The following is a 143,495-nucleotide window of genomic DNA, read 5'->3' on the forward strand; positions in this document are numbered from 1 at the left end:
CTTTATATCTCACTGACAAGGAATTTAATTTCCTAAGCAAAAGTGTGCGTGTGGAAGTTTGACAGGCAAAGTATGTGCCTTTTGTTGTTAGCCAGTTATGGAGCGTGTGTCCACTCCTGGGTGAATCGCCACTTGTGTATTTGTTTTTTGTGTGTCTGATACGCATGCGTCTTCTGGTGTCCAAAGTTGGCCGTTTCTCGATTAAACTTCCTTTGTTAGTCCAGCGTTGTCCTGTGTTGTTATTGTCCTGGTGTCTCGTGCTTTCGCTGGTGAAGTTATGTCTGAAATACACCAACTAGCCCACATGGATACCTTGTTGCAGCTTCTTATGCTAAATGAGTATAAAAAATGGCCTGGCTTAGCTTATGGTTAAGCCTAGGAAGCGAAGCATACGTCGTTTGGCAAGCCGTACTTCTCGTTCTTCTCCCGTTTCCGTGGCTCTTTGTAACTTGCGCTTTGCGGTCTGGCGAGCCGCCCTCTCCCTGGCAGACATCTCGCTGCTCAACTGTCTCAACGAGTGCGTCGCCTTTTATACAATTGCGTGACGTCAGTATCTCCTAGCGGTAGGAGCGGGAGTTAGGCCGCCGGCGGAGGCTGCGCGTCCGCAAGCGAGCGCACGAGTTGAGCCCCAGCTTTCACAGCTGTTGTGACGTCATATCACGTGGTGCGCCGATGTAGGTCAAGTGGTAGCTACGCGGCCGCGCGCGGCGCAGCAAGGAAGAGCTCGGTTGTGCGGCTAGTATGCTTCGCATAAAAAGGCAGTGAGGCTCCCCTGCAGACTTTATTCAAGCCACCCAGCTTTACCAGAAGCTGCACCTGGATTCGGGATTCATGCGGTCTCCCCGTTGGCAGTTGTACGCCTCGGCGAACTCTGGCATGTTTCGCAGAGGCACGAGGCACCGGGATCGGCTGTGCCAGTACCACGATCTGGGGCTGCGCTTGGTCCCTGGAGCCGTGCTGCACCACTTGAGGCAGTAGGAGACGAAGAAGATCTGGTCTGCGGTGAGGCCGAGTTCCGGCACAGTCGCCGTACGCTCGTTCTCCGGCAGTTTCTTGAAAGCCTCGTAGGCAACCTGTAGCCCCGCGTAATCGACGAAGCCTTCCGAGTCGATAAATTCGTCCAGCGTCCTTGCCCGGCTCTCTGATTCCGCCTGGGAGGAGGAGATTGAACTTTTAGCTCGGCTAGTTGGTCCATTCTGACGCAAGTGAAAGTAGCGCTAAAGAATAAGCCCGAAGGCGGAACCAGCAGTAGTGATGAAATGTAATAATGGCGTTATTCTTTGGTCGATTCTTGTTTGCATTGTAAGTTTGCGTATGTTTTAGTGCTTGCTCTTCTTTGTTATTTTTGTTTTGTTATGATTCATAAGCTGTTCATCGTTCACTTTCTTTGATTTCGTATTATTACTGCATGTTCGCAAATTATTCGACATTAGTCAAGTGCTTGCTTTTCGAATTTCTGTAGTGCTTATTTTTCACATTATCTTGCCTTAAGTACATGTCGTTGTCGGTAATGTACAGGTTGCGCTCTTCGTATAATTTTGTGTAATATGTTGCTTATGCTGAACTATTACAAAAATCTCTTTAGGCACTCTAAAGACTGTCCATAGATTTCTGTCTATGCAGTCTATAGACTCTCTATAGACAAACCCTAGAGAACAGGCTATAGGCTATACAAGTCCTATAGATAGTCTATGGACAATCGATAGAATTGTGGCCATACACTTTTAGTAGACTTTTGTCTATAGACAGTCTATAGAATATAAATAGACAAAAACAAATATCTATAGGAAGGCAAAAGAGTCTATAAGAAATCTATAAGACTGTCTAAATACCATTTCTATAAAGGAATGACACGAATGTAGTTGGTGCTGTTGAATTCTGCACGAGGTGGCTGGGACCGCCGTCAGGCATACATATATGAATTTAGTCCCAGCCTCTCCTCGTGCCTCTGCGATGGTGGAAATAAATCTTCAACTTTTTCCTGTCCCTTCTTCGTTTCGTCTCCGGGAATCTTTCGCACTGCTTCACTTGTTGTTTTGCCTGAGGAAATTGATGTCGAGATTGAACTCAATATATTTTGTGGAATCCCCACTTCATCGATGATGGCGATTTTCCACACACCATATTAAGCTTGGCACCTTCCTATGTCGTTCGAATGGTCATGTTGGTTACATACCTGGTAGTAAGAATGGCGGAGGCAGAGAATCTTTCCAGCATACAACTTCTTTGCGGGCGTTTTCTCGAAGCGGACATCCCGAAGGTAGTTGTCGAGTATTACGAACTCGGGATCTAAGTGATGCATGAGCTCGTGTCCGACTACCTGCGAACACCATCGGCAAATCAAGCGCAGAAAAGGTTGTCCTAGAAAGCAAAGCAAAGCATTTCCCTCATTTAGCTACATACGTCACATCTCGCTATAGGGCGCGAACCATTACCGCCGTGTTCAAAATGGCCGTGGTATGGGGAACCTGCGCTACCAAGGTGGCACTGCAATTGTTACATTCAGTGACTCAAAACTGCTTTTGTCAGCCGCTTGGGCCGCTGCAAACGCGAGAACACATTCTGCGTGATTAGATACCCGCGTTTGGCTGAGAGCATTCATTGTCTAGCTTCTCTCGGCGTAGCCCAGATAGCTGAAGCACGGCACGTGCGCCTTCGACAGAGCGCGGAGGCTCAAGCCAATAGGCGCCTGAAGGTGGCGCGGAAAAGTACTAAGAGTACTACCCAAAACTGCTGAAATCAAAGCACCGTCATCCTCAAAAAAACTCTTTCCAGGCTGACTACGCTGTTTGAACTTTGCCATCATCATGTCCCTCTGCATTTTTCTTCCTACAGGCCTATCAGATCGCGACACCATATCCCAGGAATGAAAAAGAAAAATACCTGTCCAAGACCGCCGTAGTTGACAGCCGCCGGAGAATCTGGGATGAATGCCGGGGGCTGCAGCATATTGCCGTAGACGTAGACTGCCGGTCGGTTTGGCTCGTAGTAGGCGTTGCCTTTGATTATGTCCCAATCTACTTGGTAGCTCTTTCTGAAGTGGCGCAACGTCATCAGACGCCGCGAGGCCAGAAAAGGAGCGGTGAAGTTCTCGTGCACATCTGGGAACTCCACTGCGCGAATGAAGGACAGAAAAGTTTTACTAGTCGACACAACACTCGTTTCCGAATGGAATGTTCTGACTATCACACCAAGAATGGGAATGAATCGGCGGTTATGTAAATGAAAGTGTTGTTTTTTGAGAAAAGGAAATGGCGCAGTAGCTCTCTCACTAAAGAGTGAACGCCTCCACCGCAACGTAAGCGAAGTGAGGACGGTGGGAGCGAAAGAAGAAAGGAAGGAAGAGGTGCCGTAGTGGAGGGCTCCGGAATAATTTCGACCACCTGGGGATCTTTAACGTGCACTGACATCGCACAGCACACAAACGCCTTTTGCGTTTGGCCTCCACCTTAATCGCAGTCTAAACTCTCCTTTGGTTAAAGGCGCATAACTGGCTCCCTGGGCAAGTGAACACCTCAGTCACACTCTGTGAAGTATACGTGGCGATTGGCGGGGACAGTTAAGCTCCGCCTAAAGAGTATGATGTGATAGCGTAGAGGGTTAATTCCTGTATATGCAGAAGGTCATTCTCTACATTCATGGATCCCTGGGAGTCCTTCATGGCACTCCCTGAGCAGTGGTGCAGCGGTTAAGTGATGCTCCACTGTCCTGCGACGGCTGGCGCGTTTACTGGCGGGGCTTGTGTGACCTAAGTTGCCCTTCCCGAGAGACCAATCATAATTTAACTCTGGTGGGCAGGCTGTGATGCCTCCGCTCGGTCACGTGATCTAGGGGCCCACCTGCCTCCTAGGAAACGCAAAAGGCGCCCGTGCGCAGTGGGATGTCAGTGCGTTTTAGAGCTCGAAACTCATGCTGACGAGCTTCATACTGAGTGCCGTGCTCTCGCGTGCCTAACTGGACGGATTGGGCTGAAATTTCAGACGTTCATATCTCAGGACACAGGCGCTTTACTAAAATTCTACAAGACTAAACAGTCATAAAATGCCACTATCTCTAAGTTTGCAATATGTACATGCATGCTACGTGCTGTGATTAAGAATTTAATTATTGCATTTTGTTAATTAGTAATATTACGACTATATATATTCTCACAGTTTGCGTCCGCCTGGCCGCATACACCATGCACCTTGTGCTCTTTGTATTTGTTCTTAAAATCCTGAAAGCCTTACTTTGAACACCCTGCACTCTATACCGAAAAGAGTAAAGAGAGAGCACGCTGTCCTTTAGCACACAGCCTTTAAAAAAGAGTGTGCTAGAGGACATATTACTCCCTTTTTACTCTTTTATCGGCGTGCCATGTTAGTGTTTAGAGCGTGTAGAATGACTGGACTCCATTTTGAGAAGATGCAAGCGAATGATGTGGACCAGTCGTCCGCCATTTTGCTTGATACTCACGGAAGAAGTTTTCGAGCATGGTCAGACTGGAGACCGCGTCCGGGTAGCCAATGACTAGGGTCAGCGCCCTGATTTTGCTGTTCATCAGGTACCATAGGGCGCCCCGGATCCACCTGGTTTTTCTTATCTTGTTCAGTAGGGTTCGTTTAATATTCCTCCCCAGTCGCTTGGCATCGGCCAGCGCTGGCGGCGGGACCACTGAGGAGGAACAGCACGTCCGTTGGAGAGTACAGGATAGCCGTCAGGTCATGCGCCATAGAGAGGAGGGGGGGGGGGAGAAAAGCGCGAAGCAACGTCATTTCTGTTATACCCCGCGGGCTGCACTATAAGCACAAATGAGACTATCATCATCATCATAATCATCAGCCAGACTGCGCCGACTGCAGAGCAAAGGCCTCTCCCATGTCTCTCCAATTAACCCCGTTCCTTGCCAGCTGCGCCCACCGTATGCCCGCAAACTTGTTAACCTCATCCGCGTACCTAACTTTCTGCCGCCCCCTGCTACGCTTGCCATCTCTTTGGAATCCACTCCGTTACACTTAAGGACCAGCGGTTATCTTGCCTTCGCAGTACATGCCCTGCCCAAGCCCATTTCTTCCTCTTGATTTCGACTAGGATGTCATTAACCCGTGTTTGTCCCCTCACACACTCTGCCAGCTTCCGGGATCTTAACGATACACCTATTTTTTCTTTCCATAGCTCGCTGCGTTGTCCTTAACTTGAGCTGAACCCTTTTCTTTAGCCTCCGCGTTTCTGCCACGGCGTAGGTGAGTGCCGGTAAGATACAACTGTTGTATAATTTTCTCTTGAGGGATATTCGTAAACTGCCTTTTATGATCTGAGTACGGTAGAGAACAGCTTAATCTTTACTCCTTTCTGTCTATATTATGTGCTTTCAATTATCGAGCGTTTATTAACTAACTACGCAGAAAGTGCGACAGCAGACAGACGTTCCGATTGACTTGGCTGCAATGGTTGCGATTTCTAGGGTAGTGAATTGCTTCCTGTGGATTGTAAGCGAGGACGAATCAGGGCACGCTCCGCCCAACTCTAGTCTGCCGCCTGGCGGCTATAGCTGTCGGCAAGGGATGCACGCATAATCGTGACAAACATGCATCAGCTGGTTGAACATTCTTCTCGCTGAAAATCCTGTCTAGCGTATACTGCGTGCGTGATGACCCGGGCTGGGAAACCTTTTTCTTTAATAGACAGTTTCAGTGATAATGCATACATGTGGAAGTTCGATATTTTTCAGCGCATCTTTTTGGATTCGCTGTCCGGCTGTCACAATAACATACCGTCCAGCTGTCATAGTAAAAGAAGATATATATACTAACCAGTGTTGAACCAGCCATGGGCGGCGGCGAGAGGCATCATGTTGAAGACCCTTCTGAAGCAAAAGTGGGGGATGCGGTCTCGTCGGCCGCGGTAAGCGCTCAAGGCGTCTGCGGCCATTAAGCTGCCGCTGGCCAACGGGAGAAGCCGGTGAACCAGGCTCCAAGACATGATCAGCCGGGCGTCGTCGCGCGACGTCTGGTTCTTGTCCAGCAGGAGAACCAAGATGCCCGTCACGTTGTTCAACACCTTAATGTGGCTCGTGGCACTGTACGTGTCGCCCGTGGCTTGCGCGAATAGACGCGCCCAGTCCTCTGGAGAGCAAGACGTGGCGTTGAAAGGCTTTAGTTTTGAGGTGCAGTACCAGAAAGTCTGCGATTATCGGGTTTGCTATTTATATGCCAAAAACGCACATCCGACATTTATTGTCTGTTCTAATTAACGATACGTGCTAGCATCCGTTCCAGTGTGCAATATATTTTCTCTCGGTGTACACTTAACAATACATAACGAACGAACGAACGAATGAACGAACGAACGAACAAATGAACGAACGAATGAATGAATGAATGAATGAATGAATGAATGAATGAATGAATGAATGAATGAATGAATGAATTTTATTTTCCACTCAAAAGGGGAGGGGCCACTGTCGAAAAGCTGCAGCCTTTGTAGCTTGAAGATGTCTGCGCAACAATTTACAAAGCAACAAATATTTATACGAAATAACAACATGAGAAACGTCGAACACAAGAGAACAATAGACCCTGCGCGGTGGCTCAGTGGTTATGGCGCTCGGCTGCTGACCCGATAGACGCGGGTATAGACCCGACAGACGCTTACTTTCTCTTGGAATCCAATCCGTTACCCTTAAGGACCAGCGGTTATCTTGCCTTCGCATTACATGCCCTGCCCAAGCCCATTTCTTTCTCTTGATTTCGACTAGGATGTCATTAACGCGTGTTTGTTCCCTCACCCACTCTGCCCGCTTCCGATCTCTTAAAGTTACACCTATCATTTTTCTTTCCATGGCTCGCTGCGTTGTCCTTAACCTAAGCTGAACTCTTTTCGTTAACCTCCATGTTTCTGCCCCGTAGGTGAGTACCGGTAAGATTATGCTGTTGTACACTTTTCTCTTGAGGGAAATTGGTAAACTGCCACTCATGATCTGCGAGAATTTGCCATATGCGCTCCACTCCATTCTTATCCTTCCAGTTATTTACCTCTCATGATCCGGATCAGCTGTCACAATATACGTGCCCTAAGTAGACGTTCCTTTACAACTTCCAGGCTCTCGCTGCCAATTGTAAACTGCTGTTCCCTTGCTGGGCTGTTGAGCATTATCTTGGTTTTCTGCATGTTAATTTTTGACCCAGCGTTCTGCTCTGCCTGTCTAACTCATTGATCATGATTTGCAGTTCACCTCCTGAGTGACTCATCAAGGCAATGTTATCAGCGAATCGCAGATTTTTTAGGTATTCTCCATTTTATTTTATTGCTAACTGTTCCCAATTCATGCCTCGCAATAGATCCTGTAAGCAGGCGGTGAGTAGCATTGGCAAGGTCGTGTCTCCTTGCCTGACGCCCTTCCTTATTGGAATTTTATTGCTGACTTTATGGAGGACTATATTAGCTGTGCAGTTGCTATATATATCTTCCGGTATTTTGACATAAGACTCTTCTACCCCCTGATTACGCAATGCCTGTATGACTGCTGAGGTTTCCACGGAGTCGAATGCTTTCTCGTAATCAATGAAAGCTATATATAATGGTTGGTTATATTCTGCGCATTTCTCTATCACCTGATTGATAGTGTGAATATGATCTATTGTGGAATATCATTTACGAAAGCCTGCCTGATCATTTGGTTGATTAAAGTCTAACTTTGCGATTACCTTAGTAAATACTTTGTAGGCAATGGATAGTAAGCTGATCGGCCTGTAATTTTTGTAGTCCTTGGCGTATCTCTTCTTAAGAATCAAGATAATGTTTGCATTCTTCCGAGCTTCTGGTACAGTCGAGGTCAGAAGGCATTGCGTATACAGGGTGGCTAGTTTTTCTAGCACGATGTCCCCCCCCCCCCCCCCTTCCTTCAACAGATCTGCTGTTGCCTGATCCTCCCCAGCTGCTTTTCCCCTTTTCATTGCTTCTAAGGCTTTGTTTACTTCATCTTTCGTTACTGGCGGGATGACTCATTGCTGTGCACTGCTGTCTTCCTCATTAACGCTCTGATTACATTGGCTACTGTAAAGGCCTGTGCAGACCTCTTCGGCTACGTTAACTATCTTGTCCATATTGCTGATGACATTGCCCTGCTTGTCTCTTAATGCATACATCTGGTTTTTACCTATGCCTAGTTTCCTCTTCACTGCTTTTAGGCTACCTCCGTTCTTTAGAGCATGCTCGATTCTCTCCATATTAAACTTCCTTATGTCGGCTACCTTGCGCTTATTTATTAACTTTGATAGCTCTGTTAGTTTTATTCTGTCAGCCGCCGCGGTGGCTGAGTGGTTACGGCGCTCGGCTGCCGGCCCGAAAGACGCGGGTTCGATCCCGGCCGCGGCGGTCGAATTTCGATGGAGGCGAAATTCTAGAGGCCCGTGTACTGTTCGACGTCAGTGCACGTTAAAGAACCCCAGGTGGTCGAAATTTCCGGAGCCCTTCACTACGGTGTCTCTCATAGCCTGAGTCGCTTTGGGACGTTTAAACCCCCATAAACCAGTTCTATTCTGTCGGTAGGGTTAGACGCCCTCTAGCTTTGGCGCTTCTTAATCAGGTCTTTCGTCACCTGAGAAAGGCTTCCGGTATCCTGTCAAACTATCTTACCACCTACTTCTACTGCGCACTCCGTAATTATTGATGTCAGATTATCGTGCATTGTATGAACATCAAGATCGTCTTCTTCAGTTAAAGCTGAATATCTGTTTTGCAGCGCTATCCTAAACTTTTGTACTTTCCCTCTTACGGCTAACTCGTTAATGGTCTTCCTCTTCACTAGCTTCTTCCGTTCCCTCTTCAAGTCTAAGCTAATTCGAGACCTTACCATTCTGTGGTCGCTACAACGCACCTTTCCGAGGACGGACACATCCTGAATGATGCCAGGTTTAGCGCATAATATGAAGTCGATTTCATTTTTAGTTTCACCATTGGGGCTCTTCCAGGTCCACTTCCTGTTTTCTCGTATGCGGAAGAAGGTATTCATGATCTGTAAATTATTTCTATCCGCGAATTCGACTAATACCTCTCCACTGATATTTGTAGAGCCTATCCCATAGTCACCTACCGCATGGTCGTCAGCCTGCTTCTTGCCCACCTTCGCATTGAATTCGGCCATCAGTACAGTGTACTGTGATTTTACTTTCTTCACTGCCGATTCTACGTCCTCATAGAAACCTTCAACGGTCTGGTCATCATAGCTGGATGTGGGTGCGTAGGCCTGCACCACTTTCATCTTGGGCCTCCTATTCAGCCTAATTACTATAGCTGCTACCCTCTCGTTAATACTATAGAGCTCCTCTGCGTTGCCAGCTATATCCCACACCTAGTTCTCGTCTATCCTCGAATCCGCGATAGCACGGTATGCGTCCGTCCTTAAGTACTGTATACGCCTCACCTGTGCTCCTAACTTCGCTAAGCCCTATCACATCCCATTTAATTCCCGCTAGTTCCTCGAACAGCACTGCTAGGCTAGCCTCACTAGATAAGGTTCTAACGTTAAACGTTGCCAGGTTCAGATTCCAATGGCGGCCTGTCCGGAGCCAGAGATTCTTAGTACCCTCCGCTGCGTTACAGGTCTGACCGCCGCCGTGGTCAGTTGCTCCGCAGCCGCTGGGGACTGAGGGCCGAGGGTTAATTAGTTTGATCATAGAAGGTTGTGATTAAGTACTACACCAGGGTGGCCAAATCCTGCTCTGGTGAGAGTGCGTTGTCGGCTCTGGTCAACGAGATCAGGCCGCACTCCAGGCCTGGCTGTGCATTTCCATCGACACGCGGATTTTTTTTTTGAACCCAATGGAGAATTGCGCGGCACCAGGATTCGAACCCCGGTCCTCTTGCACGCGAGGCGGATGATCTACCTCGACGTCATCGCTGCTACGCCATCGCCAAAAATATGTGTCATAAATATCTGACATGTGTACATGAGTGTTATGTGTACTGGCGATAGTAACAAATGAACCAGATATGGTAGAGAGGGCACGCAGGTGGGAATCTTTACAACAGAAAACTAAATGAACAAGGAGTGAAGAGGGGAACCTCAGTGTGCTTACGTTTCGACAAGAGGACTTCTTGTCGAAACGTTGGCTAAGCAGACTGTGGCTCCCCCATAAATAAACAATTGTTCACTTTGTGGTTGCGAGGTATGTGTCGATGGCCGGGTCGAGTTCCATCGAAATACACTCGCGTTACGTTGCGCAAGCACTTTGCAGCGACCAAGACACGTGGGCGACTCTTGTCCAAAGCCAACCTACTGCCTGATTAATGACATAGAATGCCATTAAAGCACCATACTTTTTGATTTTCGCACGCTGGATATCTTGTGCCGTTATGGCAATAGCGTTGCGAAGGTAAAAAGATGTACGTTGAAAGACGGTGGTGCAAAACGACACAGGGAGAAAATTTAAACCACATAAAATAACACACCATCGCTAACATTTTACATTAATCCCCAGGCTGCTCTTTTTAAACTCCTCTAGAGACAATGAAATGAAGACACAAAATATTTCGAGGTATCGAAGAGGTGTTTCCCGTGCCACAAGACCCCACTAAGGAACGCAACCTCCACAGAGCGCATGTAGAGGATGAAGGTAACGTACCTTCTTCGTAATAATCTTTCGTCAAACTTCCGAACTTGCTCAGAAGTAATGTTTTGGTCGACCAGCTGCCCTTCCAGATTGCTGCTATAAGATCTTTCACTGGAGAGAAAAAAATAAAGCAGCAATATATATATATATAAATCAGTTTTACACCTGAAGCAAGAATGTTGCAGTATCAACATACAGAAGGATTCTAACACTGCTGACCCCATCGATCACAAACCGTATTCCGTGTGGTCATAAGGGCGAAACGGTTTAGCACGTAGGGCTGTTGAGCCCACATGTCTTTTGGGGCACCGCGCGGTGGCCGCTCTTCGGTTGGCTGGTGGGGAAGAGGTGAATTCCCCTCTCCCCTTTTAAGGGAGACGAAGGAAAGAAAAAATGCAGGGGGGAACTTTGTTGACCTAACCTGTGGTGAGGCGAAAGCCTTTAGCGCGGTGTTACTGCTTGTGTCGCTGATGTGTGGTGAAGATGTGGATTAAAGGCAGAGGGGAGTGTTTAGGCGGAACCCTTGCAGATCGGCATCAGGAGGCGTCTGGCAAGGTTGCCTGGGGAGTGCTAATCTCGAACGATGGTGGCGACACTCAATGACGTCACACGCATGCGCAGTAGGCTGAAGCGCAGGTGCATTGTCTGGTGGCGCATTGAGCATGCGCAGTGTCTTCCCGTATTCTGAGTTCCCGGCTACGACATACTACACCAACAACTACTGTGACTAAATAACTAATTACTAATTTACTAAATAACCATTCATCAACTATTATTCACCAAGTATCTTAGCACTGATTGTTAACTAATTACTAATTATTTAGGCGATTACTGATTGTAAATACTTAAGTACAATTAGTAAAATACCACGAATAATTAGTATAATTAAGTGTATTATATTACGTATATATTATTTTACTGGTTGATGATTGACTCTGCATAGTTAGTGCACTATATATATATATATATATATATATATATATATATATATATATATATATATATATATATATATATATATATATATATATATATATATATATATATATATATATATATATATATATACATATATGTTACGAACGTAGGTTGCGTTGGCTCCGCAGAATAAAGATTTAAGAGAAATGGGCACTTCTACAAAGACACTTTTATTTATCAACGTTTCGACCGCGGTGCGGTCTTCTTCAGGATATATATATATAGCTACGACGTACTACACCACTGATGACATCAACTTGACTGACAGCTATAGTGTGACACTTTTCTGTGCACATCCCCGCTGGCGAGTCATGAGCCTATAAAGGCTTCCGCCTTAATAGGGAGAGAAGGTTGGAGGTGACGGGTGGCCTTGAGGCGTTGTCGTCTCCCCCGGACCAACCACCTCTCGGCTGTGGCAGGTGGATGGTCCGAAACCCACCTAGACCTTCCTCCGAAGCCCACTGCAGAGTATCGGCTCTTTGCTATAACAGTAGAGCTAACGCTCAGACATTCGCGTTACGCACTCCTAACCGTCCTGCGATTTTTAACCGTTAAGGCTCCCGTTCTGCAAAAAAATTCGCCATCACCGTTGTCGACGGCGCTGTGAGCGAAAAAAATGGCCGGCAGTTTAGCATCGCTAAGCACGAAATATTGCGCGAAAGCACCGCAGTTATGAGTGTTTCTTTTCTGCAGAACCAACGGTCTAAACCTTGCGTTGGTTTTGACAAAAGGAAAGAAGGACTGCCTCAATTTGTAGGTCTCACACACACACACACACACACACACACACACACACACACACACACACACACACACACACACACACACACACACACACACACACACACACACACACACACACACACACACACACACACACACACACACACACACACACACACACACACACACACACACACACACACACACACACACACACACACACACACACACACACACACACACACACACACACACACACACACACACACACACACACACACACACACACACACACACACACACACACACACACACACACACACACACACACACACACACACACACACACACACACACACACACACACACACACACACACACACACACACACACACACACACACACACACACACACACACACACACACACACACACACACACACACACACACACACACACACACACACACACACACACACACACACACACACACACACACACACACACACACACACACACACACACACACACACACACACACACACACACACACACACACACACACACACACACACACACACACACACACACACACACACACACACACACACACACACACACACACACACACACACACACACACACACACACACACACACACACACACACACACACACACACACACACACACACACACACACACACACACACACACACACACACACACACACACACACACACACACACACACACACACACACACACACACACACACACACACACACACACACTGCTGAAGCCCAAGGAGTGCGGCCAGAAGTGCTTTCACACTAAAATCTACGGAAAAGCAACCTAGATCACGTGACTTTGTGGCGTCATCGGAACCTACCCACCGAATTGTGAGCTAACTGACTACCCTGGCAGGCGGCAGTTAAACTAATGATCGGTAGCGAAAGGTTGCTCGCGAAGAGCAACCTGGGTCGCACAAATGCAACAAGTGGCAGCATCTGCCATTGCAGAGCAGTGGCGCATTGCTCAACGGCTGCACCCCTGCGCCGGGAGTGGTACGAGGACTCCCAGGGATCTACGATTGTCAAATCAAGAGTGAGCAATTCCGCATATATGGGTCTTAACACATTAAAGCGGTCGCGTGGACCTCAAGTACCCCTCCGATTATTTTTTTGCTTCGCTTTTAAAACAGAGCACCAAGAGAGTGTACCCACCGATCACCTCCAAGTTAACGATGCGCTCGGCGAGCGCTGAAGAGTCAATCTTCGGATCATACAAGTGCAGGTAACTCCGGTAGAATGCCAGCAGCTGCGGGCGAGTGTTTTTCTTGTGCTGGCTGTTCATCCAGTTCTCATCGTCCTTGTTTATCCACGCCTGTGGCAGCAAAACCTCTGTTACTCAGTCGCATATTTTAGAACTCAGCCTTCGTTCAGAGAAGACTGGCAGCCAAGAAAAGAAAACGCGGCACTGCCGCCAAGAAGGAAAAAGTAATAGCCACTTCTATTCCTTAGGCAAGAGAACAGAATGCCACGGGTGTCGCTTTAAAAAAATCGCACCAACGTAGCGAATTTTTCTATATCAAGATGATGGCGAATTCTAATAGCACAAGGGCTAACTGGGGCAACAGCGTCATGGCACACGGGGTTTTTGTGTGCATAGTGAGGGTGCAAAGACCTATTTTCCAAGTGTGTCGCCATGCATGTCGCCAAGTATGTCGAGCACCAGGTCAGGGCAATGCTTGCACCCATTGAAATAGCGTTGGGTACCCGGTGGCCTTGAACAGCGAACCCTCTAACCCACCCGGATGTACCTGGAGAGGCATGCTCAAACCACTATGCCACCACTGTGGTCCAGCGGAGTTTCCTCACAAAGACAACATGATTTGTCTGAATATAGGCTAATACAAATCCAATATTCGCTTCTTAACATTAAAGCTAGATCTAATGAAGTGTGGATCCATGTTGCATTACATATGCCCCCACAAAGCCGCATGGCCTCTTATGGATGTGTATTTAAGATAGGTTAATGATCATGGCTTCCTTCAAATCATCGTCATCATCAATCTGATTACGTCCATTGCTGGCTAAAGGCCTCTTCCCTTTCTCTCCAGTCAACCCTGTCTCTCCAATTAACCGTGTAAATGTCTTTTTGCTTTTCACGTGGCGCAGGCTCATGAACTGAAGCTCGGAAAAATGTCCCGCATGTCTCTGCTCTTAACGCAGGAATGGTTGCGTTAATCGAATGGAAGTCGTGATACCACTGTGACTTGATTAGCTCCCGCCAAAATTAATTATGACGCGACAGCAACAACTTGTGTTATTTATATTTTGGAAATTAGCCTATTTACAACAGCGAACCTCTGTCGCCATGAGGCATTATTGCAGGAAGATATGCATCATTATACACAAGCTATGTACTTGCGCTAATCAGGGTAAAGACAGCGAAGAGAAAGGATATTCAGAACTGATGCACATTGGTCATGCTCGTGCAGCCCATTTTTTCCTACATGTAAAAATAGCCTGGTGTGCAAGACATCACAAGGCTTCTAAGGCGGTATAATATACCGATTCCTTCCAGAATCGATTCCTTTTTTCTAGCGATAGCTACATTACGGTAGCATTTGGAGCCTTCAGCGTGGCGGCGCCGCCATCCTGTGGCCGCGCCGCCAACCTGTGGCTGTGCCACCACGCTGTCACGTGGTTGGTCACGTGGTGCGGAGCAACTGCCGACGGCGTGGTGCTGTGGCTAATCACGTGGTTCGTCACGTGGTTGGTCACGTGACCAAGTTCCACACGGCCAGCTGTAGCTATCGCGTCACTCAAGGTTTAACAAGGGCTAAACCACCACCATTTTTTTTAATTTCTCGTCCTTCGTCATTCGCTACAGCAACGCCACACCCTAGACTTGTGCTAATTGTCGGGAGTGAACAGAGACGTGGTGCTACTTCAACCAATGAGGAAAGGCTGGAAATTCAGAAATGGCACGGCATTGGTCTGGGAATCGTTATGTATTATATCATTCCTATTTCTAGTGGTCATTATTAGATTGGTCAATTAAGTCTCTGAATCAGTTCATAGGTAAGGGAAGAATTTGTTCACTGCAGGTACGTCGGCATTGAAGATCTCTTTATGCAGTTGGCAGGGAGTCTTCCCCAGGCTGCTAATGATCCTGGATTCGAATCCCAGACCAGCAGTGATTTTTCTTCACCTGCGAAGTTTCTGACAAAGAGTTGTGGTTATCCTTTGCGAAAATAACAATCGTAGAGATATGAGGAAAGACAAAAAGAAGTTTCGGGTCCTGCACAACTCTCTTGTTCCCTGCGAGTTCTGGATGAAAGGGTGATACTTTCCTTTATAGTTCTATGATGGCACTTAGGTGGGGCTCTAATGCGTTATTACTCTACGAGTCGAATTCTTCTTCACATTAGGGGTTCAAATGCATTTGTCTCTAGAACTATTTGTTCCAATTAGCCCAGGTAAGCTTACTGATCAACGTCATAACACGAGACAATATGTATAAAATTATTTGCCTTACCTCTTTGTTTCGGGTTTGTTGTCCTTATATACTTTTAATACTCCTTACACTCAATAAATTTTCTTGTGAATTTTTCAGTTTAACTTCAAGTTGTCTCGTTGACCTCAAAGCTCCTGTGCCGCTGGTCAGACCCGGTGTCATACAGGGATGTTGGTAAGCTGCCGTTAAAGACCTCGGTGTACGTGCCTTACCAACGTTACTATTCTAATTACCCTAGTTATTTGTATCTGAATGTCCAGACCCATGGTCCCTACTTGTAGACTGTTATTGTACACTGTGTTATTGTTATTGAAATCTGTGTTGCTATTATTGTCGCTTTACACTGCGTTGTACACTTGTTATTCCGTAACCACTTCGAAATATCTCGGCACCAATTATAAATTGTCGTTTCCTTATCAAGCTCCTGAGCTTTACTGATTAACCTTTAGTCCATTGATTCTGCTGGGATGAAGGCAACAAAACATTACCCAAAGCAACAGTGTATAATTGCAGTTCTCCTTTGTCCTGTTTTTTTTGCCTTGCCTTTATCATCCCTTTATGTAGTTGCAAACAATTCCACTGATACTTCCAGCGACCAGAGCGTTATAAAGCACGCAGTTTCAGGCAGCTTTAACATACCGTGTCACATTTACCGTTACCGAAGTACCGGGAGCCCACCCACTACCTGTGGGCACACGCTGATTGGTCCCGATTCTGCAGGCGCGCGCGGCTGTCGGGCACCTGGCGCCATCTGGTGCCTTCAGGGTGATTTGCGCATGCGCATTGGCTGCGCGCGGGCTCCCGGTACTCACGATCGGTAACACTGTACACGCTATGTTAACGGTGTCTATCAAATTCTGCGCAAGGTAAAACAAGGCGCCTGTGCAATTGCAAAGTCAGGTCCTGCTTCCATTTGCATCGAATACAAAACAGGTACTAAGGGAGTACTCACTGGAGGTACTCACTGGAATCCACCCGAACGCAGCCATACGGATAGAGAGGAAAGCATAAACATTTGACCAACACAGTTCCCACTTCGAGTTATTGATCAATTCACTCTAGCCCTACCACGTGCTTGCTCACCGTTTAGCTCAATTTGTAGAGCGACTGCTCCGATGAAGCGGTCGTCCCGAGTTCGAACCCCGGACCAGGAACAATTTTTCTTTAACTACGAAGTTTCTGAGAAAGCTGTGTAACTTTCCCTTCTAGCCGTATGGCTGCGTTCGGGTGGATGCCAATGAGTAATTACTCCCTTAATATAAATTTACTCCACCTTGGGGATTCCCCTAAACATTTGACCAAGAGGAAAGGTACCTACGCCCATTAATTTGCCGTAACTGACGTCCCAGAATAGGTCGAACTTCACGAAGGTCGGGAATCCGTATACGCAACTAAGGTAAACCAGCCTGTGCGGGATGTTGTAGAATGGGTCGGGGTCAATGTTGGATAAGTCGAGTCGAAGATCGGAGAGGAATTCCTTGACCGGCTCAATCTGCATGAGAACGAGAACGAAAAGTACGAATTAATTAGCTAGTCGCGAAGGCTAATATTTTATATTCGCCAGAGTAATGAACGCAAGCATAGAGACCACTGTGCGAATGCTTTTATATCTATGCTTATGAAGAAATTTCCTTTCCTAGTCCTCACAGCTTTTTTTAGCTGTCTTTAACGTCACCAGCGGCCAAATGCCTCGCATCTTAATGTTGTCAACATTAGCAGCTAAAAGCGATGACACAGTGGGGCAGGAAGTTTGAAAAATATTACAAAAAATTGAACTCTTTGGCTGTGCCTCTGCCCGATGGCAGTCGCCGCGAAAGAGCCAGTTCTGCAACAATGGCAAGTGGCTAAGAACCGACGTCGTCGGTTTGCTCCGTCGTCGGTCGTCTCTTAGAGCTAACGCTCTAACACTCTAGCGCTCTAGAGCTAACGCTCCATACTCTAGCGCTCTAGAGCTACTAGAGCTAACGCTCTAAGACTAGCGCTCTAGAGCTAACGCTCTAACACTCTAGCACTCTAGAGCTAACGCTCTAACACCGTAGCGTTCTAGAGCTAACGCTCTAAGACTAGCGCTCTAGAGCTAACGCTCTAACACTAGCGCTCTGGAGCTAACGCTCTAACACTCTAGCCCTCTAGAGCTAACGCTCTAACACTCTAGCGCTCTAAAGCTAACGCTCTAACACTCTAGCGCTCTAGAGCTAACGCTTGCCCTCTCTTAGAGCGTTAGCTTTAAGATTAGAAGTAGAGCGTTAACTCTAAAAGAGGGGAAGAGCTTTCCGCAATATTTTAATGTGAGATACCTTTTGGTACGACACACAGGAAGGACGCTGTATTCATTTCGCGCACAGAGATGCCTTTACCTCGGTACGGCTAGTGTTGGATGCGAGGCTGACGCACGCCCGGTACAAGCCGGCCGCCTTTTCCGAGGCTCTCTGGAGTCTGGGTGGAACGTCGATGGTGTTGAGCGCCTCCTTGATCCCTGCTTCTGCGCGGCTCGATAGCTGATGGAAGATCGACAGGAGCAGCAATCAGGAGAAGCGATGCTTATAGGCTTGGTCCCGTAAAGGTAAGTGCACCCCTTAAAAAATTCTTTAGAGAATCTATAGACTGTCCATAGACTTCTGTCTCCAAAGTCTATGAACTCTCTATAGACAAATCCTAGAGAAGTCTATAGGTCGTACAAATCCTATAGACAGTCTATAGAAGCTCTATATATACATGACCATACACTTCTAGTAAACTTTTGTTTATAGACACTCTATAGACTTTGAATAGACAAAAAGAAATATCTATAGGAAGGCAATAGAGTCTATAAGAAGTCTACAGGCTGTCTATAGACTGTTTTTGTAAGGGACAGTAGGTAAGGGCGGCGCATATATTAGGTGCATGGTTAGGGTTAGAGTTAAAACTTTGACTGGCACATTTACTCTCGGTCTGGTCTCAATTGAAAATGGTCTCTTGTATGAATAGTCAGTTCACTGGTGTTTTTAAGCGTTGTCTATAATATCGTACAAGGAACGTTTATTGATTGTTATAGCACTGTCTGATGGGGCGCGAAACAGTTTCCAATGCCGTCCGACGGTTACGAGCAGCATCCTTATATCTACGACCACTGCTGGGAGATGCTTGATTTCAACTTTGGAAAAAAGTGTGTTATATGCGCAGTCTATTTCGCCTGCGTTCTCTGGGGGCAGTGTGCCTTTCTGTGGGGTTGTCGCTCGGGGTTGTAACTCATGCTTTTTTTTTCGCCCAAGACCACGAGCCGACGAGCGCTTAATTGAAACGACAGAGGAGATTGTTCAGGAATATCAGTAAGAGCTGCTCGAAAAAGGAAAGCAATTTGGTGCCCTTACGACAACAACTTTGCGCAGACAGAAGCGAAGCCATTTCAGTAATGCGTCATTTTCCTTTTCATAATCCAACTTTCATTTTCGCTTACGGCGCGGTTCGGGTGTCCACCGAGATATGTGAGACAGGCGTCCTTTCCTTGTTTGACCTCTAGCTACATTCAAGATTAAACCTGCGGCTCCGCTGACAGCTCGAAAAGCTGGCGTAGTGAAGCTTTTTGTTTCAAAATGACCTCACCTTGGAGAGAACGCTACCGGCACCAGAGAATTTGCCGCAGACGAAGGTGTAAAAGTCTTCGCACGGTGCAACGCTCCGGTTGAGTGCCCTGTTGTAGAAGTCTGCAACGACCTCTGCGCCGCTGGGACGGGGCGTGGTCGTACTTCGTGGCGTGGCCATTGGCGTCGGCCTGACCACAACTGAAGACACAAGGACAAAGAGCTTCAGGTTTGTGCACAAAGGTGCACATCTCGTGTCGCACGTTAACGACTGCAGCAATTGTGCACCGCGATTCAAAGAGACTGCGATTCTGGGCTGAAGCCGAAATGAACACGCGTGAGGCTGGCTGAGTGTAAACGCCTAGAACACTTGCCACCGTGCGGCACAGGTAATTCTCGCACTGTTCAATCTCTGCTCTTTTCGTATAGACCGTTTACAGCACGCGGTTCTTCTGTTTGAGACCAGATGGCGCCATAGGCGCGTTAGGAACACGGCGCCATTACGCGCCTTGTGAGTTGCCAGCGTGTAGGCCTCGACGCAGCTGTGGAAATATCACGGGTGGGTGCCGAATGTGTTCTTTCTGCGAAGATGTGAAACGGCAGGAGAAATACATGCTGTGTTGTGGATTGCAAGAATTGCGACAGAGTTAAAGGTGCGAGATGCGATCGTTTGCGATCATCACGGAACAAAACTGTGCGAGGATGTACTGCCCTTGTCGCGCCAGTTCGGCATGCACCCTTTCCGAACGTGCGAACACAACAAACACGTTTTCCAGCGCTAGATGGCCAATATAAAAAAGAAAGAAAGGTTACGATCTTGGAAAATCTACGAGGGTAAGTGCACAACATAGCCGCATGAACAAGCTGTTCCGCCACCGAAACCGTCACTTTGTGCTTCCAGATGGTGTGCAGTTGTGTCCGCGTGTGTAGCGAGACCCCAAGTTAAGGTGTGCGACCATTAGACACAGGAGCGCCCGAGGACGAATTATGTACGGAAAAGAAGGACGATTTACGCTCCTATATACCGCTACTGCAGATTATGCAGTGCACAGCCGCGCGAGCGGACAACGCTTACCGTCAGTCCGTGTGGTACATGACGTCTTGGTGCTATTGTTGAGCTCCGCTCCAAGTAGCGCGGTTTTCGTGGACTATATTCGGAATAAAGCATTTGCGTTGCGGCTGGTGTTCTAGGTGATTGTCACTTTCTGGCTGTTCATGGGAGAGCCACTAAAAGTGACTCCGCAGGCCATCGCTCAGAGTGAAGCTGATTACTTATCACCAACGTGGCCTCAAGCATTTTCATGTCCACATATTGAGCGTAGAGTGTAGCACAATTTTATATCTGAGGCTGCTATGATTGTGAAATTTGTGTAGTACTAACGCGTTTCCGTGCGCGCGTTCTGACAATAATATCGAGGAAAACTTAGCAAGATTGCACGCCAGCTCGTGAAGACTGCTTTATGCATGGTACTGCTACGATAATAGTAAAAATTTGTGTCTATATATTTTTGCCGCCTTTCCGCATTTAGCAAACCAGCAGAAATATTTTAGGTTTTATAAGCACCGCTAACAGGTTGCAAAGAAATGCGTACGATTGGCATGTGAGCGTTTTAGAGCGGTGTCTGCTTGCATGTACACAACACGACAACGATCTGCGCTGCCGCAGGTTCATTAAACACTGCCGTTTTAGACAATAACGATAAAAACATTCAGCAAAGCCTTCAGCGGATGCAAAAACAAGCATTAAGGCGACCCATCCATTGACTCGAAGAGGTAGAGCTAAGCGGCTCTCCGCGACATGAAGCCCGATCACGTTTTCACCCCTCAAGTGATCAAATTAGGGATGTCACATGTGCTTCGAAGCTCTAGCCAAACCAAAGTGTAGTCTGCCCACTCCTTTACAACCGTATCACCGGAAACACTGCCTGTCGGAACCGAGCCATCAGGCACAGCAGCCGTTGCAAGAGACGCGCGCCGAGCAGTGAGGAGGCGTGTAATGGCGGCGTGATCACGTGATCAAACATGGCAGCCCCCATGATGCGGCGCTGTAAAGCCTGTATATCTAGCGATAGCTGCTTCTCTGTGCCCTGCAAGGCAAGACTGCATCAGCGATCTCCAGATGTAGGCCATGTAAGGGCAAGTGCAGTCTCTGAGGCAAGTTCACAACTGATGTTCGGGTAACCACGTCGAACTTTCAAAACTCCGTTCCTAGAGCAACTGACCCCGCAGTGCACCTAAAGCGTTGAATACTGGAACGCTAGTTGAAGGCCGGAAATGGGCTCGGGCAGGGCGTGTATTGCGAGGTCAAGATAACTGCTGGTCCTTAATTGTGACGGAGTGGATGCCAATAAAAGGCAAGCGCAGCAGTGGGCGGCGGAAAGTTAATTGGGTGCATTAGTTTAAGAATATTGCGGGAATACGGCTGCCGCAGCTGACAAACGATAGGCTTAACTGGAGAGACATGGGAGGGGCCTTGGCCCTGCAGTTTGCATAGTTGAAGTTGAAAGTTTATTAATGAATCCAAACGAAGTTACTAGCGTGTACAGAGAGAGCACCCATGGTACAAGACCACGGGTGGGACCTCCATGACAATAAATTTCAGTAAGCAACAAAATAGGAAATGCACAACACATTCATTAGCGACGCAGAGAATGAATACATAGTTAAATATGAGTTACCGAAATATTTATATACAAACAATATAATGCAGAGGAATGCGCACTAAACACTGATAGATGCCACTCGTAGATGATGGTGATGACTGGTTTACTTTTTAAGTTATAGAAACGAAGGGCCTAGTAGATATACATATCGATTAATCGACAGCCAAATGCCGAAAAAATATGATAAGCATACCGGTTAAACAACTGAATGTAATCCAAACGTTCATATATAAACAGCTGCCAATCGTTGGCACCATGAAATATTTTTTTTGCTCCCTTTGGTTGCAATCTAAACGCCTGTTTTTCGAAATATCTTAGCTAAAGCAATATTGTTTAACTGCCTTCAAAAGCATCTCGCTTCGAAAAGTCCTAGTTATCAAACGCGGTAGCGGCGCTTTCTTTAATTAATTTTAATTTCGCTTCTCGGTGCTAAGACAGAGTGTGACGTCGCAAATACGTCACTGACTGAATTAAGGCCGCAGTTTAGGAAGGCCCTTTATGCGGAAGAATGCACAAAACCTTGCGCAAAGTTTACTAACAAGGGGGTTAAAATATGAAACTTTCGAGATTCTCAAAGCGGATGTAAGTTGCAAAACACCTTCCTCACTGGCTCTCGAATACTCACTGTAAAGAAAGGCAGCTCCTTACCTTCTGGTTTGGGAAGGGATCCCTGCGAAGCTGGTGCGGAGGGTTCACCGCCAATCCCTTTGCTGCCGAATATTCCGACGTCAACACCTTCACCGCTGCTGTCATCTGCGTCACAACAGCCCAGAGGAGCGAAGGCAGATGTAGACTCTACAGAAAAGGTGTGCTTTGCAATGTGAGTTTCCCAACGCAATTAGAGACTGAGGCAAAAATGAGTACGTTCAGGTAGCGAACGCAACTTTTCGAGTTCCGGAGGCCTGGCTCTCGGACACGCAAGGAAGGTTGCCAACATGGTGACAACCTCTGAAGCGAGGGCCCCTAGCTCCAAAACATCATGCACTGGGAATGGCCCCGAGCACAATTATGTTACACTACTACACACGCGAAAGCTTTAGCAGTGGGTGAAATCCTGGCTAAGATTCCTTTAGACAGTCTATAGACTTTCTACAGAAAAATCCTGTTCTCTATTCAACAGGCAACTCAAATCACATAGACAGTAAACAGATTATCTATAGAGTTATGGTCATACACGTTTAGTAGGCTTTGTCTATACACACTTCAAAGACTGTGAACAAAGAAAAGGAAATATCTATATCAAAGCAATAGAGTCTATACGAAGTCTATAAAAAGTCTATAGATCATTTTTTAAGGAAGCTTCTAACGGCAACAAGAGGCGTCAAGTTCAACGATAATTAAGCAAGACAAAGTTTTAGCCGCCGCTTTCGTGCATCTTAGTGAGAACAGTTCGTCGCGCAGTGAAATTATAATCACCGCTCTTTGCTATCATAGCCGCTACTAGGCCAAGTTTGTGGTGTTGTGTCTCCTGACTTCAAATCTGCATCACGAGCTCCTCTGACAGTTGGCTCACCCTCTATAGATAAAAACTTGAATATGCCGCCATCGTTTGGGACCCCCATGCAAAAAAAGACATAGCAGAATTAGAAAAAATACAGAGACGCGCAGTACGTTTCATATTTAATAGATACAAGAGAACTGATTCCCCATCTTCGTTAATGGCAGCAAATTATATTAAACCACTCCACGTCAGACGCAAGATAGCCCGCCTATCCTTCCTTCACCAGCTAATCCATGGAAAACTAGGCATTTCACCAGTCCCCTATGTGCAGTTTTCAGAAACGCGTAGAACTCGTCGTCATCATGATCACACCTTAGCACCATACTTCGCGCATACTAACACTTTTAAATTTTCTTTTTTTCCACAAACGATTGAGGAATGGAACACCCTGCCTCTACAGGTGATATCGGCTGTTGATTTTGACAAGGCACTCTGTGAGCTATTTTAAATATATGTACTACATTGCACAATTTTATTGTTCTGTGTTTTACGATGTAACTGTTTTTGTGTTGAGTGAATGTATTTTTCTGCCCTCCCTGCCTGGACTCAAATGAGGGTCTGCAGTATTGTGGAAAAAAAAATACTCTTCTTACCGTCCATTTAGCCCTTTCTGACGCTACATCGACGGTGGGGCTCATTCTATGCGTGTCATAAGGCACAGCAAAGTCTGTATTTCTTAACATTCGCTGGGGCCGCTGACAGTGCTCACCTAATTCCTTCCATCAAATACTAATTTTAGTGTTTTTTTCTTTTGGCGTGTGAGGCACTATTCCTTCACAAGAAGTTTAGCGTCGCTTGTTATCTTGCAGATTATGCCTCAAAAGGACACATGGCTGGCGGTATTACACCTATACTTTATCGCGGGCATGATCGCTCTCACCGGTGCGCAACGCTTGCAGGTAGATGAAGGCTGCCAGTGCGATAAGTCCAATCAGCACCACGCTGACCATCAGGACCGACAGCCTGTCCTTGGCGTCGAAGTCGCTGCATGACAGGCGTCGAGCTGTGCCTTTAGATGCGCGCGTGCATTTCACAACGTGACTAACGAGTTGTGCTAACAATGAGAGTCCCGCGATGTAGGATGAGTCGGCAAGGTTACTAAAGCCTCGCGACTTGTCGTAGCAGTGTTAGTAGTAGTACACGCGGTTTCGTGACGAGGCCTTAATTTGACTGCGAGAAAGCGAGGGCTGGCGTTAGATCAAATAGGGGTCGAATAAGCTAAGTGGAGAGAATCGCCAATTAGAGGATGCGTAAAGCAGGACAACATGGCCACAAATAGACACAACACAAGTGATACAAAAAGGGGGAGGGGAGCAGCAAGTCCGTCTTTATTTGGTGGGTACTTGTCTTGACGAAAGTAGAAGGCGCCGACCAAAAGAAAGGATGGGATGACGTTTCGGGTTCCCCACTGGAGCCTTGTTCCAAATCCTTGTTCCTCCTCCTTGTTCACAATCAATCCTTGTTCACAATAACAAGGCTCGCGTGGGGGAGCCTTGTTCACAATCAATTGTGAACAAGGATTGATTGTGAACACAGAGGAGGAACAAGGGGGAGCCTTGTTCACAATCAATTGTGAACAAGGATTGATTGTGAACAAGGAGGAGGAACAAGGATTTTGAACAAGGCTCCCGTGGGGGAGCTGAAACGTCAACCCATCCTTTTTTTTTGGTCGGCGCCTTCTACTTTCGTCATGTACCATCCCGACCAGACGTGTTTCCGTCAGACTCTAGACTTCAAACGGGTACTTGTCTTCCTGCAGATCACGATACCTACACTCAAACTTCCGTAGTGGAGGGCTCCGGAATAATTTCGACCACCTGGGGATCTTTAACGTGCACTGACATCGCACAGCACAGCACACAGTACAAGGTGCCATATTTTACATGTTCTGTGTTTCTTCTACTTATACGACAGTGGAAGAAACACAAAGCATGGAATATATGGCGCCTTGCAGGTCTAAAGGCCAATAATTCAGAAATCAAAGAAGCGGGAACACAGATAAGAAAAAGCAAAAAGTTGATACTTAAGAAAACTTCAGGGAGAGTGAACACAGGGCGCACTATAAAGAAAAAGTAAATTTAAAATTGCATTTCATTTTTTTTTCTTTATTATGCATTATATGTGCAATTTCCTTGCAGGTTTTAGCGATATCCTCGCTTCCTTTCTGTATTTTTCTTTTATTTGCGGTGTGGCTTCTTGATATGTAGTTTAATAATGTTTTTCGACAATTTTGTGTTCTCCAAATGAAGCTTTAAATTAGAGAGAGAGAGGACTTTAGTTGCGTCGCCCTTCTTCTAGCATACTTGTGCTTTGCGCTTCTTCGCAGATGTAGGTTTATCCGCGGTACAAGAATTTCTCTGCAGCGCCGATGCCGTAGCCAGGACTTACCCTGTTTTTGTGGCCGAAAAGGAACCTCGCATTGAACCATCGTCGAAAGGAAGTGGGACTGAAAAGAAATCAAGCTTGAGTGAAATACAGAAAGAGGCCTGCGATGCAGCACGTGTTATATTATTGACTATACGTATTACAGCCACGTTGACCTGCATGCATAAAATTAGGAGAGCGCTCGTAGCTTATAGTGTCACTTTGAGGGCGCTCATACAGTATTTAGGAGTTAAATTGATACGCTCATCGATTAATTACTTTTGTGGTTCATGCAAAGTATTTCTTTCGCAGCATATTGGGACAACTAAAGAGGTTGCTAGGAGGCTTCACGAGCTATGTTACAGTGCTTGCAAAGGCGCAGTAGCAATCATATGATTTTGCGTGCCGTACTCTTGACTGAACGCCTGAAAGCAAGACAAAGCAGTAAAGATAACGCGAAGACGTTGTCTATAAGTGGAGCTGTTGTCTGTCTTGCGGCGGAGCATTCTCAAGCGCAACCTCCCGAAATGTACACCGAGTATCTCTCACTGGCTTGCCGAGAGGAAAGTCATGTGTTTTTTCTAACTGCGCCTTGCTAGGTGCGCTCATCTTTTGTTTTTTAAAGTCTTTCGCACCTACCTGATGAAGGCGTTTCATAAGGGGAGGGATAACCACTCATTGGATACATGGCGTACTCGGGTTGCGATGGGTCTCCTGAAACGAAAAATATATCATAAACGGGGGTCAATCTCTGTTTGGCTTAGCGTGGAACAGAAATAAATGCTTAAGAGCCCGCGAGTGAGCGACATTGCGGATAGAGTTGTGAAGAAAATTGAAAAAAATAGGTCAGTCTAGTGAAAACATCAGGAAACTATCAGGAATTTTTCGCCTCCCCACTGCTATAAAAATGGCGAGGATAGCTGTGTAAAGCCGAGTGCCAGCAGCAGTGCCAGAAGATGATGCTGATGGTGATCAATTTTTATCGCGCACAGGCACCTGCGGCCAAAGAGCACCATGGTTTCTTCTTCTACTTCAAGTGGGGCCAAAGACCCATTTCCCAAGCATTTCACCCTATTGAAGCCGAGCACCAGACCAGGGGAAAGCTTGTACCCATTGTATCAGCGGTGGGTACCCGACTGCACTGGGGATCGAACCCTGCACCTCCCGCATGTGGGGCGGATGCTAAATGACTAGTCCACCGCTGCGGTCGGCAGTGCCAGAAGGTGCCGTAGCAAGAACATCTGGCATCGCCACAAGACAACGTTATGATATTGACTAAGATAGACCGCAACGTCGGCACCGTTGACCAAATATAGTCGTCTCTTAACCTGGTGTCTGAAAAAGGGACACTTCACGTGTAACAAAATGGCATATTCATTGCAAAGCTCAGCGCACAACATCCGCATGACGAGCGACGTTGCCATCTGGTCACCGGCCAAGTATGGAGAAAGCAAATAGAACAGGCGTGAACTTTAATAACGGTGGAAAAAAAGACTGGCAGCTGAGGATAAAGCAACCGCAATAATACCAGAACCGCCGTGCTTTACTCTTCGCTTCGCGTCCCTTGCTCAGTCAGACACCTATATTACACCATCTCTGAGTGCTTTCGTGACGCGCTTCACCCGTTCAGTCTGGTGGCCTTATTGGGATAAACAGCACCTAAGCTAAGACAGACTGATTGTTTTGGTTGGTTTATGGGGCTTAACGTCCCAAAGCGACTCAGGCCATGAGAGACGCCGTAGTGAAGGGCTCCGGAAATTTCGACCACCTGGGGTTCTTTAACGTGCATGTACATCGCACAGTACACGCACCTCTAGAATTTCGCCTTCATTGAAATTCGACCACCGCAGCCGGGATCGAACCCACGTCTTTCGGGCCAGCAGCTGAGCGCCATAACAATTCAGCCACCGCGGCGGCTTAAGACAGACTGAGTTTCTGTATAGTTACTTCCAATGGCGCATCGATTAACAAAGCCAAAGAGTATCGTAGCCTCGTCCTAATATAGCCTCGTCCTAATAGGGTACGCAAAAACCCCACAAGACGGTAGCAGCCGTCCGCCGTACCTGAAGGAGAAGCGAGACTTAGGGGCTCCATTCAGCGAAGGATGGTCAGAGGACGAGGCTGTAATGGAAGTAGGCTTTCGCACGTAGGCTCAGGGATGCGGTCAGGGAGGAACAGCGAAGCGCAGAAACCGCTACAATGGAAGACAAGGCTTGACTGGCTGTGACGTCAGAGCTCTGGCCGCGAGCTGCTTCGTTTTCACAGATCGCGTGCTGGCAGCAGGGAACGCTGCACAAAGAAGAAAACTATGTTTTTTTTTATTGCGACAGTGTGCTTTCCGGTACACAACTCAAGAACGAAGCGATTTAATTGAGAAACCGGTAGTTTTCTCAAATAAACTGCGTCAGTCGACGCCAAATTTTCGCAGCGAGTTCCCAGAGGCTTCGTCATTCGCGACAAAACGGTGGACGCCAGTCCTTCGCCTGTACGTCACGAGTTCGTACAGACTGGCAGGAAAATCTTTAATATATTTTCTCAGAGCAGTTTTAAGACCGTTAGCTCTTACTCATCACGTTTCTTGAGTTCTTGGGGTCTGCAACCGCCTCCTTCGGCGCGAAATTTTCGAAGTCCGAGGAATTCAAGATGGCGGACCCCGCAGAGAATCCATATAGCAACCGAATTGGTGATTGATTTCTGATGTCATTAGTATATCGAATTGATGATTGATTCGTGAGGTCACTGACATATCAAATTGGTGGTTTGTTGGTGACGTCACTTATAAATCTAAGATGTCGGCCAATAATGGTAATTAATTGTGACGTCATTAATTAATTCAAAATGGCGGCAGCTTACGTCGTTACTTCAACGTCTTCCAGACGGTGGCGGCATCTTTTTTTCATTCGCGGAAAGAACGCTAACAAGTATGCGGAAAGAGCCAGAGAAGCAATATTGACAAAACAACAATTGCAGTTGTCCTCCTTATTCCTTTCATGCTCGAACCAGCACAGAAAAGTGCGCTTAACAGACGGTACAAAACTTTCCAGGGGCATCTTTGTCATCATCATCATCATCAGCCTGACTACACCCATTGCAGGGCAAAGGCCTCTTCCATGTCTCTTCAATTAACCCTGTCCTTTGCCAGCTGCGCCCACCCTATGCCTGCAAATTTCTTAATCTCATACGCCCACATAACCTTCTGCCGCCTCCTGCTACGCTTGCCTTCTCTTGGAATCCACTCCGTTGCCCTTAAGGAGCAGCGGTCGTCTTGCCTTCACATTACATGCCCTGCCCAAGCCCATTTCTTTCTCTTGATTTCGACTAGGATGTCATTAACCCGCGTTTGTTCCCTCACCCACTCTGCCCGCTTCCGGTCTCATACTGTCCTCTAAAGAATTTTATAAAATAAATTGATGATGATGATGATGATGATAAATACAAAACTAGTAAAGAATATGACTCTCTTTCGCCCGAAAAAAAAAACAGCTGACGCATGCTTTAACAGCGGAAACGGTAACGGTGCCAAGTAGCAGGACGGGTGTCCCATAAAAGCCAAGTCAGCGGAAAAGGAGGCCAGTGAAAAAATGTAGGCGAGATCATTCTTAGACGAAACAAGAGAAAGACAAGCCCTAACAACAGTTAGACGAAAACATGAGCATTAAACTAAGCATGCTAGAAAATCACATTGCAGATAAAGTTAGTCAGAAAAAGAATTAAAATGGAATTACGGAAAAAGAGATCACGATGCCGAAAAATCCGGGAAAGGTTCTGAAATTTAGGCTCAATTGTAATGGCTCATATCCTTCGAGATTGACATGGGGCACTTGGTCTGCTGCTGCCTGAATGTTAATGAACACCGCAAGACTTTACACGGTACTTTAGGATTCCGGCAGGAAGCCACTCTGTACCTGGACCATATCCTTGGACACTGGTGTAATGCTGCTTCGGTTGCACGAAAAGCGAAAGCCCTACAAACCTATCTTAAGGACACAGGTTTGATATACACCCTGTGAAAAATCTTGTGTGCTTTTGAGTACGCGAGTTTTGTGTATCTTTCATTTCCTTTTCACCTTTTTTTTTTCACCTTCACCTTGAGTTGCATGCCAGGTTATCAACCAGGCGCAGTTCTTCTGTAATCATTAAAATGTCTCTCTCTCTCTCTCTCTTCGAAGAATGAAGCAATTACACAGCAGAGCAGTGCACGGTCCGCATTCTGAGGCCCAAGCCCAGGCCCAGTCCAGGCAAACGGCTAAAATCCCGGACCCGGCCGGGCACGCAACATCGTCACTCTAATGAACCCTAGCGCAGGTCCTTTTCCTCAGCAGCTCAAGCGGTAAACTGCTGTGTAAACTCTTGTCTGCGAATATCCGCGAAATTCTGAGAGCCAAATTAAAATGGTTGCTGCATACATGCACAAAAAAAAAACTCTATTATGAAAAGTTTGTGCGCCTTTTAACTCATATCTGTTTAGAGTGTAGGCAGTCCCGCATTGTACGGGCCCGCAACTTTAAGCTCGGGCTGGGCCCAGGCCCGGCGAAAAAGCATATTTTCCGGCCCGGCCACGCTGGCGGGTTGAACCGGGCACGGGCTTTCGGGCCGGCCCGAGCCCGTGCAGTGCTCTAAATTCGCAGCCATATCCACGCTAACAAAGGATTCGGCTGCTGCACTGTGGGCAGATAGAGAGAAAGAGAGAAAGGCATAAATGTCGTTCTGGAGGACCATCGTCAAGGCCTGCTGCTTTACACTGGGGAAGGAAAAGCGGTGAAGACAGAGTGACATGACAGGTGCCGACGTAGACAAAAGAACAATGCGAATATATTACAACCAATTTGCAGGTCACCTAATCAATCGCTAGTGCAGGCCCCTAATGCGCAAGAAACAAAGCGACAGCCACAATACTGCCTGCGTCCACGTAAGCTGCGCTAGCTCCGTCCCTTCATCCTTAAACCTTTGCCGAGGATTGGAGAAGAGGAGGCAGACCTATACTACCGGTTTTAGTCAACGCCTCAATGGCGATTGGTAGTGTCTCATCCTTAAAGCAGCTAGTCGGTAGCGAGGGTCTAGATGAGGTGCACTTGATCACACTAGAGAGCTTTGAAAGCTCCCTAGTGCCACCCTGGGAGGTCGCATGCAGTTAATGGTTGATCGCGAGAGATTGATCACCAAATAAACGCTGCGGCCTAGGTATTGCTGCAGTGCCGCATGTCAGCCACAACGCTGTCAGCGCTAATTCATTCATTCCACATCTCTTTCACCAAGAATCAAAGCACGAATGAGGCGTCCACATATCCAGGGAGCCAGTTATGCGCCCTTCCTTTGCTCAAAGCCATCGCCGTCTAGAACATTGTCAACGCCAACGCCAATGAACGCAGTGAACGCCGACATCTTTCGCTTTGTATATCATGGATTAGCTGAGCTAATCCACATTATTTTTATTTGTTAAACATCTTTCTTTCTTTGAAGCGACATTAAAGGCGCTCACACAGGACAGCATATATTTAATATAGCTTCGGCGATATTTACAACTGTATCATTGCTCGTTGTATGCTGAGATATGGAACCAAATCCGGTTCCAAACTATGCGCAAACCCTGCAGATAAATTCAGAAAGCCAAATTGAAAAAGAAATTTTTTTGGGAAAGGAAATGGCGCAATGTGAGACAGGCGTCATTTACTTTTCTTAAAACCAATTTTCACTTCATTTTCCTTCCCCTCGGCCCGATTCGGGTGTTCACCGAGATATGTGAGACAGGAGTCATTTCAATTTTTGACCTCTAGCTACATTCAAGGTTAAACTTTCGGCCTCGCTGACTGCTCAAAATGCTTGATCGTTCAATGCGCTTATTGAACGATCCCAAAAAATCTGCTCAAGACCTGAAGATCGTGCCTCGGACCTGATACAAGTGCGCCGTGACTTGATGAACTGTGGCTACCCTAGGAATTTTGTGGACTCCGTTGAGCGTCGCTCGATCGGTGCGGTCAGCGGAACCGGTCGGCAGCCAATGCCAAGCACGTGTCGCCACACCTTATGTACCGGGTATAAGTGAAGCACTTGGACGTGTCCAGCGCACGTACGACGTGCATGTTGCCCATGTTCAAGCGCGAAAGTTGCGACACGAGCTCGTGAATGTCAAGGACAAGCTATAGAAAGAAAAATTTCTGGGATTTGTGTACAGAATTCCCTGCGCCAGGTGCGACTATGTTTACATCGGCGAGAGCGGGAATTTTGAAAGGCGTCTGCAAGAACATACATTGGACGCGAACAACAAGAAAGTCACTTCCAACGCACTTGCGACGCACGCCGTATCGGCAGGTCCGATATCTGCTGGGAAGGGGCTTCTATCATCGCCAAAGAAAAGAACTGGATTTTATGCCAGTCGCTAGAGTCCTTGCCGATTGAGAGTACTGAGGGACTTAATATCGTAACACCGGCAATCTCCCGACAACCTACGCAAGAAGCCTGGGACGATTATTGAAGCGTATTTAAGCGTCGCTCTTCCATGGATGTCAGGCATCCATTTGCCTTTTGCTCTGCGCCCTAGACAACTGCCCCGTACGTTGTCTTAATAAACTCTCTGACTCTAGAATAAATTTCAGCGAACAAGGCTTCCGTACGGAAGCCGAAACGTCTTGTTTTGACACAAACCTTTTGTCGGCGTCTTCCTTTTTCTGTTGAAATGAATTACTATATACCCGACCAGACGAGATTTCTTCCGAGCTTATATAGATTTCAAGCAGCGAGAAGCGTCGAGAAGCCGCGAAGTCCGCTATCAGCTTTAAATTGAGCACGGCCGACAGCGGCGGGCATTCTGTTCGACGACCGCCCAGGACGCTCGTTGCTACGCCGCCGCCGAATTATTCAGTCCATTGTGGGCGCAAGTCAGCCCAAAAAAAGAGTTTTGTTTAGGCGCCATTTTCACTGTCGTTCTGGTTCCCGGACTGCAGGCGCCATTTCGTGACAATACATTTGACAAGGACCGTACGCACATTCACTTCACTACATTACAGGAAGGTGCGATTAAGCTTGCCCGCTTGGACAAAAATAGCGCTTCGCCAAACACACGTCTTGAGCAGCAAACAAATGAAAGCATGTTGCAGTTACTCAATAGCTAAAATTGTAGTCCGTTCGTTCAAATAATTCATAAGTGGTTTTCGGGGAAAGGAAATGGCGCTCCAGAATGGCAGGCTATTATTGTGACAAAGACGCACGACCTGCCCGAATTTATTTTCGGGAAAGAATGGACTGCTTTCTGGCCATCCAGAAAGCAGCTGCGGAGCCTCCCGAGTGGCTCTCGAGGCTAGAGCCGCTCTGTATGCTTCGTGAATTTTAGTATGACGAAGCCAGACTCATGATGGCTGACCACGACAGTGTCGTATGTACATAGCGTTTTGTGTGTTTTTTGTTGAGTGCTTTTTGTGTAAATGTTATGGGTCAAAGCCAGGCAATAAAAAAAAAATGGCGCAGTGGCGGAGTGGTAGCGTCTCCACCTCGAAACGCGAAAGGGCTGGTTCGATTCCCAGCCTCTACCCAGGGTTCTTTTTTTATTCAGTGAGTGTGCGGGGGTTTCAATGGTTCCCGTCACCGGCCACGCGGTTGGTCACGCTGTCGGTCACATAATGCGGAGCAGCTGCCGGCGCGGCGCTATAGTTCACTGTAGCGGTGCCGTGGTTGGACACGTGGTTCGTCACTCGGTTGGTCACGTGACCAGTGACGTGGTGCGGTGCGACCACGGTGGGAATGCGAGCACGGCGAAACTGCGAGTTCGAGGCCAGTGTAGCTTTCGCTACAAAAGAAAAGAAAGCACACGCGCACAACACTATGTACACTGCGGCTTGAGTGGGGCGTCCAGCTGTTGATCGTCCAAGGGATCAATCAACAGCTGGACGCTCCACTCCAGCCGCAGTGTACATTGATCTAAGAAATGTGCATGCGTTACGCTACAACGACGAAAGGCGTTTCTGATGGCTATTTAGCGCATATAGCAGCTTCTTATGTTAGGTGAGTATAAAAAAGGCATTGCGGCTCCCCGCAGACTTTATTCAAGCCACGCAGCCTTACCAGAAGCTACACCGGGATTCGGGGTTCATGCGGTCTCCCCGTTGGCAGTTGTACGCTTCGGCGAACTCTGGCATGTTTCGCAAAGGCACGAGGCACCGGGATCGGGTGTGCCAGTACCACGATCCGGGGCTGCGCTTGGTCCCTGGAGTCGTGCTGCACCACTTGAGGCAGTAGGAGACGAAGAAGATCTGGTCTGCGGTGAGGCCGAGTTCCGGCACAGTCGCCGTACGCTCGTTCTCCGGCAGTTTCTTGAAAGCCTCGTAGGCAACTTGTAGTCCCGCGTAATCGACGAAGCCTTCCGAGTCGATAAATACGTCCAGTGTCCTTGCCCGGCTCTCTGATTCCGCCTGGGAGGAGGAGACTGAACTTTTAGCTCGGCTAGTTGGTCCATTCTGACGCAAGCAAAAGCAGCGCTAAAGCAGCAGCCCGAAGGCGGAACCAGCAGTAGTGATGAAATGTAATAATGGCGTTATTCTTTGGTCGATTCTTGTTTGCATTGTAAGTTTGCGTATGTTTTAGTGCTTGCTCTTCTTTGTTATTTTAGCTTTGTTATGCTTCATAAGCTGTTCATCGTGCAATTTCTTTGATTTCGTATTATTTCTGCACGTTCGCAAATTATTCTACATTAGTCAAGTGCTTGCTTTTCGAATTTCTGTAGTGCTTATTTTTCATATTATCTTGCCTTAAGTACATGTCGTTGTCGTTAATGTGCAGGTTGCTCTCTTCGTATAATTTTGTGTAATATGTTGCTTATGCTGAACCATTAGAAAAATCTCTTTAGGCACTCTAAAAACTGTCCATAGATTACTGTCTATGCAGTCTATAGACTCTCTATTGACAAACCCTAGAGAACAGTCTATAGGCTACACAAGTCCTATAGATAGTCAATAGACAATCTATAGAATTGAGGCAATACACTTTTAGTAGACTTCTGTCTATAGACAGTCTCTAGAATATGAATAGACAAAAAGAAATATCTATAAGAAGGTAAAAGAGTCTATGAGAAATCTATAGACTGTCTAAATACCGTTTCTATAAAGGAATGACACGTATGTAGTTGGTGCTGTTTAATTCTGCACGAGGTGGCTGGGACCGCCGTCAGGCATGCATATATGCCTTTAGTCCCAGCCTCTCCTCGTGCCTCTGCGATGGTGGAAATAAATCTTCAACTCTTTCCTGTCCCTTGTTCGTTTCGTCTCCGGGATTCTTTCGCACTGCTTCACTTGTTGTTTTGCCTGAGGAAAGTGATGTCGAGATTAAACTCAATATATTTTCTGGAATCTCCACTTCACCGATGATGGCGATTTTCCACACACCATATTAATCTTGACACCTTCCTATATCGTTCGAATGGTCGTGTTGGTTACATACCTTGTAGTAAGAATGGCGGAGGCAGAGAATCTTTCCAGCATACAACTTCTTTGCGGGCGTTTTCTCAAAGCGGACATCCCGAAGATAGTTGTCCATTGTTACGAACTCGGGATCTAAGTGATGCATGAGTTCGTGTCCGACTACCTGCGAACACCATAGGCTGATCAAGCGCAGAAAAGTTTCTCCTATAAAGCAACGCAATACATTTCACCCATTTAGCTGCATACGTCACATCTCACCATAGGGCGCGAACCCTTACCGCCGTGTTCAAAATGGCCGTGGTATGGGGAACCTGCGCTGCCAAGGTGGCACTGCAACTGTTCTATTCGGTGACTCAAAAATGCTTTTGTCAGCCTCTTGGGTCGCTGCAAACGCGAAAACACATTCTGCGCGATTAGAAACCCGCGTTTGGCAGACAGCATTCATTGCCTAGCTTCTCTCGGCGTAGCCCAGATAGCTGACGCACGGCACGTGCGCCTTCGACTGAGCGCGGACGCTCACGCCAATAAGCGCCTGAAGGTGGCGCCGAAAAGTACTAATAGTACTACCCAAAACTGCTCGCTCTTCTCGCTAGGCAGTGTGTTATGGCGCTGCAATCGGCACCGCAAACTTCAGCGCAAGTTCCCCATACTAAGGCTACAGCTGATTTCCTTGTCTCGAGGAAAGCCAGAAGTTTGGTTTCATCTCACACATTAATCTTGAAAGGGCAGCGAGGTATGTATCGAAAGCTGCCGAATCTAAGCCGCTGTGTTAAAACTCTTACGTCCGACGCTTGGCCATTAACCAACAGTAAAACAACGCGCGCAGTGTTGGCCACCTCTATTCATAGAACAGATAGCGCCTGTGAGTATACTCCATCTTAGTAGTTCCTTGCAGCTGTACCAAAGCTGTGAGGAGTGCAGAGGCTTCAAACTGCGCATGCGCCATAATCTATTTCAAATGGAGCCTTAAGATACGGCGCGTTACGTGACGTACGCTATTTCCCAAGTTTAGGGTGCGACGACTCTTGCGTAAGAAAACCAAAAAAATTGGGGGGACACTTGAGCCCCGCCATTAAGGGTATGACGCGACAGCGTTAATAGTTCCATTCAGTGGTTTCTCTTCACACACAGTGACTGTTATTTGTACCGATTCACAAAATTATCACAATTACCCCAACACAGTTTCTACGTTCTTGTCATTGAAGTCTTCCACGTCGCAGTTGGCGGCACATAATCTTACTCTACTATCTCACTAATTAAAACGTCTCGTGGGCACTGCACTAATATGCACATTACTAAGATTTAAATTCAGCCAACATCACGCGCACGTCACACCCCCCCTCCCCCATGTACCTCAACCAAGTCCACGTGATTCAGTTGGTACCACGCTTGGCTGGTGACTCAAGGGAGGTGGAATGCTGGCTAAAATTTATTGAATTTTTTAAAAGATAAAATCAATTTCATTATAAAAGTTAATTCCCTTGAGACATGCGTCGACCTTTCATTCCCATTACAAGTTCTCTCTTCAATTATTTTCATTGCAGAGAACCACGTGTGACGTCACGCTTGACGTGGGTTTCGCGACATAACAACGCAGCCGAGACGACGCCGGGTTTTCCTTGCTGCGGCGCTAATAGAGTTTCAAACAGGGCGGCGCGCTTCGAAGTAGGACCTCTCGCTTCGAGATGCACTTGTAGTTACTGGTCAGTAGGGTTTAACGGGCTTTTGTTTCCACTTATCTCATATGTAGTTTAAAAAAAAACTTTCCATTGTTGCCGTGTCTCAGCGCTCTGGTGCATAGTAGTAATTACTCCCAAATTCAAAAATTGCCGGTGGTTTAGCTCCGGTTAAACGTAGTGTGTACACGATAGCGATTCACGGGTTAAACAGGTTCACTTTAGATTGGTCAACCTCTCGTTTGAGGACAAGAGTCAAGTCTGGGCCCTCGCTTCTTGGGCTCGCTCCTGGCCCGCCTTGTACCATGGTACAACTTGGGGATGCGTCGACGTCGCTTCGCGAAGCCTATACTTCTGTCGTGCTGAGTACGTGCGCTGACAGTCCGCCTCTTCGCTGACCACGCATCTGACTATGCTGGAAGAACGGAAAGTGGACGGGCCTGCCCACTGGCTCAAGCTGAGCCACAATCGCTGCCTCGTGCAGACGGTAGGAGAGTTGAAAGAGATAGGAGATCAAAGATTGAAAGACAAGACGCGCGTCGCAACAACTGCGTTATCTGTAACGACGACGACAGTTTAGTGCCAGATACCCCCGGTGGCAAGGAGCCCTCGTCACATGTGCCAAAGCCCCTAGATTCCAGCCCCGTAAGGCCAAGAAGCCGCCACCGCTCGCCCGTCCCCTCACTAGGGAGCGCTTCGCACCCCCCGTTTATATGCAGCCGAGCAACGGTGCGCGGCGCGTGCTCTACTGCGCATGCGCGGCAGTGACGTCACACACGGCGCACCTGTTGCGTGGTGCATGCGCAGGAGAGGGCTGTGCTGTGCCAGGCACGCTGAAATTGGCTTCACTTAGCGTAGTGAAGCCACCGTTTCAATACCACGCTTACCATTACACTCTTCGGACAAGCTGCCCCTGCGTCACAAAATCAAAGCAGCACCATCCTCAAAAACAACTTTCCAGGCTGACTACGCCGTTCGAACTTTGCCATCATCATGTCGCTCTGCATTTTTCTTCCTACAGGCCTATAAGATCGTGACACCACATAATCCCAGGAACGAAAAAGAAAAATACCTGTCCAAGACCGCCGTAGTTGACAGCCGCCGGAGCATCGGGGATGAATGCCGGGGGCCCCAGGAGATTGCCGTAGACGTAGACAGCCGGTCGGTTTGGCTCGTAGTAGGCGTTGCCGTCGATTATGTTCCAATTTACTTGGTAGCTCTTTCTGAAGTGGCGCAGCGTCATCAGACGCCGCGAGGTCAGAAAAGGAGCAGTGAAGTTCTCGTGCACATCTGGGAACTCCACTGCGCGAATGAAGGACAGAAAAGTTTCACTAGTCGACACAACACTCGTTTCCGGATGGAATGTTCTGACTATGACACAAAGAACGGGAATGAATCAGCGGTTATGTAAATGAAAGTGCCGTTTTTTGAGAAAATGAAATGGAGCAGTAGCTCTCTCACTAAAGAGTGGACGCCTCCACCGCAACGCAAGCGAAGTGAGGACGGTGGGGGCGAAAGAAGAAAGGAAGAAAGAGGTGCCCTAGTGGAGGGCTCCGGAATAATTTCCACCACTTGGGGATCTTTAACGTGCACTGACATCGCACAGCACACGAACGCGTTTTTGCTTTTCGCCTCCACCTTAATCGCAGTCTAAACCCTCCGTTGGTTAAAGACGCATAACTGGCTCCCTAGAGAAGGTCATTCTCTACATTCATAGATCTCTGGGAGTCCATCATGGCACTCCTTGAGCAGTGGTGCAGCGGTTAAGTGATGCTCCACTGTCCTGCGACGGCTGGCGCGGTTACTGGCGGGGCTTGTGCGACCTAAGTTGCCCTTCCCGACAGACCAATCATAATTTAACTCCGGTGGGCAGGCCGTGATGCCTCCGCTCGGTAACGTGATCTAGGGGCCCACCTGCCTCCTAGGAAACGCAAAGGCGCCCGTGCGCAGTGAGATGTCAGTGCGTGTTACATATTGCCAGGTGGTCGAAATCATTCCGGAGCTCTCAAGTGAGGTTGATTGCCGTGCTCTCGCGTGCCTAACTGGACAGATTGGGCTGAAATTTCAGACGTTGATATCTCAGTACACAGGCGCTTTACTAAAATTCTACAAGACAAAACAGTCATCAAATGCTACTATCACTAAGTTTGCAATAAGAACACGTATGCTAACTGCTGTGATTAAGAAGTTAATTATTGCATTTTGTTACTAAGTAGTATTACGACTGTATATATACTCACAGTTTGCGTCCGCCTGGCAGCATACACCATGCATCTTGTGCTCTTTGTATTTGTTTTTAAAATCCTGAAAGCCTAAGTTTGAACACCCTGCGCTCCAAACCGAAAAGAGTAAAAAGAGAGTACGTTGTCCTATAGCGCTCTCAATTTTATAAAAGGGTGTGCGCATGAGGACAGCTTACACCATTCTTACTCCCTTATCGGCGTGCCGTGTTGGTGTCTAGAGTGTGTCGAATGATTGGTCTCCATTTTGAGAAGATGCAAGCGAATGATGTGCACCAGTCGCCCGCCATTTTGCTTGATACTCACGGAAGAAGTTTTCGAGCATGGTCAGACTGGAGACCGCGTCCGGGTAGCCAATGACTAGGGTCAGCGCCCTGATTTTGCTGTTCATCAGGTACCATAGGGCGCCCCGGATCCACCTGGTTTTTCTTATCTTGTTCAGTAGGGTTCGTTTAATATTCCTCCCCAGTCGCTTGGCATCGGCCAGCGCTGGCGGCGGGACCACTGAGGAGGAACAGCACGTCCGATGGAGAGTACAGGATAGCCGTCAGGTCATGCGCCATGGAGAGGAGGGGGGGGGGGAAGAAAAGCACGAATCAACGTCATTTCTGTTATACCCCGCGGGCTGCACTCTAAGCACAAATGAGACTATCATCATCATCATAATCATCAGCCAGACTACGAACACTGCAGGGCTAAGGCCTGTCCAATGTCTCTCCAGTTAACCCTGTTCTTTGCCAGCTGCGCCCACCGTATGCCCGCAGACTTGTTAACCTCATCCGCGTACTTAACCTTCTGCCGCTCCCTGCTACGCTTGCCATTTCTTTGGAATCCACTCCGGTACACTTCAGGAGAGCAAGCTGCCGGGATAGTCGGTGATGCATGTTGTAAACTAGGAAGCGCGAATTACCGGACGAGGGACAGAGTAAGGGACACAAAAAGAGGTTCACGAGCGCTTAGAAAAGGCACAAAAACCTCACATCAGTCATGCGCACAAGTTAGTCAAAAAAAAAGAATCTAAAAAGGCAGATTCCGATGAACAAACGTGTACAGACGTGTCACTGACGCAACGTTCCGACAGCTTACGGATATAATGAGCCTCTAGAACGAGCCTAGCCTTATCATTGCCGTTCTTGCCTAGAATCGTGGTCTTCTCCAACCTTGCCCTACACGTGCCCGAAGCAAGGTGACGCACGAGATTAGCGTTAGTGTCATTGTTTTCTATGTTTCTGGCATGCTCCCGCAGCCGGTCATTAATACAGCGGCCAGTTTGGCCAACGTATGAAGCCCCACATGAGAGGGGAATGCAGTACACCACTCCTGTTGCACATTTAGTGTAGGCGATTCGACGTTTTCTGTTGCAGCCCCTGTCGGCACAACCCGTGATGCGAGGGCATAGCTTAGATAGCTTGTTGGGTGCTGAAAACACCAAGGGCACACGTTTCCTGTCAGCCACTTTTTTTAGGTTGTGGGAGAGTTGGTGTACATAAGGGACCACCACCGGCTTTGAAGAAGGGTGTTCGGATCTTTTTTTGGGCGCCTTTATGCTTCTGCAGGAGGGTTTCAGCGATAGCCGAAATGACCGGGCCAGGGAAGCCTGCTGATAAAAGTCGCGCAACCTGATCATTTACGCTATGTTGCATTATGCGCTACACTTAAGGACCAGCGCTGACATCTTGCCTTCGCATTACGTTTCCTGCCCAAGCCCATTTCTTCCTCTTGATTTCGACTCGGATGTCATTCACCCGCGTTTGTTCCCTCACCCACTCTGCCCGCTTCCGGGATCTTAACGATACACCTATCATTTTTCTTTCCATAGCTCGCTGCGTTGTCCTTAACTTGAGCTGAACCCTTTTATTTAGCCTCCACGTTTCTACCACGGCGTAGGTGAGTGCCGGTAAGATACAGCTGTTGTATACTTTTCTCTTGAGGGATATTGGTAAACTGCCTCTTATGATCTGAGTACGGTAGAGAACAGCTTACTGCCTTTTTACTCCTTTCTGTTTAGAGTGTGTGCTGTCGATTATCGAGCGTTTATTAACTAACTACGCAGTAAGTGCGACAGCAGACAGCCGTTCCGATTGACTTGGCTGCAATGGTTGCGATTTCTAGGGTAGTGAATTGCTTCCAGTGGATTGTAAGCGGGGACGAATCAAGGCACGCTCCGCCCAACTGTAGTCTGCCGTCTGGCGGCTATAGCTGTCGGCAAGGGATGCACGCATAATCGTGACAAACATGCATCATCTGGTTGAACGTTCTTCTCACGCAAAATCCTGCCTAGCGTATACTGAGAGCGTTATGACCCGCGCTGGGAAACCTTTTTCTTTAATAGACAGTTTCAGTATAGCGTACGCAAAACCTTTGCGTACGCAATAAAATAGCGTAAGTAGAATGCACGTGCGCAGGACGCTAAAGGAAGCTTAGCGTTTAGCCTACGCACGCAATTTTCTGGACATTGCGTATCTTTGCGGGGCTTACGGAGGCAACATGGCGGCACCCTGTTTGCCCGCTTCGGTTCTAAAATACTTCGTCATTACGTTATTTGGCGCTCAACTGGCTGTAAATGGTTGAATTCGCTTCCGCTTCTTGTTAACTCACTCGGACACAATGTTATATGTGATAAGTTGTCAGTAGTTTTGAGATAGCAGTCTATTTTCAAGCCTGTAAGCCTAACAACAGACTGTTTACACTGTCGTCATGGCAACGGCTGTTTGTGTCATTTTGTATGGCTTGAGGGAATGGCGTGGAAGCTGGAGGAACCATCTGCAAGTCTTATACCCGCCCTACATCCGCCAAAGAAATAGCAGATGGCAAAAAGCGCGCGCTTTGCCGTGGCTTAGTTTGGATCAAATCGGCCTCAGTTTTTTTTCTGACGCGTGGTGGCGCTAGGTATTTACCCTAACGTGGCTGAACCCGTGTGTTGTTTGTCCACTGAGCGCCTGTTGCGGAACGGTCCGCAAACGCTCATCTAAAAGCGTCGTTCGCGCTTAGGATTTAGTGTGCGCAAAAGTCTTGCGTGTTCCGTACACAAAGAACGCAAACGCTATACTAAAACTGTCTAATGAGCCAAATGACAAGTGATGGTGCATACATGTGGAGGTTCGATATTTTTCAGCGCATCCAAAAGATGCGCTATCCAGCTGTCACAATAACATACCGTCCAGCTGTCATAGTAAAAGAAGATATATTTACTAACCAGCGTTGAACCAGCCATGGGCGGCGGCGAGAGGCATCATGTTGAAGACCCTTCTGAAGCAAAAGTGGGGGATGCGGTCTCGTCGGCCGCGGTAAGCGCTCAAGGCGTCTGCGGCCATTAAGCGGCCGCTGGCCAACGGGAGAAGCCGGTGAACCAGGCTCCAAGACATGATCAGCCGGGCGTCGTCGCGCGACATCTGGTTCTTGTTCAGCAGGAGAACCAAGATGCCCGTCACATTGTTCCACATCCTAATGTGGCTCGTGGCTTTGTACGTGTCGCCCGTGGCTTGCGCGAATAGACGCGCCCAGTCCTCTGGAGAGCAAGACGAGCCGTTGAAAGGCTTTAGTTTTGAGCTGCAGCACTAGAACGTCTGCGATTATCGGGTTTGCTATTTATACGCCAAAAACGCACATCCGACATTTATTGTCTGTTCTAATTAACGATACGTGCTAGCATCCGTTCCAATATGCAATATATTTTCTCTCGGTGTACACTGAACAATGCATAACGAACGAACGAACAAATGAACGAATGAATGAATGAATTTTATTTTCCACTTAAAAGCGGAGGGGCCACAGTCGAAAAGCTACAGCCTATACGTAGCTTGAAAATGTCTGCACAACAATATACAAGGCAACAAATATTTAAACGAAATAACAACACGAGAACCGTCGAACACAAGAGAACAATAGACCCTCCGCGGTGGCTCAGTGGTTACGGCGCTCGGCTGCTGACCCGAAAGACGCGGGTTCGATCCGGGCCGTGGCGACTGAACTTCGATGGAGGCGAAATTCTAGAGGCTCATGTACTGTGCTATGTCAGTGCACGTTAATGAACCCCAGGTGGTCGAAATTTCCGGAGCCCTCCACTACGGCGTCCCTCATAGCCTGAGTCGCTTTAGGACGTTAAGCCCATATGACACATAACAACACTAGAAGCTACTCGATTTTTTGCTAACAAAGTAACTTTAATGCCCTGGGAGATAAGGTAAATGCGTCATTTTTCTTTGCGGCATATTTATTTAACAACAGAGGCAATGAGAACTGTAGCGCTTGTTTATCATAATTTGTTCTTGCACGTGGCAGAAGCCATCTGTCACTGCACCTGGTGAACACATATTTCTCTTTTGGTTTTAATTCAGCCAGGAACATAAGAAAAGCAGCTGTTGTGAGAGAAGAGAACCTGAGGTGATATACTAGCTGGTATTTAAAAAGGACATTAATACGAACAATCCTGGACTGAAGGAAAACCTCAGCCGTATGAGCTATGAAACTGGCACTGGCAGTTAAACTAATCGCTTTCTTTTGAAGCATTACTATCAGAGCGCCAACCGTGCAGTGCCGTTCTGAAGAAGCTAAGGTGGTGCCTGGCTCGCTGAACGCGTTTCTAAGAAGGTTTTGTCTGGTAGGATGCTGTCTCCGCAGAAATTGTCATTAAATAATAATAATAATAATAATAATAATAATAATAATAATAATAATAATAATAATAATAATAATAATAATAATAATAATTGGTTTTTGGGGAAAGGAAATGGCGCAGTATCTGTCTCATACATCGTTGGACACCTGAACCGCACCGTAAGGGAAGGGATAAAGGAGGGAGTGAAAGAAGAAAGGAAGAAGAGGTGCCGTAGTGGAGGGCTCCGGAATAATTTCGACCACCTGGGGATCTTTAACGTGCACTGACATCGCACAGCACACGGGCGCCTTAGCGTTTTTCCTCCATAAAAACGCAGCCGCCGCGGTCGGGTTCCAACCCGGGAACTCCGGATCAGTAGTCGAGCGCCCTAACCACTGAGCCACCGCGGCGGGGCTCATTAAATAAGCAAGCATCCAGATTTCAAAGTCAGATGACAATAAGCTTACTTATTAATACGAAACGCAGCATAACCTTAGTTGCTTTTGCGCCATTAAACTCCATAAAAATAACTTTTGATGAGTAAGTGGCACTGGACCTTGAGGCAAGAGACACTTTGTATCTATATCGGTACTTTCAGGATGTCCTGGGAAAAGCCGCGCATTGGAACGCGCCCTCCAGTCTTACGGAGTCCAGGATTGCCAAGTCCCATAGGCGGTTGCCAAACTGGGCTCTAATTGTTTGCGCTACCGTATACTACAAATGATCCACCCCCGATCTACAAGATGAACAAGACGCTCGTCACACTGACTTGACAAGTTGCAGCGAAGTCGTCAGACCAAACAATTTACTTTTACTTTAACAAGTTCACTGTGCCGTGGGTCACCATGAGTCACGTTGCGTATGCAAGGTGCGCATGCGCAAATAATGAGTCAAACGGTGAAATAAAGGGTTAGCTTAGCAAGTTAAAAAAAAAAGATGCCCCCACCGTCTGGAAGACGTTGAAGTAACGAGCGTTAGCTGTTTGGTTTACTAGAATTAATACGAACGTGATTAAAGACAAGTACACCAATGTAAATACGAATTTGACATCTTGGATTTATAAGTGACGTCACCAATCAATTACAAATTGATATATCAGTGACGTCACCAATCAATCTTTAATTCGATATACTAATGACGTCACCAATCAATCACGAATTGGGTTGCTATATCGATTTACTATGGCGGCCACTATCTTGAATTCCTCGGACAGAATTCTAATTTCACGCCGAAGGGAGGTGGTAGCAGACCCAAAGAAAACGAAATCCTTTAAGAGCTAACGCTCTTAAAATGAAAATATTGGCTAGGAGGTTTGAAACATTATTGAAAAAATATTGTTGGTCTACATCAGATATGCGGCGTAAGACGTCGATCAGTTACCACTAACATTCATACAGCTAGGTGTATACTTGATTTCTGTGATAGTGTAAGCGGTGTCGTGGCCACGCTTCAGATTGATCTCCAAAAGGAAGTTACTTTTCGACACTACACCACGTAAACACTGCATCTACTCTTAATGCCCGCGCTGCGGTGCTCCCCATTCTCGCCACTTCACGTTTCCAACGTGGGCGGGGCAGAGGATGTCACGTGGCGCGTGCGTCAGAATGTCGCGATTTGATTGACGTCGCTTTGCTCTCCCCGCTGGATCACGATTTTCGAATCGCGCGAGAAATATGGCCAGAACTTGTTGGGCGCTGCAGCGGCGAGAGTAATCGCATCTGCGAAATTTTTAAAAGAAATTTATATTACTAACGGCCGGCTACTAGTCGCTAATTGCAACCAAAGGCCTGTCGAGAAAAGTTAAAAAGTTAACTATTCGAACTCACTTGGTAACTTTAGAAGTTAACATTATTCGCTTGCTTTTGACGTCCCCCGACACTGATATTACTGTGCCGCACAAAGCTTTTTCTTTACCTCAGAAGCCTTGCTTTTAAAAATTAGTGGCGGGCTTTCCTGCAACACCTGGTGCAAGCTGAATCCTTTTATAGGAGTGTTGTTTCATATAATTCTACGTGTGGGTTTGTTTAGTAGCCATGTGAAGTACGGGCATTATGATACGCCCATGATATAGCCATATTTTCGGTCGGCAAGGAAATCATTAGTCAGGCAGCAAATAGGATCAATTATTTTTCCATGGTTTGCGGAAGTGCTGTCAAGTAGAAAAATGTTTGAGGTTTTGGCACGGAGACCAGAAACCAAAAACTGGAGTGCTTGATAATGTGACTTGGAACTGCAACAAAGTATCTCTGAGCCCCGCTAGAAAACTACAGGAACAGCGACCCATATGGGCAACCTAGATGGAGGAGCTGCGGAACGATGCAGAAAAAGGGGACATGAGGCTAAACCAACTTCTGTATTTTCTCTCACAACTGCATGCAGTTTGTTTCTCAGCGAGGTGTGGTACGGGCCGCAGGTTTTGAACTGTCCAAGTATGAATATACAAAAGCTACACAGGACCTTAGCATTGTTTATCTGGGCTTCATCTTATGAGAAGAAAAGCCGAACAAACATCTTCCGCCGCGTAGGCTCTGGTGGCCTTTCTTTGTCGCACTTATTCTTGTGTTAAGCTGTTAACCATTTCATATTCATACGAGATGTAAAGGATTCTTTTCTAAGTACCATTTGTCAGTAACGCTTGGCACGAGCTCTGCCGATGTATTTTGTAGCAAATGTTTGCCACAGGACTGGTTTAACTTGTGGTTCCTTTTGTGAAATTGTTCGAGCAACCTGTATTTATGTACGAATTGAGTAATTAACCAGTGTCACCAGAAAACGGCTTTAAAGATATCTTGCTAAAGTAGTCTTGCCTCTTCCTGTGTACTGGTGGTTACACTCTTTTGGACCCGGAGAGAATGTATTAGAACGTCTAAAACGGATGCCTGTAAGGCCGACTGGGAAAACCTTCTTTGAACTGAATGCGGGGGTTATGCTCGATAATACATGGATGCCGGAAAACAAAAATTGCACCATGGGGTGCCAATAGTTTTTTGTGCGGTACACCACAAACTGTTAAACATGTATTTATAGATTAGTGACATGATGCTCTCTTTCCGAATTCCGCTGAAAAATTTGCCTTTACATACCCATAAAATTCGTTTTTTGGCAGTCGGTGATGATGATGGTCTTCCGTGTAATGTGCAAATGTCATTTGGTTTAAGCAGCATATGGAAACGCCATATGGCTGTTCGCCATGCTGATGTTCATGTAAGAGATATTCACGAGTCGTTTTGAAATTCTGTCCGCCAGAAATGTTTGTCATAAATATCTCAGTCATGTGTACATGAGTGTTATGTGTACTGGTGATAGTAACAAATTAACCAGATATGGTATTGAGGGCAGGAAGGTGGGAATCTTTACAACACAAAACTTAATGAACAAGGATTGAAGAAGGGAACCTCAGTGTGCTTACGTTTCGACAAGAGGACTTCTTGTCGAAACGTTGGCTAAGCAGACTGTGGCTCCCACATAAATAAACCCTTGTTCACTTTGTGGTTGCGAGGTATGTGCCGATATACGGGTCGAGTTCCATCGAAATACACTCGCGTTACGTCGCGCAAGCACTTTGCACCAACCAAGACACGTGGGCGACACTTCTCCACAGCCAACCTATTGCCTGCTCAATGACGTAGAAGGCCACTAAAGCACCATCCTTTTTGATTTTCGCACACTGGATAACTTGTGGAGTTATGGCAATAACGTTGCAAAGGCAAAAATATGTACGTTGAAAGACGATGGTGCAAAATGACACAGGGCGAAGACTTAAACCACATAAAATAACACACCATCGCTAACATTTTACATTAATCCCCAGGCTGCTATTTTTAAATGCCTTTAGAGTCAATGAAATGAAGACCCAAAATATTGCGAGGTATCGAAGAGGTGTTTACCGTGCCACAAGACCCAATAAAGAACCCAACGTCCACAGAGCGCATGTAGATGATGAAGGTAACGTACCTGCTTGGTAATAATCTTTCGTCAAACTTCCGAACTTGCTCAGAAGTAAAGTTGTGATTGACCAGCTGCCCTTCCAGATTGCTGCTATAAGATCTTTCACTGGAGAGAGAAAAGAAAGCAGTAATATATATATATATATATATATATATATATATATATATATATATATATATATATATATATATATATATATATATATATATATATATATATATATATATATATATATATAAAAATCAGCCTCACACCAAAAGCAACAATGTTACAGTATCATGTAGTCAAGAGTTCGACGGAAATCCGTCTGGTCAGGCATGGTGATGCAATGAAGTGAAGTAGCAGTCACTGACCATAGTCGAAAAAAGAAAGACGTTTCGAAACCCGTACGGGTTTCTTGTTCACAGTGAGCAGGACATGAGCGGTGGAGAATTTACAGCGAATTTATGGCGAACGTACAGAAGAATTCTAACACTGCTGACCCCATCGATCACAAACCGTAATCCGTGTGGTCATAAGGGCGAAACGGTTTAGCACGCTGGGCTGTTGAGCCCACATGTCTCTTGGGGCACCGCGCGACGGTCGCTCCTCGGTTGTCTGGTGGGGAAGTGCACAGTGGTAAATTTCCCTCTCCCCTTTTAAGGGAGGCGAGGGAAAGAAAAAAATTCACGGGGGCACTTTGCTGACCTAACCTGTGGTGAGGTGAAAGCCTTTAGCGCGGTGTTTCTGCTTAATCCGCCTTTTTGATATTCCTGTGCTGCCACCTCGCGTACAACGCTGGAAGCTCACTGGAAGGGTACTGTTCTCCCAACCCGGCCGGACTGAGTGCCGCTGCGGAGCACGTTTTGTTGGAATCTGTCAACGATGGCGTGTCCTGGGCAGCACCTGGTACCTGGAGGATTTCTAGGATTGACTGATGGCTCGGTGCGAAGTCCGAAGCAGGCTGCTGTGCCCACCGAAGAGCAAATCCTTCAGTATCTCCGATCAACCGGCATACGATGCGAACGCCAGCAGAGCAAGGGCCGCCGCTTCAGAGATGAAGGCTACATTCGGAACATAATGTTCAATGAAATATCCCCGATCAGTGAGGTTGGCGTTTTCCGCTGTGTATGCCTGCCATCCATTAAAAGGTGGATACTGCATTGTGCACGCCGTAGCATAGAAAACGACTGGGGACAACAGTTTTCGCAAGCAATCGTTGTGCTCAAGCGCTGCCGAATAGCTACACGAACTACAAAACCACAAGCGTACTCGCAACATGGCAGCTCTGCTAGAATTTCACTTTATTTTCCCACTGCACACTGCTGCATAGGTTAAACAAGCATGCGCGTCCATAAAGACGAGCGCGAGGGGCGCACATTGAGTCATTCCGGCGATACCACGCAGCGCTCTTCATCATGGATATGATGCGAACACACGCATAACGCACCACCTTCTTCTGCCTCTTAATACATGGCACATACCCACACCGGGGGATTGGCCAGGGTAAGGTTGCATAAACAAGGAAATTTCAATAGGAGATTATGACAAAATTCTAGCACCATGCGTGAATGCTCTCGTAGCTTCTTTTTCGTTGTCCGCTCCATCGCGCGTTGAAAGCGGCTCACAGCACTTGCCCATTCGGCCTTCTTGTTTGAGAAAGCAAAAAGCGTCGGAACGAAGTCTAAATGCCGCGGTGACATTCGAGGCCTTCCTGGCCATGAATAAAACCTTTCGTGGTAGACTGCACATGCATTTAAACGCAGTACCTCGTCCGTACCTGTCACAAAGTGATTCTCGCACAGTCTAATTGATCTGCTTGACGGTGCCCAAGGGCGGCACGATCGTCGAGCCGGCGAACTGCTTTTATCCACGCTTCGCGTCGAAGGCGGTCCCGGGAAGCGTTCGGAAAGCGAAAAACTCCGAGTTTGCTTCCCTTCACATATTGGGCATTGCAGCCGTATGTAACACATGTCGTAGGGATCGCCAAATGCGTCGCGCTGAACGCCCGACGACTGCAGCAACGCACCCCGCCTAAGAAGTCGGTTTGTTTACACTTCCACGGCCGGTCTCGAGTGGAGCGCGCGACCCTTCCAATATGTTTGGCGACACCGCCGCCAGGGGATGGGCGCATGCGCAGTCGCGTCGTGAAAAAGGCGGATTGTGTCGCTAATGTGCGGTGAAGATGTGGATTAAAGAGAGAGGAGAGCGTTTAAGCGGAATCCTTCCAGATCGGCGTCCTGGAGGCATCTGGCAAGGTTGCCTGGGGAGCGCTCCTCTAGAACGATGGTGGCGCCACTCAATGACGTCACACAAATGCGCAGTAGGCTGAAGCGAAGGTGCATTGTCTGCTGGCGCATTGCGCATGCGCAGTGCGTTACCGTATACTGAATTCCCGGTTACGACATACTACACCAACAACTACTGGTACAAAATAACTTATAACTAATTTACTAAATAACCAATTATAACTATTCATCACCAATTATCTCAGCACTGATTGTTAAATAATTAGCGAATAATTAGGTAATTGGTAATTATAATTAGTTAAGTGCAATTAGTAAGCACCTAATCAATTATTATAATTAATTATATTGAGTAAATGTTTTCCAACTAGTTGAAGATTGACTATGGATAGTCAGTGCACTATATATATATATATATATATATATATATATATCGCCTAGTTAATTATTATAATTAGTTAATTACATTAATTGAGTATATGTTTTTAACTAGTTGATGATTGACTATGGATAGTTAGTGCACTATATATGCATGCACACACACACACACACACACATATGTATATATATATATATATAGCTACGACATACTACACCACTGATGGCATCAATTTGACAGCTATAGTGTAACACTTTGCTGTGAGCATCCCCGCTGGCGAGTCATGAGCCTATAAAGGCTTTCGCCTTAATAGGGAGAAAAGGTTGGAGGTGACAGGTGGCCTTGAGGCGTGGTCGCCCCCCTGGACCAACCACCTCTCGGCTGTGGCAGTTGGATGGCCCGAAACCAACCTAAACCTTCCTCCGAAGCCCACTGCAGAGTATCGGCTCTTTGCTATAACAGTAGAGCTAACGCTCAGAGATTCGTGTTACGCACTCCTAACCGTCTTGTGATTTTTGACCGTTAAGGCTTCCGTTCTGCAAATAAATTCGCCATCACCGTTGTCGTCAGTGTTGTGAGCGAAAAAAATGGCCGGCGGTTTAGCGTTGGTAAGCGCGAAATATTGTGGGAAAGCACTGTTTTATGCAGATGGACACCACCGCCTTGCACTTCAAAGCGCAACTCAGTGTCCACTAATCCCAGGAGCCAGTTATGGGTGTTTCCTTTCTTCAGACCAACGGTCTACACCTTGCGATGGTTTTGACAAAAGGAAAGAAGCAGGACTGCCTCAATTTGTAGGTGGAAGCCACCGCCTACACACAGCACGATTGAGGTATCCACTGACCCAGCGATAGTTACACTTGCTACCAGAGGCTTCACACACACACACACACACACACACACACACACACACACACACACACACACACACACACACACACACACACACACACACACACACACACACACACACACACACACACACACACACACACACACACACACACACACACACACACACACACACACACACACACACACACACACACACACACACACACACACACACACACACACACACACACACACACACACACACACACACACACACACACACACACACACACACACACACACACACACACACACACACACACACACACACACACACACACACACACACACACACACACACACACACACACACACACACACACACACACACACACACACACACACACACACACACACACACACACACACACACACACACACACACACACACACACACACACACACACACACACACACACACACACACACACACACACACACACACACACACACACACACACACACACACACACACACACACACACACACACACACACACACACACACACACACACACACACACACACACACACACACACACACACACACACACACACACACACACACACACCGCTGAAGCCCAACGAGTGCGGCTAGAAGTGCTTTCACACTAAAATCTACGGAAAAGCAACCTAGGTCACGTGACTTTGTGGCGTCATCGGAACCTACCCACTGAATTGTGAGCTAATTTACTACCCTGGCAGGCGGCAGTTAAACTAATGATCGGTAGCGAAAGGTTGCTCGCAAAGAGCAACCTGGGTCGCACAAGTGCAACCAGTGCAACCAGTGCCATTGCAGAGCAGTGGCGCATTGCTCAACGGCTGCACCCCTGCGCTGGGAGCGGTACGAGGACTCCCAGGGATCTGCGATTGTAAAATCAAGAGTGAGCAATTCCGCATATATGGGTCTTAACACATTAAAGCTGTCGCGTGGACCTCAAGTACCCCTCCAATTGTTTCTTTTCTTCGCTTTTAAAAGAGAGCACCAAAGAGTGTACCCACCGATCACCTCCAAGTTAACGATGCGCTCGGCGAGCGCTGAAGAGTCAATGTTCGGATCATACAAGTGCAGGTAACTCCGGTAGAATGCCAGCAGCTGCGGGCGAGTGTTTTTCTTGTGCTGGCTGTTCATCCAGTTCTCATCGTCCTTGTTTATCCACGCCTGTGGCAGCAAAACCTCTGTTACTCAGTTGCATATTTTAGAACTCAGCCTTCGTTCAGAGAAGGCTGGCAGCCAAGAAAAGAAAATGCGGCACTGCCGCCAAAAAGGAAAAGGTAATAACCACTTCTATTCCTTAGGCAAGAGAAAATAATGCCTCGGTTGTCGCTTTATAAAAAATCCCTCCGACGTAGCGAATTTTTCTATATCATGATGATGGCGAATTCTAATGGCCCAAGGGCTAACTGGGCCAACAGCACCATGGCACACGGCGTTTTCGTCTACATAGGGGGGTTCAAACACCTATTTACCAAGTGTGTCGTCACCAAGTATGTCGAGCACCAGGTCAGGGCAATGCTTGTACCCATTGAAATACCGTTGGGTACCCGGTGGCCTTGAACAGCGAACCCGCTAAACCACCCAGATGTGCCTGGAGACGCATGCTCAAACCATTATGCCACCACTGTGGTCCAGCGGAGTTTCCTCACGAAGACAACATGATCCTGGTGCTTCAACGTATGTTTCGAACTGATCTGTCTGAATATAGGCTAATACAAATCTAATATTCGCTTCTGAACATTGCAGCTAGATGTAATGAAGTGTTGATCTATGTTGCATTACATATGCCCCCACAAAGCCGCATGGCCTCTAATGGATGTCAATTTAAGATAGGTTAATGATCATGGCTTCCTTCAAATCATCATCATCATAATCATCGTCATCATCAATCTGATTACGCCTATTGCTGGCTAATGGCCTCTTCCATGTCTCTTCTGTTAACCCTGTCTCTCCAATTAAGCGTGTAAACGTCTCTTCGCTTTTCACGTGACGCAAGCTCATGAACTGAATCTCGGAAAAATGTCCCGCATGTCTCTGCTCTTAACGCAGGAATGGTTGCGTTAATCGATTGGAAGTCGTGATACCACTGGGACTTCATTAGATCCCGCCTAAAATTAAATATGACGTGACAGCAACAACTTGTTATTTATATTTGGGAAATTAGCCTATTTACTACAGGGAACCTCTGTCGCCAGGAGGCATCACTGCACGAAGACATGCATCATTATATACAAGCTATGCACTCGCGCTAATCAGGGTAAAGACAGCGAAGAGAAAGGATATTCAGAACTGATACACATTGGTCATGCTCGTGCAGCCAATTTTTTCTACTTGTAAAAATAGCCTGGTGTGCAAGACATCACAAGGCTTCTCAGTCGGTATAATATACCGATTCCTTCCAGAATCGATTCCTTTTTTTTAGCGATAGCTAAATTACGGTAGCATTTGGAGCCTTCAGCGTGGCGTCGCCGCCACGCCGTGGCTTCGCCGCCACGGTGTCACGTGGTTGGTCACGTGGTGCAGAGAAGCTGCCGGCGGCGCGGTGCCGTGGCTGATCACGTGGTTCGTCACGTGACCAAGTTCTACTCAGCCAGCTGTAGCTATCGCGTCACTCCAGGTTTAACCAGAGCTAAACCACCGCTATTTTTTTTTAATTTCTCGTCCTTCGTCATTCGCTAAAGCGACGCCACACCCTAGACTTGTGCTAATTGTCGGGAGTGAACAGGGACGTATGCTACTTCAGCTAATGAGGTAGGGCTGGAAATTCAGAAATGGCACGGCATTGGTTTGGGAATCGTTATATTATACCATTCCTTTTTCTACTAGTCATAATTGCATTGATCAATTACGTCTCTGAATCAGTTCATAGGTAAGGGAAGAATTTGTTCACTGCAAGTACGTCGGCATTGAAGCTCTCTCTTTATGCAGTTGGCAGAGTCTTCCCCAGACTGCTAATGATCCTGGATTCGAATCCCGGACCAGCAGTGATTTCTCTTCAACGCCGAAGTTTCTGACAAAGAGTTATGGTTATCCTTTGCGAAGATAACAATCGTAGAGATATGAGGAAAGACAAAAAGACGTTTCGGGTCCTGCTCAGGTCTCTTATACCCAGCGAGTGCTGGATGAAAGGGTGATACCTTCCTTTATTGTTCTTTGATGGCACTTAGGTGGGGCTCTAATGCATTATTACTCTACGAGTCGAAATCTTCTTCAAATTGGGGGTTCAAATACAATTATCTCAAGAACTATTTGTTCTAATTAGCCCAGGTAAGGTGACTGATCAACGTCATAACACCAGTCAATATGCATAAAATTATTTGGCCTACCTCTTTGTCTTGGGTTTGTTGTCCTCGTATACTTTCCATACTCCTTACACTGAATAAATTTTCTCTCGAATTTTTCAGTTTATCTTCAAGTTGTTTTGTTAACCTCAAAGCTTCTGTGCCGCAGGTCGGTGCAGGTGTCATACAGGGGTGTTGGTAAGCTGCCGTTAAAGACCTCGGTGTACGTGCCTTACCAACGTTACTATTCTCATTCCCCAAGTTATTACTCTCTCAGTGTCCAGACCTATGGTCACTACTTGTATACTGTTATTTTTATTGTACACTGTGTTGTTGTTACTGTTATTGTGCAGTGTTGCTGTTATTGCCTTTGTACACTGTATAGTACACTTGTAATTCCCTAACCACTTCGAAATATCTCGGCGCCAATTATAAATTGTCGTTTCCTTACCAAGCTCCTGAGCTTTACTGGTTAACCTTTAGTCCATTGATTCTGCTGGAATGAAGGCAACAGTACGTTACCCAAAGCAATAGTGTATAATTGCAGTTCTCCTTTGTCAGGATTTTTTTTTTGCCTTGCCTTTAGCATCCCTTTATGCTGTTGGCAAGAATTGCACTGATATTTCCAGCGACCAGAGCTTTGTAAAGCACGCAGTTTCAGGCAGCTTTAATGTACCGTGCACTGCGTTACCGTTACGGAAGTACCGGCAGCCCATCCACTACCTGTGAGCACACGCTGATTGGTCCCGATGCTGCAGGCGCGCGCGGCTGTCGGGCACCTTGCGCCATGTGGTGCCTTCAGGGTGATTTGCGCATGCGCATTGGCTGCGCGCGGGCTCCTGGTACTCACTACCGGTAACACTGTACACGCTATGCTAACGGTGTCCATCAAATTCTGCGCAAGGTAAAACGATGCGCCTGTGCAATTGCAAAGTCAGGTCCTGCTTCCATTTGCATCGAATACAGGACAGGTACTAAGGGAGTAATTACTCACTGGCATCCACCCGAACGCAGCCACACGGCTAGAGAGGAAAGCTATACAGCCTTCTCAGATTAAAGAAAAACTCGTCATGGTCCGAGGGGTTGGGGGGATATTTCTCCTAAACATTTGACCAACACAGTTCCCACTTCGAGTTATTGATCAGTTCGGTCTAGGCCTACCACGAGCTTGCTGTCCCGTTTAGCTCAATTTGTAGAGCGAGTGCTCCGATGAAGCGCTTGTTCCGGGTTCGAACCCCGGACCAGGACGAATTTTGCTTTAACTACGAAGTTTTTGAGAAAGCTGTAAGCTTTCCTCTCTAGCCGTATGGCTGCGTTCGGGTGGATGCCAATGAGTAATTACTCCCTTATTGCAAATTTATTCCTTCTTGGGGGATTCCCCTAAACATTTGACCAATAGGAAAGGTACGTACGCCCAATAATTTGCCGTAAGTGACGTCCCAGAATAGGTCGAATTTCACGAAGGTGGGGAATCCGTATACGCAACTCAGGTAAACGAGCCGGTGCGGGATGTTGTAGAACGGGTCGGGGTCAATGTTCGATAGGTCGAGTCGAAGATGCGAGAGGAATTCCTTGACCGGCTCAAGCTGCATGGAAATGAGAACGAAAAGCAGGAATTAATTAGGTAGTCGCGAAGGCTAATGTTTCATATTCGCCACAGTAATGAGCGCAAGCGTACAGACAACTGTGCGAATGCTTTTATACCTGCGCTTATGAAGAAATTTCCTTTCCTAGTCCTCAAAGCTTTTTTTAGCAGTATTCAACGTCACCAGCGGCCAAATGCCTCGCATCTTACTGTTGTCAACATTAGCAGCTTAAAGCCATGACACAGTGGCGCAGGAAGTTTGAAAAATAGAAAATTGAAACGCTTTGGCTGTGCCCCTGCCCGATGGCAGTCGCCGCGAAAAAGCCAGTTCTGCAGTAATGACAGGTGGCTAAGAACCGACGTCGTCGGTTTGCTCCGTCGTCGGTCGTCTCTTAGAGATAGCGCTCTAACACTCCAGCGATCTAGAGCTAACGTTCTAACACTCTAGCGCTCTAGAGCTAACGCTCTGACACTGTAGTGCTCTAGAGATAACGCTCTAACACTCTAGCGCTCTAGAGCTAACGCTCTAACACTCTAGCGCACTAGAGCTAACGCTCTAACACTCTAGCGCTCTAGAGCTAACGCTCTAACACTCTAGCGCTCTGGAGCTAACGCTCTAACACTCTAGTGCTCTAGAGCTAACGCCCTAACACTCTAGCGCTCTAGAGCTAACGCTCAAACACTAGCGCTCTAGAGCTAACACTTGCCTTCTCTTAGAGCGTTAGCTCTGAGATCAGAAGTGGAGCGTTAACTCTAAAAGAGGGGAAGAGCTTTCCGCAATATTTGAATGTGAGCTACCTTTTGGTACGACACGCAGGAAGGACGCTGTATTCATTTTGCGAACAAAGAGATGCCATTACCTCGGTACGGCTAGTGTTGGATGCGAGTCTGACGCACGCCCGGTACAAGCCGGCTGCCTTCTCCGAGGCTCTCTGGAGTCTGGGTGGAACGTCAATGGTGTTGAGCGCCTCCTTGATCCCTGCTTCTGCGCGTCTCGATAGCTGATGAAAGATTGACAGGAGCAGCAATCAGGAGAAGCGATGATTATGGGCTTGGTTCAGTAAAGGTAAATGCACCCCTTACAAAAATTCTTTAGAAAATCTGTAGACTGTCGATATACTTCTGTCTATAAAGTCTATGGACTCTCTATAGACAAATCCCAGAGAAGTCTATGGGTCATACCAATCCTATAGACAGTCTATAGAAGCTCTTTATATTTATGAACATACACTTCCAGTGAACGTTTGTCTATAGACACTCTATAGACTTCGAATAGACAAAAATAAATATCTATAGGAAGGCAATAGAGTCTAAAGAAGTCTACAGACTGTCAATAGACTGTTTTTGTAAGGGAAGTAGGTAAGGGCGGCGCATATATTAGGTGCATGGTTAGGGGTAGAGTTTGAACTTCGACTGGCACATTTACTCTCGGTCTGGTCTCAATTGAAAATGGTCTCTAGTATTGATTTCAACTTTGGAAAAAAGTGTGTTATATATGCAGCCTATTTCACCTGCGTTCTAAGGGGGCAGTGTGCCTTTCTGCGCGATTGTCGCTCGGGGTTATAACTCATGCTTTTTTTTCGCCCAAGACCACGAGCCGACGAGCGCTTAATTGAAACGACAGAGAAGATTGGTCAGGAATATCAGTAAGAGCTGCTGGAAAAGAAATGCAATTTGGTGCCCTTACGACAACAACCTTGCGCAGACAGAAGCGAGGCCATTACAGTAATGCCTCATTTTCCTTTTCATTATCCAACTTTCATTTTCGCTTACGGCGCGGTTCGGGTGTCCACCGAGATATGTGAGACAGGCGTCATTTCCTTGTTTGACCTCTAGCTACATTCAAGGTGAAGCTTGCGCTCCGCTGACAGCTCGAAAATCTGGCGTAGGGAAGCTTTTCCTTTCAAAATGAACTCGCCTTGGAGATTGCGTCACCGGCACCTGAGAATTTTCCGCAGACGAAGGTGTAAAAGTCTTGGCACGGTGCAACGCTCCGGTTGAGTGCCCTGTTGTAGAAGTCTGCAACGACCTCGGCGCCGCTGGGACGGGGCGTGGTCGTACTTCGTGGCGTGGCCATTGGCGTCGGCCTGACCACAACTGAAGACACAAGGACAAAGAGCTTCAGGTTTGTGCACAATGAAGTGCACAAATGTGCACATGTAGTGTCGCATATTAACAACTGCAGCAATTGTGCACCGAGATTCGAAGAGACTGCGATTCTGGGCTGAAGCCGAAATGAACACGCGTGAGGCTGGCTCTCAAAGCAGTTCATATTAAGAAAAGAATTGCTAGTGGTTTAGCTCTGGTTAACCCTGGTCGAAAGCGACAAGCTGCATCTCCCTGGTTACGTTTGTGGCCGGACGCCTGGCGGTTCCTATAAATAGCCATACTGACACACACACAGTAGTAGGCATCTTTTTTTATTTGTTAGATATCTTCCTTTCGTCGAAACGACATAAAAATCGCTATGACAGGTTGTTCATCTTCCTTCATCGCCTCAGGCGTCTGGCAATGAGCGCGCCCACACGCGCTTAACACCCCTCGACTTCTTAATCCTCCTCTTTTATATGACGTCAGCTACAGCAGCGACACCAGCGGCTATTACACCAACTATCTCGACTCTGACCTTAACCTTATAGACCACCATGGTGTCGATCCTGACTACCACCAGTTATGCTTATGGTTAGACCTCTAGCTGCAATCAAGGTCAAACTTGCGGCCCCGCTGACGGCTCGAAAAGCTGGCGTAGTGAAGCTTTTCGCTTCAAAAAGCTGAAGGATGCATCAGCGATACTTCCCTATCTCTGTACTCAGCCGAGCTTAAGTTTCTGTGCTCGCGTTGTCGCCACTATTCACAGATGAAGAATAAAGTAGTTGTTAGCGTTGTGTCTATCCTTTGTGCTTCTCTCGTGTGCGTGGATTGTCTAATGCTGTGCGCACATCTATCACTATCATGCACCAACTAGGCCCAACAGAAGTGTTATTGAAGCTTTATGTCAGTAGGCATTCATCTGACTGCTCCGCCCGCTTTACCTTTGACTCGCAAGCCACTCGTGTGAGTGTAAACGCGCAGAACACTTGCCACCGTGCGGCACAGGTAATTCTCGCACTGTTCAACCTCTGCTGTTTTTGTATATCTAGCGATAGCTGCTTGTCTGTGCCCTGCAAGGCAAGGCTGCAACAGCGATCTCCAGATGTAAGCCATGTAAGGGCAAGTGCCGTATCTTAGGCAAATTCACACTTGATGTTCGGGTAACCGCATCGAACTTTCAATACTCCGTTCTTAGAGCAACCCACCGTGCAGTGCACCTAAAGCGTTGAATACTGGAACGCTGGTTGAATGCTGGAAAGGGGCTTGGGCAGGGTGTGTAATGCGAGGGCAAGATAACTGCTGGTCCTTAAAGGGTAACGGAGTGGATTCCAAGAAAATTCAAGCGTAGCAGTGGGCGGCGGATAATTGGGTGCATTAGTTTAAGAAGATAGCGGGCATACGGCGGCCGCAGCTGACAAAGGATAGGCTTAACTGGGGAGACATGGGGGCCTTGGCCCTGCAGTTTGCATTGTTGAAGTTGAAAGTTTATTAATAGATCCAAACGAAGTTACAAGCGTATACAGAGAGAGCTCCCATGGTACAAGACCGCGGGTGGGACCTCCATGACAATAAATTTCAATAAGCAACAAAATAGGAAATGCACAACACATTAGCGACGCAGAGAATGAATACATAGTGAAATATAAACAATATAAAAAACAAACAATATAATGCAGAGGAATGCATACTAAACACTGATAGATGCCACTCGTAGCTGATGGTGATGACTGGTGTATTTTGCAGTTACAGAAACGAAGGGCTTTGTAGATATACATATCGATTCATCGACAGTCAAATGCCGAACAAAACATGATACACATACCGGTTAAATAACTGAATGTAATGCAAACGTTTATATGTAATGAGCTGCCAATCGTTGGCACCATGAAATATTTTTTTTGCCCCCTTAGCTTACAATTTGAACGCCTGTTTTTCGAAATATGTTAGCTGAAGCATTATTGTTTAACTGCCTTCACAAGCATCTCGCTTCGAAAAGTCCTAGATATGGAACGCGGTAGCGGCGCTTTATTAAATTAATTTCAATTTCGCTTCTCGGTGCAAAGACAAAGTATGACGTCGCAAATACGCCACTGACCGCATTGAGGCCGCAGTTTAGGAAGGCCCTTTATGGGGAAGAATGCACAAAACCTTGCGCAGTTTACTAACAAGGGGGTTAAAATATTGAACTTTCGAGATTCTCAAAGCGGATGTAAGTTGCAAAACATCTTCCTCACTGGCTCTCGAATACTCACTGCAAAGAAAGGCAGCTCCTTACCTTCTGGTTTGGGAAGGGATCCCTGGGAAGCTGGCGCGGAGGGTTCACCGCCAATCCCTTTGCTGCCGAAGATTCCGACGTCCACACCTTCACCGCCGCTGTCATCTGCGTCGCAAAAGCCCAGAAAACCGAAGGGAGATGCAGACTCTGATTTGATCACAGAAAAGGTGTGTTTTGCAATGTGACTTTCCCAACGCAAATAGAGACTGAAGCAAAAACGAGTACGTTCAGGTAGCGAACGCAACTTTCGAGTTCCGGAGACCTGGCTCTCGGAAAGGTTGCCAACATGGTGACAACCTCTGAAGCGAGCGCCCCTAGCTCCAAAACATCATGCACTGGTAATGGCCCCGAGCACAATTGTGTTAGACTCTACTATCCACGCGGAAGCTTTCCCAGTGGGTGAAATCCTTGCTAAGATTCCTTTAGAGAGTGTGTAGACTATGCAGAAAAATCCTCTTCACTAGTCAACAGACAACTCAAATCATATAGACAGTGAAGAGATTATCTATAGATTTATGGCCATACACGTTTAGTAGGCTTTTGTCTATACACACTTCACAGACTATGAAGAAAGAAAAGGAAATATTGATATCAAGGCAATAAGGTCTATAGGAAGTCTATAAAAAGTCCATAGACCATTTTTTAAGAAAGCTTCTAACGGCAACAAGAGGCCTCAAGTTCAAAGCTAATTACGCAAGACAAAGTTTTAGCCGCCACTTTCCTGCACTCCAGTGAGAACATTGCATCGTGCAGCAAAATGATAATCACCGTAATTTGCTATCATTGCCGCTACTAGGCCAAGATAGTGAGTGGTGTTCTGTCTCCTGACTTCAAACCTGCATCACGACTTCCTCTGACAGTTGGATCACTCTCTATACTGACAGCTACCCTTCTTACCGTTCATTTAGCCCTTTCTGACGCTACATCGACGGTGGGGAGCATTCTATGCGTGTCATAAGGCACAGCAATAATAATAATAATAATAATAATAATAATAATAATAATAATAATAATAATAATAATAATAATAATAATAATAATTGGTTTTGGGGAAAAGGAAATGACGCAGTATCTGTCTCATATATCGTTGGACACCTGAACCGAGGCGTAAGGGAAGGGATAAAGGAGGGAGTGAAAGAAGAAAGGAAGAAGAGGTGCCGTAGTGGAGGACATAAGGCACAGCAAAATCCATATTTCTTAACAATCGCTGGAGCCATTGCCAGTGCTCTCCTAATTCCTTCCAGAAAATTCGAACTTTAGTCTTTTTCTTTTGGCATGTGAGGCGTTATTACTACCCAACAAGAAGTATAACGTCACATGTTATCTTGCAGATTACGCCTCAAAAGGATACACGGCTGGCTGTCTTGCACCTATACTTTATCGCGGGCATGATCGCTCTCACCGGTGCGCAACGCTTGCAGGTAGATGAAGGCTGCCAGTGCGATAAGTCCAATCAGCACCACGCTGACCATCAGGACCGACAGCCTGTCCTTGGCGTCGAAGTCGCTGCATGACAGGCGTCGAGCAGTGCCTTTAGATGCGCGCGTGCATTTCACAACGTGACTAACGAGTTGTGCTAACAATGAGAGTCCCGCGATGTAGGATGAGTCGGCAAGGTTACTAAAGCCTCGCGACATGTCGTAGCAGTATTAGTAGTAGTACACGCGGTTTCGTGACGAGGCCTTAATTTGACTGCGAGAAAGCGAGGGCTGGCGTTAGATCAAATAGGGGTCGAATAAGCAAAGCGGAGAGAATCGTCAATTAGAGGATCCGGAGTTCACGGGTTCGAACCCGACCGCGGTGGCTCCGTTTTTATGGAAGGGAAACGCAAAATGCGCCCGTGTGCTGTGCGATGTCAGTGCACGTTAAAGATCCCCAGGTGGTCGAAATTATTCCGGAGCCCTACACTACGGCACCTCTTTCTTCCTTTCTTCTTTCACTCCCTCCTTTACGCCTTCCCTTACGGCGCAGTTGAGTTGTCAGCCGATATGTGAGACAGATACTGTGCCATTTCCTTTCCCCAAAAACCAATTTTCATTTCAGCCCGCTACGCCAGATTTTACAAAAGAGCGTAAGAAGCTACGTTTGCGCGCCGCTGAGAAGTCACAGCCGAGAGGCATTTTCCAGCAGCTGAGTAGCCCCATTAAGTGGTCGAAGGTGTGGTCACACGCTATAGTAATGGAACGCTCGGCGAGCTAGACAGCATACGTAGTGGAATAATAATAATAATAATAATAATAATAATAATAATAATAATAATAATAATAATAATAATAATAATAATAATAATAATAATAATAATAATAATAATAATAATAATAATAATAATAATAATAATAATAATAATTGGTTTTGGGGGAAACGAAATGGCGCAGTATCTGTCTCATATGTCGTTGGATTGGACACTTGATCCGCGCCGTAAGGGAAGGGATAAAGGGGGGAGTGAAAGAACAAAAGGAAGAGGTGCCGTAGTGGAGGGCTCCGGAATAATTTCGACCACCTGGGGATCTTTAACGTGCACTGACATCGCACAGCACAGCACACAGCACAAGGTGCCATATTTTCCATGTTCTGTGTTTCTTCTACTTATACAACAGTGGAAGAAACACAGAACATGGAAAATATGGCACCTTGTAGGTCTAAAGGCCAATAATTCAGAAATCAAAGATCCGGGAACACAGATAAGAAAAAGCAAGAAGTTGATACTGAAGAAAACTTCAGGGAGAGGGAACACAGGGCGTACTATCAAGGAAACAATAAATTTAAAATTGCATTTCATTTTTTTCTTTATTATGCATTATATGTGGAATTTCCTTGCAGGTTTTAGCGATGTCCTCACTTCCTTTCTATATTTTCTTTTATTTGCGGTGTGGATTCTTGATATGTAGTTTAATAAGGTTTTTATACAATTATGCGTTCTCCAAATGAAGGTTTAATTTAGAGAGAGAGAGAGAGCACTTTAGTTGCATCGCCCGTCTTCTAGCGTAATTGAGCTTAGCGCTTCTTCGCAGATACAGGTTTATCCGCGGTACAAGAATTTCTCTGCAGCGCCGATGCTGTAGCCAGGACTTACCCTGTTTTTGTGGTCGAAAAGGAACCTCGCATTGAACCGTCGTCGAAAGGAAGTGGAGCTGAAAAGAAATCAAGCTTGGGTGAAATTCAGAAAGTGGCCTACGATGCGGCACGTGTTATATTATTTACTATACACATTACAGCCACGTTGCCCTGCGTGCATAAAGTTAGGAGAGCGCTCGTAGCTTATAGTGTCACTTTGAGGGCGCCCATACAGTATATAGGAGTTAACATTGATACGCTCACCAACTAATTACTTTTGTGGTTCATGCAAGGTACTTCTTTCGCAGCATATTGGGACAACTAAAGAAGTCGCTAGGAGGCTTCACGAGCTATGTTACAGTGCTTGCAAAGGTGCAGTAGCAATCGTATGATTTTGCGTGCCGTACTCTTGACTGAAAGCCTGAAAGCAACACAAAGCAGAAAAGATAACGCGAAGACGTTGTCTATAAGTGGAGCTGTTGTCTGCCTTGCGGTGGAGCGTTCTCAAGCGCAACCTCCCAAAATGTACACCGAGTATCTCTCACTGGCTTGACGAGAGGAAAGTCATGTGTTCTTGCTAAATGCGCCTTGCTAGGTGCGCTCATCTTTTGTTTTTTAAAGTCTTTCGCACCTACCTGATGAAGGCGTTTCATAAGGGGAGGGATAACCAGTCGTTGGATACATGGCGTACTCTGGTTGCGATGGGTCTCCTGAAACAAAAATAGATCATAAATGGGGGTTAACCTCTGTTTGGCTTAGCGTTGAACAGAAATCAATGCTTAAGAGCCCGCGAGTAAGGGGTAGTGCGGATAGACTTGTGAAGAAAATTGAAAAAAAAAAAATATCGGTAAGTCAAGTGAAAATATCAGGAAACTAGCAGGAATTTTTCGCCTCCCCACTGCTATAAAAATGGCGAGGATAGCTGTGTCAGAGTCGACTGCCAACAGGAGTGCCAGAAGATGATGCTGATGGTGATCAATTTTTATCGCGCACGGGCACCTGCGGCAGGAGAGCACCATGGCACAAGGTTTTTTTCTTCTACTCCAGGTGAGGTGAAAGACCCATTTCCCAAGCATTTCACCCTAAAGAAGCCGAGCACCAGACCAAGCTTGTACCCATTGTATCACCGGTGGGTACCCGTCGGCACTGGGGATCGAACCCCGCACCTCCCGCATGAGGGGCGGATACTAAATGACTAGGCCACCGCTGGGGTCGGCAGTGCCAGAAGGTGCCGTAGCAAGAACATCTGGCATCGCCACAAGACAACGTTATGATATTGACTAAGATAGACCGCAAAGTCGGCACCGTTGACCAAATATATTCGTCTCTTAACCTGTGCCTGAAAAAGGGGACACTTCGCGTGTAACAAAATGGCATATTCATTGCAAAGCTCAGCGCACAACATCCGCATGGCGAGCGACGTTGCCATCTGGTCACCGGCCAAGTATGGAGGCGCGAACTTTAATAACGAAAAAAAAAAATGACTGGCAGCTCACGATAAAACAACCGCAATAATACCAGAACCGCCGTGCTTTACTCTTCGCTTCGCGTCCCTTGCTCAGTCAGATACCTATATTACACCATCTCTGAGTGTTTTCGTGACGCGCTTCACCCGTTCAGTCTGGTGCCCTTATTGGGATAAACGGCACTTAAGCTAAGACAGACTGAGTTTCTGTATAGTTAGTTCCAATTGCGCATCGATAAACAAAGCCAAAGAGTATCGTAGCCTCGTCCTAATATAGCCTCGTCCTAATAGGGTACGCAAAAACCCCACAAGACGGTAGCAGCCGTTCACCGTACCTGAAGGAGAAGCGAGACTTAGGGGCTCCATTCTGCGAAGGATGGTCAGAGGACGAGGCTGTAATGGAAGTAGGCTTTCGCACGTAGGCTCAGGGATGCGGTCAGGGAGGAACAGCGAAGCGCAGAAACCGCTACGATGGAAGACAAGGCTTGACTGGCTGTGACGTCAGAGCTCTGGCCGCGAGCTGCTTCGTTTTCACAGATCGCGTGCTGGAAGCAGGGAACGCTGCACAAAGAAGAAAACTATGCGACAGTGTTTATTGCGACAGTGTGCTTGCCGGTACACAACTCAAGAACGAAGCGGTTTAATTGAGAAATCGGTAGTTTTCTTGAATAAACTGTGTCCGTCGACGCCAAATTTTCGCAGCGAGTCCCCAGAGGCTTCGTCATTCGCAACAAAAAGGGTCGACACCAGTCCTCCGTGTATACATCTCGAGTTCGAATAGACTGTCAGGAAAATCTTTAACATATTTTCTCAGAGCAGTTTTAAGACCGTTAGCTCTTACTCATCACGTTTCTCGAGTTCTTGGGGTCTGGAACCGCCTACTTCGGCGCGAAATTTTCGAAGTCCGAGGAAATCAAGATGGCGGCCCCCGTAGTAAATCTATATAGCAACCCAACTGGTGATTGATTGATGACGTCATTAGTATATCGAATTGGTGATTGATTGGTGAGGCAACTGATATATCAAATTGGTGGTCTATTGGTGACGTCAATTATAGATCCAAGCTGTCGGACAACAATGGTAATTAATTGGTAACGTCATTAATTAATCCAAAATGGCGGCATCTAACGCTCGTTACTTCAACGTCTTCCAGACAGTGGCGGCATCTTTTTTCATTTGCGGAAAGAACGTTTAAAAGTATGTGGAAAGAGCCAGAGAAGCAATATTGACAAAAGAACAATTGCAGTTGTCCTCCTTATTCCTTTAATGCTCGAATCAGCATAGAAAAGTGCGCTTAACAGACGGTACAAAACTTTCCATGTGTATCTTTGTCATCCTCATCATCATCAGCCTGACTACGCCCACTGCAGGGCAAAGGCCTCTCCCATGTCTCTCCTATTAATCCTGTCCTTTGCAGCTGCGCCCACGGTGCCCCCGCAAACTTGTTAACCTCAGCCGCCTGCCTAACTTTTGCCGCCCCTGCTACGCTTGCCTTCTCTTGGAATCCACGCCGCTACCCTTAAGGACCAGCGGTTATCTTGCCTTCGCAGTACATGCCCTTTCCAAGCCCATTTCTTCCTCTTAATTTCAACTAGAATGTCATTAACACGCGTTTGTTCCCTCACCCACTCTGCCCGCTTCCGGTCTCATACTGTCCTCTAAAGAATACAATATTAGTAAATAATATGACTCTCTTTGGCCCGAAAAAAAAACCCTGCTGACGCACGCTCGTAACGGTGCCAAGTAGGAGGACGGGTGTCCCGTAAAATCCAAGTCAGCGATAAAGGAGGCCAATGAAAAAATGTAGGCGAGAGCTTGCTAAGACTAAACAAGAGAGTAGCGTATTTCAGGAGTGCATGTTGCTGGGCGAGTCGGTCGTACATCGTTGAGTAAAGGTACTGCGCAAAATAATACAAACATGGACGAGAAGGGCACAAGGACGGGCGCAGACTCGCGACTGGGTTTATTCAGAACAACACATACTTATAACTTCCACACAGCCATGTCAGTCACTGAGCGCAAGCCAGAAATCTGCATTCTGTCTGATAAAGTCTTATCGAGGTATCACTCACGCAGTCATCTCTTTTGTGCCTAATGAAAAAAGCCTCAGCAAGTTCACGCGCCATCTGGTCACGGCTACGCCTCAAAATCCTCGTTTTCGGCAGCAAAGGCAGGCATGGGCTATCACGCGTAGCCGAAGGGCATGCGCTACAGTGTAAGGGCAGATTAGATCCTTTTCCGGTTTTAATTGAAAGCTGGTGTTCCCTCAGCCGGTCGTTTACACATCGGCCCGTTTGACCGATGTAAGCTTTTCCACATGTCAGTGGGATCTCGTAAACAACCCCCTCCGAGCACTTGACGAACTCAGTGGCGTGACGCTTCTTGCAACCTCGCACGCTACTTTCTCGGGCAGCAATCCGAGGGCAGAGTGAGGCCAATTTGCGCGGGGCAGAAAATACCACCGGCACGCCGTAGCGATTAGCTACCTTCTTCAAGTTGTGTGATACCCTGAGCATGTAGGGAACAACCGTCGGCCTGATTTTTTCTCGGACGGGATCTTCCTGGGGTGCTCTAGCTTTCAATCTCCCTAGTAGCTTTTCCGCCACGGCGACAGCAACTGGAAAAGGGAACCCAGCCCTCAGCAACCTACCAACCTGATTGTTGAGGCTGTCATGCACCAGATGAACACACTACCTCTCCAAGGCTCCCTTCAGGCAGAATGTAGCAATGGCCCGTTTTACCGTCTTGGAATGTGCGGATTCATATGGCAACAGGTCTTTTCGGGCTCGTGGCGAGTACATCCAGCAAGTGTGATCTGGCTTTAAAAACAGGTTGATATCTAAAAACTGCAATCTATTATCGTCAGGTAATTCGTAGGTGAAGGTTAGACCCCTCCCGTGTCGTTTAAAAACCGATAAAATCTCTTGCACGGAGCTCGTGTGTGTCAAACCAGGTTGCTCTTTAAGAAAAACCAGATAGTCGTCCATGTATCGAAAAACCTTAAAAACATACTTGTCCAAATAACAAACCAGATCACAATCAATACTGCCCAAGAAAATGTCAGCCAACACAGGTGCCACACAAGAGCCAATACAAATACCCTCGCGTTGAACTAGGACCTGGTTCTCAAAGGTTGCAAAGGTTGACTCGAGATAGAATTCAAGTAGTGACATGAAGTTGTCCTGGGACAAACCACTGGCGTTTTGAAAACCCACGACCCCATTATCTTCAATGCAAGAACTAACAGCACGAAACAGAGCATCATGTGGTATAGAAAAAAACAGGTTTTCTACGTCAAACGAAACAGCGTACCCCACTGACGGTGAACCCTGTAAGAAAGATACTACATCACCCGAGTTCTTCACCATGAAAGGGTCTTGAATCTTTAAATACTTCAGACACTTCAGGAGAAAAGAGCTAATCTCTCGTTGCCAAGTATCCCTTTCGCTTACAATGCACCTAAACGGTTGGTCAATCTTGTGGGTTTTTACCGTGAAAAACAGTTCTAGGCTATTGCGTTTGCATTTATCAACAGCTTTTGACAGTCTCTCTAAAGCCAAGTCTTTGCACAATTCCATCGCTCGGGTCTTTACCTTGGTTGGTCTCACTTTCTTGGTAACGAAGTTCTTAGCGACGGCTTAAGCGGCCTTGTCATGAAACATCCCAGACGGTAGCACGGCGAAACCTCCCTCCTTGTTCGATTGTAGAATGACCAAATCATTTTCTTTAAAGAAACAAACAACTTCTTCCACACTTTTTTGCATGCTAGAGGTGCGTCCGCCTGCAGAAACCTGTGACCGGGTGGCAGTGCGTAGCAGGCTGTCTACACCATCGAGTAGACACCTTTCACGGTTCTCGTCGTTTGCTTTACGAGCCATTTGCCGGTTCAAGGAGAGCAGCTCGTGCGCTGGCACTTCAGGTTCCGTGCTAAACTTGGGACCCTTATTTAGCACCTCGGTTATCTTGGTGGGAAGTTCGGTATTGCCCAATAGGAAAATTCCACCATCATACTTTTTTTCCCTAGGCTTGTTCTTGGGGAGGCGCAGCAAAAGGCACTTCCGCCAAAAGTCTACCGCCTGCGTTGTTTGCAGCCGATACGTCCGTAGCCTCGCTTCGCCAATCCACTCAGTATCCGTACGGTAGGCGAGCACACGCAGCCAGTCATTGAGTAGCCTAATTTGGCGCCATAGCTCTGATCTCAGGATTTTGCAGATACGCTTCACATGGCCGACAGACTGCTTGAAGAGGAATCTACTGCCGGTGGAATTCATTGCTCTTTTTGGTCACGTTTTGCCGTCTGTTGCCCGAAATTCGGAAACCCAAATTAAAATGGTTGCATACATGCACAATAAAAGCTCTATTACCTCTGAAATTTAATGTTAATTCTTACGACCCGTGATGTCTAAATATAAAAATGTTCTCAAAGCCATAGCAGTTAAATTTCTTTTTTTTAATGGGCATGATTTTGCGGGTTTAACTCACGGACGCAGGGGTCGCGTTTTTATGAATGAAATGAATTAAGCCTTTAGTCGGGGGGGGGGGGGGGGGGGGGCAAGCAAGGAAGGCATGGCTTGGAGACGAATAAAAAATGCGCCTGTTTATTCCGTAGATTGTGTTTGAAGACCCGAAGTGTCCTAAAACCAATATGCTCTTCTCCAATGACGTCTCTCGTAGCGTTGAGATGCGTTATTGGGAGGCAAAGGCAGACAGTCAAATAGGAACATACCGCTTTCTGTCAAGCAATAGGGAGTAGTCAAAATTTTGCACGTGCGCTTTCCCGCATAACATTGTTACCTGAGACAAGATAGCCGACGATGCGTTTCCAGCTGAAACAAAGCAAGGAGGACTACTTTTTTGTTTGATGCTTTTCAAAATACGTTTCCTACATTCTATGCACACCCTTAGCGTCAGTACTAGACCTGTAGCCCACGCAGGTTTTTTTTTTTTTTATAGAGAATTCGGCCTATTTGTCTTTTGCAACATAGTTACGTGAGAAAGCGCACTTGCAGAATTTTGAATATCTCCTATTGCATGGAGGTCCGCATCTGGTGGACCTTACGTGAATTCAAACGTCTAGTCGTGAGCGGTAACACAATACGGAGCAGATGCGGAGTGTTTTCTGATAGATCCAATGGCGTCCGCTCGCTGATGATAGCTGAAACGTCGCAAGCGAGTGGTGCATTTTATTAGGCGAATGCAGTTGTGCAATTGAGCCAATTGAGTCAAGCGTTACAACGCTGCATTAAGCGCGGCGCTGTAGGGCAGCCCGCTCGCTGATGGATCCTTTTCTAACTCAGTTGTGCCCTCGAATGCGACCAGACATGCTCGGCCGAAGTTAGCTCGACATATAGCAATGTGAGTGACGCTGATTAAACTCGATCCACAAATCAGCTGACTAAAATCCAGGAAAGATTTTAGCGCTGGGATTTTTTTTCATTTCCGAGACGATCCGGCCAGGAGTAAAAATACAAAACAAAAGTGCGTTGGGGGCTTTCAATTTTCTCGTGTGAGGAAAATGCAACTACAGCACACAACAAAAATAAATAAATGAATAAACTTTGCGTAGTTTTTTTTTCTCCGCCAACACCTTGGCCCTGCTTCATCCGTATCACTGAGAGAACGCCAGAATAATGAATAAAAAGCCCTACACACTAAGCACGAATACGCCTACATGGGAGTAAAAAGGGAGTAACCTGTCGTCTGGCGCACTCCCTTTTATGAAAAGGTAGTGCGCCTTTTTACTCATATCTCTTTAGAGCGTAGGCAGTCCCGCTATGTACGGGCCCGCAACTTTAAGCTCGGGCTGGGCTCAGACCCGGCGAAAAAGCATATTTTCCGGCCCGGCCACGCTGGCGGGTTGAACCGGGCACGGGCTTTCGGGCCGGCCCGAGCCCGTGCAGTGCTCTAAATTCGCAGCCATATCCACGCTAACAAAGGATTCGGCTGCTGCACTGTGACCAGATAGAGAGAAAGAGAGAAAGGCATAAACGTCGTACTGGAGAATCATCGTCAAGGCCTGCTGCTTTGCACTGGGGAAGGGAAAGCGGTGGGGAAAGAGTGACAATTACAGGTGCCGGCGTAGACAAAAGAACAATGCGAATATATGTAACCAAATTAGCAGGACACATAATACAATCGCTAGTGCAGGCCCCTAATGCGCAAGAAACAAAGCGACAGCTACAATACTGCCTGTGTGCACGTGCACTGAGCTAGCTCCGTCCCTTCATCCTTGAAACTTTGCCGAGGATTGGAGAAGAGGAGGAAGACCTATACCCCCGGTTTTAGTGAACGCCTCAATGGCGATTGGTAGTGTCGCATCCTTAGAGCAGCTAGTTGGTAGCGAGGGTGTCGATGAGGTGCACTTGACCACACTAGAGAGCTTTGACAGCTCCCTAGTGCGGTCATCTTAAAAGAAACAGATGTACATAAAAGCTAGGAATCCTAAAGAAGATAAAACCACTTTTTGCCTTCCTTTATTTTTTTTAAGCAGTAATGTGAGAAGTTCGAATTTTACGAACTTCGGATACAATGAACGCAATTCGCTCAACCATCAGGTTAGTGATAAGTGCGCTTTACTGTCACTGGAGATCACAGGGAGCAGTTTATCCAATGCGGCATACTACGACTATCATCTGAATATAGCATTGTTGGAATATATTTATTATTGCGAAAGCATTAGATGGCTCATCAACACGAAAACCCGACGACGCCCAAAAGGTGGCGGTGATACAATCCTTGCGATTGCTAGAAACAGCGTGACATCAACAAAGCTGGGAAATTGCTAAATTTCAACTAGTAACATAACTTCACCAGCGAAAGAACGGGAACACCAGGAGGAGAAGGACACAGGGACACAGCGTTGTCCTGTGTCCTTCTCCTCCTGGTGTTCCCGTTCTTTCGCTGGTGAAGTTATGTATGATACACACCAACTAGCCCACATGGTTACCTTGTTCAACTAGTAATAGCCAGTGTCAGTTCTTACAACTGCACCGACTACAAAGTAATAAAGCTAGAACAGAACTCGAATAGGTTTATAATGAAATTTGAATAGGGTGTATCCGTTTTTTAGTATGTTAACAAGTATATACAATAGCAGACTGAATCTTTTGTAGCGAATAAAGTCTTTTATTATTTCTTATAACAAATTACCCTACGCGGAAGTACAGCACTGGCCCAGTAACGCACTCGTCGAATCGTTGAAGTAGTAGATACGTATCGGCACTGAACTTAATCAAACTTTAAAGCGTGGAAAAACAAAAATCTTGTTTTCAATCTTTATCGCCCAAAGAGTTCTGTAAAACTGGCTGTGTTTGATATGTATTCCACAAGCACCCTTTTACGAGGAACAAATTGCGAGACGACACACTGTGACAGACGCCTGATCACTTCTTATAATTAACACGCCTACGCACGACTTTAAAAGAAAGTGCACTTCTCCGGATTCATTGCATCACCGGGTTTACAGTAGAACGCCTGAGCGAACTGGGGCATGTTTTGCAACGGCACAATGCAGCGGGATCGGCCGTGCCAATAAAGGCCGCCAGGCACCCGGCGCTTGTTTCCTTTGTCCGAGTGGCACCACTTAATGCAGTGCGCCACGAAGAAGACCTGGGAAGAGGTGAGCCCGACGTTTGGCACAGTCACTGTGCGATGGCGGTACGGAAGACGGCTGAAAGCATCGTGCGCCAACAGGAGGCCCGTGAAGTCGGCGAAGCCTTCCGAGTCTATCTCGCCAATTAATTTCCTCGCTCGTTCTTCGGTTTCTGCCTGCACGCGCAGATCAGATCATGTACACACCGCGTCAAAAGTTTGCAGGCCACTGCGTTCCCTTGTAGTGGAATGAACCTGCCTCGAATATTCCACGTTGCGGAGCATTCATAGCACACATCAAGCAGCAAGCTTCTCTAGCGCGAGAGGAAACCCTCTCCTAGCATTTCAAGGCCCTTTGAACTTTAATCCGGCGGTGATGGTTCCATTATGCGGCTCAAGAGAAAAGCCTTTGGCCTAAATACATTTGGTCAAGACTGTACTTAGAAGTGGCGAGAGTCTTCACTGGGGCAGGCCGTAGCAGTATACCCAACAATTCTGGACAAAACCATTTTTGAGCTGGAAACCATTCATGAACGGAATTTTTTCATATATTTTAAGATTTCACCATAGCGATCAGTCTGTCCGCAGATAACCCAGCTACATTCTTGCATTTTTTTTTCTATTAACGTTTTTGCTATCATCAAAAGCGTTCCCCATTGGTTTTTTATGGCAGTCTTAGCTGTTCGTTGCGATCAATGGAAACACTTTAAAAGAAAGAAAGACAATGTTGGACTTGGGTGGATACCAGTCCCCATTTATAGTACCTTTGTTCGCATCATCATAGCTGCGATTAAAACGCGTGTGGTTAGCCTAATTGCTTATGCCATCTGCACAATGGATCACGAGATATCAAAGCCGTTTTTGAATTTCACAGTGTATCCCGATATAATTAAAGTGTACATAGTGGTCACAAAGGTTTCCGCAATAGGAACTTGGTGTCTGGTGACACAAAGTAGTTATGTATGCTTCCCTAGAACGGTCATTTGCAGGTTACGGTCGACAACAAGGACACTTCGTATTAATTGGTAAAGGGGACTAATCAACTTGTGTCGATTGGCAAGTGTCTGTACAATTTAAAAAGCGGGTGTTGGAATTAAAAGTATCTATAGTCGGTAAAACTCAAGAACGAAGCTGGTTTTCCCCGTCAAAAAACCCCATTCCAGAAAATGGCGTCGGCCAATTCTCATGACTCTGTTAGCGTGACAATACATGGAGCGGCGCGACAATGCGGGGAGAATACTTTCCCCAAACATGGGAGTAGGGGACTACACCCTTTCATCTGCCACTCCTTGCACTGTCACGCTTGCACGGTAATGAAAATCAGCCGACGCCATTGGCTGAAAGGAGGTCTTTTGAAAAAGAGAAGCCGTTTCTTCCTTGAGTTGCATCCGACTATAGAAAACAGCATGCTTTTATCCAGACTGAAAGGCGCTTTTGCGCTAAGCCCAAGCAGCACAGGTAATCGGTCCAATATTGGAAATGTGTTGGTAAATGCTGGTCCTACAAAGGGCCAGTGTGAAACCATCCCTTTCCAATATCGTTCCAATTGCCTGTTCTGCTTGGGTGTGTGCCATGACGTACGCCTTCACCACTCTCCCCCCACTTCGATCCTAATTCGCGGCCGCGGTTTCCCTCTCGCCACCCGTCTCCTCCCACACACTCATCCACACTTCATCCTCCTTCTTATTCCCTGCTCTTTCCTTCCCTCGCCTCTCTCAGAGCTTCCCTCTCTCCACTTATACTCCTCTTCAGCGAGGCTTCGGAAGCCGCCAACGCCAGACATATTTTTTCCTGTCGAGGGTTGCAATGCTAACGCATTAAAAACACCCTTACAGTCAAACGTCACAGGAAGGAGGGGCACAGGGAGCAGGATCATGTTCCAGGAGCATGTTCCTGGGAACATGTTAACGTGCGCAGTCATTACCGAGTCCGTACAACCGAGAGTGACCTGTGAAATGTTGCCAGGGACCACGCAGGAAATCCACTCGGACCCCATATTTCAGCACGCTATTGTTATCGCATGCCAGCTAGCGATGATTTTTCCGCATTACCAATTGTGTAATCGTCATTCATATTTTTTTGGAATCACCTCGAAGCGAAGATAAAATCAATGGAGTTTCTTTAAGCTTCATGGCGAAATACGAAATCGTCAAACGACAGGTTAGTGGCACTCACGCAGTGATTTTCCCATCGTTCATCTCGTGCAGACACCTAAGTGTAATTACTGTTATATTTACAACTAGCAACTAATATTTCACTTTGTTCTCCTTTCGTTAATTGACGTTTTTAAGCAGACCCGACCCACTTTAATCAGGCTTTCCTTCACTCGATCTCCTTTCTCTCCTTTCTGAAACATATCATGTTTCAGAGGTTCTGTGAATATATTCAAATAATCGTAAGCGGGAAATTCAAACTGGTCTGAGTTAAACGTACCTTTTGGTATGAGGCGCGAAGGCAGAGCACTTTTTTTTCGTAATCACGCATAGTGACCGTGTTGTTGTATCTGACCCGATGGCCTTGGTAGTCAAGTGTGATGCCCTCCACGTCAAAGGCATGCATCAATTCGTGGCCGAAAATCTGCAAAGGCCGCATAGAGAACGTCAGCTTCTCGCGTAGGGAAGGATAAAACGACGCTTGCAGGAGTGAATTTTGCCTGGAATCACAAGATTTGACACAAAAATTCACACTTGAAAGAATGGAATGACTCACACCCGGCCCGCTTCACCTATTAAGGCAAGCGGCGAACTAAAACATACCCATTAATTCTGAAGAAAAGCGATTTTCAACAGGAAACAGCTCATGAAAGCAATTTTTTCTATTGGTTTTGACTATAACAATCAATATATTCGCAGATTTCTCTTCGCCAGGCTTGCATCTTTCTGCTATTAACGTTTTCGCTATCATCAAAATCGTTCCCCATTAGTTTTCTATGGCAGCCTCAACTGCTCGATGCGAGCTACGGAAACAGTACAAAAGAAATTTTTACAACATAGGGAAAGAATGGACCATTACCTTCAATATTTTCATAACAGTACCTTACAGTTTTCCCATGTTCAAATATTTTGTCCAAGAATGTTAGACGTGAGAAATGACGACGAGTACATAATGCCTTTGTTTAGATTTCGGACTATAAATTAGGCCTTATCATGTGTGCATTCCACGATCACATCTTGTATACTTCAATGCGATGTTCAATTTAGTATTTTACGAAGTGGTCTGTTCTGCAGCTTTTTCTAAATTTAAGCTTGCCGTGTTGTGTTCTCTGTTTTACTCGGTATTTTCGGTTCCTCTGGATCTTTTAGACACACCTCACATCTGTTCGATTTAAACTGATTAAAGATAAGAAGTTGAGTATATTCAGATAGAATTTATTACGCTTACAAATATGTACGTGTGAGTTGTGTAATGGTTAGGGAGATGGCCATACTTCTGGTCATCAGTGCACCCCGCAGAGTTAATTACTATGTCGTCGTTGATGGCGCCATTCCTGCCTATTCAAGGAAGTAGAGTTGAGTGATTTTTATGGTCTGCGGTATAATGTTGCTCATTGATTTGCTGTTCATGGTACTGTCTCTTCTTTATCACTGTCGTTCATTGCACTCATAGGATTCCGCAAAATGTCACAGTATGGCTTGAAGAATTTATAGTTACATATTGCAGGGGGAAATGCCAGCAGTAATTATCATGGTTGGCGCGCTCTTAAAACCATTACAATTTTTATCTTTACTGCGGTGCTTCAAACTCCTGTTCAAAAATACGCCAAACGCCGCTCCAGTAAGCTTGATATACTCGAGTATCGCTTAGCAAAATATTCCCTCCTGGTATAGAGCGGATAAAAATAGTTACGTTGACGTGAAAACGAGAGGTTATGAAAACAGAACATGCCAGTGCACGTTAAAGATCCCCAGGTGGTCGAAATTATTCCGGAGCTCTCCACTACGGCCCCTCTCTCTTCCTTTCTTCTTCCACTCCCTCCTTTATTCCTTTCCTTACGGCGCGGTTCAGGTGTCCAATGATATATGAGACAGATACTGAGCCATCTCATTTCCCCCCAAAACCAATCATTAATATGAAAACAGAACGATTGAAACTATGCACGCACCCGGTGTGGTGGCTCAGTGGTTAGGGCACTCGCCTACTGAGCCGGAGTAGCCGGGTTCGAACCCGACCGCGGCGGCCACGTTTCAGTGGAGGCGTAACGCAATAGGCGACCGTGTGCTGTGCAATGTCAGTGCACGTTAAAGATCCCCAGGTGGTCGAAATTATTCCGGAGACCTCCACTACGGCACATCTTTTTCTCTTTCAACTTTCACTCCCACCTTCCCCCCTTTCTTATGACGCTGTCCAAGAAGAAGTGATGCAGTTACTGTGCCGTTTCATTTCGTAAAAAAAAACTATTTAATGATGCACACGCACAGGCGTGTATACGGACACACACCATGGACCATCGCCATTGTGAAGTTTTCATTCTGAGAGCGCTTTCTTCAACTTTTTCTTTCAGCGATTTTAAATTTTGCGACTTCATTTTGATTGTACAAAGCATGCAAAATGTACGAAAATTGCTTCAAAGCAAAGCAGAAAGCCGAATGAGGATGATGAAAGTGAAACGGAGCTGCAATGCATACCTAGGAACCAGTTGCTTTGCATTAGCTAAGCCATCTAATTTTCTGTTTTTGAGGTGCTACTGAAGAACACCGAATCAATCGCTAATACGTGTTGTACCAAGTAGCCCCTGTGCCCAAGTTACCTGGCTAGAAATGCGATAACTTCATGGTTTTTTGTCAACGAGGAGTTCATACATTCTTTGTAGCTTCTTTTTTTCTGCTTAGTCGTGCATTTAAATTTATTCTCATGGGAGGTCTCACTTGCGGTATTGTACCTTGGTACCTCTCGCTGTATATTCTTGTAACTTCTGTTGGAATCAAAATAAACTTTCAACTTCAACTTCAACAGCGCGGGAAGACAGTACAGACGAATAAAAGAGCACGCAGCACAAGCGTTGAAAAGCGCATAGCTTAACAACGAATCAGTACCCACTTGCCCAAACCGCACCCTTAATTAGCGCTTAATTCGCCACATGAAATTAAGCTTACCGCTAATTAGAGGTTCTATGTAATGGGTTCAAAGAAGCAATAAAAACGCATTGAAAGATTACCCTTAAAATAACACTGTGGAGAAAATGAACATTCTTATACTAGATTCACAAAATAAGATAAATTATTTTTATCCGCATATGGGACATTATTCATGAGGTATTTATTTCTTGATACGGCTTGTTCAACACTCTTGTCCGGCTATCACGATTCGTAACAATTATTGTGTTTCAGACAAGGAACGTGTCTGCGTGACAGCACGAATACAATTCCAGAGCCATACCTGTCCATAGCCTCCGTAGTTCATCGCATGCGGAGCTTCTCGTATGAAGACTGGCGGTTGCAAAATTCCCGCATAGATCGTGACGCTGTTGTTGTATCCCTCGTACTCAGCATTAACCGGGGTAGTCATGAAGCTCTCAATGCCATTTCCTTGAACGGTTCGCAGCGTCAGGACACGAAGCGACTCCAGATACGGGTACAAAAAGCCCCGACGAACGTCCGGGAAGTCCGCTGCGTAACCGTCCAACAAAAAGAGGGCAGTCCACAATTTATTCAGTTTGGAAAATATTGAAGCGCTCGTAGGGTTAAATGACAGTTATATTTAGAATATAGCTCAAAATTTTGTTAGGCAGATGGAAACCGTCGACGATATGATGACTAGCGACGAATGCAATTTTTGCACAAACTTCGTATTTCGTTACCAACGATAGAGTAGAAAACAAAGAAAAAATTTCATGACGCTTAACCAAGGGTGTGGCGAGTGTCAAGCGTTAGCGCTGAATCGCAAAACTACTCCCTTACAAAAATGGTCTATAGACAGTCTATAGACTTCTTGAGACTATTGTTGACTTCGAATCGCAGAATTGGAGCACTTCTGGAGCAACGTTTCGGGCTCTTTTCGGAGCAACTGTGTTCCAAACACAGATCTGAGGCACGGATCGCGTCTTCCAATGGTAGACAGGGAGCGGTTGCCGAGCCGAGATTGCTCCGTGGAGCAGTCGGGACTGCTCCGCCGAAATCGGCGGATCCGACCGGAAGTTTGCGTGACGTTCTTTTTCAGCGGCGCCCTCATGCTCTGGCCAGAGCAAGTGTACTCCAATCGCAATTTCAGGTCGCGCACTCTGCGCCGGATTCACGCGCTCTGTCACAGAGCGTGCAGACCGCTCCGGGCCTGCGATTGGAATTCACCATATAACCTTCCTATAGATTTTTGTCTATTCATAGTCTTTAGACTGTCTATAGACAAAAGTCTACGAAAACTGCATGGCCACAAATCTATAGATTGTCTATAGACTGTCTATAGAAATTGTACTGCCTAGAGACTGTTCTCTAGGGTTCGTCTATAGAGAGTCTATCGACTTTATAGACGGGAGTGTATGGACAATCTATAGACTGTCTAAAGAAATATTTGTAAGGACTAGCAGATTGATGAAGCCAGTCCTAACGGTAAGGCGATTATGCTTACTCCATGGCGGGGTTACAATGAATGGCACTTCGTCCATGAAATGTGCGAACAATCCGGCATCTTATCGGCAGTATTTGCGGGCAGTCTCCCTAGCTGCAGCTCCGTGTGTTTAGCTCGCCGTACATTCACGGCGTCTGGCGTCGAGCTTAGGCGCAGCGTCCCGAGCACAAGCATACGTACTACTGCGTTTGCACACCACTGGTCGCATTAGGTATGTGCCGTTTTCGTTTCTTGTTTCGTTGCCCTGCCTGCTCTATTGCCAGCGAAACGCGTGAGTATTGGCGTAATCGCTTTCACTGCTGTGCATACAAATTTTTTTATTTATGCACGTGTTTAATCATGTCGACTGTGTTAGGATTGTTTTAGGAGTGAATTCATCCGATGTGTCGTCGACCACGACTTTCTTGTACTCCATGACGTTGGCGTTGAAGTCACTAGTAAGCAAGGCCGACAAAGTACGTTCAAATTTGAGGACGTTTTCTGACAGGCGTATGCCGGCGTCTTGCAAACGCGTGCCCCATCAAATGGCCAAAGTTCTGGGAGGCATGGATTTCGTGCATGCTGTCGTGACATCATCGCTGTCGAGGGCGCACCCCACCCAAAGACGACGAAGGGAGCCCCACGTTAGGTAGCCAAGACAGCACTGAACCCCAGTTACTCTTGTGTATGTGTTAAAATTGAAAAAAAAACACGAGTCGTAAAATAAAATAACAGCACAGTTCAGTTAACAGATCACTCAGTGTTCCAAGTGTTCGATAAATGAATACGTATAATCCTAACGGAAGGGAACGTAAAGCTCCTGCAAATGTTTTCAGAACAAGGATACCACTAAAAGACATTTATTGGCGGTGTAAACATGAAGACGCAAATTCAAGTTAACGCTATGCATTTTTCTGATGCACGAGAATAGCTCATTGGTCCATGTCAGACCACGCAAGCAGGGAGCAAAGACTGCTACTGTGTTTCGTGGCTACTGTGTTTCGAACATTATAATTTAATGCGAAAGCATTGTATGGTTATGCCGCGTCAGGAAAAGTGTTCTCAAATTTTTTCCGCACGATTATGTCGTTCTGTGGAGATAACAGTACAAAATTTTGATTGCGTTAGGTAGTGCGTGAGCAGATCTGGGATGGGGAAGTTTGGTCGACGTGGTGTAATTAGTTAATTCAGTTGAAATAAGGAAAATAAATGCTGTTTGAAGCAGGTTTTGTGTGACTGAATCGATGAAAAACGATGTAAATGCGTGAGAAGGCTTACTTGGTAGAAAATAAAACAAAATAAACACAAATAAAAAATAATTAAAATAAGAGCGTAACAAAACTTTAAATGATAAATTTTTAAAAGCTATGAAAAGAAAATGCAGGGAGAAAGAAAAGAAAGGGCTTCATCGCATTATCGTTCTTCTTAAACAGACTATAAGAGCAATCCTGTAATTCTTTAACGCGACAGCGTTATGGAGTTCGTGTCACAGAAAAGCCGGTGTCGTTGGCGTCTTTGGCCGTGAGCGAAAAATGGCGCATCTCGGTGGACACATGAACCGCGCCGTCCCGGTGGACACCTGAACCACGGCGGTTCCTCACGGTAAGGTTCCTCACGGCGCCGAACGGGTGTCCAGCGAGAATTGTGAGACAGGCGTCATTTCCTTTCCTTAAAACCAATTTTCATTTCAATTTCCTTCCCTTACGGCCCGGTTCGGGTGTCCACCGATATATGTGAGACAGGCGTCCTTTCCTTATATTGTCCAACGGGCCACGTGTCGCGCCGAACGGGCGTTGGCGTTCTCTGGAGTCCTTGGCAGCGCTGCAACACGCTGTCGCGTCTCACTCTTAAAGACGAAGCTTAAGCGTCCTCCAAATTTTTGCACCTGTGCACGATACGCGGAAGCACCCATTAGGCTTGTCACCGAGCTAATAATGGCTTAGTTCTCACCATATAAGGCTTCCACAGCAGACGCATTGGTGAGCTCCTTTGGGTAGCCGATGGTGAGGTGCAAGTTTTCTACCTTTCGCAAGGCCATGTCTCGCACGGGGTCTTTAATCCAAGCTGTTGTCTTCAGCTTGCGCAGCAGGCTTCTAATTATACTCCTTGCCATTTCGTCGGCCGACGCCAGCGCTGACGGAGGGACCCCTAAGAGACGGCAACGTACAGTGGAGAATGACAGGGTGGCCAACGCGGAACAGGGACGATCATGCAAAAAGAAAGGAACAGATTTTAGTTGGATGAGTTGTGCACCGTATTGGCCTTCTGTGATCACTGAATAAGTGTTAGGTAACCATTGGTGTGAGATATACGCATTTTCTTTTCATGTCCTGAGCCAATGAACACCTCTAAAAAAGGGTTAATTAGATCGAGGTCAGAGAAACGAAGTTGCACGTTAGAGTTTACGCAGCAAAATACTAGCACATGAATATTCAGCAACGCAGTACCTTGAGGACTAGGTGAGAGATGTTGGGGGGTGGAGAGCGGAATCGAGTAGTACCATCAACCAATAGTTTAAATGAGCACAGCACAGTTGTAAAAAAAAGGATTAGAGATACACCATATATTGCACTATAAAGAAAACAAACACTCAAAGAGAACATAATAAAGTATTGCATAATAAAGTAAAAAAGGCATATAAACCATAAAAATTACAGGGTAAACATGGGAACTGGTTTGACCTCGGATGAGAAGGAAGTAAAACCTTAAGTAGACCACAATGGTTTGGCAGTGTCTTTGTGTAGGGAACACCGATCACACTATGCTGTGCTTGGAGGGTTCCTATATCAATAGTAGGAAGGTCAAGAGGATATATGTTGCGAGGCACTGTTAGTCCCATATACTGTTTAAGTTAGATCACCGTGATGATCTCGGGGAAAAACAGCTGCTCTAAATTAATTTCGTCATAACCTAAGCCAAAGAACTGCCGGGAGCCTATAAGCAGTTCCCGTATATATGTAATTCGTATGCATTCCCGTCCACGAATTATGCTCGTAGTAGAGATGAAACAAAAAACAACGCGCACATTTGTCGAAGTATTGTTTCGTGATGGCCAGTGCCATGATGGTGTTCACTTGACGGTAGCAGACATCGCTGACGGGATCCGCTCCTTCGCCCCACGTGAGTGCATGGTCGATCAACTGCCGCCCGTGTGCCAGATGCAGAAGGCGATGAAAGAGGCACCAAGCCATCAGGAGCCGAGAGTCGTCGCGTGACATGCGAGAGTGGTCCATGAGGAGGACCACCACCGCAGTCGCGTTGTCCAGCACCACCACCATGGTGAAAGCGTCGAAAGTGTGGTTCGAGTAGGACGTGATCAACCGCCGCCAGTGCTCTGAACGAGAAGGGTTAGGCGTATGTTATCGGCCACGAGGGGCCCCCTTGCGTTTGCGGGAGACATGTTTTGCTGTCACACAAAGAGGGGCGCTTAATTAAGCTTGATACCTCAATTCCAGGCCTCGATCATTCAACCCTCCTTTGTGTTTGTGTCCCAGTTCTTTTTTACGTTGTTACTGCTTTTGATAAGAATTTAAGTAATTGCTGGTGGTTTAGTTCATGTTAACCCATGTCGAAAGCGAAAAGCTGCATCTCCCTGGCTACGTTTGTGGTCGAGCGACTGGCAGTTTCCATAGATAGCCATACTGACACACACACAGTAGTAGGCATTTTTGAAGCGAAAAGCTTCACATCCCCAGGTGGTCGAAATTATTACGGGGCCCTCCACTACGGCACCTCTCTCTTCCTTTCTTCTTTCACTCCCTCCTTTATCCCTTCCCTTACGGCGCGGTTCAGGTGTCCAACGATATATGAGACAGATACTGCGCCATTTCCTTTCCCCCAAAACCAATTATTATTATTATCTTTAACGTGCACTGACATCGCACAGCACACGGGCGCCTTAGCGTTTTTCCTCCATAAAAACGCAGCCGCCGCGGTCGGGTTCGAACCCGGGAACTCCGGATCAGTAGTCGAGCGCCATAACCACTGAGCCACCGCGCCGGGGCAGAAAGCCAAAGTGAACAAGAAATTTTTTGGGGGAAAGGAAATGGCACAATCTGAGACAGGCGTCATTTCGTTTTCTTAAAACCAATTTTCATTTCATTTTCCTTCCCTCACGGCGCGATTCGGGTGTCCACCGAGATATGTGACAGGAGTCATTTCATTGTTTGACCTCTAGCTACATTCAAGGTTAAACTTGCAGCCTCGCTGACGGCTCGAAATGCTGGCGTAGTCAAGCTTTTCGCTTCAAAAGAATTGAGCTCATAGGCAGAGCTCGCATGACCATCTTCTCAATCCCTTGTTTATCCTGTTACGCTATTTTTGGCGGCGACTCAGATTGAACATCTAGTTTTATTTCCTATTGTTTCGAGCGCAGTTTGAGTCGCACGACTTGAATGTTTGCTCTTAAAGAAAGTGTTGGCAATCAGTCTAAATTCATTACTCTTCTGGGCCGAGGTAACATCGTGAGGGCTCACATATGATTCCTTTAATTGAAATATCAAGTATAACCCAATACAAAAAGAAAGAAAAGTTGCCGCCACCATCTGGGAGACGTTGAAGTAACCAGCGTTAATTGATGTGAAGGAGAATAAGGTGAGGTACACCAATGGAAATACGAATTTTTGCGTTTATTTTTGTTTTAATTTTTTCATATGATAATTATTGGCCGACATCTTCAATTTATAAGTGAAGTCACCAATCAATCACCAATTTGGTTGCTGTATCGGTTTACAATTGGGGCCGCCATCTTGAATTCCTGGAAAATTTCACGCCGAAGGTAGGTGGTAGCGGAGCCCAAGAAATCTAGAAACGTGATCAGTAAGAGGTAACGCTCCTAAAATTTTATGTCGTAACAACCGATTTGGCCATGGCTACGTTTCGATGGAGGCAAAACGCTAAGGCACCCGTGTGCTGTGCGACGACTTGACTGACTTATGTTTCTGAGAGGAAAAATGAACTGGAAAGAGCACGGGCCTGCCTACTAGCTCAAGCCGCACCACGCTCGCTGCCACGTGCTAAAGGTAGGAGGGGCAAAGGATAGGAGAGCAAAGAGAGAATGAAAAGACGCGCCGCTCTAATATTTATAATATGCCCCGGGCCGACCCTGGAGGTGGTGCAATATCGGGCCGACCCGTGCCAGAGTGCTTCAAAAGAAGCACTCCGCCATATTCTAAAAATAAGTTTAATATCTTAGGTCCAAGGATCCGCTGCAGATATTAAATCAGGTATCAGGTATGAGCCAGTACAAAAAAAATCTGTGCGATGTCAGTGCACATTAAAGATCCCCACGTGGTCGAAATTATTCCGGAGACCTCCACTAGGGCACCTCTTTCTTCCTTTATTATTTCACTCCCTCGCCCTTGCGGTGCGGTTCCGGTGTCCGCCGATATGTAAGACAGATACTGCGCCAATTCCTTTCCCTAAACACAAATTTTATGTTTTTATAGTAAGAAAATTACGTGTAGTAGCAACAGGATTATATGCAGTAGCGTGCTAACTCTTGTAGCGATAGGATAACAGAAAATTAGTACAGAAAAATACTACAGTAATACAGAAAAACGCTCAAGTATAAAAGAAAACCCGTCGTTACGAGAAAAATATAAAACATTTTGCTGTATATTGGGCATGAATCTGTCAGTATTAAAGTGAAAGTTTACTACGACATGTTCCGCGAGCTTCGGCGACCGCGTCGCTTTGACCTTCAGCGACCTTCAGCGCGTGGCGTGAGAGGCTGGGCCGAAACCGATGAAGAGCGAAAGCAAAGGAAAGGCGTTTAATTGGCCCCCTGGGAAAGTGGACACCTCAGTCGCGCTTTATGTTACGTGGCGGTAGCTACGTTGTGGCAGAAACACGGCGCTGGCCGTCGGCGTTCAATATGTTCAGTTAACGTTCTATAGTGATTTTAAGGAAACACCCGCCGCGGTGGCTAAGTGGTTAGGGAGCTCGACTACTGATCCGGAGTTCCCGGGTTCGAACCCGACCGCGGCGGCTGCGTTTTTATGGAGGAAAAACGCTAAGGCGCCCGTGTGCTGTGCGATGTCAGTGCACGTTAAAGATCCCCAGGTGGTCTAAATTATTCCGGAGCCCTCCACTACGGCACCTCTTTCATCCTTTCCACTTTCACTCCCTCCTCTATCCCTTCCCTTATGGCGCGGTTCAGGTGTCCGCTGATATGTGAGACAGACACTGCGTCATTTCCTTTCCCCCAAAACCATTTTTCATTTCATTTCATTCCTCTAATCAAAATCTTCACTACACATGCAGCGACACAAGCAGAACACCACGCTAAAGGCTTTCGCCTCACCGCGCTTCAGGTAAACAAAGTGCCCCCTGATTTTTTTTCTGGGAACTGAGATTACTTGGATAATTATTAATTACAAATACAGCGTCACGGCTTATTCAGCTGACGACAGGTTTATGATATTTCCAACCTCAGCTGGCATTCAGCGTCCTCGTAAAACTACCGCTACCGGCATGCACTGCGACAATGGTGCACTCGAAACACAAAAGGAGTAAAAAGGGAATAAGCTGTCCTCTAGCACACTACGTTAAGAGGGCACGGTATGCTTCCAAAGTCTGACGGACGGCACTCGAGTCTGGTTACGTGCAGGAATGCGAAAGCATGGAACTTTCTAGAGCGCGGGTTATTTTCCACGGCGCCTGTAGTCATGCATTTTTTTCTGTTGTTTCGTTAAGTTTTTGTTTATTTTTGTTTTCTGTTTATTTCCCAATTGTTATTTTTCTCAGCTTTTTTAAATTTTGTACAATTGATGACATCATAGTGTCATGACGTCATAGGTCAATTGATGACGTCATAGTGTGGCTGATTTCGTGGACGGACGGTCGGACAGCGATGAGCCATTAAAGGCTTTCGCCTTAAAATACGGAACATTTACGGATGGCAACGGAAACAAATCACCTCTTGAAAACATGCGACGCTCAAGCATTTACGAATATTTTCACCGAGGTTTCAACTTCCTCTGTTAACCTCCGGCGCCGCGTTTTCAAGCCTCTTCCTGTTGCTAACTGCATCGAAGTACTATGCTTTGCAGTGGGAATTCGGTAAGCAATCCATATATTTATCCCTCGAAATCTACCCCGGAACGTATGTGTGCAGCGCACACCGTAGCTGCTCCAAAAAGGTAATGGGACAGCTTACTTCCTTTTACCTCAGTTTGAAAGAGTAAGCATTGCGTATAATTCCGTATAAGTAGTGCTCGAAATCTACTCCGGAACACGGGCGTATATAGGCTTATTCGTCTTTGGAGTGTTGTGTATGCAGCATATAAATAAGGTCATGGCCCAGCCTCAAGCCAAGGATGGCAATTAGGTATTTGTGTACTGCAATGTGAGCGCGACGCCACTGAACTCTCACACTTCTTTACAACGTGCTTTAGCTAAGGAGCGGATGACGGCAGGAAAATGTATCTTGAAACATATATGCTTTTCCGCCTTATTTATGTGAGATGCCAGGGCCAGGTATCCAAGAAACAGTGTAAACGCACTTTCCTCAGGCTGTGTGCCCGTAAATTACGCTACGCGGCATTCGTACAGCGAACCGAACCCACCTGGTGTAACGTAATATTTCGTCAGACTTCCAAGGCTGCCCACGGATCTGATTAACAACTTGTTCCACTTGCTTCGGAGCTCTTCAATGAACGGGCGCACTGCAGAGAATAGAAATGAATGAACCTCAGATTGCTGTGCATTTGGAACGAGTCTCTAAAGCATGAAATCCATGGATACAAACTAAACCTCTTCATATTTGAAAAAAAAAGCAGTTCAGAGGTCAAAGAAATACATACTTCAAAGACGTGAAGTAAAAACAGATATTACTGGCCTCTGAAAGATGTTTTGAAGATCCGCAGAAGCAGAGAAATAGATCGCAAAGCCGCATTCAGTAAGTTAGGTGCAGTAAGAGGAGACCGCTGCAATATGGAATTTCGCGCGCGGCACCGGAGAGCAGATGTGTACGCACCTATGCCCTCGGCTCGAACAATGCGCGTGGCGACCGAATACGCATCGAGCTTGGGGACGTAGAGGCTGACAAATTCCTCGTAGAACCGCGCCAGCCTGCGCTCGTCAAAAGCGTAGAAACTGCTCTGCATCCACTCCTCGTCCTCCTTGTGAATCAGCATCTGCGAAAGCGGCGGTGCAGGACCCTACTGAATCGAATGTTTTCAGTACAAATCAATTGCCCCGCCGCGGTGGCTCAGTGGTTAGGGCGCTCGGCTACTGATCCGGAGTTCCCTGGTTCGAACCCGACCGCGGCGGCTGCGTTTTTATGGAGGAAAAACGCTAAGGCGCCCGTGTGCTGTGCGATGTCAGTGCACGTTAAAGATCCCCAGGTGGTCGAAATTATTCCGGAGCCCTCCACTACGGCACCTCTCTCTTCCTTTCTTCTTTCACTCCCTCCTTTATCCCTTCCCTTACGGCGCGGTTCAGGTGTCCAACGATATATGAGACAGATACTGCGCCATTTCCTTTCGCCCGAAAAAACAATTATTATTATTCGCAATGAGAACAGAGTGTGTCGTATTAGTCTTCCTTTAGATTCCTTGGCATATCTATAAAATATTTTATAATATTTCGTTTCAAAACATTTCTTTGCTCATCACAATTACCCCTGTATTTCTTTCTATAGAATATATCTATCTGTCAACCTCAAATACAACTTTGTGGTGTTGATGCGGTCGCCATTCACAAAGAAGGTTGTGAGCAAACGCGTGTTTTCGTTCAGCTTTAACGTTTGTTGCCGAGTTTTTCAAGACTTTAGATGACGGCCAAACGTGTGGCACGGCACTGAGCCAAATCGTTCAAAGTGTGCCCTATTCTTAACCATTTCGTATTGTACAGTTTTTCAATGGAAACAATTACTAAACCCCGTTTCCAATCCGCGCAGAGCCCACTGCTAGTTTATGAAAGTTAGGTGCTGAACACTCAACTCGCGTCTATTTTAAGACTATTCAAATTTATGCATTTGGATGCAAGGAACCTCTGGAGAGAGTTTTGCAATTGGAATGACGACGTACGTGTAGGAAACGCTGCCCCGGTTTATTGGGGTATGCGACTACGTGAAATTGCACGAGGGCTGGGAGGCCATAGACGAGGGACAGCCGCGTGATCCGGTCCGCGATGTCAAAGTTGGGATAGGAGTGCATGTCGGACATGTCGAGACCGAGGGCCCGGAGGAAGTACCTCAGTGATTCTACCTGCGCGTGAGATAGCAAAAACATGAACAAGAACAACGATTCACAACAAGTAGGTGCATATATGCAGAGGCGTGTATTTATACGCTGAATTAAAAAAACATTCAGGTGCGCAAGCTATTGGACTAATTTAGAACAAACATCGCTCACAGGGCAGCATATCCAATGATCTACGTTCTTTGACATGAGATTAAACGTCGGAACAAGCCTGTTTTGCCTGAAATTAAGCAGAAGCAGTTTTTGCAGACGAGAACCAAGCAGATGATCCGACAGGCTGCTCTACCTACCAGACAAAGCAGCAACCGACAGCCCGGCTTCGTGGGTGGGCGCGTTCGACGTTCTTTTTAAGGTTACTGTCGCGTTTTTAAACGTTTTAGTTGTACAAGAGGTGGCTCTTCCTTTTGACACCAATTTTGAAGAGAAGACGAAACGGCATCTTTAAGGAAGTGCACAACTTGACCACCGAGCCAAGCTATTGGTTGCTTCTGCAACCGGCAGAGGGCGCAGCTCGTTATTTCGGCTTCTCAGCTAGCCCTTTTGAACACTGTACTTATTATATATAATTATAATTGGTTTTGGGGGAAAGGAAATGGCGCAGTATCTGTCTCATATATCGTTGGACACCTGAACCGCGCCGTAAGGGAAGGGATAAGGGAGGAAGTGAAAGACGGAAGGAAGAAAGGGGTACCGTAGTGGAGGGCTCCGGAATAATTTGGACCACCTGGGGATATTTAACGTGCACTGACATCGCACAGCACACGGGCGCCTTAGCGTTTTTCCTCCATAAAAACGCAGCCTCCGCGGTCGGGTTCGAACCCGGGAACTCCGGATCAGTAGTCGAGCGCCCTAACCACTGAGCCACCGCAGCGGGTAATGTACTTGTGGGCGATACCAGTTTTTCATTACTTTCAGAAAATTCAGGCAAATGTCGGTGTTGAAATACCTATCAAAGAACCTAGACAACAGTATTATACCTTTTGAGTGCTGTTTACTCCCGACTAGGCCAGTAATTTGTTCGGAGAAACCCTTCTTAATCAGGGAGATGAATATTGAAGTCTGTGTACTTAACATCAAAATGGAGTAATGATCAGCTGAAGCATGAAGACGAGGATGCGTGGCACGCTCGTGCTGACGCTTACGAAGAAGGCTGTTCTTAAAAGCTTTGAATCACATCCACAGCAAACCAGCGTCATCCGAAATCAAATTTGCTAGCGCTATTTGCACCCCGCCGCGGTGGCTCAGTGGTTAGGGCACTCGACTACTGATCCGGAGTTCCCGGGTTCGAACCCGACCGCGGCGGCTGCGTTTCTATGGAGGAAAAACGCTAAGGCGCCCGTGTGCTGTGCGATGTCAGTGCACGTTAAAGATCCCCAGGTGGTCGAAATTATTCCGGAGCCCTCCACTACGGCACCTCTTCTTCCTTTCTTCTTTCACCCCCTCTTTTTTCCCTTCCCTTAAGGCGCGGTTCGGGTGTCCAACGATATATGAGACAGATAATGCGCCATTTCCTTTCCCCCTAAACCAATTATTATTATTATTATTATTATTATTATTATTATTATTATTATTATTATTATTATTATTATTATTATTATTATTTGCATGTCTGTCTGTCTGTTGCTGCCAGGAAGAAAAGAAAGGAAAGTGCACAGGCCTGCTCACTGGCTCAAGCCGAGCCACAATCGCTACCACGTGCGGATAGAAGGAGAGTTGAAAGATGGGATAGAAAGACAGGATAGTAAAGACGCGCTAAAGACAAGGCCGATCCCGGAGGCAGTGCAATACCGGGCCAACCGGTGGCGGGAGTGAAGCATCCTTCAAACTCTCCGCCACATTTCCAAAAAGAAGGCCAACTTGGACCCGTAACAGATGCTCTACAGGTCCGGACAATCGCTATTTGCATGCAAGGGACAAAAAGAACACATACGCACAGGACAGACGCTAGTCTTCAACTTTATGTCCTGTGCGTTAAACAGAAGGTGATCAGAAATGGTTACCCAGTCGCCCAAGAAGCAGTGAGCATCGCGAATTTGGTATGGATACATCGACTTTAACGAGAAATGTCTCGCCTCATGAGTGGCGCGAACAGGATGTGTCACCACGGGCTGTTGTGGACATAGCGTGTCCTCATGAGCTGGCGATCATCCACTAAGAGTGTAATTATGATTTGTAATGATTAGTGATGATTGAAGTGAAAGTTTAAATGACCGAACGGCCAAATAACATAGTGAAATAACACGGAAATCAATTTCGCTAATTACTCCGATTAAATCACGAATGTGGTGATTTACTAGTAATTCCTCCGGAATTGAACGAACAATGAAGCAATAACGAAATAATGTATTAATAATTATTACAATTAATTAGTAATGACCACATACAGATCATTGATTTATTGTTTATATATAATTCGTAATTAATGAATTATTGGAGTGATCTGGGGGTCAAGGCAATGTTTTCGCATTTCCGCCCATGAGGAGACTTACGTACACCTTTTTCGTGCAGCGTCCTGAAACCGGTCGACTATCCTGTGAGAGTTCGTACCTCAGAATTATTGGCGTTGGATCCGAGCTGCACGCAGGCCTGGAACATGGCGGCGGCCTTCTGCGCCGCACTCTGACCACGGGGCGGGATGCTAGCAGTGCGGAGCTCTTCTTTGATTCCGTAGAGCGTCAGGTTTTCCAGCTGATAAGAGAACGCCATCAACGGTAAGGAAGTCGGGCGGTGTGGTTTGCAAAACTCAAACTAGGTCGAACTATTTTCGTTGAACCACAGGCTATAGGGCGAGCAGTGACGTGACACCTATATAGTTTGTTTCACAGGGAAAGAGGCGGCAAAATTAAACTGTTTAGTGTCTTCAAGAAAAGTTGTTTTCTACAACTCGTCGTCCTACCTCGCTAGGCGTAGCTGCTTGTAGGCTATCTCATTGGGCGCCTTACACTCAGGGAAAATAAGGAGCGCTTTGCGAGAGCTTTGTCAAAAGCGCTTGGGTAAAAAAAGTGCTCCTCCGCGAGTGCTCTCGTAAAAAGGCATGTTCAGACTGTTGACATTGGAGGCGCGAACGCGACCGATAAAAATACACGAACTTGCTGTTTTGAAGATAAACATGGTGCGCGCAAACACGTGTACATAAATTCAGTGTGCATAAGCGCATCACCCGGTGGCAATGAAAATAAAAAAATTGAAAGATTAGTCCAGCCATACTGAAACATTCACAAACTCCTCCTATCCGAAGACGATTCGTGAATGGAACCGACTGCCAGCCAGCATTGTTTTTACGCCCAACTATTGAATGACGTAAAAAGCATTTCGCTTGTATAGCTACTCGCAAGTGCTTAAAAACGGTGTGACGTGAATTTTATTTGTTTTTGCACAGAACCTCGGCACTGCTGTCACTGCTGCTTTTTTACTCGTGAGTGAATTCCGTCAGGTGTTCAACGCGGTTTATGGGAGCAGGCTTGTTGTCGCTTCATGCGTTTTAAGCATGCATTACTTTGTTCTAGTTTTCATATCTCCCCACTGCTTACAGCCTCATCTAGAGGCTTGCCGTACACTCCAAAAAAACAAGCAAAATTCACAGTGATGTCTAATTATCTGATGTGTTGGCAATAGATTAGCACCAGAAGCTGTTGACGCCATTACAGGAAGCTGTTGGCGCCTTCACTCCCAGTCTAGTTCCGGCTTTTTCATTCTGGTGACGTCAGTACAATCGTACAAATGGGATTATCCGATTTGCTAATGTCACTTCCCTCCTGCCGATGGGTGAATTTCATGACCGCCAACACATTTTCTTCCTAATGAGGCGTTTAATCCTACCGCATACTTGCGACTACCGCCACTAAGCCTTGCACCTTATGGCGCTTCGGTGGGAATAGTCGCGTTTTTAGGCTTAACTTTTCGCAAAGATAACGGACTTAGTTTGCTCATAGGAGTTAGGTTCTAAGTGATATAGCCCCCATTTCAAACATATATATATATATGGTGTCTCAATGCGTAACCTAACATCAATTTTTTTTTATTTATTGCTTACTGCCAGCATGAAAGTCAGGCTTTAGGCAGGAATGGGGGGTACAAAGCAATGCAGTTCACAAGAATACAATGTACACTCAGTCTCGCGAAGGACGCAAATGAAAAGAGCATGTATAACAGGTATAAAGCCAAAGGAAGAAGTATAAACACTATGATACGACAGCGTGGAACACCGGTATCTATTACGGAATGCACTAAACAAAGAAGATAGCGTCGAACACTGAACCACATTTGCAGGTAGGTCGTTCCAAGTACGGATAGTTGTAGCGAAAAAGAAGGCTTTGAACAAAATGAATAGTGAACAATGGAGCCGTAGTGGTTCCGAAACGTTTTTTCATCTTTATTGACTTTGGCTAGTGACCAGCACTCCTCATTACCAGGCTTTGAACACACTTGTTCTGCATAAAAAATCGCTCACCTTCTTTGAATGAAAATAACTATTTTCCGTTTATTCCAGTTTGGTTATGGTAGATCAAATAGAACAGATTTAATCTTTCTTGGAATCGTCTTGCCTGCAGGGTTTCTAAATTAGCTGTTTATAATTGGTTTTTTGGGGAAAGGAAATGGCGCAGTATCTGTCATATATCGTTGGACACCTGAACCGCGCCGTAAGGGAAGGGATAAAGGAGGGAGTGAAAGAAGAAAGCAATCAAGAGGTGCCGTAGTGGAGGGCTCCGGAATAATTTCGACCACCTGGGGATCTTTAACGTGCACTGACATCGCACAGCACACGGGCGCCTTAGCGTTTTGCCTCCATAAAAACGCAGCCGCCGCGGTCGGGTTCGAACCCGGGAAATTAGCTGTTTGCAAAAAGGCTTTTTGGGACGTTTTCCAAAACCATTCAAATTTTAATCCCTGATCGTGTCTTTCGGGTGAGAACACGTTGCATATTCACAACCAATCTTCAACTGGCTATCTAACAAAAAAGAGTGAGCCCAGAAACTGCTCACCTTCGCGAGCGCGCTCTGTCCGCCTTCGAACCTGCTGCACACGAAGCTGTAGAAATCGTCGCACGGGTTGTGGCTCCAGTTCAGCGAAGCATTGATCCACTGCGCGGCAAGCTGCGATCCGCTCGGAGGGTGCGTAGTCCTCGTCCGTAGCGTGGTCCGTGTAGTCCTGGTCCGCAGCGTGGTCCGTGTAGCCCTGGTTGCCCTGGTAGGTTGCTTGCGGGTGGTCCTCGTCATTCGAGTGTGAGTCGCACGGGTCGTCGTGAAAGCTGAGAAGGTGGGAGGAGAAACCAGACTTAGTGCGCAAGAGAACAGTGTCATGCCCACATGCCCTGTTCAGCGATTGAAGGCTGCGCCTGCTGCATGGTCTACCTTTGTAACTCGCGGAAGTTGTAAATGCACAGGTACAAGCAATACTAAGGAGAAAGAAGAATGCAATCAAGAATTAAATCTGATGCTAACTCCATACTGATAATGGGATCATTCAATTAAGTGAAGCGTTCAAATGAGACCGCACGTGTCTAATAAGTACATAAGAACTGGAGTGGTCACTTGAACTCCGCCTTAAGGGTATGACGCGATAACGTAATCGGTTAATTCTCATATATGTAGAAGGTCGTTTCTACTTTACATTCACCATCCTTGGGAGTCCTAGACACCCCTCCTGGCGCAGTATTGAAGAAGTTAAGCGATGTGCCACTGCCCTGCGATGACAGGTGCTCCCAGCGGTGGGCCTTGTGCGACCCAGGTTGATCATCTTCCCGAGCGACCAATCATTAATTTAACTGCCACCTGCCATGATGGGCAGTTTACTGCTACCTGGTGGGCGGGTTGTGATGACGCCGCAAGGTCACGTGACCTAGATGGCCCACCTGTCTCCTAGGTTGCCCTCTGGGCCGCACCTGCCTGCCAAAGTCATGCTCGGGATTTGTCTATCACACCTACAGCACTGACGCCGGATTTTCTGGGGTAACGGTGCCCTTAACGCTATCGCGTTAAAAGCAAGAAGTATGCGGTTCACTCGTACTTAAACTCTAAACACGAATTAGACTACACGGGAGTAAAAATTGAGTAAGCTGTCCTCCAGCGCACTCTCTTCGATGGAAAGGGTATGCTGCCCAAGTCCAGGGGCAGATTTCGACCATTAAATGGACGGAATGCTTAGTCTTGACAATGCAAGCATATTGCTCATGTATTCTTCAAGATTTTGAAACGTTTTGAATAGAGAAATCCTAGAAAATAGAGAAGAAGCTGCTTCTTCTTTCAAGTATGATTCATTGGGAAATATTAACGTGACCGATGAAGGCTAATGTAAGTGCACCTCGCGGCCAGTAGCACGGTTTGTGTGCAGAACGAAGCAGCATGAAGGAAATGGTGAATTCACACATGAAGCAAGGCCTCTGTATCTTTACAGTCATTAAATTCAGAGCACCAAAATAAAAGTCACATTTGTCCTTGATTACAGATAAAACTGAATTCGCCGAGCTCATAAATATGTTCCATCAGTGCAAAGAAAAAGTGGGCAGAAAACGTCACCATATAAAGCTCTGGCGTGGCCTCATGGGATTGTGCTGCTTCTTAAAAATTTCTTTGTAGACTTTCCATTAACTTCTTATTGACTTTTTTGCCTTCCTATGTTTATTTCTTTTTGTGTGTTCACAAACTACAGTCTATAGACAGTCTATACAAAAAGTACCAAAATATATGACCACAATCCCATAGACTGTCTATACACAGTCTGTAGGATTTGTATTACCTACAGACTAGTTTAGAGGGTTTGTCTATAAAAAGTCTATACACTTTATTCCCAAAAGTAAATGTTTGTAGACAATCTATACACAGTCCAGAGATATTTTTAACGATGCTTACTCCCTACCGAGCTAAACAGTGTACGTTTATACTCGGACAGACGGGTTTTACACGTTACAGGCAGAGCTTGTGTTCACAGTGCGTTGACGATATTTTTCTTATTTCAAGCACTATGCTTAGGAGCACTAAGGTGGCAGTCTGGGCAAGTTGGTGATTCATGATGAAAATGTACAGCGCAAAGTCTGGGAACGTTGGTGGTTCGTGATGAAAATGTACAGCGCAAAGAATGACGAGGACACAAGGAACACACATGGAACACAGGCTGAAACCCTTCTTAGGCGCCTGGGCTCAAAAATAGACTCGTACGTCACTGCCGCCTTCAACAAAACGGATAACTGTGTTCCCGTACATTCATGGCCTATCTGATCACCTAAAAAAGACCGGCGAACGGGGGAATGTGAAAGTTGTTTTTTCTGTCCCCGATAAGCTGCAAAAATTGCCCAGACTGTCGTCCAGTCCCAGTGATTCGAAGAATCTCAACTGCAAGAAGAAGCATCGAAAAAAGTTCGTACAATGTACGCATTCTGTTGTCTACAACACCCCTTTGAAATATGGGAAGAGCTATGTAGGACGAAGCGGTAGGTGTTTGAACGACCACCTCCGAGAACATTGCAATAATGTGTCCGAACGGCGAGGAGAGTTTCTGGACGCACACTGTAGGAAATGTAAGAAAAACGAAGATAAAAATGCCAGCGGCTCAGATGAAGTGTTCGTGAGCCAGCCCGCTTACCAAGATTGCTCTGTTATCGCCAAAAACCTTAGCCAACTGACTCGAGAAATCATAGAGGCTGAAATTATAGACCGGTTGGGTGGGTCCTGTGTGGCCAAGCCATCGACTGCTCGTATACTTGTAAGGAGCTGTAATACTTGCGTCATCATATGAATGTGTCGCCTACGGCGCATGCGCGATGCTTGCCCGGTTTTTTTAGCTATATATACTGGTGCGAGGTTGGGAATAAACTGTTGCAAGTCAGCGCTCGTGTGTTCCACGTGTCTTCCTCGTGTGCCCGTCTTTCTTGCGCTCTACATTTTTGCCAGCTTAGGAGCAGAATGTGGTTAAGTATGGCCTACAGAACAAATCGAGAGTGTGTTCACGCACGAGAGGGGCGCCAAGTCCCTTCTGGAATTGTGCGCTTTGGCCCGGCGTCTCGCGGAGACACCAAAACACCGTAGTCGCCCCCACGGTCCTCTTCGGCATCCCGGTCGCTCCTCCTCTCCCTATCGCCAACGCCGTCACTGATGCTGTCATCTGCGAAGCAGTCGGCGCAGACAGCATCCCGTCTGAGTGCATAACAAGCCCGGGAAACCACTAACAAGACCGCTCTCCCTGTAAATGCGCAAGGCAAGAAACTTCCCAGCTCTGAGCGCCGACCTTCGCTCTTGGTTTTAAATGAGCACAGACGCCTAATTTTGTACAACATGAACTGGTGGGTGAGTTGGTCGGACATGATTCTTGTAAATCAGCGCAACGGCTCGAAGCGAAACAGCGTCAAACTTGGCGCTACTTTCAACCAAGTCAGCCGAGGAAGAAATGTATCCGTAATTCCATACATCCATGTTTTATCCCACAATCTGAAAAGAATAGGAAAACGAGCTGGAGTAGATGTTTTTTTTTTCAGTCCTTGTAAAATTGAGGTCTTTATGCGCGCGTGTAAATCAGCCTGAAAGAACATGTCGCGATGTTCCTGTGTGCACGAAGAAACGAGAAGAAATATGTTGAGTTCCGAAACAACTTGGTGTATTCATTCCCTTTGTCCGGTGGTGAATCGTACGTCGGACAAACTGGTCGTTGTTTAAATGAAATACTTAACGTGATTTTCATGCCGCCCAATGTTTGAGAAGAGAAAAATTGTAGAAAGAAGCAAAGACCAGCTCACCAGAGAGATAATTGAGGCATCAGAGATCATGAGGATAGGTAAAGAATGCATAAGCACCCCTTCTATTGCTATCCCGAAAATAGAGCACGAATACTTGATGTCATAGATTACGTGCATCGGCAAATCTTTCGCACGCTCTGAATGATTAGAATGTGAACCTTGATGTTTTTCTCTGTATTTTTCTATTTTTCTGCGATACCAGCATGTATTTAAGCTCTGGTGTCCAGAAAAAAAAAAACATTCCGTTGTTAGTTCAGCGCTGTGTTTTGTCCCTTTCCTGTCTGGCTTCGAGCCGTTGCGCTGGTTTACAAGAACCTAATTTTGGAGCCATGTTTTCTCACTACAATGATGCGAAAGACACTACTACGCATGAATCACCATGTGATATTCGCCTACGACCCCTAAATAATTTTTTATCAACTTTTTTCTCTCATGCTATTTCGGTTTCGGTTTCAACATCCGAACGATGACTGTGACTTGAAAAAGTGCTTTTGTGTCACGTGAGGCATAGAAAAACGTCCATAAAATCGCTGCATTATCGTTTTCGTTTACTGCAGTGCTAAATCCAGCCTTCCCCAAGAACCGGAATTACAACGAATGTGGAAGCAGCGATAATATTGAAGTTTTTTCATGTCTCACGTGACCTGTAAGTAAACGTTGACGTCAGAGTCCTAATTCGGCTGTTGAAACCCAAACCGTAACAGCACGAGAAATAAATGAAATTATAAATATTTAGCAGTCGTAGGAGAATACCAGGTGGTGATCCTTGTATAATAATTCCTTACACATCATTACGAACAAAAAATACGCACCCAAAAGGTAGGTGTCGATACTCATTTAAGCAAAGCCAGCTGCTCTGGTGCTTGTAAATTTCAAGGGGGTAGTAAAGTGGAAAGTTGGGTTGGGCGAGTTGAATTTGATTCACGGTGAAAGGTAGCGCGTAAAGAACAAGTGCCAAAGGAACAAGCGTGGTGTGTAAATATTTTGTGTTCTTTCCAATAAAAATTTACTTGCGAAAAAATGTTCGTGTCGATCGTGTCTTGCTTCTTCCTTTGGTCCTTGTTCTTTTCGCGCTACCTTTCACCATGAATTGTCACTAAGTGCTTCTTTCCGGCTACAGCTACAAAAACCCACTTTACTCAATGTGCCATCGTTGACCTGAACGCTGCGCCCTTTGCATCGTTCTAAAAAATGACGTCGTCCGGCTCCAGGTGGCTCCTGTTTTCGATGCCTATCCCGTCGTCCCTGGCGCGAGATTGACGTGAGGGCACGTATGGACGCCATGAGGTATACGGTTGGTCAAAAGTTGCCCGGCCGCAGAGCTCGGCTTTCAGCACTAAAGCGAGGCACTTAAAGGCGATATGAAATGCCCGACGTCCTCCGGAGGTAAGGGGAGGCTCCTCCCCCCCCCCCCCTCACCCTCCTGAGACTTAAGAGCTTGGGAGTGTCGTAAATGACCCACTTTAAGTCTCAAAAACAGACACTGTGGGCTGCGGACTTTTGAGCAACCCTGCACATTATTTATGGTGCGAAAAATGTACGCAGCGAAACCAGTAGCTGTTGGCATCAGTATAGATTTTTTTTTTGCTACTGTGGTACTTTTCCATCTAAGAGCCACCTGATAACTTTCTATACACTTTCACGTTAAGGTCCGGCCACGTGCAACGCGCACGCCAAAGCGAATAAGCTTCGCGGCTGACAATCTTACCGTTCCTTGACATCTGAACGATCATGAAGGTGGCCAACCCGGCGATTCCCACGGCCAGAAGGCAGAAGAGGATCCCCATTACTGCGGTATAGGAGCCCGACTCCCTGCATTTGAGTGCGTTCAAATGGACACCCACAGCCAGGGCAGTATTGGTAAACACAGAAAACGCAACCAGATATTTTGCAGGGAGTTTATGGACACAGTCCACGGAGTAAAGAGCACGTTTTTCTCCACACTAATTGGCAGCACGTACTGACCAATTTACAAACCAAGAATGATGTTTCAGCTGTCTACCGAAGCTTACATCACCCGGGAAGCCAAGATGAATGGCTGCTGACATAAAGAAAGGGGAACTTTTAGCATACGCTTTGTGTGTAAGAGAGAGGGGTCCGACCTCTAAAGGCTCAGGGTAATAATAATAATAATAATAATAATAATAATAATAATAATAATAATAATAATAATAATAATAATAATAATAATAATAATAATAATTGGTTTTTGTGGAAATGAAAATGGCGCAGTATCTGTCTCATATATCGTTGGACACCTGAACCGCGCCGTAAGGGAAGGGATAAGGGAGGGAGTGAAAGAAGAAAGGAAAAAGGAGGTGCCGTAGTGGAGGGCTTCGGTATAATTTCGACCACCTGGGGATCTTTAACGTGCACTGACATCGCACAGCACACGAGCGCCTTAGCGTTTTTCCTCCATAAAAACGCAGCCGCCGCGGTCGGGTTCGAACCCGGGAACTCCGGCTCAGGGTATCCGCCGATCTTCCATTGAGTACAGGCTTTCCTATGGTGGGATGCTCGACATATCTAGGGTGAAATACTCGGTATGGAATGGAATGGAAAACTTTATTGCTCTATATCTCAGAGAGATTGGCGGTGGGTCGGTGTCTTCATGTCGTGAGACCTGGCCGCTTCACAAGGTTGGCGCCCCTATTGCAGGGCACCGCTGAGCCTTGCTGCCTCCCAGGCGTGCTGCACAATTGCCCGTTGGGCTGCGAGCTCGCTGCTGGTGAGCAGACCCTCCCATTGTTCCGCACTTGGGTTATTTACTTTATGAAATGCGAAATTACGCTTGCATTCCCACGTGATGTGGTATAACGTGGGGGTTTCCCCGCACCACGGACATGTATCTCGGTAAAATTGGTTTTTGACCCGAATTCGGGCAGCTAAAAAACACGTTTGCGATGGCCCTGTTTAGCCGAGTACACCTTGCGTAAGTAAAATAATTTTTTTGTGTGTGAAACTCGGGGAGTGGGGCGGTCATTGCGGACGTTCCTCGCGACCTTCTTGCGATCCTAGCAAGGTGCGCATTCTTAGGTGCTGATGCATGAAGAATGGCGACAATACTTACCCTGATTTCGAGTCTGAAAGACGAGAAAAGCGCCATGAGGCCTGCGCGAGTGTAAAGTGTTAGCCAAAATTGCTGCATGTAAACAAATACCAGCCCTTATTGCATGTAGCAACCGCTTCCTTTTAATAGAAGTAAATCTGACCGCATACGTCCCGTGTTAAAGTCGCACAGCCTACACGCTTAGTATATCGCTTCAGGCCGGCTAACCCAAAAGCGGGTGGCATGAGTTGCCCTCTTGGTTGTGAGTATTAATTAAGGAGTTGAAGATTATGTGCCACTGATATTAGAAGACAGCAAGTGCAGCGTGTTTCTGCGTAGCGGTCGACAAACCTTGCTTTATATACATAAAACAATAGTACAGTTGGAAAGTAGTATGTGATAAGACTTGCTTTAAAACATTTAAGGTGCAAGTTGCATGATCCTCCGTTCAAAATGCCCGCACGTTTCTCTCCGAAACGGCGGCTTCAAGCACTTGTAATGTCAAAGCAGGGACGAAAGTCCACAAAACGGTGCTGTGATCTCGCGAAGTCTGCTCGACTCTGCTTCTACCTGCCAGCGAAAAACCGCGTAAGACACAGACTCCGATGTACGCTTTGAACAGCTCGTAACTTCAAGCTACCCTTTTCCACTGTTCAAATAACTGCACATTCTGTAACGAAGCCCACGCAGCATGTTTTATTGCCGGCTGTCGCATACAGCTGTCGAGTACACCGACGGCTCGTTGCTGTTTTTTTAATGCCGAGAACGCCACGAAAAGCCTCGTCTCTGCGTTGTAAAGCTCAATAAAGTGCGTTCTGAAAGCACCAGACAGACAGTCGCTGGCTTTATTAAAGCACTTATACATTTAATAAAACGATTAACTTCGATTAGCCTATGCCAGGGAAGTCTCGGAACTTAGCAAAAACTAGCCTAAGCTTTGCCAAACTAGCCCTTTGCCGGAAGGGTGGTATTACGATAACCGACTTTCCTGCGTTACACAGCGTAACGCATACGTGCATAGCAGTGCAGCATACATGCTGTACAACATGAACTGGTGAGCAAGTTGGTCAGACATGGTTCTTGTAAACGAGCGCAACCGCTCGAAGCCAAACAAGGAAGGTACAAAACACAACGCAAAACAAAGTGCTGTGTTTTGTCCCTTCCTTGTTTAGCTTCGAGCCGTTGCGCTGGTTTACAAGAAGCATAGGTGCGTCTTGGCTGGTGGTACAACATACAACGTGCAGCAATACAGGCAAGAAGGTTACAGGTTACAGGTTACAGAAGATTACAGGTTGCAGCGGAGTGGTCACGTGATCATGGGCCGTAGTCACGCTGTAGCTGGGAACGTATCAGTAACAGCTCTCGCTCTAAACCGCGCACAACTACTCGCGGCCAGCTTACGCACTGCTCATACAACAAGGCTGCTTTGGACAAATCCCTATGGGGTTGGTCTGTATTTACTTGTCCATGTCCTTCTTTTGAATGCGGTTTAATGCATTAATAAGCATGACCTTCGAACACGACGCAAAGCTTCAAAGTCGGTTGAATCATGAAGTACTCATGTGGTTCGTGTTAAGGATTTTTTAATGCTGGGATTTGCTTAAGCCCGTCTTCTTCCGTGCTTACCCCACATTGGAGACACATCCTGCAAGTCGGACTCAATGATGCAGATGCTGGAATCAAATGATAATCCCTCTCCTGCAAGCAATAACAAATATTAAACGGCGTTGATATCCACTGCGGTTTAATATGACACTAATTTTCTCCCGAACAATATTCCACCATAGAATAGTCTTTAAGGGAAGTGAAGGAAATCCACAAGTTGTTAAATAGCCGAATCATAGCATAAACACGCTCACCCATTGCGAGGTTGCACTTAAAGCGCGTCAGTGGCTGGATGGATGAAATGTTGCCGTCACGTCACACCAGGGTTGAGCTGTAGCCGCGAAGTCACCAGCTCCTGAGGTAAAAAATCGAAGCCACACGCACATGACAAACCACATTTCCCACTCGCCAAAATGAGGCTGACAGACGCTAACGTGGCGTGGGCGCCTAAAACTCAGCGGCAACGGGCAACCGGCTTTAAGCCTCGGTAATTCATAGCTACAGTAAACACAAACGATTGATCGGTAATTTTGCTGTCCTCGTGTTTATACGGGAAATGGTGTCTAGCCTAGTCAACTGAGTAATCACCACAAAACACCGTGCAGACCCTCTAGCCCGAAGGAGGCAAAAATTTCTGACCCCCAAATGACCCCGCCTAATTTTTGGGCAGTTAACGCCATAACGACACAAATAATAAATAAAATATTGGACAGCTCTACAATGCTTGACACCAGATCTCAGTGAAAGGCCGCCTTCCTTCTTCGATACCTGCACGAGCCTGACCCGCGGTTATTTTCTGCGTACGAACAGCCTTAATCAAAAGTAACCAGGCCATAGGTCCTGCTTCTAACCCTTATAAAAATGTTCTATAGACAGTGTATAGACTTCTTATCGACTCTATTGCCTTCCTATAGATATTTATTTTTGTCTATTCATACTCTATAGACTGTCTATAGACAAAGTCTACTAAAAGTGTATGGTCATAAATCTAGATTGTCTATAGACTGCCTATGGGATTTGTATTGACTGCAGACAATTCTCTAGGGTTGGTCTATAGAGGGTCTATAGAGTTTATAGACAGAAGTCTATGGACAGTCTATAGACTATCTAAAGAAATTTTTGTAACGGAAACATAGGCCCGAGCACTTGTAGCATCTACGAACCAAGCAATGTCCTCAAGGGGGAGGGTGATACTTCACACGCAGCATAGATTCTAAGCTTAGGTGGCGTCCCAGGCACCCCACTAAGGCTCAAAAGTAGACCCCGGGGCCTGGGGACTTAGGACCCACCCTTTACATAGTTGTGGCATTTGGTGACGCGTTATGTACTACAATTTTATGCTCTTTCAATCTACCCGCAACCTGCTGACGTTACAGTGAGATGTCGTGCCGGAGAAATGAGAAGACTCTGGCCTGCGTAAATGTGATGTTCCGGGATCAGTCTAAATGCAGTTCGTGTAGGCGGTCAGAACATTCCAAGCATTATACTGCCGTCTTGTTAATCACTGCTTACTCTGCCTTTATGACTATACAGACACAGCAGACAGAAGCAGGTGTTGTATACTCACTTGAGCTGGAACCAAAACGGAGACGTGCTACTTAGAGCGAACGGCCATCAAAAAGCTAACGCCTGACGGTCGTAGTCAGAACGGTCGATCGCTTGGTCTTAGGGCGATAAGTAGCTCAAGCGATTATACAGAAGTGGAGATTCTGTCGCTCATACGAAAAATGTTGCTTGCCTCGTAGCTAAACCCAACAGCGCGTGTCGAGATCTTCTTTCTCTTTATTCACGCAGTGGGAAATCTTTCTTTGTCTACGTTCAAAGTCCATATGATCATACTCAGAAACACATGCCACTTGTACACTGAAACAAATACACGTGTCTCAGGAGTTCCGCGATTAAAAAATATATAAAACTGCTCAGGCATTGGTCTCTTAAAAAGGATTTGTCGCCGTTGCCTCTCCCCCGCCGTGGTGGCTCAGTGGTTATTAGGGTGCTCGACTACTGATCCGGAGTTCCCGGGTTCGAACCCGACCGCGGCGGCTGCGTTTTTATGGAGGAAAAACGCTAAGGCGCCCGTGTGCTGTGCGATGTCAGTGCACGTTAAAGATCCCCAGGTGGTCGAAATTATTCCGGAGCCCTCCACTACGGCACCTCTCTCTTCCTTTCTTCTTTCACGCCCTCCTTTACCCTTCCCTTACGGCGCGGTTCAGGTGTCCAACGATATATGAGACATATACTGCGCCATTTCCTTTCCCTCCAAAACCAATGATTATTATTATTATTATTATTATTATTATTATTATTATTATTATTATTATTATTATTATTATTATTATTATTATTATTATTATTATTATTATTATTATTATTATTATTATTATTATTATTATTATTATTATTATTATTATTATTATTATTGCCTCTCACTTCTTCGCATTATTCGAGCACCTAACACATTATGGGACATTACAGAACTGAAAACATCAATAGAATATTGACCTTCATTCACTGCGTGGATGCATAGCTTTAACGTCTGCGCCCTAACCGTGGCCTTTTTTCAGCGTTATAAATTAGGAATTAGCTTCGTAATATTGTCACGAAGTCGTGACTGCAGTCCAGAGAGCATAAAAGCTTCGAAAATGGTGTCTAAACAAAGCCCTTCATTTGGGCTGACTTGCGCCCACAATGGACTGAATCACTCGGCGGCGGCGCAGCAACAAGCGTGCTCGGCGGTCGTCGAACAGAATGCCCGCCGCTGTCGGCCGTGCTCAATTTAAAGCTGATAGCGAACTTTCGAGATAAAGCGTGCAAAGTTACTAGAACATTCTGGAACAGCGTAGAATCAGCTCTGCCTGGATGCGATCAATCGATAAGTCTGGTCGTGTCTTGCATCGCAAACAAAGCGATAAAGCGGCGTGCCGGCAGCTTTGAAGAATGAACAAACACTGCAAAGATTCGCGGCGATATTATTAAACGTTCTTCGTCTTCGGGTATTTTTAAAAGTGAGCTTCAACCACTTTTACAGGCCTTACCGATGGCCTCATCAACTAATACTATTACGGAACTAATATCGTCGCCAGACGTTCCGACGATCCAACAAAAGCAAACCCATGAGCCAGCCAGACTAAACACATGGTTTCGCACGTGTACTCGATTTAACTACATTAAAACCCTATACCACTTTTTTATCACATGATTCGGTAGAAATCAGAAAGAGATTAGCGACGATAACGTCAGGAAGAAATAGATTAGGTCCCGCTTGAGAGCAACTCTCATAAGATGAGTGCAGGACCATCTAATATACTAGTCTACAGACACTGCAGTTGACAGGCTACGGCAGTATAGGAGGCCTAATCGTGTGCGGCTGCCCGATTCACACAACCTGGGCAGTAGCGTTGTTGTTGTTGTTGTTGCCTTGGTGACATGGCGTCGGTTACCGTAGTCTTCTTTCTTTTTTCCCCGTTTAATTCATGTCCCGTGACGCATTCGTGGCCGGCTCGCGGTCCGTGAAGACGAAGTATAGCTCGCGACCGCACGCGTTCCAGTCCGCCCAGCCGTTTCGTTTCCAGCAGGCGCTCGCTGTATTTCTCTGCTGTCGTCCTTGTTGCAAGTCCTCATACTACGTGGAGTAGCCTTCACCCTCGGCCCTGGTAGTTTCACGCCTTTCCTTTCTGCGAAGCTTCTTTGCCTTGGCTCCAACTCTGGTGAGCAGAACGTCTCAAGAGCTCTGTGATTATGTTGGTGTTTTTTTTTTTGGGGGGGGGGGTTCGTTTGGAGTAACGTTATGTGCAGCTATCAATGAAATGTGGCGGGGCCCATGGGGTACGTTATGTGCAACTTTGATGCTCCTAAAACGTTGAAGCCTGGAACCAACTACAACATGAGCGGAAAGCGGCTTGCACCTCTACCAGGCTTTCGGCATGCCTCAGTACGAAGCTCAGTCAGCCGTGATGCCCTCTCTTCTATGTTTCACTGAACTGCAACATTAACCTGAAATGAAATGATTTTTTACACATGAAAAATTTGCACAGAGTTAGTCTCAGTGACCTTTTAACATGCAATGCCAATTGAAGCGAGGCGCCGCGTTACGAGTGCAGTAAACCACATGCAGAGCTAGCTATGAGCGCTCGGTTAAGCTGTATATTCTAGATTTATAGGACTAACAATTCGTCAACGTTGTGTGCTCGGGCACGAAGAAATGTTAAGGTAAATTTAGTTGCGTCGATTTTACCTAGCAGTCTCCGGGTACGCGGCTAAGTTCACTAACTCTCTAGTTCACCAGGACTTGCGACAATGCAGCGTTCACGAAACTCCATATGAGCAAGTTTCCTAATAACGGCGGGCATGCCTGTAAATTGCACATTGGCCGCACCCGGAGGTTATGTCAAGCAGCTTTTTTTGTAGCGATAGCTACATTACGGTAGCATATCGAGCCACGTGGTTGGTCACGTGGTGCGGAGCAGCTGCCGGCGGCGCGGCGCCATGGCTCATCACGTGGTTGCTCACGTCACTAGTTCCTCTCAGCCAGCCATAGCTATCACGTCACTCCAGGCTTAACCAAAGCTAAACCACCACGAATTTTTTTTTTTGTAGTTCTCACGTACTTTTTTCTTTCCTCTTTTCAGCCCAGTTGCTGAGAGGCTTACAAGGAGGGTAAGTTCACGTCTGTTGCCTAGTCCCACCCCGACAGGAGCATTTCATGTCTTTGTTGCTGTCTCAGTAACTTCGAGAGAAACGTGTCAGCTGCGTGACGTTTCGGCTTCCCCGAACACGAAGCAATAGCTATACTTCTTCCTCAATGTTTTTTTTTTTAAGAAAGCATCCGTCTACAGCCAGAGATCACCGAGGTCAATGACCGATGATGGCACACTCATCAGATGCATCAACGCCGGTTGGTCCATCCATGTTTTTGAGTACCATGAAGGTGCTAGGCGCGCTTCGCACACATTAACGGAGTTCGAGTCAGAACAGGATGAAGGCATAGCCACACTATAAACAGAAAGCAGTAAAAGAAGAAGTAGAAATGGAGTAAGTTCTCCTCTAGCGAACACCCTTTTATAAAAGGGTGTGCGCTAGAGGAGAACTTACTCCCTTTTTACTCCCTTATAAGTGTATTCGTGTTTGGACTGCAGCGTTCACCGTGCTCCTGTGCCCTCATTTCGAAGCAAGGTGTAGCTAAAAGCGCAAATGCTTATAACTCGTTATGTTGCATATAAAGCCCTGCACAAATACCCGTACCTCAGTACAGCTCATAGCCTTTCAGCAGCACTCGAAAAACGGGCTCGCGGAGGCGCGAGCACACAAAAACATTATGCAAGCTTTCGCGGCTGAGCTAAGGGCACCCGCGGGCAGCATGGCCAACCAAATGGTTAAATCACGTGACACATTGTGAGAAAGGATGGGGAATGCGCGGAGCGTATACTGACGCCACAAGTCGCACGTCGATGCCTCATCGGGCGTCGCCACCGGCAATGGCCCACGGTGACGGAGAACAAGCCAGACCTGTCCTTTCCCGAATTTGGAACGTCAGGGCCGTTCAGGCTTAGAATGTTAATCAGGAAAACAGGTTGATAGTTCTTCGTCGTCATTGGTAGGAAGACGGATGCGTTATTCAGAAGGTCGCGCCTTAAGTCTTTAGCTCGAAATATCATTGACGCCACTGTAGCGAGTATCAATGCTACACTATGGCAATGGCGCCTGCCTAACGAAGATCTCGCTTCGAAACAGCCGGGTGTATTTTCAGCGTCAGTGGATAATTACTGCTGTATAATGGTAGGAAGGAAGGAAGGAAGGAAGGAAGGAAGGAAGGAAGGAAGGAAGGAAGGAAGGAAGGAAGGAAGGAAGGAAGGAAGGAAGGAAGGAAGGAAGGAAGAAAGAAAGAAAGAAAGAAAGAAAGAAAGAAAGAAAGAAAGAAAGAAAGAAAGAAAGAAAGAAAGAAAGAAAGAAAGAAAGAAAGAAAGAAAGAAAGAAAGGAAGGAAGGAAGGAAGGAAGGAAGGAAGGAAGGAAGGAAGGAAGGAAGGAAGGAAGGAAGGAAGGAAGGAAGGAAGGAAGGAAGGAAGGAAGGAAGGAAGGAAGGAAGGAAAACGTTTATTGAGCTCTAGAAAGTAGATGAGGAATTGGCGGAGTCAGATGGTGTCTTCCATCTTAGCAATGGTCGTCTGCGCCTAGTCCTGGGCTCTTCTGGATGCCGCTGCCAGCTGTGCTCGCCGGATTAGCCCAGGTTGGACGCCCTGACGGTCGCTGGAGAGCATTCCTTCCCATTGCTACGCACTCGCGTTTGGTATTTTTGGTGCCACCTCTATTTTCTGGCAGGCCCACGTTATGTGATAGAGCGTAGGTGTTTCATGGCACCATGGGCATTTGTCTGTGTATTGTGTGTGTTGTAATTTGTTGAGTGTATTTAGATTCGGATATGAGCCCGTCTGCAGCAGCCTCCAGGCGACGGCGTCTTCCCTGGAGAGAGATTTATGTGTTGGAGGGTACCGTTTCCTGCAGCCCTTGTAGTGGTTTAAGATAGCGAAGTAATCTCTAGGGACAGGTTCGGCTTCCTTGAGGTCGCTTGAGGGGGGAGCTCGGTAGAAAGTGTACCCTCGAGCTACCCTGTCGACCGCTTGGTTGTCTTCCACTCCCCCGTGTCCCGGCGTCTATACTATCGTATTTGGGTAAACAGCTGTTTGAGATAAAAAAAAAAGGCTCAGGGGCATGGTCCTTCGTCGTTCGCTTTTCTTTCAGGACGCACGACGCGAGAGGATTACACCATGCAAGTCGTCACTGAAGCATCCCCATATAGGCCACCACCACCATTAGGTAAGCCTTAGAAATGGCTCCATGAGCTCAACATCTGCGCATTGGCAGCAATAGCAAACATTTGCCCATCGGCAGGCATGATGAAGATGCTCTGCGCACATGTTTCGATGCTTCCCCTATCCAGTGATCTACTGCGAAGCAATTGCCACCTCTGTCAAGACGCTGCCATGTCAGGGATTTTTGCCACTTCTTTTTTTTTTTCAGATTATGAGCAAGTAATGACTCGCCATTACTACTCACGTAAGTACTGCAAGGCTATTGTACCTAAGCAAGCCGCATTTTTGCGACAAGTCCTGCTTTCTCTGGCAAAAATTTTGAAAATTGAAAAATTGTAAGACATTAGTATAAATATACTGAAGGTAATAGTCGATTATTCTTATATGTAGCAAAATATTTCTTTCAAAAAGTTTCCAGCGATCGTATCGAACAGCTAAGACTGCGATAGAAAATCAATGGGGAAGGCTTTTGACGGTAGGAAAAATGTGAATGAAAAAAAATATACAGGACTGCCGTCGGGTGATCTGCGGGTTTATTGATTTTTATAGTGAAATCTTACATGACATGAAAAAATTGCGTTCATAAGTGGTTTCCCAAATTATTTTGTCCAAAACTGCTGGCTACGATAGCCGAGACAGCAAGACTACGTCTCGTCGTCCGTAGCTCTTGCCGTAAAAGTAGATAAATATCTGAGAAATCCAACGCAACTTTCAAAATCTCCTTGCATGTTAATCCAAAATGGTCAATTATATGGTGGGTTTGGGGGGGGGGGGGGGGGGGAGCGGTCGGAGGGGGCTGTGTCTGATTTCATGTAATTTCCAACCGCCAACGGCCCAATCGATATGTGGAATTATAGGAGTCAGCCTGGCTGCAATTTAAACTTTCAGTTTGAATGTTATAAGTCATGTGTCTTTTTGCCCATTCAAGTCTCACTCGATATTTCTCTTGTTTCAGACAAACAAAGAGAGTAAGTCTGCCCATAACCTCGCATTGCATCACGCTGTATATAGTGACCACCAGACAGAGCGATGCTTCCGTGAGAACCGCAGGAACTTAGAATCGCGATTTTCCAGCAGGAGAGTGAACACACCGCCGCCGATTTACTGCACATCACGCATAATTTCTTGTAATCCAGAGTGATCACCCCCTATCATTCAACATCACTGCTTTAACAAAACAGAGTTATATACCGCGCTCATCGTGGAACGAACGATCGGTGCCACCGCTGGCGTGTTAATTCATTTCGGTTTTTCGTGCATGACTCTCATCCATTGGGTTTCTTTTTAGATTGTTGACTTCGGTACTCCGGAACGCTTAGTCACGTGACAATTTTTAAATCACGTGCGATTTTATTTTAAACCAGAAAAATTGGATGCCGCTTATGTTACTTTGAAGAAAGCAACTGAAACGTTGGATTCTCATTATGCTGTGCAACAATCTGGCTTTTGGATCTCACCAGAGCGGCTTATCGTAGTTGAAATCATGACATTGCTCCGATGAAACAGCCCGTACAGGACCGGACCAGTTCGAAGCAAATAGCGAGGAATCCGACGTCTCGAACTGCACATCCAGAAGTACGCGGAGCAATGTTTCTGGAAGGACATGCAGTGAAAGCGCTCGAAGTCTTTACGCATCGTTGTCTATGCAGTGCTTCATATAACATCCGAAATCACTCCAGCACTCGTGCTAAACACAGAACTGTGTGCTAAAGTGTCCAAGCGAAAGCAAGACCAATGCTACCGTTTATCGATTGTCTGTTTAGCGATTTTAGAATGCGCTTAGTTGCTGCGAAAGGTTTGTGATCGACAAATAGCAGTCTCCCAGTCTTCTGGTACTGAGGTGCCACTAGCTACTATCACGTTTTGGTAGTTGGATACAACATTAGTGTTCACTGAAGCCCCGCCCACATTTATCACAGCCACATACAGTGCATCGGTGATAAGGAAAAAAGTACATTGTTGAAGTTTTTACTGTTACCTGAATAAAAAAAAAGTGATTTCAAGAAGTTATAAGTACAATAATTTTGATGCCTCTCAATTTCGTAATAAAGTAAAAAAAAATGTTGACCTCGGTCACTGCTGTGATAGTACAGCAGAATCATACAGCATCCTGCAGAACATGTTTAGGGTTGTTTCCAACCGTTCTTTGTTTATTTTTGTGTCCCACTTTAGAGTACAACACTAGAGTAAATAAACCGTATGATCATGTGTGTACAGCTGGGCGTATTTATCACCTACACATCTACCTTCAGTGGTGTATCCAACAGTGTTAAGTGTTAGCCCGTTGTACGAGCTTTGTACATACTGTGAACTCAACCCATATTGTAAAGAAACAGCTCAGGGAGTCCACATGTGCGGACCATGTGCACAGGTATATACTAAAAAGACACTACTTGCACTGCACCAGTCTGGCCTGTAGGTCGACGCGGCTTATATTCCTATACTAGTATTCCCGTGTTCAAAGTATTTCTTGTCCTTCTGTAAACTAATACACCTTCCATGCAGTGAAGCCGACCTGAAGGCTGTGCTCACAGGCGTGCTCTACACCCTGCTGGCCGTGGGAATTATTGCGCTGGTCGTATTAACGACTTTCGCAGCGATGGCTACAGGTAAGGCTGGTTCTACAAGCTGTACTGCTAAAGCAAAAAAACACTGTTGGCAAGCGCTATCTCGAAACATCTGAACGATTTGACTGTGAATCGTGAATGCAAGGACGGGAGCACAAACATTAAAAGTCGTAGTTGTTTATTTTACCCATATTTCGTTTGTTAAACTTTTTTTTTCCTTCAAGACTGTGCTACCTAAATACTTGCCATATTTAAGCTCTATTAGAACTCTGATCGAGGCCCATTTTATTTCCACAAGAGGTACTTTGCGTCCCAGATGAAAATATTGCTATAAGTCATGTTTTTTTCTCCGTATCGTTCGGCGATCCATGCATTCATTTTTTCATTCCTAATTAATCAAATAAGCTTTGTTCAACCTTGTTCTTGCTGGGTTCGGGACAGAGAGAAGAAATACATGATCATCTTTGTGATTCGCACTTAATAACGGCACGTAAAGAGAGGAATGCGGACTACATGAAATATTTTTTTAGTTTTGTTTACATTTAAAAGATTCTGAGGCCTCTTGTGTCGCAATAAGGAGACTGGGGAGTACTGAAACAAAAGAATGCGGACTACATGAAATATTTTTTTAAAGTTTTGGTTACATTCAAAAGATTCCGAAACCTCTTGTGTCGTAACAAAAAGACTAGATACTAGGTAATAAAGCCTCTCTTAACCGGTTTGGACACTCGACCTACACAAAGCGGATTGGGGTGAAGTGGATTCGAGCGAAAAAAGAGAAAGCACTTGAGCGTTCAGCAGGCCCGACGTTCATGTGGGTATTATTCCCCAATCATGACCCGGCAGGCGCAGGTGACAGCCGGAGCGACGAAGCTGATGACTTCGAGCTGATCGGAGACACCGACTATGGGCGACCCGGAGGCGCCAGTGGCGGCGGCGGTGGTGCTGGTGGTTCCAGAGGGTGGCTGGTGATCACTAGGCGACCCGCAGTTCCTCCACGAAGGCCCCCCGCACCGATTCACCCAGAGGATCCGCCAACTTGTACGTGAAATCGAGATTTTAACGCGACGCAGTTAAGGAGCTCGTGTCGCAGAAAAGCCGGTGTCGTCGGCGTCTTTGGCCATGAGCGAAAAATGGCGCATCTCGGTGGACACCTGAACCGCGCCGTAAGGGAAGGGATTTTCCTTCCCTTACGGCACGGCACGGGTGTCCAGCGAGAATTGTGAGACAGGCGTCATTTCCTTTGCTTAAAACCAATTTTCATTGCAATTTCATTTCAATTTTCTTCGATCCGGCGTTCCCGGGTTTCAACCCGACCGCGGCGGCTGCGTTTTTATGGAGGCGAAACGCTAAGGCGCCCGTGTGCTGTGCGATGTCAGCGCACGTTAAAGATCCCCAGGTGGTCGAAATCATTCCGGAGCCCGCCACTACGGCACCTCTTTCTTTCTTTCTTCTTTTACTCCCTCCTTTATCCATTCCCTTACGGCGCGGTTCAGGTGTCCAACGATATATGAGACAGATACTGCGCCATTTCCGTTCACCAAAAACCAATTATTATTATTATTATTATTATTATTATTATTATTATTATTATTATTATTATTATTATTATTATTATTATTATTATTATTATTATTATTATTATTCAATTTCTTTCCCTTACGGCCCGGTTCGGATGTCCACCGAGATATGTAAGACAGGCGTCCTTTCCTTTCCTTAAAAAAATTATTTTCATTTTCCTTGCCTTAAGGCGCGGTTGGGGTGTCCGCCGAGATGTTTCCTACCCTTAAATTGTCCGGGCAAGGGGTCACATTGATCGACGATGGGCGTTCTGTGGATTCCTTGACAATGCTCCAACACGCTGTCGCGTCCTGGTTTTAAAGGGACTATGCAACGAATAAAAAGTCACTTGTAAATGTTTTCAATGCTTAGAAATGATGCTAAGAAGCATTCAGACCAAGTATGGGTCTTCAGAACTGAGCCGGCCAATTATTATGAACTTTTAAAAACCATGTTTTTCAAAATTCGCGGGCCGATTGGTGTGCTCGTAGTGACCGATTTTGGAACTAAAATCGTGGAAAAAGACGTCACTGTACAATGACGTCGCCAGGCCACCACACGCTGTCATTCGCTGGAGCCACGGCAGCCCCGACGTCACGGGCACACTTCCGGTAGCCGTGAAAATCGTCTCTCGTGCCGCCGCGCGACCCTCTCGGGCAAGCGCGAGCCAGGGCATTCCTTCGCGCATATGGTTTCAATTTTCCTCTGCCGCCTCCTTCTGTCGAGAGTTCCGGAGCCACTCGCACGGCTCTTCGTGCGCACGCATAGGGCTAGATGCCCATCGCGGCCGTAAAAGCGAGCAGTCGCACCTCGAGGTCCGGGTTTATTACTGCTAATTACCACAGATGACAAGCAAAGAAACACGACGCGCGCCGCAATCCAGGAAGCGAAGAGACCGTAGAGATGCCGCCACGCCGCCGACGCTGCTGCTGGGGGGCTAGGATCGAGCGACAACCGGAAGTTGCAAAACAAACGTCAGCGGATGACATTTTCATGAGCGGTGCCCAGTCCAAGAGCTGTTTTCCTTATTTTTTTCTGGTGCTCCTCGTGTACGAGTCGAGGGGGGAGAGGAGGAGCGTAATTTTTAATCATCTATACCTTCGTTGTTATTGATGCTAGCTTAAAAATTCTTGCGTTGGGGTGACGAGTGATCAAAATGCCTATCTCTCGTCTGCTTTACGTAATGTCAATTAATTTATTGCATAGTCCCTTCAAAGGCGAAGCTTAAGCGTCCTCCAAATTTTTTGTCTTCTCTGGGCTATGCGGTGCTCATTGCTTGTGCAGACAGTGAGAATAGCTGTGGTTTAACTACTGCTGAACCTGGTTAGAGAGCGAAAGCTCTGGTGTATCGGGCAAGTAGACGCGGCTTGGTGCCTGTAACGTTGAGTACGTTCCGGACAACTGTCAGCACCGGAGCTCGTAGAAGCACATGAGTCTACTCTCCCGTCCTTGTCGCCCGTTCATGAACGCCTCAGTAAATAATAATAATAATAATAATAATAATAATAATAATAATAATAATATTAATAATAATAATAATAATAATAATAATAATAATAATAATAATTAGTTTTGGGGGAAAGGAAATGGCGCAGTATCTGTCTCATACATCGTTGGACACCTGAACCACGCCGTAAGGGAAGTGATAAAGGAGGGAGTGAAAGAAGAAAGGAAGAAAGAGGTGCCGTAGTGGAGGGCTCCGGAATAATTTCGACCACCTGGGGATCTTTAACGGGCACTGACATCGCACAGTATATAATTCGAAGATACGTTTCTAAGACACCTGTTCATTCACTAGACGTAGTGGACGTCGATGTGTAGCTGGGGCCGGTTTCAGGGGCCGCAACAAATGTATGCGATTATGCTTTATTTCGTTGTGTTGTTAGGAAAAACATACAACTGTTATTTACTTGCCATGTGCCACTAGGTGGCAGCAAAATTAACTAAACCGCTGGCCTGAATTCCAGGTAACGAAAGGTCCCCAATAGGGTCCGCAACATGGCGAGCGTACAGCACGAATGTTTTAAAAGCAGAAATCTGGGATAGTTGGTTGTGAGTCATTATAAACGTAAGGCTAGAGCTTAAGTCATTAGTGATCGACATGACAAAGTGGAAGGCGTTCTGAGGCAGCAGCCTACACTTTGCAGTCAGCTAGAGAGACGCCAATGAGGCTACTTACCATGGTTAGGAAAATTCTGATGTTTAGCGCTCGTCCTATCTCATTCTTTTCTATGTCCACGTCTTAAGATCTAGTCTTACGTTTATAATGAATGTTTTGGCGCTTGTAATTCGCTAGTAGCCGCAAAGATAAAATGAGCATGTCACGTGCACCCGCGGTTTGGTCTGAATTACGGTTCGCTCTTATTTCGGTGTCCTCAGGGTCCACGACGGAGAAGATCACTGGTGGCCAACCGGAATGGTAACGCAATCTAATTTTAAAATACGACCACCAGACCACCAACGGTACGTGCTCGCAGGACGACCCCGGAAGTACCGGACACGTCGGAACTACCGTACACATGGTATACAGATTTCCCTGCGACTACAACTGCACCGAAGCCTGACGGTCGTCATCTTGCCGCGCAAATGATAAACGCTACCCTCAACTGGAGTTTTGAACCGTGCAACGATTTCTACAATTTTGTGTGCAGTAGATTCGAAGGAGGCAAGGGCGTCCTTGATAAGGTGAGTTTATTCTGGCGGGTCTGCATTTAGGAACAAGCGTAATTATTCCTAAGCTATACAGCAAGACACACGTGACCCTACTATAAAAGGTACCAACCACCTTGCGCAAAAACACAAATTTATTGGTTAGTTGTGTTACTAAGGTTGAAAATAACTGATTTATATTCCAAGAGGAAAACTAGTTAGATAACGAGAAAGTGCACTTGTCACAGATAATTATAGAGTAATCATTAATTGAATGCTCAAACATTCTTTATTATCGGAGGAATCTTCAAATCGGAGGGCGCTCAAGCAGAGCTGATATTTTCTTTTAAATAATAAAACTTTCTTATTGTTACAGACTAGTTTGGTAACCCAGAACATTAACTTAAAAATTGTGAAACACCTCTAATACTAACCACCGAGTTCGAACCCGACCGCATTTCGATGGAGGCGAAACGCTAAGGCTCCCGTGTGCTGTGCGATATCAGTGCACGCAAAAGATCCCCAGGTGGTCGAAATTATTCCGGAGCCCTCCACTGCGGCACCTCTTTCTTTCTTCTCTTAGTCCCTCCTTTATCCATTCCCTTAAGGCGCGGTTCAGGTGTCCGCCGATATGTGAGACAGATACTGCGCTATTTCCGTTCCCCTGAAACCAATTTTCATTTTCCTTTAATACTAACAGAACGCAGGGCTAATTCTTTCCAACAATAAACATAATATCAGTTTCTATTGGCAAAAAAATTGCATTAAAAGAAAACTCACCTAGTAAGTGTGCTGCAAAACCTGGAAGTGTAGATGTTCTAATACTATCTAAATAATTTTGTAAATCCATGCAACAAGTACCGTAAACTATCAAGTGGATGACTACCGAGTTAGGTTTTTTAAAGACCCTAGCATATATAGGTGAAAAAATATTTTTTCTATCGAAATAATTTTCGGCGCGTGAAAAAGTCAATGCTATTAAAATTTTTATTTATTATAAAACAAAGCGAATATAAAATAATCGAGTTCTCTTTCTATAGTTTACCAACTTTTTTGCTAGTATTCTTATATTATGACCAGATGCTCCGAGATCTAGGAGCCGCCATGGTTATGCAACAAATTCTGTTGGTCATATCACATAACCAATAAGTCTCGAAGCTATATAATGGATGACATGACCCATTAAATCCACCATAAATCTCCGTGTCACTTTTAAGACGCATACATCCTTACACAAAAGGACCACCTTGAAAGCTGACGCTGGATCTCCTGTCCTAATTTTGACTCACAAACGTCACCAGAGAATCGTGTCCAGATATTTCGGATAAAAATTTTGGTAATGGGAAAATTAGAAGATACTTTTACGGAAACAATGAAGGCAATGGTCCATTCTTGTGATATGTAGCAAAATTATTCTTTCAAAGTGCATCCATCGATCGCATCGAACATATATGACTACCATAGAAAACCAATGGTGATCGCTTTTTACGATAGCAAAGACCGCAATAGCAGAAAAAAATTCACGACTGCCGTCAAGTGATCTGCGCATATTTTGATTGTTATTGTGAAATCTTGCATTATGGTTTCCCGCTTTTTTTTCCGTTTACGGTTTCCAAAAAATTGCGGTTTCCCGCTTAAAAATGATTTTGTCCATAATTGTCGGGTATATATCTCGTGTATTGTGCCACTTTCGTAAACTATGTCTTAAACAAAATGGAGAAGATACAGCATTACCACTTAGGACCCAGGCATCCTGATCGGTATAACTCACGGCTATTTCGCTGACATAACTCACGCAAGCCTCAAAGTCACGTGTCCGCGCTGTCCGAAATATTATCCCCGCAGATCAACGACTACACGCAGCAAGCAGTCAGGGAGATGCTCGTCAACATCGTGATCCCCTCAAGCCATCAGAAAGCCACGGAGAAGGCTGCAGGCTTGTTCCGGGCTTGCACCCGCTTGGGATCTGACTCGACGTATTCAGAGGTACAGACCTCTGTTTACTGCGGGGAAGGTTGTCGTCAATGAGGTATATCCTTTTAATTGCGACCCTTAATTACCAGCGTTTTCTCACTTAGGCAAAAAACTTTATTGCGGAAATGACTAGTGTAGTCGCTGACGCGAAGGGAAGTGTTCCTTGCGTATACAACGAAGCTACCGCTCTTATGTATGTATGTATGTATGTATGTATGTATGCATGTATATATATATATATATATATATATATATATATATATATATATATATATATATATACATATATGCAACAGAAATGAGGGACTCGTTTGACAAACGTATGAACGGAGCCAATATTCACCGAAACCAAGGTGCACAGAGGATTGTTTCTATATTTTTTAATTTATAGGGCTTATCATTCAGAGAGTAATACTTCAATAAATCGGTCGCTTAAAGACAATTACGTATAAAGCAGCAGAAAAAACAACCATGCCGCCGGTGGGATCCGAACCCACGATATCCGAATATCGCGTCCGGTGCTCTACCAACTGAGCTACGGCGACGGCTGTCCAATATGCGCCTCTCGTGGGCATTTATGCTTTGCGTGTAAGCGAACCTTGAGAGTGTTCACCCGTTTTTCTGCTGCTTTATACGTAATTTTCTTAATCGACAGATTTATAGAATTATTATTCTCGCATTGATTAGCCCTATAATAAAAAAAAATAAACATTCCCGTGTGCACTTTGGTTTCGGTGACTGTTGGCCTCGTTCACACTTCCTGTGGAAAGTGAATTGCCGTGCCGCTGTCAAAGCACAGGAAATTTCGAAGTGTGGGAAAGGTAATGCTACGCATTCCGTGATCTCTCGCGGGGCTATTAAAATGCCGCTTCATGTCATTCGCAGTATGAGCATAGTTTCTTCGGATAAGGGTCATTTAGCGGTGGATTTTGTGCTGCCTTTGTGCAGGTGCCCTCGTTAAAGCGTTTCCTATCCCGGCTGGGCCTCGACTTGTCTAACATGCCTTACGACCCGGAATTCGACATCCTGGATCGGGTCACAAGCCTGTCCTTCGAATTTGGCTTACCAATATTTGTCAAGTTCGGCATGTTTAAGAGCCCCCCGGAAATACAAGATTACATTTTAGAGGTACGCAACATTCTTCTTTGTTGCGATTGCAAATACCGCTAACTGATGTCTCGTAATAGTTCATAGGAAACAGCTGCTGAGGTGCACGCTATTCAAACCAGGAGTAACCGCCGTTCTGAGGAAGCCAACGTTGACATGCATATCAAAAGAATGATAAGAATGAACACTACGCCTAAAGAGCTCCGAAGCCATTAATGTGGCCACAGTCCAATATGTACCAGCGATGCCCTTAAAACCCCTCACACCGTTCTCTAGCTAAGATCGCCACCACTTAAACAACGTTGATATATTCGCTCACTAAATTTATTACCTCAAACTGTTGTTGTTTAACCGTGCTGGTTATCATGACTTTAATTTTTAACCATAAGCCTATTAGCACTTCGCCTATTTATGACATGTTATTATTCACTGCAGTTCATTCCTTGAGTTACAGGACTACGTTAGCCGCCTAAGCATGGATGCTAAGGCCTTTAAATGAGCAAATCGTTGGCACATTCTAATGGCGGGCTTTGTCTAGCCTCAACAATAGTGGCTGCATGATATAATAGGGGTAACCTTCTAGATATGACTAACCTCGCGCTGTCACCTTTAGTAGCGAGGAATATCTGCACATGCAGGAATTTTTTGAAAGGTTGTAGAACTCACTATAACGCTCAATATTGCGCTACGAAACACCAGCTGTGGAAGGCGTTCAGTTCCACAAAGCAATGCCAGCCTGACAGCAATCGAAATTTATGCATTTAGCCGTCGATACAATGAACAAGGTGTATTCAATATCCGCGCGATTTGCACACTCTTCCTGAAAGCACACTCATTTACTATAAAGCGGAAACCTCACATAGTTCAGTCCACACGTGTTTCAAGTCATATCGAGCGCTTAGTACGTGACAGCGCAAACAGAAGGGTTTCGAACGGTTATCTACTCTCAAAGCGAAATCAGTCAGTTCAGTAGTCAGTTCAGCAGTACCTCAGTCTATACGTAACACTGACATTAATCAATCACTGCTGGCGCAGCTAGGAGGTGAGAGTTGATTTAGACAACTATTCAGTGTCTTCCATAAAATTCAAGCACTTTCATTCTCTTGTAACCCATTCTCGCGTTCAAAATGTGGAATACGTTCCAATTAAAAGTATCTCCCCGACGCAGATGCGGATCAACATCGAGGACGAGAACTGGCTGAGGCTAAAACACCAAGAGCTAAGCGATACAGATTTGGAAGGACTCTACCTGGACTACCTGCGCGATTACGACCAGAGCATTCTCGATTCGCGGATCTCCCAACGCATCATCGCTTCGGAGCTGATCAGTACGTACTCTCAGGCACTCATTTATAGATGGAACTATAAATTTCGCAAGAACGAAGAAACTTTCCGAGAGTCTCTTATACCCCTGTCACACGGGACTTCTTCTCGGCCTTTGCCGTAAAGTTGTCTTATTGCACTAAAGGAGGAAAACCGAAAAGGAGCAGCGACGCTGCTACACGGCAAATCCAATGGAGCTAGAACGCGGCCTTCGTGAATGCCAAAAGTCACCGCTGTGTGTGCAGCGGCGCTAGTAACATTATGAAATTAAAGCAGACGGTAGCACTTAAGCTAAGAGAGCATTCGTTTATGTTGGAAAAAGTAGCTATCACGATAATAAACGAGCGTTCTGACGGTGAGAAACGGATATTTTGAAACAAAGTTTCTTTTTTTTTTTTCATCGTTCTCGGTCCGACCACGGTAGGCGCACTTTTCCGTTCGGCTCCTCGTTGTGTTCGAGAAGCGTGCTTTGTTGCTTGTGTCTTTGTGCACACAAGCAAACTCAAAACAAAGAGCAAACGAAGAAAAAACAGCAAAGCGAGATGCGCAAGCACGTGTGTGTCGATGCGGCTGCTGAAAAGCGTTCAAGTCCTTTCTTAGCAGTGTGGATGTCTTTAGTCGTAGCCTCCTCTACGGTTAAGTGCACTGTAACGCAAAATTAACCATTGAATAAGATAAATTAGATATTTTTTACGGTTTCAAAATTAAAAATTGCCTCAATTTTTTATTCTTTGAGCTCGCTAGCTGGCGCTGCCGTCTGGGTTGCTCCTTTAAGCAACTTTAAGGCCGCAGACGGCCGCCTTTATTGCTACGGAACTTTATCGCAAAGGTCTCGACGCTTTGCCGTGTAGATGCGCGTCATGCGCCTTTGGGGCAAAGGACCTTAATTTCTAAGGCCTTACAAGTGCCCGTGTGACAGGGGTATTAGAATGTCTGCAAGAATTTCTAAATGTCTAGCATTTATGGAAGTTCAGAAACCTTCACCTTAAGGGTGAACTTAAGCGTTGGCGTTAATGTAGAAAACATAAACCCAAGCCTGTTCATACACCAGGTGTCCCAGCTAAGTGTAACTAAGCTTTCAAAAAAAAACATGGAATGCCCTAGCCTCGTGAGACCAACTGTGGGTTGTTCAGAGTCGCGTGACCTTGTCTGCAGTATTTTTTCGTTCTTCAAAGTCAAAGCATTGGTTAAGCCTAATTAGCTAACTTTCTAATTAACACCTTGAGGAACAGATTAAAAAGAAAAATTGTAGATCAATTTGAAAAACAGCTGACTGGTACGTTTGCACCAAATACCGTTAACGTAGTTTTTTTACCGGCCTTAAACCTTTGTGGTAGAGCATCCGCCTCGCATTCGGAAGGTGCTGGGTTCGATCCCCAGTGCCTCTGGGTACCCACCAGTTTTTTAATGGGTACAAGATTTCCCCCGGCGTAGTGCTCGGCTCTTCTGGGGTGAGGTGCTTAGGAAAAGGGTCTTGGCACAATAAAAAGAAAGCGTCCACGTGACAACGGTGCCATTTAAACGTCACAAGACGCGTCTTAGAGAAGCAAACCTATTTTTACTGAAGTGCTGTCCCCGATGGGCTTTTGAGTGCTCATTGGAGCAGAGATGCGACCCAGCAGCTGGTCACGTGATAGCTTTCTTTTAAGGTCGATAAATAAAACTACGCAAATCGTACCTTGGTGGAAACAGCGCTGCTAACGGTTTTTCGAGACGATATACAACTCTTACATTGACACTTTGTTCCACAAGGCAATAATTAAAAAGCTAGCTAATTAGGCTTAGCTAATTAAAATTGATGAACGAAAAAATACTGAACACTAGGCCATGCGACTCTGAATAACCCTAAGTTTGTGTCACGGGGCTAGGACACATCGTCTTTTTAATAGCTAGGTTACATTTAGCTGGGCTTTTATACATGTTTGAGAACGAGAGCCCCCAAAAAGCTCCAGTTTTCCGTCCAAGCTATGATCGTTTAAGTCTTCTTATTGCTCGCCCAGCGCCTTCTGTATTTTATTTTCAAAGTCAGCCGCATCGCTAGCTTCGCAATGGGAGCTCTTCCGATCCCTCAATTAAGTTAGTTGCCGCGACGCGGCGCTAGCCAGGTGAAGTGACTAATGGTGACTTCCAACCGCAGAGTTGGAGCACTTCGGGAGCAACGTTTTCTGCTCTTTTCGGAGCAACTGTATTCCAAACGCAGATCTGAGCCACGGATCGCGTCTTCCAATCGTAGACAGGGAGTGGTTGCCGAGCCGAGATTGCTCCGTGGAGCAGTCGGGACTGCTCCGCTGAAATCGGCGGATCTGACCGGAAGTTTGCGTGACGTTCTTATGCAGCGGCGATAGCGGTGCCCTACATGCTCTGGCCTGCATGCTCTGGCCAGAGCAAGTGTACTCCAATCGCAACTTCCGGTCGCGCGCTCTGCGCCGGATTCAGGCGCTCTGTCACAGAGCGTGCAGACCGCTCCGGGCCTGCGATTGGAATTCACCATAAGAGTCACTGGAAAAATTTCCAGGAGTGACTGGTGTGACTCTGGGATCGGCAGCTGCGCAGATCTCTGAAGCTACGTGCGGCCGCTTGCGTCTGCTTCAGTTCTGTGTTCTGCCGTAGGGAGCCACAAAGAGGGTACTCTCCCCCACTGTCATGAAGCAGGCACGAAGGCTAGCCTACGAAGGAGAGAAGGAAGATAGGAAAAGCCCTTGATCGCTCAGGTCAGCCGTATCTGGCTGGCATTAAAAAAAACAGACGCTGCCTTGAATAATTCTGTCTACTTATTATTACTTCTCGTTATGTTATTCCTCGATACTACCGGCAGGGTTGCGTTCTGGTTTGGTTTATAGTTTATGGGTGTTTAAGGTTTATGGTTTATGGGTGTTTAAGGTTTATGGTTTATGGGTGTTTAACGTCCCAAAGCTGCTCAGGCTATGAGGGACGCCTTAGTGAAGGGCTCCGGAAATTTAGCCCACCTGGGGTTCTTTAACGTGCACTGACATCGCACAGTACACGGGCCTCTAGACTTTCGCCTCCACGAAATTCGACCGCCGAGGCCAGGATCGAACCCTAGACGCACAAAAGATAGGAATAAATGTGTTTGAAACCCTCCCAAAGCAGTTAATGTGGTTATTTGCTTATGTAAAGAATTCCAAGACGGCTACAAATTATTTTGGTTAATAGACTACACGTGAAATGCGCCCTATCATATCTTGGTGTTCTGCAAACTATGTCTGCCATAGTGGCTCGGTCCAGGAAGCGTCACTGCCTGGCAGCAGCACAGAAACAACTTTCGCTCATTTGAACGTGGCGCGCAGCATAGCATAGACACTCGGTCATTTTTGTTTCCTTTTCTTCCTGAGGCAACCCTTTATAAGTGGTCTTTAACAGCTAGAAGCTCTTGCTATGACGTAAGCCTTCACTCTCAATAAGCAGCGCCACATCGCGTCGACCAAAGATCTCCACTTCTAAACAACTGATGGTACTATAATTGAAAGCGAGGTGGCGTTGCTGCGGCTATGAATTGCCCCGCACTTCGTAAAAGTGTGAAGTAATTTTGCAGTTTCACGTTTTCCTTCGCTGCAGTGCGGAAATTCCTATACGACCTCCGGCTGAAAAAAATATTCGCGCTGACACGAACGACTGTGGAAATGCTTGGAACTCTCACGGAAGGCTCAATTTCAAAAGGTTTGTTGGCGCCGTCTATATGTGCGCCTTGCTCTTTGATTTCACAGTATACAGGCTGGGGTAGGTCGATATTCATTTCGTTAAAATTCTTCGCTTCGTCGGAACAAAACATTTTTAGAAACAACGTAGATTTCTAAATTTTTGTACATTTTCTTACGTATATCCCAATTAAAGAAACAAAATTTTCTGTCGTCGCAAGAGATTTTCTTTAATGTATATAGAAAAATATTACGAAAAGAAAAAACTGCAGAATAACACAAGTACTACAAAACAGAAATATAGTCATTATTACAAACCATTTTTTTTCGTATTTTTAAGTGCTCGGTAGCTCTTTTTTACTCGGATCTCTATGAATCGCAATATCATGATCCTGCCCACCAAAGCAATGATAATTAAATGCGGGCGAATAATACCAAATCACACAGTAATAGAGTAATACTTTTTGTGCATAATTTCTTACAGCGTCTGAGTCTATAGACGGTGCGTAGGGGGGCTCCTGACTTATTCTAACCACTTAGTTATGTCATCAACGCGTATTGACGCCTAACAGCGCACACGTGTGTATTTCCACTTCACCTCGATCAAAAAGCGCGCCGTGAAGCGGGACTGCATCCTGCGAATTTTGCCTCTGTAGCTGTACGCCACTGCCACAAAGCCAGCGTGGCGGACGAATACAAAGTGCACTCTAAACACAAACAAGCCCACATGGAAGTAAAAGGAGAGTAAGCTGTCCTCCCCTTACAAAAATTCCTTTAGACAGTCTATAGACTCTCCATAGACTCCTGTCAATAAAGTCTGTGGACTCTCTATAGACGAACCCTAGAGAACAGTCTTTAGGCAATACAAATCCTAATGATAGTCTATAGAGAATCTATAGATTTATGGCCATACACTTTAACTAGACTTTCGTCTATAGACTGTGAATAGACGAAAAGAAATGTCTACGGCAAGGCAACAGAGTCTATGAGAAATCTATAGCCTCTCTATAGAACATTTTTGTAAGGGCTGGAGCAGCGAATAATGGCAGTCGATCAAGTGAAGCCAAAATGAAATGAAATGTTAATCGATAAATGGTACCTATCCGGTGGGACTCGATGGCCGTTAAATGCGGAGAGATATTCAGTAAAGAAAGCCCTCTTTTCGCTCGCCTCTTTCAGACCAATGGGTGTGGGTGGTCCAAAAGTACACCAGCAAGATTTTAAATGCTACGGACCCCGTGCTGCTTTGGGACAACGCGCCGGCAGTCGTCGGTCTGCTCATGGATAGCAAACAAATGTCACGTCACGACGCACGGATCCTGTTGGGTTGGACCCTAGTCCGCCGGCTCCTGCCCTTAGCTCACGGCACCTGGTTCACCAAAGCATCGAAGGAATGGGGTGGTGGCGAAGGCTACACATACGACTTCTGCTACGAAATCATCTCAAGTGTAATGGCGTTGGCCCTAACGCAGCGGTACCTCAACACCTGTGCGTATTCTTTTGCTGTATACCGGCAACGTCTTAAGGCTTTTGTGGGAGCTGGGTGACAGCATATACGTGTTTTGTACTAGAGACATGTTGAAGCTAAGCACAATTAAGTTGAAGATTAAGAAGTTAGATTAAAGATTAAGAAGTTTGCGGGCATATGGTACGTGGGCGCAGCTGGCAAAGGACAGGGTTAATTGGGGGGACATGGGAGAGGCCTTTGCCCTGCAATGCGCGTAGTCAGGCTGATGATGATGATGGGGACTAGCACTGCTAGAGCTGATATCAGCCGTAGTGTGAACAAAGAGGCAGTAGTGAGCTCTGCATTCGTTACTACGTCAAATGACTTGGTGGCGTCGAACAAACTCATCTGCTCAACTTTCTTCAAAGTGTTTGCATCCCTTAAAGGACTGCAATGAAAAGAATTCTGATCCCTGCATTAGCTTCATTCACTTTGGATGATAAAGATTAAAGCACAGGTTGCCATATCTTCGCTGTACACATGGCAAGTTTGTATCATCATCATTGGTTTGAATGAATTCAGTAAAAATATCATATGCTATCACATTGTCAACGGGTAATGGTAATTAAGCGACCTTCAATCTTCATGTTCCCGGGAGTTGAATCTCAGCTACCCTGTGAAGACCATACTTTCGCCGAGATTATGCGGAAGCTTAGTTTTCGCTTTAAAGAACCGATAGAGTCTTTACAGGTTGACCAGTATCTCAACACATGACAGCCTAAATGTTTACGAATTGGCAACTTATTCAAGAGCTGTGTCCTGTCGATTCGTCTGTGGACAGATTTTTATATAGTTTGGCCCACGTTAGATAACCCCAGCACCCCTAACCTTGCTTCGTTATACCGTATGCAAGAATATATCCGAAGCTACTCTAGAAGCCCCTTGGGGCGCATATCTAAAGAGCCTTCGCGCTTTTCTTTACCGCGCTGCATAATGACGCATGCCTCACGATGGTGACCCTGGCTTTCCCAATGGACGTGTTTCTTCTTCAGTCGTCCCGCGGAATGCGGTTGAGTCGGCTCGAAGTGTGCTGACCAACGTGATGGACACCATGGTGAACAAGATCGGCAACACCTCTTGGATAGAGGACCCTGTGAAGACAATACTTTTGTGGAAGGCCCGGGACATGGCGCTCCTCACGGCCTACCCGGACGAGTACGCCAACGAGACCATGGTGGAAAAGTTCTACGGTGAGTATATGAGGGAGCGGGTGGCGCTTCCTTAATTACTGCTTGTTTCAGGTCACTCCTTACTCGAGTAACTTTATTATTCGATGGTTCAGTCAGCTTATTTGTAGAGTGAATAGCCTTTCAACTGAATAACAGACCCATTCAGTTAGTTGGGTGATCTGTTCGATAGAATTATTCAGGCCTCAGCTTTCCTGCGCGATTAGCGAGGCATCAACTGCATGCTCCCTTTACCGGGATAGTTCGCTGTAGAACTGCGCTGTGTCCCGTGTTGCGCGTTTTTTTTTTAAAGATCATTTTTCTTCAAGTTTCACACCGCCAACACTCCGCAACGTGATTTTACGCCGGAACGAACAGTGTTATCTTTACTTTCTTATCGACTGCGAAGCCACTGAAAGTCTCACGAAATTTCACCAGGGCGTCTTTGCTGCATACGGCCGCGAATCTTTTCTGTCGTCACGAGTCTCAAGACAGTTTGTAGCACCGTCTCTAATAGTGGATTAGCGGAAGGCGACTCCGCATATTAGGGAATATCGGTGGGGATTTTGCGGCACAAGTTGCTCTTTCCGAGCAATCTCTCGCGATACTTTTTTTCTGAAGAAAACAGATAAATTTCCCGAAAAAAAGCCAGGAAAAGAATATCCGTGCTCTTGATGATGAGAAACAAAGGGCACATCTTGCGCCTTCTTTATTTTCATAACACGCCACATGTCAGGTGGAGTGTCACTCTATTACGCGTGTTACATGCCGTAACAAGTCACCTGTTAGGTGGCGTGTTCGCTGGCAGTAGCAGAGCGAAACGCCACCTGCCATGGCAAGAGCAGAAGAATGGAAGGTGGCTACCACGGGACGATTCTGGAAGGTGGCTAGCAGCGTAACGCCACCTGCCAGAGGTGGCAGGTGGCGTGTGAAGAGATGTGCTCACACCTCGCATTAACGACTATCGTAGCCATCTGTCAAATTTTAGGAACCTCTTTATTTGTAAATTAATGAGCTGGTATGATGCGCATGCTGGTATGATAAACATGAAATCAAGCTGAAGTCTATTATGGAATTCGCGAACCAAATTTATTCTTTTTTTCTTGGTCCGCATCGCCGCAGAGCGCTTTCCAGACGTTGACGCGGAGTTCTTCTCACCGTATGTGGCATCGCGGCGTCTGCTGACGATTCGCATCTTCAGAAGGCACGCCAACGCGATCTTGAGGCCGGCAACTCCCAACGCTCTTTACGGTTTCCAAGAGAACATCATCAAAGTGTACGCCGGTATCCTGCAGCCGCCTGTGTACATCGAGGGAGCCCCGGCTGCAATCAACTACGGAGGCCTGGGACAGGTACGCATGGCAATTTTCTGTCCTGGTCGCCGGTCCGCAACTGACTTGACTGAGGGTATAGCGAAGTGCTACCAGTAGCATAGTAGTACTGAGCGATGGCCTCTGTACCGTATAGAGACAGTCCCTATAGGGACTGTCATAGGGAACCTTAAAGTACGGTTCTCTATAGAGAACCCCCATAGGGAACCCCAAAGTACGGTTCTCTATAGGTACTGTCCTGTTTCGGCTAATGTTCAGCCATCCTAAAAGAGACAGGAATGCTGAATGAGCCTAACGAGTTGTGGGGAAACAGAACTCATCGCACAATTGCTAAGTCTTTCATGACTATGCTTCAGATATACTTGCGGTTTATGTTCCCAAGAAAGACTTCTGACCCCACCGCGGTGGCTCGATGGCTTTGGCATTCGCCTGATGATCCCGACGTCTTACGTTCGGTACTCTCCACAGCGAATTCACACTGACATCTAACTGCACTGCGTTTGGAATGCCATAACACTGGAAGCTGTTAATGGCGTTACATCGAGTTTTGTGTCATTTGTGCAGGGTGGTGCTTGCGGACTATTTCAGGTGTCTGCACGCAACTAGACACTTCTTCGGGTAATCTAGCAGGTGGTTAGAGGTATCCCCGTAGGTTCTCAAGGTGACGGCACGAATGTATTGCAGTCAGTTTCGGTCTGGTAACGTTACGTTCAGTCTGGTGACTTCATTGCTCTCTAGCCATCAGCGTCAGAGAATTTTATGACAGACGACGCATTTCTTTTCCCGATGAGGCTTCTAATACCAGCTCACTAAAAACGTCAGTTTACGTCAGTATGCTATGCGATGTCGGCGGACGTTAAAGAGACCCAGATGGTTTAACTTAATCCTTATAATTCGACTACGGTGATCTACATAGCCCCCCATGTGTCCACGTACCATACCAAACGCTTCACGGGCGGTATTTTGTAGCGGTCAATTTCATCCAGTTCTATTGGTTGCTGTTCCCGGTGACGTAGTTCCGGTTGACGTTACGCTGGTCGTAGAAGTCCATCCATGATGTCCCTTACGCAATGCGCTCCACGCCTTTGTTGCACTGCCGGATCGGAGCCGAAGCCGAGCAATGACGGAAGGCAACAAAGAGTTTGACACGCCTGACGGGCTTTATCGGCGCTAATCTCGTCTCGAGAAAGAAGCTGTGCGGTGGCTATGATGAATTGGCGGGGCCTCTTCATCGCTGTTCGCAATGTGTTCACACTCTACGGAAGTCGAGGATAAAATGTTTTTCGTAGCCTGTCGACCGTCTAATGGGGAAGTTGATTTGGAAGCTTATTTTGCTTTCAATTTGTAATATTTTGCCTATTTCGCTTATGTGTTTTTCTTCATGTTGTTTTCCCTCCTAGACTACCTTAGGCAAAAGCCGATTTTGGTGTATTTTACTTTTCTACGTGTGATCTATGAATTATGCCTCGACGCCAGTCAATATGACGCCTACGATACCATTGCCAGAAATTCTCGACAACGCCCATCCAGTGCCGCTAAGCCTAGCGGCCCACCACGCTCTTTTGTGCAGCCACTCGTTCATTCTGTTTATTACGCGACGGCATAGGTCTACACTCTATTTTTGAATTTTCAAAGGAATGCGCCACGTAGCGGCAACCAAGAGAATTAGACGCGCTCATCCCGATTTCCTGGTAATGATGTAACTATTCTTAATTTCATTTCCTTGGAGTAAAAATTAGGAACATCGAGGAAAATTCGTTCGAGTTTTCTCTGTTAGTAAAAATTGATTGTGTTGTTTTTTCCTGGCAGCAAAATATGCATTTATTGTCCAACAAATTGTATTCAAAAACTTTCCCGCCTCTTGATTGAAATCGCGATGTTCGTCACAGTTTTGAACTGAATAGTGGGGTAGCTCAGCCTTTGCCATCTACGCCTGAAAAACTTCGTCCATGCCCAACATTCTTAAACACAATATTTTGATTATCGGAATATTGCAGGGAACTCGTATGAAATATTCCACGTAATGATACGTAGCTGAACGTGCAGCAACGTAACGTAACGTAACGTGTAGCAAAATCTTTCTTTTAAATTATTTCCATCGCTTGCATCGAGCAGTTAAAACAGCCATACAAAAACAATGGTGAACGCTTTTGACGATACCAAAAACGGTAACAGCAAAAAAAAGCAAGCCTGTCGACGGGAGATCTGCAACTATATTGATTGTTATAGTTAGATCATAACATATATAAGAAAAATTCGTTTATGAACTCTTTCTCTTTCAAAAATGATTTTGTCTAGAATTACTGGGTATTATGCATCCAAGTTTACTTACGAAACCAGCCGATGGTTTGGTTGGTTTATTGGGGTTTAACGTCCCAAAGCAACTCAGGCTATGAGGGACGCTGTAGTGGAGGGCTCCGGAAATTTCGACCACTGGGGTTCTTTAACGTGCACTGACATCGCACAGTACACGGACCTCTAGAATTTCGCCTCCATCGAAATTCGACCGCCGCGGCCGGGATCGAACCCGCGTCTTTCGGGTCAGCAGCCGAGCGCCATAACCACTGAGCCACCGCGGCGGCTTGAAACCAGCCGATGATGGTGGTACCTGTATTTAAATTCTTGTTTCTTAATGCAAGCTCTGTTTCCAGTAACAGTCTCGTATTTTCCATTTGAACGCGGCAATCCAGCTCAGGAACTTCACTTTGTCCTCAGTCTCCTTTTGATGTATACAGAGAGTATATGCAGAAAAATCAATTTGAAAACAATGTTCTGTCTTGTTCATCTGTCCTCTATATTGTTTCTGTCCATATTATTGCTATTCAGAACTATTGCTTCTGAAAGACATCAGTAGTGAATATTTGCACCGAAAGTAAACACAATAGGGATATTATTCCCTCTTCTGTTTCTATACCTTGTATCTTCTGTCTGACGTGTTGATCTGCTTAACACTGTGGAACAATTAACTGAATGCATATTGTATTTCGCGGGCAGAGTGGGTGAGGGAACAAACACGGGTTAATGACATCCTATTCGAAACCAGGAGGAAGAAATTGGCTTGGGCAGGGCATGTGATGCGAAGGCAGGATAACCGCTGGTCCTTAAGGGCAACGGAGTGCATTCCAAGAGAAGGCAAGCGTAGCAGGAGGCGGCAGGAGGTTAAGTGCGCGAATGAGATTAACAAGTTTGCAGGCAGAGGGTGGGCGCAGCTGGCAAAGGACAGGGTTAATTGGAGAGACTTGGGAGAGGCATTTGCCCTGCAGTCGGTGTAGTCAGGCTGCTGCTGATGATGATGGTGATACGGTATTTCACAAACTCCCGAAAACATGAATTCCTCCACGTCAACCCTGTTCCCAGGTCGCCGGGCACGAAATGATGCACGCTTACGACGTCAAGGGTATCGCACTTGACCAGAAGGGACGTCCGCTGGACAACCTGAAGCCGACGGCGTCAATGAGGGCGTACGAAGAGAAGGTGCTTTGCCTCCGCGCTTCATACGAGAGGGTACGTAAACGCCACATCCGTTCGACGCTGCGTCCTCGTACGCCTCTCTCGGTGTGCTCCTGTCCCGAACGCTTCCCTAATCTTTCCCTGTCTACGCCCGAGCTATTGTTTCTCGCTAGGGAGCAATCCGAGTCGACGCCCACATTAAAGAACACTAAGTGGAGGGTGGGGGCCTTTTTTAATTGATTTTTTGCGAAAGGAAATGGCGCAGTATCTGACTCATATATCGTTGGACACCTGAATCACGCCGTAAGGAAAAGGATAAAGAAGAGAGTGAAAGAAGAAAGGAGGAGAGAGGTGCCGTAGTGGAGGGCTCCGGAATAATTTCGACCACCTGGGGATCTTTAACGTGCACTGACATCGCACAGCACACGGGCGCCTTAGCGTTTGTCCTCCATAAAAACGCAGCCGCCGCGGTCGGGTTCGAACCCGGGAGCTCCGGATCAGCAGCCGAGCGCCCTAACCACTGAGCCACCGCGGCGGGTAGGGCTACTTCATCTAAACTGAACAAGCACAACTCCACTGTAGGGAAGCATCCATGCGCTGACAATATGCACACTTAGAGAAGGTCGAGCCGATGGCGTACGAGAGTCACTTAACCTTGATTTAACAGAGAAGCTGTTTCATAGTAGTTTCCAGTGCCTTCGACTTAACTCTGCAAAAGTACTTACAAAGTTTCCTTCCGGTCACGAACATTTCGCGTAATGCTGGGGAAGATCGTCGTGTACGTCTTTTTTAAGTTGATTTCGGCGGCGAGTACACACACAGCGACGCCATTTTAAAATTTTGCAATACGGTAAAACCGACTCAAGTAAGCTTTCCAGTGCGTATTATTGACGCTCATTATTCGAAGTAGCTCGCTAATTAAGAAAATTTAAAAACAGGGCTCACCTTCAATGTTGACGGTCAGGAGTTGAGCTATGTAATCTTGCCCCCTAAAATAAAGAACAAAAATTTTATTCCTTAATTGGAGTTACTTATATGTCTATTCTATTATTCAATATGACGTACATAATAGCCAGCTTGCTGTGCAATCCCGCCAAACAGACGACATCGATGTATCTCTCTGTTTTTAAATTAAAACCCCGTAAAGGTTAAAAAAAAATCAACCTCTATGTGTGTTATTATTCGGTGCCGTTGTGGGCGTTGTGACCTCTTGTGTCAATTATTGCTGTGTTGAGAGAAATCAACCAGCTTCTGCAGGCACGGGCTCAGTCCACTCTACGATACCTTAATTTTACCGTCCATTTGTGTGCATTGTGCTTCTGGTAAGGGCATTGCACTGCATCGACACGTTGTTAACAGCTTACTCTGTCCACTGCACATCTTCATTCCCGAAGTTCATGAGGTTTTTCGAATCCCTTTGGGACTACAATCTGCCAGTGCCTGACGATTCCCCACTCTGATTGCAGGCGGAACCGCATTCACGTGCAAGGACTACCGACCACTGGATAGACTCTGAAGGATTCGCCGACTACACCGGCCTGTTGTTGGCGCACTCTGCGTTTCAGAGGCTAAGTGTCACAGAGCGGGAAGAGGCGTTGCCAGGCATTCTCCTCACCGCTCAGCAGCTCTTCTTCGTGGCGCACTGCGCCAAGTGGTGTGCGCCACCCTCAGAGAGCCCTCGTCGGCACCCTGAGCAAAGCTACTGGCCCAGCCGATCTCGTTGCATCGTGCCCTTGCAGAATATGCCCGAGTTCGCAGACGCCTATCAGTGCAAACCAGGCGACCCTTTGAACCCCGAGGAAAGGTGCTCGTTCTGGTAGAACCTTTGCGCAGAAATGAACGAGTGCTTATGTGGTACCACTTCCTTCTTCAAGTATACCTGTACATCTTTTCACGGGTTAACAAGAAATGGGGTCGTAATTTCCGACATCCCCTGGTGACGTGTGCCACTGATGGCTCTGTTGCCATGGAGGAATCGCAGCCAGTGTAAACGAGCTGCTATAATCTCCATAACAACTCTTCGTTCCATCTAAATTTAACTCTCCCTTCGGAGTTAAATGCCGCGTGCACTCTTGCTTGGGAGAGAGAGTAAAGTACTCTGGTACACAACGCAAAGTGACAAAGAGAGCTAAATAATCACTCTACCCCCTCCGTATTAATCCTGCGCTACTGTCTCCCTTGTCTAACTTCCTACCTTTAGAACTCACGAGGGTGCTATACAAGCTCCGACTGAACCGCACATTATGATATTCCCATGTGCTAGTGATCTTCAAACCCACTCGTATACCGTTAGACTGTTAAAGATAGCAATGCAACATATGCATTTTTTCGTGCTGAAAAAATGCATGTGTTGCAGGGTAGTATGGACGCATTAACCATGAGTTTTGCCAGTGTATAGGGTTAAACGGAATCTGCACTTTCCCTCAGACGCAACCATTCTTTTACGTGCGCAGAGTAAATGTTGACTGGCCCAGCACTTCTGCTTCACATCGCCGCGGTCATTAAAATATCCCAGCAGTATCTCCTCGGTTCTGCGCATGCAGTGTCCGCCAGCGCGAGCAGTTTTGATTTCTCCTGCACTGCTTCACTGCCTTTATTTCTTGCCTCACGGCTTCTTTTCAGAGCGAAATGTCCTTGAGCTCGGAGTTTACCATGTGCTATAGTCCAGTTCTGAGTTATTGTCATCATGCCAATGCTCATGCGCAATGACTCTCGTATCGTACTGCGTGTCCACGTGTTCCCCGTTCTTCTAGTCAATTTTTATCGTGGTGTGTTGTCCTGAATATATTCAGCGGTTGGACAGCTATGCAATAAAGTTGATAGTTGGCGCTTATGCGTGTGTCTTACTCTTGTCCTGGTCTTCTTCTGCCATGCCATTCTTCGCTTAATAAGTTCAGAGGCCATAGGAATCAGGAGATGGGACATACTAGCCTGCATGACTTCTTGGCGAGCTGACTCCTCGGCGAGCTGGTAGGTGTAGCCTGTCGGCGCGAACAGCGTTTCCTGCCGTTTACCTCAATGAACTGGGATTCCTGCACCCCGGGGGAGCAATTTGAGGAGTTTGCAGCGAGTGCTGACAACTCTCTTCCTTCCCTTAGCCGCTGTGGAAATAAACGTGCTCAGATGTTGCGTGGCATTGTTCTTGTTACAGAGGGTTTCATGTTAGGACGTGTCCGACGTCGGTAGGGCATCCCAGCTAAAGGTCCGGCACAAGTGAAGTAAGTTTTTTTCTCCCCCAAGGTGGGCAAACGAGTACACACACCATATGCAACGATGGAGAAGAGGATTGACGTCTATTGCGTAAATAGCGAAATTCAGTGCCAGCATAAGGCTATCGCGCCAGAATGCATGCGATTTCGATAAGCTTACAGGCAAAGCAACCTCTTCAGTTCACGTATCTCGTCGAAATAGCCAAAATTTCTTGGGCCACGGTGCTGAGGTTAACCGTGTTTTCAAAATTCTAAGGACTGAAATGTATATTACTTACGGTGGACAACCCGCCTCTCAGTAATTAAGGAGCCTAACAGTAATAGTTAAAAAATTTACTATTCAATATTAGTTGGCCAGCCAGCTAGTTCGCATGTTTTAGCTGTATTATGATGTACCACACTGCACATAATGCTGTGCCAAAAAGGGCTCTTGTAGCAAAAAAGCCTATTTCTAAAAATTGTGTGAAGTGTTTGGTGAAGCACCCTGTATAGGCAGAGATGATGGTAATGTGTCCGGTGTGCTGAGTAAGCACGTGTCACATGCAGCCGATACCACGTTTTGGTGGACTCCGGATAGCAGATGAAGACATGAGAAAAACACAGCCAAAGCGTTTAGAAATTAAATGATGACAGTGCCCAGGTTACACACAACCTAATTCACTTCTGCGCTCCTGAGAATAGGCCAGCTAAATCTTTGAATATTACTAGAAGCAGCCAGTAAAGCCAAGTCAGCTAGTTTAGTGCTCAAGACCATTCCAACAGTCGAGCAAGCACAGATACAACAGCCGTAAATTGTGATATTGCGTACTTTCACTTCTGTCATAAACTTTCACAGCCTACATGACTGGTAAACTAATGAAGAAATAAACGTCATTGCACCAGATAAAACTATACCTTTCTAGCTGAACCTCTTTGCTGGATATATTACTGAAGAGGTGTGGGGGGAGTTGTTTATTGGGAAAAATTGGGCGTCTAAATCTTTTGTTTCGGCGTGGGGACTCGATCGGTGCTTATAAACACTCGGAATATAAAAATTACTGTGAAAAAATGTTTCACTCACAATGCACAAAACTTTTCGCCATTAATCGAGGACTTTGAAAGCTGTACAAACCGCATCAGTCCAGCGGCACGTCATTCGGACGGAAAATATCGCAATTAATGTTCGGTTTCATGCTGGAGCTCAGATTCGCCGTGGTTTCCTGGCGAGGTGACTTATAGCCGAGAACAGATGCTCAAAGCATTTTACCCTTAAGGCTTTCCCCTCCCCTGTTCTCTTTGTGAGTGGCAAGAAAACTTCTACCTACCCTCTCTCTACCATGGGCTCCAATCAACGGAAGATGACAGAACAAGGTAAGCCTGTCCCCCCCCCCCCCCTTCTCACACGAAGACAAATCCTCTTCTCGAAACGTTGGCAAGCATCCTGAGGCTCTCTCCTCCCTTGTTCACAGTGTGAGTAATATGGTTAAGGCAAGCATAGGATTGCGTTAATATTAAGAAAGCACGCAGGCCACGAAACAGTCGACCGGTCAATGAAGCAGCAGAAACACGAACGTAACCACATTTGATGGATTAGAAGTGGTAAGTTGACGCATCTACCTAAGGCAAGCAGTCACCACGGATCCAGGCAACTAGAGTAATATTAGAGAATGATGTGTATTTTCTCAGGAACTGAAGAGCAGCCTGACATAATCCCTCGGTAAGAAAGTATGTAATCCTTCCATCTTACCCGCACTCAGCTACGCGGCAGAAATATGGATGCTAACGAAGAGGCTTGGAATTAGATTCTGGCCAGCGCAGAGGGTTATGAGAAAAAAAATGGCACGGTGACTGCAAAAAAAATGTAACAGAAGAATGGGCCACGCAACAAAAAAGTTGATGATATCCTAGATGAAATAAAAAAGTTCACAGGGACCCCTAAATATATTGTGTGTTGGCAATGCAATAGAACTGGAGGCTGTTGATGCCTTTACATCAAGTTATGTCATCATTTTATGGTTGTACTTGCGGACCCCCGCACGTGTCTTCCCACAACCAGACATCTCTGGTCATCTAGCCGATGGTTAGAGGTTTTTCCGCAGGTGTCTCGAGATGGCGACCCGGACATATAGTCGTCACTCACTGTCTGGTGACGTCACATTCCTCCAGCCAATCAACGAACTTTTCGGCAGACTGCACTTTTTTTTTTCCTCGTGAGACTTCTAATGTTGTCGCATCGGAAGGAGAGATGGTCCTGAGAAGGGTGTTTAATGTGACGAAAAAGTAATAGATTGTCCCTTAGTGTAACAGAGTGGGCCGATGCCATTAGTAAAGTTGCGGGGATAAGGCGGCAGCAGCTGTCGCAGGGCGGGGTTAATTGCAGGTCAGTGCAAGAGGCCTTCGTCCTTCAATGGATGTATAGTTAGTCTGAAGATGACTGTGGTGACCGTAGCTGAGTCCCTGCTGTACAAGACAAACTAGACATAAATGATGGAAATGGCCAAAAGAGCAAGGCTGGGACTGCACCAACGTAACACCGAGCATTCCATAAGATAGGACGGTCAGAAGAGCAGGAATGAACTGTGCGTAGACTAGTTCCAGTCCAGGTCTCAACTTCTTCAGTGCCACCATATAAAAGCTTTGCTTTTTACGGCTTTCTGCGCCATTTATTGCTATCCACGTTGTTCATAGCACTGTAGAAGAGGCAAAATCTTGGTAACTAATCTCAAATTCGTTTCTGTCGCAAACACATTGCTACAATGGCTGCATCTAGCCTAATCTCCTTACCCCCCCCCTTTTTTTTTTTTAATGAAGTCCTAAATGCAACACGCTGTAACAGATGACCATGCCTGTTTTCAACTTGGTCGAAACCCTTCCCGTAATCAGGATTTGGGCAATTCAACCCGCTGTGGTCGCTCAGTGGCTAGGGCGCTAGCTACTGATCCGGAGTTCCCGGGCTCGAACCCAACCGCGGCGGCTGCGTTTTTATGGAGGCAAAACGCTCAGGCGTCCGTATGCTGTGCGATGTCAGTGCACGTTAAAGACCCCAGGTGGTCGACATTATTCCGAAGCCCTCCACTACGGCACCTCTTCCTTCCTTTCTTCTTTCACTCCCTCCTTTATCCATTCTCATGCGGCGGGGTTGGGGTGTCCAACGATATATGAGACATACTGCGCCATTTCCTTTCCGCAAAAAAACAATTATTTATATTATTATTATTTCAAAAATTATGTCTGGACCTGCATGCAAATAAATATTAATAGGTACTAGCTTGATTGATCTTATTGTGACAGTCAAACCCTATGCGGTATTTCACGTCCACTTCTAGAGCTTCGTGGTACTCCCAAAATTATGTCCATTAGAATGGTGGTGACCGGATTCTTTGCAAACGACACTCAAAATTGGCTACCAGCTTCTTTCCTGAGACCACGGGGACAAACATATTTGTTACTGAGAAAAGTTAAATTGGGCACCACTGAGGACAGTTCTTAGAGGTAACCAAACCGACGCAGTCCTGAGCATTCAGGCGGTGCATTTGACGCTAGCTGTGGCGACAGCGGCAAAGATTTCTGCGATGACGGTAACGAGAGTACTGGCACACCGGTGCTGAGAAGGGCGGGGCAATGTGTTTGTTTATCGGCTTCAGCGTCAATGCTATCTCTAGATAAGCTACAGCTGTGCTGAAATATTCTCGTATGAACTCAATAGTTTCATTTAATTTAGGGCATCGGGAATGGCATCAAAAGCGTTCTTCCTTCTCTTCAAGCATGCCGTGCCTCGAAACGCGATTGTTGCTGGCTCGCGATCGGTGAGGACGAAGTAGCTCGCGCACAGAGTCGTTACTGCCAGCGCAGACTTCTTCACCGCAGACGTCACTCCCGCCACTTGACTGCATCTCCGAGCTTTGAAGAGCCTTCGCCGTACCACCTCAAGGATCTCGGCATCCCACAGTCCTTCCATCAGCTCAGCCCTCACCTCCCGGCTCTCCGTTTGAGGTGAGAGAAACGCCGTCCTCTTATTATTGTGCATTTAAGGGGTTTCCTCGGCACAGGCATCTCAGGCCGACACTGGCATAACGCTGTTCTTCGTTTCTCCACACTCAAGTGCACGATATATTTGCGCATATTCTATCTCTGTCTGATATTTAGATTTATTCAATCGAATCATGGCGACAGATTAGGTGAAATCGCATCGACGAAGCAGGCGAAAATTGTGAACGCTCAAAGGGCAACCTCGATGTCTGCGTTTCTAATAACCGCTTGTGGCTGTTAATTATTACCGTATCTGGACAGGCGAGATTTGCTGGCAAGAGAATATATTGCCGGAAGCCGGCAAAATCCCACCCAAAAACAGAATCTCGGCAGTGTCTAATAAGCTGGCTGCAGTCGCGTAACGTCCACAGCCATGGAAGGAAGCTTAAATGGTTCATTCCGTCTGTTTTAAGGCGAAATATTTAGCACCGCGTTCTAGGATGCTGACGGCGACATTACAAATTCCCATTCTTGAGGCAACTTTTTCAATTCTTTTATGAAAAAAAGAACCAGAACAGACTCCTATACTTTTCCCCTGGGAACGTGGTGCCTTTTAGGCTGCATTCTAAGTTTCATTGAGGCCGAAAACGCCGTTTAGGCACTTCACTCCAGACCGATTGACTTTCATGTTTTGTTACAACACAGAGATTTAATCGTGCAAATCATTTACCAATTCTCTTGGGTGCGTGTTACAATTTAGGTTGAATTCTGAGACGTTTAGATTGCCATGTGATTGCACTTCTATGTGTCGTCTGCTTGAGTGCCCCTGTGGGAGTCACGTGATTATTGCCAGCCAATGGGGGAAATTTTCGGAAAACTCTGCCGGCTGAGGGCACAGCAGACTCGTTCCGTTTTACATGTTAGTTTCTGTACGGTTGTGTGATCTCCACTTTTTCCATGTGCTGTGCGAAGTCGGCGCTCAGGCAATTAAAACCAATCAAAATTCGTCAACTGCGGCGTTTGTCTTAACATACATATGTCCCCCTCTTCTAGATCTTTAACGACTCAGACATGTAGCTAGCGTAGCATCTGATCTTAACTTGGCTCCCGGGTTTCTTATTTTCGAAAACTATACTGCTTGATGTCCAGATGCAAACCTCCTTTCTCATGCAGTAATGCTGCAGGTGGTGTGCTGCCTTTCATTCATTTCATCGACGTGCGGCACGTGCAGGGGCCGCTTTTTAATAATATAACTGCGCGCAATACATACAGTTTGTGGGAATGGTCAATTCTGTCACCGTTATCGTTGTCGTAATGAACCTCCTGACACTGTAAAAAAATTTACTAGGTTCCAGCCAAAAAATTGCTTAACTGTAGTCAAAGTCTTCAAACTTCGTGAGCAGTGAGTGTTGGCAGCAATAGCAATGCCACTGAAGTTCCTTTTTTGACAAGAGACGTAATACTACTGTTATGCTAATACTGCTGCCCCAATCCCTGGACTATTGCGACCATGACGACACGGTAGACTCCGCAGGGAATCACTGGTATAGGATACCTTATAAAATGCAGGTATTTCAGTTTAAGAAGTGTTTTAGTGGGAGTTTGTTCTTGTCGAATAACGTCATCGCTTGCGTCGTGGTAAGCCAGTGCTGCACTGTGCTTGACCTGTAGCTTAGAGGTAATTTTACAGCATAGGGTTGTAGAACGGAGCTGTGATGGTGCCGAGAATGTGCCATCTATAGTCGTATGGCGCTCTCGGTAACAGTACCACGGGTACATTCACCGAAACATGGGCCAAGTTCACTCGATCTATCACAGTCACTACACATCACTACATGACGAGATGTAGGAAACATCCTTTGATGTACCTTTCACTGGTGGATACGTTTTACAGCTCCAGCTTTTAAAGGCTTGTTGTGCGGTTGTCGACTCGTGTGCACAAAATGACATCCTCATCACGTGACCATCGATGACGTCATAATTGGTCATGCGACCGTGTGACCTTTTGGTTTCAAAACCTCTCGGTCAGGTGATCCATGGGCCGCTCCCATTAGTCGCATTAAGTGGTCATGTGCCTCACTATCACGTGTCACATTAATTGCCAATGAATCTGTGTCCCATATATGCTTCACAAACACTTATTCATATAAGAGAGTGGTCAAATACGGATCCCCTTCATGGCTGACAGTATCTTTCGTACTCCGGAGCGATCAAGGACGCTTTATCACGAGGAAACGTGGGCAGCTATAAACGAATATTACATTCACAGCCATTCGCGTTGATATTTCGTTTTCAGGGGACGTTTGGAAATCCGCAGAAATCATGACCCCCAGCGATGCTTTCTCTCCATATGAATCAGCGTCAGCAGGTAAGTATGGCCGACTCCTGGCATGCGTCAAGTCAGTTGTAACTGAGGGTAAGCATGCATCAGTAAGCATGCATCAACGTAACACATGCCGCTTGATGACAGACACACAAATCGATCTCTGTACATTGTTGGAGGTGCCACTTATGAATGCTTGGTCACGAAGCTAGCATGACTTCAACCCGTCAGACTCATATTTACATGCATTCCTTGTTTCTTTCTCGTTCAGGTGCCGGATACAACGAGTTTGATAACAGCTTTTGTAAGTACGATGACAGCATGCATCTCTCTATAAAGCGATGATAGCTTCATCTCCCGACAAAAAACAAGCGCTAATGAGGCATCTCAACTCATGGAGTTTCCAGTCTGTCTGCTATTATCACTGGTGTTACGTAAAATACTGCATGTGAATGCTTAAAAACTGATAAGTCGGGCAGCCTGTGAGTGCGAAAGCGGAATGTTTTATTGATGGCCTTTGTTTGCGTAGCATGACCTCTTGATGTAGTTGATAACGGTAACATCTTTCTAGACACGGTCGAAAGCTGCACGTAACTTTTTTTTTTACTTTTCAGTCAGTAAAACAGAGTAAGTAGTAGCGGATATTAAGAAAGCTTGGCACAGATGGAATTCCCAACGCTTCCGACAATCGCGCCAGTTTTTGACCAGACACAGGTCCAGAGAGACTAGCTTCTAACAGCCATCACAGTATCTCTCAGGCTGCATGCACATTGAATGGCAAGTCGCGTTGTCTGGGGCAACCTATGCGTTGTAAGGCGTATTTTTACCCCGTATACGGAAGAAATAGCAGCAAGTAGGCGCCATCGCAGGTCACAATAGAATGTTCAGCTACTGGCTCAGCATGGCAGATATCTATTCTCTGCTATAACGACAGCCTAAGGCAGTGTGGCCTGCTGTAGCAGCTAGGGATGTATTATTTAAAGCTTTACCCACTGCCGCACACTCCTTTTTGAGTCCAAGTCAAGCGACACGTTGCATGATGCGGGCACGCAGTGAACAGCGTAACTCAATGCTAATCTTGCAGGGACTTCGACAAAAAGGCCAGGATCACGACCATCATCCTTTCCCTGCTCCTGGTCGGATTAATCGCACTCACCATCATTGTTTCCGTCGAAACTTTGGGCACCGGTAAGGACGATAACAAGGGCGAGAAATTGCATGCAAGACGATTAGCTTGGAAGCAGCCTCGACCGTCGTCTGTTAGATGCTCCGGTAGCTGCCACAGTAAGCAGTACGATGTGGTGACGCTGCTGTTGAGGCATAGGGTGTAGGCCATGACCTGTGCAAGTACCTATATTAAGTTCTCGTAATAGCTCACAGACGCTTATGTTCACTACGCACAAACACTTTGCGGGAGCTTTGGTTGTTCTCACGGTTGCTAACGGCGGCAGCTTCTCCTAAGATAAGGCAGCGAGCTCGGGTTGTTGCTGAACCGAATGTCCGGCCTGTGAGCGACAAAGATGGGCAAATGGTTACAATATGCAGAATTTTAACTTCATCAAGCATTCTTTGTATGTATCATTTAGGCGCCTCATCATTGCTGCGTAAGAAATGAAAAAATATAGATGGTATGAAAACCGCTTTTCAAGAATGATAACGTGTGGGTCATCAGAGAAAATTTGAATGCCTTAAGCTTATATACTAGGCCTTCAAAACTCTCTAATGCGGAACCTATAGTTTATTTTATAGTATTACTGGGCACGTAAGAGCCATGTCGGCTCACGAACCTTGGCATAGGAACCTACGGGCTTTGTCAATAATAAAAAGGCCAAGGGGCATGCTTCTAAGCCTTTTAGTGCGCCCTCTTTTTGAGGACCTCTCTCCTTCAAGAGGATTGAAACGCTGATGCACTGCATGAAGAAGAGGCAACTCCCGTTACAAAGGATGTATACGTACGCATGGGAGCAGAAACACTTGAGTAGGAGCATTACTTCACATGGCCAGCTTTGTCATGACACGGTGTTGTGAACCACTTCCATTTTTTTCACATCGAACAACGAGCCCTCAACTCATTCCACCCGAAACCAAACATTTTCCTCAGGTATGTCGACGACAACTTCTGAGTCATCAAAAGATCTGAGATTCAAAATTTCGTTTCTCATTTCAACTCCGCAGAACCTGATATTCAGTTTACGCTATAGGTGGAACAAGGAAACTCCCTGCTGTTTTGGACGTCGTCGTATCTCTAAACCACAGCATCCTTCCTCCGTAGGCTCCTTCTCGAATCCTGGCACATCAAAACCACGCCAAACATCAACCGCACAAAAGGAAACCTGCCCGTAGTATATACCTAGGGAAAAAAAAGTATTCACCACTTCCCCACAGTGCGACATTTGCAGTCATAGGGTGGGCGCAGCTGGCAAAGGACAGCTTTAATTGGAGAGACATCGGAGAGACCTTTGCTCTGCATGAAGCGTAGTCAGGCTGTTGTTGATGATGAGCTTAAGCATCCAACGTGTAAGTTGCAGCGTTTTGCACATGCGCATATCTGATACGCTATACTTAGTGTATGCAACCGCTTTGAAAATGGGGGCTTCGCTGTACTATATTACTCTTTGTTGTGGCCTGGTGTGATGCAGACGACCGTAGCGGAGAAGCCGTCGACGTCGAGGTCATCGGGAGCAGAGGGGTGAGCCGAGGTCCGCCCGGACACACAGGGAGAAGACGCCGCAGTGAGAATCTACGTACTTAAAGAGCCGCCACAGAGTAGCATATTATGGTCTATGTGTTCTTTGAGATGTAATTAAGCTTTGGTACCTCTTTGCATTTTGTGTAATTAATGAAGAACTGGGGTAGCCCCAAAGTACGGTTTGGGAAAAGGGTGGATTGCAGCCTAAACGACTGGCTGCACCCCCTGCCGGTTGGGTAGGCAACCTACATCTTCCCTTGGTGGGTGGGTAAGTTAGGCGGCTCCTTGCAGATGGTGTTTCTTCTTCTAGTTAAAACTAAAGCCATATCTAATAGCCACCGCTTCTTACCTGAAGAACAATCAAACGGGTGCGATATACTGTCTACCTTTGGAAATCGCTTGTTACCGTTACCACCGCAGAAACTGCTCTCGAGGCTGCTTGGAAGCACTTATTTGGATTGGCACCCTTAATAGAAGAAGGCATAGTGCGTCCTTTT

The 143,495-nt window shown here is 46.2% G+C and overlaps 6 protein-coding genes and 1 long non-coding RNA gene across 7 annotated transcripts; 3 read left to right on the top strand and 4 right to left on the bottom strand.

The window, feature by feature from the left end:
* Window positions 1-775: 775 nt before the first annotated feature.
* On the bottom strand, window positions 776-25,963 carry LOC144135464 (neprilysin-11-like). The gene is made up of 13 exons (XM_077668124.1): window positions 25,928-25,963; window positions 24,420-24,523; window positions 22,687-22,791; window positions 19,398-19,576; window positions 18,173-18,313; window positions 17,134-17,307; window positions 13,517-13,676; window positions 10,605-10,703; window positions 5,793-6,104; window positions 4,456-4,653; window positions 2,884-3,113; window positions 2,177-2,320; window positions 776-1,151 (listed from the first exon to the last, which is right to left on the bottom strand). Exons 1-13 carry the CDS (start codon window positions 25,957-25,959, stop codon window positions 801-803), a joined length of 2,229 nt encoding a protein of 742 aa, XP_077524250.1. The 5' UTR covers window positions 25,960-25,963; the 3' UTR covers window positions 776-800.
* Window positions 25,964-33,930: 7,967 nt separating this feature from the next.
* LOC144135465 (neprilysin-1-like) lies at window positions 33,931-39,725 on the bottom strand. The gene is made up of 4 exons (XM_077668125.1): window positions 39,533-39,725; window positions 38,059-38,288; window positions 35,330-35,473; window positions 33,931-34,305 (listed from the first exon to the last, which is right to left on the bottom strand). Exons 1-4 carry the CDS (start codon window positions 39,615-39,617, stop codon window positions 33,955-33,957), a joined length of 810 nt encoding a protein of 269 aa, XP_077524251.1. The 5' UTR covers window positions 39,618-39,725; the 3' UTR covers window positions 33,931-33,954.
* A 2,692-nt stretch (window positions 39,726-42,417) lies between these two features.
* LOC144134490 (uncharacterized) lies at window positions 42,418-65,505 on the bottom strand. The gene is made up of 11 exons (XM_077667399.1): window positions 65,353-65,505; window positions 64,188-64,262; window positions 63,572-63,629; window positions 61,901-62,004; window positions 60,499-60,603; window positions 58,051-58,229; window positions 56,993-57,133; window positions 55,960-56,133; window positions 52,271-52,430; window positions 47,778-47,876; window positions 42,418-42,734 (listed from the first exon to the last, which is right to left on the bottom strand). The coding sequence occupies exons 1-11, from the start codon at window positions 65,381-65,383 to the stop codon at window positions 42,418-42,420; spliced, it is 1,443 nt and encodes a 480-aa protein (XP_077523525.1). The 5' UTR covers window positions 65,384-65,505.
* Window positions 65,506-72,320: 6,815 nt separating this feature from the next.
* Window positions 72,321-98,865, bottom strand: LOC144135467 (neprilysin-2-like). The gene is made up of 12 exons (XM_077668126.1): window positions 98,787-98,865; window positions 96,301-96,450; window positions 93,336-93,601; window positions 90,901-91,041; window positions 88,180-88,359; window positions 87,126-87,285; window positions 86,716-86,814; window positions 82,173-82,481; window positions 81,098-81,295; window positions 77,984-78,213; window positions 75,041-75,184; window positions 72,321-72,784 (listed from the first exon to the last, which is right to left on the bottom strand). The coding sequence occupies exons 1-12, from the start codon at window positions 98,863-98,865 to the stop codon at window positions 72,434-72,436; spliced, it is 2,307 nt and encodes a 768-aa protein (XP_077524252.1). The 3' UTR covers window positions 72,321-72,433.
* A 7,721-nt stretch (window positions 98,866-106,586) lies between these two features.
* Window positions 106,587-112,155, top strand: LOC144134491 (uncharacterized). Its single transcript, XM_077667400.1, has 5 exons — window positions 106,587-106,659; window positions 108,469-108,543; window positions 109,495-109,507; window positions 111,045-111,148; window positions 111,953-112,155. The coding sequence occupies exons 1-5, from the start codon at window positions 106,587-106,589 to the stop codon at window positions 112,153-112,155; spliced, it is 468 nt and encodes a 155-aa protein (XP_077523526.1).
* A 2,896-nt stretch (window positions 112,156-115,051) lies between these two features.
* Window positions 115,052-133,515, top strand: LOC144135468 (neprilysin-1-like). Its single transcript, XM_077668127.1, has 11 exons — window positions 115,052-115,085; window positions 115,144-115,351; window positions 117,161-117,301; window positions 118,238-118,417; window positions 119,565-119,724; window positions 123,296-123,397; window positions 124,555-124,863; window positions 125,875-126,072; window positions 127,171-127,400; window positions 130,737-130,883; window positions 132,296-133,515. The coding sequence occupies exons 2-11, from the start codon at window positions 115,253-115,255 to the stop codon at window positions 132,647-132,649; spliced, it is 1,920 nt and encodes a 639-aa protein (XP_077524253.1). The 5' UTR covers window positions 115,052-115,085; window positions 115,144-115,252; the 3' UTR covers window positions 132,650-133,515.
* Window positions 133,516-137,870: 4,355 nt separating this feature from the next.
* On the top strand, window positions 137,871-140,613 carry LOC144135469 (uncharacterized). Its single transcript, XR_013315508.1, has 3 exons — window positions 137,871-138,010; window positions 140,283-140,354; window positions 140,581-140,613. It is a non-coding gene; the product is annotated as an uncharacterized LOC144135469 (long non-coding RNA).
* Window positions 140,614-143,495: the final 2,882 nt, after the last annotated feature.

Source organism: Amblyomma americanum, chromosome 5, assembly GCF_052857255.1.
Source record: "Amblyomma americanum isolate KBUSLIRL-KWMA chromosome 5, ASM5285725v1, whole genome shotgun sequence".
Lineage (NCBI taxonomy): Eukaryota > Metazoa > Arthropoda > Arachnida > Ixodida > Ixodidae > Amblyomma > Amblyomma americanum.

Excerpts from the sequence above, each read along its gene's own strand:
- LOC144135465 (XM_077668125.1), bottom strand. The coding sequence starts at position 39,617 with ATGAACAGCAAAATCAGGGCGCTGACCCTAGTCATTGGCTACCCGGAC. Across the intron at positions 38,289-39,532 it reads CATGCTCGAAAACTTCTTCC|TGGAGTTCCCAGATGTGCAC; the intron begins GTGAGTATCAAG and ends TCATTCGCGCAG. Across the intron at positions 34,306-35,329 it reads TCCGCCATTCTTACTACAAG|GCGGAATCAGAGAGCCGGGC; the intron begins GTATGTAACCAA and ends TCCTCCTCCCAG.
- LOC144135464 (XM_077668124.1), bottom strand. The coding sequence starts at position 25,959 with ATGCGAGGTTCCTTTTCGGCCACAAAAACAGG. Across the intron at positions 6,105-10,604 it reads GAAAGATTATTACGAAGAAG|AGGACTGGGCGCGTCTATTC; the intron begins GTACGTTACCTT and ends CTTGCTCTCCAG. Across the intron at positions 3,114-4,455 it reads CATGCTCGAAAACTTCTTCC|TGGAGTTCCCAGATGTGCAC; the intron begins GTGAGTATCAAG and ends TCATTCGCGCAG.
- LOC144135467 (XM_077668126.1), bottom strand. The coding sequence starts at position 98,865 with ATGGGGATCCTCTTCTGCCTTCTGGCCGTGGGAATCGCCGGGTTGGCC. Across the intron at positions 87,286-88,179 it reads CGGGGCAGCGTTTCCTACAC|ATGCTGATTCACAAGGAGGA; the intron begins GTACGTCGTCAT and ends CCGCTTTCGCAG. Across the intron at positions 75,185-77,983 it reads ACTACGGAGGCTATGGACAG|ATTTTCGGCCACGAATTGAT; the intron begins GTATGGCTCTGG and ends CGGCCTTTGCAG.
- LOC144134490 (XM_077667399.1), bottom strand. The coding sequence starts at position 65,383 with ATGGAGCCCCTAAGTCTCGCTTCTCCTTCAG. Across the intron at positions 62,005-63,571 it reads TTTTCGACCACAAAAACAGG|CGACTTCGACGCCAAGGACA; the intron begins GTAAGTCCTGGC and ends CCTGTCATGCAG. Across the intron at positions 52,431-55,959 it reads CTTACGGCAAATTATTGGGC|GCGTGGATAAACAAGGACGA; the intron begins GTACGTACCTTT and ends TTGCTGCCACAG.
- LOC144135468 (XM_077668127.1), top strand. The coding sequence starts at position 115,253 with ATGATAAACGCTACCCTCAACTGGAGTTTTGAACCGTGCAACGATTTC. Across the intron at positions 127,401-130,736 it reads ACTACGGAGGCCTGGGACAG|GTCGCCGGGCACGAAATGAT; the intron begins GTACGCATGGCA and ends CCCTGTTCCCAG. Across the intron at positions 130,884-132,295 it reads TCCGCGCTTCATACGAGAGG|GCGGAACCGCATTCACGTGC; the intron begins GTACGTAAACGC and ends CTCTGATTGCAG.
- LOC144134491 (XM_077667400.1), top strand. The coding sequence starts at position 106,587 with ATGACCGATGATGGCACACTCATCAGATGCATCAACGCCGGTTGGTCC. Across the intron at positions 106,660-108,468 it reads TGTTTTTGAGTACCATGAAG|GACGCACGACGCGAGAGGAT; the intron begins GTGCTAGGCGCG and ends CTTTTCTTTCAG. Across the intron at positions 111,149-111,952 it reads TTTCGCAGCGATGGCTACAG|GCGCAGGTGACAGCCGGAGC; the intron begins GTAAGGCTGGTT and ends ATGACCCGGCAG.